General features: G+C 46.8%; 18 protein-coding genes and 1 non-coding gene across 25 annotated transcripts; 10 read left to right on the top strand and 9 right to left on the bottom strand.

The window, feature by feature from the left end:
• The first annotated feature begins 18,220 nt into the window (after nt 1-18,220).
• LOC101756943 (myb-related protein Zm1) lies at nt 18,221-20,151 on the top strand. The gene is made up of 3 exons (XM_004953475.3): nt 18,221-18,500; nt 18,629-18,758; nt 18,855-20,151. The coding sequence occupies exons 1-3, from the start codon at nt 18,362-18,364 to the stop codon at nt 19,615-19,617; spliced, it is 1,032 nt and encodes a 343-aa protein (XP_004953532.1). The 5' UTR covers nt 18,221-18,361; the 3' UTR covers nt 19,618-20,151.
• An 8,581-nt stretch (nt 20,152-28,732) lies between these two features.
• On the top strand, nt 28,733-30,293 carry LOC101756531 (peroxidase 5). The gene has a single exon (XM_004953474.2). The coding sequence runs from the start codon at nt 28,946-28,948 to the stop codon at nt 29,939-29,941; it is 996 nt and encodes a 331-aa protein (XP_004953531.1). The 5' UTR covers nt 28,733-28,945; the 3' UTR covers nt 29,942-30,293.
• Nucleotides 30,294-30,698: 405 nt separating this feature from the next.
• Nucleotides 30,699-31,736, bottom strand: LOC101771401 (mitogen-activated protein kinase kinase 10-like). The gene has a single exon (XM_022828769.1). The coding sequence runs from the start codon at nt 31,734-31,736 to the stop codon at nt 30,699-30,701; it is 1,038 nt and encodes a 345-aa protein (XP_022684504.1).
• Nucleotides 31,737-37,948: 6,212 nt separating this feature from the next.
• On the top strand, nt 37,949-41,344 carry LOC101755586 (serine/threonine-protein kinase/endoribonuclease IRE1). 2 transcript variants are annotated; one of them, XM_004953471.2, is made up of 12 exons: nt 37,949-38,172; nt 38,878-39,006; nt 39,132-39,189; nt 39,443-39,523; nt 39,628-39,699; nt 39,788-40,032; nt 40,125-40,196; nt 40,272-40,382; nt 40,451-40,532; nt 40,632-40,678; nt 40,856-40,937; nt 41,131-41,344. In XM_004953471.2, the coding sequence occupies exons 1-12, from the start codon at nt 38,003-38,005 to the stop codon at nt 41,221-41,223; spliced, it is 1,242 nt and encodes a 413-aa protein (XP_004953528.1). In that variant the 5' UTR covers nt 37,949-38,002; the 3' UTR covers nt 41,224-41,344. The 2 variants fall into 2 exon arrangements, with proteins under 2 accessions (XP_004953528.1, XP_012701417.1); XM_012845963.2 differs by lacking the exons at nt 39,443-39,523; nt 39,628-39,699.
• A 92-nt stretch (nt 41,345-41,436) lies between these two features.
• On the bottom strand, nt 41,437-42,165 carry LOC101770605. The gene is made up of 3 exons (XM_022823700.1): nt 41,891-42,165; nt 41,645-41,798; nt 41,437-41,551 (listed from the first exon to the last, which is right to left on the bottom strand). The coding sequence occupies exons 1-3, from the start codon at nt 42,118-42,120 to the stop codon at nt 41,447-41,449; spliced, it is 489 nt and encodes a 162-aa protein (XP_022679435.1). The 5' UTR covers nt 42,121-42,165; the 3' UTR covers nt 41,437-41,446.
• Nucleotides 42,166-42,200: 35 nt separating this feature from the next.
• Nucleotides 42,201-42,860, bottom strand: LOC111255710 (E3 ubiquitin-protein ligase RNF14-like). The gene has a single exon (XM_022828767.1). The coding sequence runs from the start codon at nt 42,549-42,551 to the stop codon at nt 42,201-42,203; it is 351 nt and encodes a 116-aa protein (XP_022684502.1). The 5' UTR covers nt 42,552-42,860.
• Nucleotides 42,861-44,897: 2,037 nt separating this feature from the next.
• LOC111255704 (E3 ubiquitin-protein ligase RNF14-like) lies at nt 44,898-48,837 on the bottom strand. Its single transcript, XM_022823532.1, has 7 exons — nt 48,579-48,837; nt 48,028-48,101; nt 47,429-47,951; nt 46,699-47,081; nt 45,891-46,113; nt 45,661-45,808; nt 44,898-45,283 (listed from the first exon to the last, which is right to left on the bottom strand). The coding sequence occupies exons 3-5, from the start codon at nt 47,883-47,885 to the stop codon at nt 45,961-45,963; spliced, it is 993 nt and encodes a 330-aa protein (XP_022679267.1). The 5' UTR covers nt 47,886-47,951; nt 48,028-48,101; nt 48,579-48,837; the 3' UTR covers nt 44,898-45,283; nt 45,661-45,808; nt 45,891-45,960.
• Nucleotides 48,838-50,523: 1,686 nt separating this feature from the next.
• LOC101770211 lies at nt 50,524-52,772 on the bottom strand. Its single transcript, XM_012845554.1, has 7 exons — nt 52,572-52,772; nt 52,265-52,490; nt 51,951-52,183; nt 51,301-51,533; nt 51,111-51,195; nt 50,940-51,026; nt 50,524-50,796 (listed from the first exon to the last, which is right to left on the bottom strand). Exons 1-7 carry the CDS (start codon nt 52,770-52,772, stop codon nt 50,524-50,526), a joined length of 1,338 nt encoding a protein of 445 aa, XP_012701008.1.
• Nucleotides 52,773-55,593: 2,821 nt separating this feature from the next.
• Nucleotides 55,594-58,879, top strand: LOC101754913 (histone acetyltransferase MCC1). 2 transcript variants are annotated; one of them, XM_004953470.2, is made up of 5 exons: nt 55,594-56,120; nt 56,290-56,434; nt 56,511-56,610; nt 56,690-56,918; nt 58,437-58,879. In XM_004953470.2, exons 1-5 carry the CDS (start codon nt 56,014-56,016, stop codon nt 58,585-58,587), a joined length of 732 nt encoding a protein of 243 aa, XP_004953527.1. In that variant the 5' UTR covers nt 55,594-56,013; the 3' UTR covers nt 58,588-58,879. The 2 variants fall into 2 exon arrangements, with proteins under 2 accessions (XP_004953527.1, XP_004953526.1); XM_004953469.2 differs by having other exon boundaries at nt 55,596-56,120; nt 58,404-58,879.
• A 704-nt stretch (nt 58,880-59,583) lies between these two features.
• LOC101754511 (F-box/LRR-repeat protein At3g59190) lies at nt 59,584-61,637 on the top strand. Its single transcript, XM_004953468.3, has 3 exons — nt 59,584-60,855; nt 60,942-61,085; nt 61,165-61,637. Exons 1-3 carry the CDS (start codon nt 59,860-59,862, stop codon nt 61,450-61,452), a joined length of 1,428 nt encoding a protein of 475 aa, XP_004953525.1. The 5' UTR covers nt 59,584-59,859; the 3' UTR covers nt 61,453-61,637.
• A 5,556-nt stretch (nt 61,638-67,193) lies between these two features.
• LOC101754118 (ABC transporter B family member 2) lies at nt 67,194-78,229 on the top strand. The gene is made up of 10 exons (XM_004953467.3): nt 67,194-67,457; nt 67,617-67,671; nt 67,765-67,940; nt 74,147-74,347; nt 74,450-74,709; nt 74,803-75,729; nt 75,819-76,479; nt 76,589-76,836; nt 76,917-77,329; nt 77,413-78,229. Exons 1-10 carry the CDS (start codon nt 67,194-67,196, stop codon nt 77,979-77,981), a joined length of 3,774 nt encoding a protein of 1,257 aa, XP_004953524.1. The 3' UTR covers nt 77,982-78,229.
• Nucleotides 78,230-83,505: 5,276 nt separating this feature from the next.
• On the top strand, nt 83,506-86,285 carry LOC101753712 (uncharacterized membrane protein At4g09580). Its single transcript, XM_004953466.4, has 4 exons — nt 83,506-83,833; nt 84,982-85,252; nt 85,496-85,666; nt 85,767-86,285. Exons 1-4 carry the CDS (start codon nt 83,673-83,675, stop codon nt 85,932-85,934), a joined length of 771 nt encoding a protein of 256 aa, XP_004953523.1. The 5' UTR covers nt 83,506-83,672; the 3' UTR covers nt 85,935-86,285.
• A 2,351-nt stretch (nt 86,286-88,636) lies between these two features.
• On the bottom strand, nt 88,637-91,823 carry LOC101753301 (WEB family protein At5g16730, chloroplastic). Its single transcript, XM_004953465.4, has 3 exons — nt 91,398-91,823; nt 91,069-91,282; nt 88,637-90,978 (listed from the first exon to the last, which is right to left on the bottom strand). Exons 1-3 carry the CDS (start codon nt 91,415-91,417, stop codon nt 88,924-88,926), a joined length of 2,289 nt encoding a protein of 762 aa, XP_004953522.1. The 5' UTR covers nt 91,418-91,823; the 3' UTR covers nt 88,637-88,923.
• An 11,409-nt stretch (nt 91,824-103,232) lies between these two features.
• Nucleotides 103,233-105,248, top strand: LOC101752891 (SWI/SNF complex component SNF12 homolog). Its single transcript, XM_004953464.3, has 2 exons — nt 103,233-104,830; nt 104,927-105,248. The coding sequence occupies exons 1-2, from the start codon at nt 103,302-103,304 to the stop codon at nt 105,003-105,005; spliced, it is 1,608 nt and encodes a 535-aa protein (XP_004953521.1). The 5' UTR covers nt 103,233-103,301; the 3' UTR covers nt 105,006-105,248.
• Nucleotides 105,249-105,723: 475 nt separating this feature from the next.
• On the bottom strand, nt 105,724-105,809 carry TRNAM-CAU. The gene is given in 2 exon segments: nt 105,724-105,759; nt 105,772-105,809. It is a non-coding gene; the product is annotated as a tRNA-Met (tRNA).
• Nucleotides 105,810-106,271: 462 nt separating this feature from the next.
• On the bottom strand, nt 106,272-111,978 carry LOC101752481 (ubiquitin carboxyl-terminal hydrolase 17-like protein B). The gene is made up of 15 exons (XM_004953463.4): nt 111,604-111,978; nt 110,917-110,997; nt 110,756-110,815; nt 110,593-110,670; nt 110,379-110,483; nt 109,868-109,942; nt 109,552-109,626; nt 109,382-109,456; nt 109,175-109,295; nt 108,962-109,072; nt 108,552-108,724; nt 108,143-108,478; nt 107,867-107,986; nt 107,252-107,762; nt 106,272-106,922 (listed from the first exon to the last, which is right to left on the bottom strand). The coding sequence occupies exons 1-15, from the start codon at nt 111,652-111,654 to the stop codon at nt 106,654-106,656; spliced, it is 2,241 nt and encodes a 746-aa protein (XP_004953520.1). The 5' UTR covers nt 111,655-111,978; the 3' UTR covers nt 106,272-106,653.
• Nucleotides 111,979-122,251: 10,273 nt separating this feature from the next.
• On the top strand, nt 122,252-123,396 carry LOC101786627 (UDP-N-acetylglucosamine transferase subunit ALG14 homolog). Its single transcript, XM_004953462.3, has 4 exons — nt 122,252-122,380; nt 122,480-122,629; nt 122,706-122,765; nt 123,220-123,396. The coding sequence occupies exons 1-4, from the start codon at nt 122,261-122,263 to the stop codon at nt 123,394-123,396; spliced, it is 507 nt and encodes a 168-aa protein (XP_004953519.1). The 5' UTR covers nt 122,252-122,260.
• A 623-nt stretch (nt 123,397-124,019) lies between these two features.
• On the top strand, nt 124,020-128,140 carry LOC101785287 (chaperone protein DnaJ). 5 transcript variants are annotated; one of them, XR_001163209.2, is made up of 8 exons: nt 124,031-124,247; nt 126,121-126,198; nt 126,295-126,370; nt 126,522-126,595; nt 126,690-126,760; nt 126,882-126,922; nt 127,112-127,170; nt 127,272-128,140. XR_001163209.2 is itself a non-coding variant. In XM_004953461.3 (7 exons), exons 1-6 carry the CDS (start codon nt 124,215-124,217, stop codon nt 126,913-126,915), a joined length of 366 nt encoding a protein of 121 aa, XP_004953518.1. In that variant the 5' UTR covers nt 124,031-124,214; the 3' UTR covers nt 126,916-126,922; nt 127,384-128,089. The 5 variants fall into 5 exon arrangements, 2 of the variants coding, with proteins under 2 accessions (XP_004953518.1, XP_004953517.1); XR_214541.3 differs by having other exon boundaries at nt 127,384-128,089; XR_002676132.1 differs by having other exon boundaries at nt 124,020-124,247; nt 126,882-127,170; nt 127,272-128,035.
• A 2,448-nt stretch (nt 128,141-130,588) lies between these two features.
• Nucleotides 130,589-132,021, bottom strand: LOC101784897. The gene has a single exon (XM_004953458.2). It carries the CDS (start codon nt 131,598-131,600, stop codon nt 130,983-130,985), a length of 618 nt encoding a protein of 205 aa, XP_004953515.1. The 5' UTR covers nt 131,601-132,021; the 3' UTR covers nt 130,589-130,982.
• Nucleotides 132,022-137,311: the final 5,290 nt, after the last annotated feature.

Raw genomic sequence — 137,311 nt, 5'->3', positions numbered from 1 at the left:
CGTACGAAGCAAATCAAACCAGTAACCCTCAAAACTCACATCACCAGCCTCTCTCTTTGCACTCGTTGATCCTCGTGTACACTCAAAGGTGCCATCCTTTAATCAATTCCCTGTCACAGACAGTAATAAAGCTTCTGAAAGTCTGAAACAACAAGAACAAAGCTGCCTTTGGAGTTGGAGGGAGCCCGCCCGTGATGGCCACGGCCTCGCACGTGTGAGGGTGTGTGACGGCAGCCGCACCGCGCACTGTCGGCCCTGGCGTCCCGTCCGCCAAGGCCCCGTTTCGTCAGTACCGACGCCCGGCTGACAGCAGCAACGGTGACATCCTCCGCCCAAACCAAACTGCTCCGTCCACCCTACCAATATTTCTCAACAACGACGGGTGCTTTGGACTTAACCGAGTCCAGATCCCAGCTTTACCTAATTTCGACGATACGAACTGCTAGGTGGTTGAATATAAAAGGGGCATGCAGGGCCTAGTGTTCAAAACCCAAAAGCGACACGAGCTAGAGGTGTTGTGTGTCTCTCTTTCTGTGTGTGTATCTTGCTTGTCTGAGCCTGCTTTTCTTCTGAACCAAGTAAAACGAGCAGTTGATGACTTCAGTTGTGAGTAACATGATGCTAGCACTTAAGCCCTCGTTCAGCATCCTCGTGTTGTGTATGTCGTGGATTCTGAGATAAATGGCGTGCATTTGCAGCGTGGCGTGCATTGCTCCACGCAGTTTACCATATCAGCATTATAATTTAATTTTCTTTTCTTTCTGTACAAAGTCAAAACGCAAAGCTTTTGAGTTTTTGCAATATCAATAAACTGAATTGACTGGGTCAACGTTTCAACGTCAATCGGCTAGACTTTTGGTATTTCTCGCCAAAGATGATGGATCTAAAGCTTTTCTTATGTTTGATTATTTCCATTCGTAGCCATATCGTCTCTTCAACAGTCAAAGGATATAACTGCGGTACGTATCAGTACGCATGACCAAATAAACTGTGTTATACGGAAATACTGACCTATGGGAGTATGGGACATAGGATTTTTGTGTGAAACAATCCATTTTTCCATATGAAATTAAGACATCCAAAGGTACCACAATTTTTACTCTTCCGAACCAAGTGATCATGACCAAATAAACTGTGTTACACTGAAACCACCAGTAGAGAATTGACCTTCCATCTACCCCTTTTATCCGGTTAACATTGAACCATGACTAAAGTGGCTTTAGTTCCGGATCAAAAATGTACCACCGAAGTCACTGGCTTTAGTTCCAGGTCAAAAATGTACCACCGAAGGCCAAGGGGGAGGGGGGCTTTTGTCCTGGTTGGAGTTTCCAACTGGGACAACAGGGGTGATATTTTGTCCCGATTGGAATTTCCAACCGGGATAAAATCTCCTCCCCTATAAACTTACCCAACCGAGAGGTCTTCTTCCTCCCCCAGCCCGAGCCACTTCACTCCACTAGAGATATTTGGCCTCCTCTCCATGGCGAGCAAGCAACCTTAGAGGATGTGCTGCCTGAATTTTTTTCCTTATTTCCGTAGGGATTTCACTCATCCAAAGTGTTGTGAATGTTAGCTACTTCATCCTCCCTTCATTTATTGTTATTATGCTTTAGAGAGGGAGAAAAATGAGTTTTTTAGAATGAAGGAGAATGGAGAGGATTTTTATTTATACATGTTTTCAAGCTAGGATTTTATGGATAGATTGCTTGTTATATATGATTTGTATTAGTTAAAAGAACTTGATTAATATTAGGTATGCAAAAAAATAGAGTAAATATGTTTTTAATATTTAATCATTGCAATAAAATTAAGATAAATAAATTATAGGTGTAAGAGATTACAACAGTAAGGATTAAGATACACCACCGTACAAACCAAATAGTTGAAACAGCACAGTAATGATGGAGCTCATGAAGTAGAAACCAAATATTCTTCTCCGTCTCTTCGTCATCGTCTTTCCTCCCCATGGTAGGATTTTTCCTTGGTGAAGACCTCGATGGGGCCGCATCCGGCGTCACCTTAGTCTTCCTGGGGTCCTCTTGTTCATCTCTGATCTGATCCAAAACGGTTCAACGGAAGTCTACACATAACTCAATCTTCTCCGAAGTCTGTGGAGAGTCACCTCCGCTCCTCCAGTACCATAAAATAATGGTAGAATAGAAGAGCTTCGAGTCCACAAACTCAGGTTGAATATCATAAAAGAATCTTGAAATAGTATTCCAAACATCTTTTGGAGGCTAATTCTCATAATAGAAGTATGCTGGCCCAATATCCTATTCAGGCAAAGATCTGTTCACTGACTTTGATCTAGCGACTTTTGGTTGGTTTTGGCTTGCCACCATGGGTCATGCTCAATGAACAGATCTTTTGCCTAGACGGGCTATTGTGTGTGTGCCACCATACTTCTATTATGAGAATGTGGCACTTGCTCCAAAAGATGTTTGGACAATTATTTCAGGATTCCTTTATGATATCTAGCCCAAGTATGTGGACTCGAAGATGTTCTATTGTACCATTATTTTCTGGTACTGGATATGTGGAGGTGACTCTTGATAGACTTCGGAGAAGATTGAGTTAAGTGCAGAGATGACGTGGAGGGCGAACATTCTGCTATGTTGTACTATTATTTTAGAATAATTGACTACGTGAAGTCCACTATGGAGTGTCCGTAATCTTTAGTATATATGTATCTTTATTGTCTTGTTATGAGTGTAATTTTTATATGTATCTTTAGTGATTGTTATGAATGTTGAATGGTATAATTTTCATGTGAATTGTTTTTATCTTTACGAAGGTTGATTGATGTAAATTATGAATATTGATCAAGTTCTTTATCTAATACAAAGACCTATGTCCATTTCTCATGTAATAATTTATTTATCTAATATTTTTTGCAAGGTCTAAATATTATAATCACATTAATTCTATTTTCCCCCTACCTAATATTGATCAAGTTAATTATCTAATGCGAAGACCTATATCAATTTCTCACGTAATACGATGCAGATGGACCGACAATGGATATATAACGCGGACAGACGGACCAAGGAGTTTGTTGATGGCTTGCATTATTTTCTCGAAGTGATCAAAGCGAACAAACCAGAGAATGGGTTCGTATATTGTCCAATGTTCCAATGCAGTAAGAAACCAGAGCACGGGTTCACAACCACTTGTTTAGATACGGTTTCATACCTAACTATTTGGTTTGCACCAAGCACGGCGAAAGAGGGGATGTAATGGAAGATGATGAAAAAGAGGAGGATAACAACATTCTGAACTGGGCTGCAGACCAAACTTTTGCAGATACTACAATGGGTGAGGCTGATGAAGATGAGTTTGCAGAAGACGACCCTATTAATGATCTTGGTCAGGTGCTACGGGATGCACATAAAGATTGCGAAACTGAGAAGGAATCAGAAAAGTTGCAGCGCATGATAGATGATCATAAAAAATTATTGTACCCAGATTGCAAGTAAGGGCATAAAAAGCTGGGTACCACACTAGAATTTCTGCAATGGAAGGTCAAAAATGGTGTGTCCGATAAGGTATTTTAGGGGATATTTAAAATTGTAAAGAACATTCTTCCCGAGAATAATGAATCGCCGTCCACAACATATGAAGCTAAACAGATTATTTGCCCTCTGGGATTGGAGGTTCAGAAGATACACGCATGCCCTAATGACTATATTCTCTATCGTGGTGATGAATATGAGAAATTGGATGCTTGTCCTGTGTGCGGAGCGCTGCGGTATAAGATCAAGCGAGATGATCCTGGTGATGTCGAGGGGCAGCCTCCCAAGAAGAGAGTTCCCGCGAAGGTAATGTGGTATTTCCCTATAATACCACGTTTGAAGCATTTGTTCAGAAACAAGGCGAATGCTAAGTTGATGCGATGGCACAAAGAAGAACGTAAACAAGATGAGATGCTGAGACACCCCGCGGATGGGGTCCAGTGGAGATCAATTGATAGAGGATTCCTGAATATTGAAAGTGATGCAAGGAACATAAGATTTAGTTTAAGTACTAATGGATTCAATCTACTCGGTGAGTTGAGTAGCGGTTATAGTACTTGGCTTGTGACCCTATGTATGTTCAACCTTCATCCTTGGCTGTGCATGAAGTGGAAGTTTATTATGATGCCAGTGCTTATCCGAGGCCCAAAACAATCCGACAACGATATTGATGTGTACCTAAGACCGTTGGTTTATGAACTTTTATTGCTCTAGAAGACAAAAGGTGTACGTGTGTGGGATGAGGAAAAATAAGAGAGTTTTGACCTACGAGCATTGTTGTTCGTAACCATCAATGATTGGCCTGCATTGAGTAACCTTTCAGGACATACAAACAAGGGATATCAGGCCTGCACCCACTGTTTAGACGACACAGACAACATGTATTTGAAACATTGTAGGAAGGTCGTGTATATGGGCCATAGTCGATTTCTTCCTGCTAATCACTCATTAGGAAAGAAAGGGATGCATTTCAAAGGAGCGCCAGACCATCGTAAAAGCCCTGCACACCGTAATAGAAAGTGTGTATTTGAGATGATAAAGGTTGTAAGGGTAGTCTTTGGAAAATGTCTCGGTAGCGAACCTATTTCGAATGACGATAATGAACGTGCACCCATGTGGAAGAAGAAGTCAATATTTTAGGATCTACGTTATTGGGAAATCCTAGAGGTTCGCAACGCAATAGACGTGATGCACCTGACAAAAAATCTTTGTGTGAACATGCTATGCTTCATGGGTATTTATGGGAACTCAAAAGATACATTGGAAGCACGACAGAACCTGAAATGTACGAAGAAACGAGATGACCTAAATCCTATCAGTTACACTCTCAGCAAGGAATTGAAGGATAGCATGTTTGAATGCATGAATAATATCAAGGTTCCGTCTGGATACTCCTCAAATATAAAGGGAATAATAAACATGAAAGAAAAGAAGTTCACAAATCTCAAGGCCTATGATTGCCACATGTTGATGACCCAATTGCTTCTGGTTACACTGAAGGGTATTCTACTAGAGAATGTACGATTGGCGCTCGTAAAGGTATGTGCGTTTCTCAATGCGATTTCGCAGAAGGTAATCGATGCAACCAAGCTAGTAAAGCTACAGAATGATGTGGTATAATGTCTTATAAGTTTTGAGTTGGTATTTCCACCATCCTTCTTCAATATTATGACGCACCTTCTGGTTCACCTAGTCAAAAAGATTACTATTCTCGGTCCAGTTTTCCTTTCGAGAGGTTCATGTCAATCTAAAAAACTATGTTCTTAATCATGCCCGTCCAGAAGGAAGCATCACCAAGGGATATGGAATAGAGGAGGTCATTGAATTTTGTGTTGATTTTATTGACTCAATTAATTCGATTAGGGTTCCAACATCACGCCACGAGGGGAGGCTGCGGGGAATAGGGACCCTTGGAAGTAAATCAAGTTTGAGCAATGATATTGATTTGTTCCACAAAGCACACTTCACTGTTCTGTAACAATCATCATTTGTGGCTCCGTATATCGAGGAACAATAGCAGATTCTATTGTTTCCCAATACCCGATGAAATCCGATGCTGGATTATACATCATCACATGGATACTTTTCCCTCTTGTTTGCGTCAAAACCTTATGGGTAACTCCGCGATTCTCGAACAACTCGCTTGGTTAGCCAGGGGACCTTCTAGCACAATCGTGAAATTTCAAGGTTACGATATAAATAGTTATACATTTTACATGAGAGTCCAAGATCAGAAAAGCACCAACTAGAATAGTGGTGTCCACATAAATGCCATAGACACCAACAGGAGCAAGGATTTGTATTATGGTTTCATAGAGGAGATTTGGGAACTCAAATACGGACAGCTAAACATCCCTCTATTTCGTTGCCAATGGGTGAAGCTAACTGGAGGTGGTGTATCGAAAGATCAGTATGGAATGACAATAGTGGACCTGACCAAGACTGGATACAATGATGAACCATTCGTCCTTGCCAATGTGTGCATCAGGTTTTCTATGTGAAGGACATATCTAGCAAACTCAAGAAAAATTCAGATTAGCCATGGGAGCCAAAGCGCCACATAGTTCTTCTAGGTAAAAGAAAAATCGTGGGAGTTGAGGACAAAATGAACCAGTTAGATGATTATGATCAGTTTGATGCATGCCTCCACTCGCTGTCGAAGTTGACCCAAGCATCATGCTAGCCAAAGAAGAGGCTCTGTACTTAAACTGCGATCATGACCATGAAACTTTCGTCAAGAAGAAGTTTTTTTATGTTACATTGTAATGCACTAAATATGGTGATGTAATGCTCTATGGCCATCAAAACCTTTGAATTATATTGTAATGCTCTATGGTCAATTATATTGTAATGTTCTATGATTTCATGTTTATACATTAATTGTACTACTTGGTACAATTTTTAATTTAATGTATCTATGATTTCATGTGTGTTTAAATTAGTTGAGGTGAAGATTTATTCGATCAATATAAAAAATGTTAATCACATACATCAATTGATTTTTTTTGCGCGTTAAAATTATTTAATTGAATAGTTTGTGGATGATAGTGATGCATTAAAATAATTATTTTAGAAACTAAATCAACTAGTATAGAATTATGAATGATTTAAACCTATTAAATATACTTGCTAATTTAATATATTTTTGCATGTTCAAATTTGTAAAGTTCTTATTTTTTTCCTTCCTAGAAACTAATGGAAAACATATATAAATTCTATTTGCAAAACAGGTGGGAAATGAAAGATCCCAAAAAGGGCCTTAAGTCCCGGTTGCAAAGTCAACCCGGGACTAAATGCCCTTTAGTCCCGGTTGCAAAGTCAACCCGGGACTAAGGGGGTTATATAGGCCCGCTCATCTCCCCGGCTGTCTCGTCTCCACACTTGCAAGATCTGCCGCCACCCCTACGTCTGCGGCCTATCCGCCGCCCCTTCGTCTCTGGCGTCGCCCGCTATCCCTTCATCTTCGCCATCACCCGCCGACCCCGTCGTTCCTTAGTTTCCGTCCGCCGCCGCCCCTTCGTCTCCGCCGCCGCCCGCCATCCCTTCGTCTCCGTCGTCCGTCGCCGCCCCATCATCTCCACGGTCGCCCGCCGTTGCCCTGTCATCTCCGCGCGTCATCCCCGCCTTCACCCCGTCTCGACCGTACGACGCCGCCTCGTCACCCCGGCTGCCGTCGCGTCACCGTCACCCCACCACCATGCCATCTTCCCGCCGGCCGGTACATTCCCGCCCCCCTCCCCCCGCGCCCGAAACGCGCGCTCCGCCGAGGCCCTTGCTAATGCAAAGGCCCCGGCTTTTAATGTTATATATTTATAAATGCTTAGAAAATTAGCTTTTGTTGTTTTTATAAATGCTTAGAAAATTATTAGAAATTTGTAGAAATGCTTAGAATTACTTAGTATAAATGCTTAGTATAATTTAGTATAGATGCTTATTATACATTTAGTATAATTTTCAATACATTAGTATAATTTAGTATAAATTCTTAGAAAATTAGTAGAAATGCTTAGAATTATTTAGTATAAATGCTTAGTATAATTTAGTATAAAATGCTTAGTATAATTTAGTATACCTTTAGTATATTTTTTTGTACATTAGTATAATTTAGTATAAATGCTTATAAAATTATTAGAAATTAGTAGAAATGCTTAGAATTATTTGTATAAAAGCTTAGTATCATTTAGTATACATTTAATATAATTTTTAGTACATTAGTATAATTTAATATAAATGCTTCAAAAATTAGTAGAAATTAGTAGAAATTTGTAGAAATGCTTAGAAAATTAGTATAATTTAGTAGAAATTTGGTAGAGGTGTTGTATATATAATTTAGGGACATTTTTTGTGATAATGTACAAGTAGAGGTGTTGTATATAATTGTGTGATTTTTTAATGTTAAATTTCATGTAAGTTTCAAGTAATCATGTAATAAATTTGTTAGAGGCGTTGTATATATAATTTCATGTGTGGTTTCATGTGTATATTTCAATCAGTTTCTTTTATTTCATGATTGTTCTATGATTTCATGTTTATACCTTAATTATACTACTTGATACAATTTTTAATTTAATGTATCTATGATTTTATGTGTGTTTAAAGTAGTTGAGATGGCAGACGAAGAGAATGCAAGGTATTTAATGGAGCATATTATTGCTGGTGGTAGTGGCTCCAACATGCCCGTAACATACACCGACGAAGAGGGTAGCTAGGCGGATATGTTTCTCAACATGTCCGATGATGGCAACGAAGAGCTCGAGCCCGAACAAAACCTTGCCGTGAGGGAAGGTTCCGGCGAGGTATATATCATTTCCATTGGTTTACCCCATCTATAATTTCATATTCATTATTACTATGTACTAATTAACGAATCTTGAACCGTTAGCCCTCTGGATCGACGAAGTGAAATAAGCCTCGAGGTCGTACAAAGATAATGGAGGGAAGACTTCACATCACAGAAGTGACAGAAGAGGGCAAGCCGATTGCTCCTGAACATGTGGGTAGAAAGTACGTGAGTCAAATCAGGGCAATCGTAAGGGACAACATGCCCATCAGCATCAGAGAATGGAAGGGTAAAGCAAATGATCCATAGATGCTCCCGCAGACACTACAGGATATGTTGTGGGCAGATGTCAAGAAATACTTCACACTTCGGAAGGTGTCATAGAAAAAGATGTGAAAGAGTGGACGCTGAAAAAGATGGCAACCAATTCCAGGCATTCAAGAACATGATGGATGCTAACTTTATCAAGAAGGGCCAAACTCCATATTTCGATGAGTGGCCAAAGTTAAGGGATCACTGCAACTCATTTGTCGAATACAAGATGAGCGAAGGCAGTGCGAGTAAGGTTCGTGTCAATGTTGCCAGTGCTAGCAAGAAGGAGTACCATCATCATCTAGGGCGAGGTGGTTACACTACTGCAATTCCCAAACAGTGCAAAATGGAACAAGACCTAATCGATCGGGGTATCGTATCAGCAACTATTGACTGGCCCGATCAATCAAAAAATTGGTATTACGCTCATGGAGGCAACCTGAGCCAAGAGGATGGGACACTTATCTTCAATGAAACAATACGTTAGAAGGTCGAAAGGCTTATCAAGAACATTGAAGATGCTAAAGCTGAGAGGTTGAAAGTGGATAGAGAGTGATGATCTCACATTGGTGCTTGGGAATCTTGAGCACCCGGGATGTTGCCGAGGCTACGGGGTTGTTCCGGGGAAGTACGCTTTCCGAAGGGACATCGACTCGTACATAAGCCGCAAGCGAAGAAAGGAACAACAAGAGGAGAGTTGGCGGTGCATGTTAGAAGCCAAAGTGCATTCACAAGAAGTAAGAATGCAGGAGGAAATAAATCATCAAGTGGCCCTGGCAGTTATTGAGATGGCTCAATCTGGAGCACTGTCAAATCCAAACATCATTAGCCCTTCTCAATGCCGAAGTAGCTGTGCTTCCACAGGGGTCCCCGATGAGTAGATGCCAAGATTACCTATGGACGACCAACAGTACCCTGTGGATGACATCATGCAACGCACCTTATGTGAGCTGCATAGACCGTTCGGCAACATCACTATTAAGGTATACATATATATAATTTATGCAATCTTCTCAATTGATCCACACCTTGGGAGTTCAATAATTTCTTTATTTCTGCTCTATGTATAGGTGGCGTACGGGAGTGTTTTACCAATCCTGCTAGGGCAGACAAGCCATGGCATGGAGATTCCACCTAGCTACGCCAGCGTCGGCCTAGAGCAGATTGTTGATAGTCAATATGAAGGCCTAGAGCTCGAGCTCCCGAAAGGTGACAGGGAAAGGACACTAGGAGATGCGCTTCACAGGATCATTCTATGGCGCAAATGCTACATCATCATCCCGGTGCGAAGGCATCATTGCTCCCCGTAGATCCCCCGCAGCGACCATCTCCTCAAAGCTCAAGATCATCATCTCCAACACATCCTGCTCCAAGACCGTCGTCACCACCAGAACTGTCGCATCCTGCTTGATCACTGTCTCCATCTCCATCGAATCCTAGTGGTGCGAGTGACGACGACAACAACACCCCTCCCTGATCACCGTGGCTAGAACTAAGACCCGCATCAAGCAAGGAACCTGCAGCACCTCTGAAGAAGTCGCGACCACCACCTTCCAAGCCAAAGCAGCAAAAGAAGAAAACAAAGAAGTCTGAACCCACTGAGAAGCTACCGGCTGATATGACTGATGAGGAATTGCGGGAGAAACCCCAAGCAACTTGCAAGGAGTTCTTCAAAAAATGTGCTGACGAAAGAAAAGCAAAGGAGATGGAGCTAAAGCCAGTAGATCCAGCAAGATTAAAAAATTTTATTAGCATGTCAGAAGAAAACAAGAAGACTCTACTATCGAACTACGACCGGGTGTTAGTTAAGGCTGATAAGAAGAAAAAATGGCGAGGAGCATCATCTTCAAGATGTACTGTCCCCCAGCTCGGGGATCTACCAAATAAAAACGCTCAAATTATAGTAGCAATGCCTTAGAACAACAAATCCATGTCATTGGATTTATGCAAGATACAAGTATGTCTCTTGCTGAAGTTATAAGGCAAGTTTAATTGCCAGCTCTAGAGCCAGTTGTACCTAAATGAACCTTTGAGGTAGGGAAGCCTCTAGTAATGTCTGATTGGTACGGAAGCTATCCACAAAGATGTACGATTTCCATGAATGGTACATGAAGCATTCTGCCGACGAGAGGCTCATGTTCGGTCTTCGGGTTAAACCGATTGATTTATTCAGTGAAGATGAGAAAGTCCTGTGGATGGAATTCAAGAATATATATGAAGTGTACCATCAGGATGCCCTTGATGTCTCTCTTATCAGCGCCTGGGTCCTGTAAGTGTATGTTTATCTATATGTAAATTTTAGCTCATATCATTATTTTTTGTGTGTGCGTCGTCCTACTAACTTCATCTTACATTTTATGTAGTATGCTAATTCAGAGGTGCCGTAGAGAATCGTACTTCAATGTTGGCTTCATGGATCCATCGCTCGTCAACCAAAAGTAGATACGGGATCAGCCAAAGAAAATATTGGAGGCGATATACAATTTATTGGATAAACAACATTACAAGAGTTACAAACTCCTGTCATACAACTTTAAAAACTCCTGTCATACAACTTTAAGTAAGTGTGGGTACCGTCTACTTTCATTTTCTTTTTCCTTACCTAATTAATATTAGTTTGCTCTAATATGAACATTTACGTACGCAGTTTCCACTGGATCCTTGTTATAATTATGGTTGATAGAAGCCACGTCGTTGTGTTCGATCCGTTGAGGAAACCACCGAAGGAGTACCAAGACATTCAAAACATGCTAAACTCAGAATAATTCTGGACCTTTATCTCTATGCAAAAGTTTGTTTCCCAAATTTTCACCTAACACTGTAGCATTCATTATTTTAATCCGCAACGCATCAAAAATATTCCTTAAGAATCATCGTGGTCCATTCAAAGAAAAACTTACATTCAGAACAGATTTCCCGGTACGTATGAAGTTTGCACATTTTGTACATTCTATAACACGAATATTTCATAACTTGTTTTTCCCCACTAAAGTGCTTAAGACATGAACAAGGCAATAATCTATGTGGATTGAACACACGCACAATTGTGTGGGACCCAAGTGTTGTCGTTGCATGATATAAATGTACGTAAAATAAAACTATTAATAATTAATTATTTTCTAGCTCCTTATATTTAATTGTTCGTATAACATTCACATATTTCCAAATTAAAGATGTTTAAAATTCAACAAAAACTCTTGGAGAAGGAGAGAATAGGGGCAATATGTGAAGGTCTCGTAGGATTCCTGGTGGACAAGGTGATAAATCCAAAGGAAAAATTTTATTACGACGGATGTTCAATAGATGCACCGAGCAACACCACGAGGGAAGGATCCTTGGAATGAAGTGGACAAATTATTGTATAATTGCATATATATAGATATATAGATATATACACACTACTGCCATGATTTATATATATAACTTGCATCCAATATTAATATGATTTTTTTAAAAAAAAAAGATCTTAAATACTAAAGGGGTACGTGCATGCGCCATGCAGGCGCGCATGCAGGCGCATTAGTCCTGGTTGGTTCTAAAGGGGTCCGTGCTGCACGTGGTGTGGCCGCCCCTTAGTCCCGGTCCCCTTTCGTCTTGAAAATTTTATCCCGGATGGATTTTCGTGATCTTTGAGGCCTACTAACTGGAACTAATACCGCGTTTTTCACCAGTGAATACTGACCTATGGGAGTATGGGACATAGGATTTTTGTGTGAAACAATCCATTTTTCCATATGAAATTAAGACATCCAAAGGTTCCACAATTTTTACCCTCTTACGAACCAAGTGATCATGACAGGCTATAGGCCTGTGCTGAATATTCTCCTATCAATGGCGAGTGTTAATTAATAACGTGTGGAATCCCTTTCGAGTAGTCAACATCCACCGCAAAAACCTTGTATGATGGTTCACACTTGCTTAGGCTAATGAAGAACACACGACACCACGCAACAAAGCCCACGTTCAAGACCAAAATCAGAGAGACGACGCATGAACAAATTGCATGTTTGAGCTCATCTATCCTTTAGAAAAAAACCGTACTCATTTCTTCAAAACCAAATGCATACCGAGTTACCGAGACTACTCACACGATACCCTTTAGAGTGCGAACAGATCGGCCATGTTTCATGCATGATGAGCAGCTTACTTTTAATCGGCATGACATCGTACAGTCTAGCTAGCTAGTGCGTGATGCAGAACTGCAGACTATAGAGTGTGATAGGCAGTGTCTACTTTTTCCATACTTGTTGGATGGAGTAAATCATAGTTTACACAAAATATCTGACGATAAGCTTTACTTGTACCAGTATCTTTAATATTCTATTTCTAATTTACGACATTTTCCAAACGTACCCGTGCAGATGTTGACATGGTTTTTGACTCGCACGGAAATCTCCAGAATGTTCTTTCTGCGAAAAAAAAATGAAGCAAGCTATCTGTTTATCAGACTTGTCAAATTATAAAATGATTGGGGAAATCACAACCTAAAACAAGTAAACAACTGATTTTATGCAGGGATTTTTCAATCAGTCAAGTAAAGCAAGCATTGACACATACCAAATCCAAAGTTCAAACCTCTCGTTTTCAATGCTAAATCAGCTGGACGGCCAGTTGTTCAGAATTCCGTTAGTTGGAGAGCAAGTAGTATATCTGTGTATCTATCCTTGAAAACTTGCTGTACCTTAGAGACTATGGTGCAGGCAAACGAAACTGGTCAAACGAAGAAACGGGTCCCTGATAGTGATAGCTAGTACTACTTACAAAAGGACAGGCAGCCATGCGTGCAAGTGGTTTTAGTATATCTTTTCTCCAAACACAAATTCAACAGCAGCTTCAGAAGAGACAAACGTTCTGATTCAAGATGCTTCAACGATTGTTTGGATCTGGAAAGATATGTTCACATGGGGCCTTCAGCTCCTTGACGGGAAACGTACATGGCTTCAGTTGCATAAACAGAAGGCAGATACCCAATGGCAATGCCTCTGTGGAAACTGATAGTGGTAGTAGGGGGTAGGGGAACTGGTTTGGCAGCTCGGCCGCCTCCGGAATCTCGAGATGCACCGAACCAAGATGCCGTGGTTTACCCGTGAACATGTCCCAGCAGTTGGACTATCCCTGTTGAAGTTGAAGAACATCCCCGTTTCTGACTGTTCTCAGGCTCTCAGCTAGCAGCTTCTCGCAGCCAGTCCACCTCGATGACTTGCGAAATGCTAATGATTGCGAGTGTTTTCCTCGCAAGATCTCTCTATCCATCAGCAAAAACGTGTGTAGTTGCGGCCTCGAGGACGACGTGACGAGCGCGGGCCGGCAGCGTCGTCCCGACTCGTGTGAGAGTAGGCGTGAACGAAATGAAACGTTTGGACTTTGGAGGAGCGAGCAGGGTGACGGCGGCATCCGGCGAGAAAGTCAATGCGGCTGTGTGGGACGGTACATAGGAGGAGTTACTGCCCACAACCCACTGCAGGGTGGTTACACCGCCTTCGGAAAGAGATGCGTGCTCTTGTCTGTTGACGATCACGGGCTCGCTGCTAGCTCTCGAACTGGACCGGGACGTGGCACGGCGGCGCGCGTTTCGTCTGGCCATAGGCCAAAGGGCCGCGGTCGAGCAGACGAGATCGCGGCCTCGTGCATCGTCGGTGTTGGTGCCGTGCCGTGCACCGAGCTAATATCCCACGGAGCCGCACCATTCGGGCACAACGACGTGGTTTCGCCGGGTCCAGCCGCAGCCCGCAGACGATGCCCCATCCCGTGCTCGCAGGCCACGGCTCGCCCGCGCTTTCGGAGACAGGCCGGCGCCACATCCTGGCCTCCACGCTAGCCGGCCGTTCGCGCATTTCCTCCATTCCCCGTATTACATCACCGCGCGGTCAGCAAGCTACTCTACTCAGCTTCCTGCCTTGGTTTGGAGGGCCCGGCCCTAGAATGGAAGGCTGCCAGCTTTGCAAACGACCATTTGGCGTGACTGAACACTGTGTATACCTGGCCTTTGTCGATCACCAACTCGATCCATCTTCGCGAAACAAAGAAAAGCCAAAGGAGACAGATTGGCTATTAATATATCTCGGTGTACAGTGTACAGTACAGTTCGGTCGACATGCACGATGCCGAACCGAGATCGTTCGGCCTCGTATCTCCGCATGTCACATGAGCTGGTGAACCTACTCCGGTCTTTTCGGATGGGCTATGGACTTCACGTTGAACCGCAAAAGGAGCTGCAACACTTTGTGCGATAGTCAGTGCACTCGTACGATGTACAAAGGCATCGCGGATGCAAAATGTCTCGCATCCTTTGTCCATTCACATTATGTATTTCTCGTAGCAGTATGAAGGGCAGTTCCATTTCTATCTTTTTAGGGAAAGTGGCAGGTGCTCTGCCTTTTTCATTCAAGATAGAAGAAGTCATGTTACAGGAACTGAAGTTTCACAAACTAAAAAAAAAATCAAGATCCTAGAAAGACAGGAACCATTGCTACCTCATGTTTGATCATTAATCCCATTTATATATGACTAATTGACTATGCATAATTACATGCAGTGCTACAGTGTATGGACATAATGGACTTCTTATTAATGTTCCTTTTTAATTTTGTTTTATCGTGAGAATCATTTGAGCAATCTCTATCGAAGTACAGGTCCCATCGACTGTCCTTCTCTGCTGATCTTTTCCTTCCTGAAACAATAGTACCAAAGGACAGGGCCACCAGTCGTCCAGTCCCCTTGCGTGATGCGCATGCATGTCTTTTCCTTCACCTCCCAAAACTGAGCTTTTGGCCTTTAGATAGATACTAGGCATACATCTTGTTTACTTGATATACACACCAGTACTGTAGTGTCCGGGGTCCCCGGACGTCTCTTTCGTTGCTACGAGTTCACTGATCGCAACCAGGCCTGATGGTCTGTTCAGGCGTTCAATGAGGTTAGCTAGAACGTCACTCGGGTATAGGTAGGGGGACCTGAGCTGAGCCAAAAGCTTACCCAGGATGCTTCGGTCGTTAAAGCCAGCGTCGTCTGATTCGTGCCCCTGACCTCTGCAAGGCTGTAGGCTTATGAGCGTGCAGCGGCCTATGGCATCGCTATTTCGACACATGACGAATTCATACAGGTGCCAAAGCCAAATCAATTGGAAACATGTCAAGGGTTAGGTGCGAGAAGGTAAAACAGTAGCAGGTACCAGTCGAGTATTGGTCACCCTAACTCAAATGACTTGGGATCTTGTGCCTCATCTCAATCCAATCAGGCTTGCTCTCGCTGGAAACTGGAAAGGGACGGGTGGTTGGAACCATACTGGATCGGTACCCACCAGGAGTATGCAGCAAAGTCCATAGGTGAGAACGGGTACAGCGATGGCAGCTGATGAGGAACTTGTCACGAATCACAAATCAACATTCAACAACGACTGTAAATGGGATTTTCGCTTGGCGACGGCTGCTGTTTTAGTGGAAACGCCTGGTCTTTGATCTTCACCGCTGTTGTCGGATTTTCTACAGGACTCCTCCGCACGGTTCCAACAATTGGTACACGTTGTTTTGAATTGCGATTTGAAAAATGTGGGCCTTGTGACCTAAAGTTTTGGAATTTTGGGACCTCATGGTCAACTCGACTAGAGTGTTTTGAATTAGGTGGATTCTTGCCAAAAGCATGGAGTGGTATTCAAATAGTTTCATGACATGCCTGATAGCATGATTATTGATCGTTGAAGCATGCCTGATAAATTTGATAAGTTAGTTGCTTAATTGTATTGACTTAAAACACTAGTAGGTAGTTGGTTTTGTTCCACTTGTTTGGACAGCCGGAGTACTAGGTAACATGTGCGCTCGTACAGAAACCAGATACCCACAATCTCACTGACGCACCGAGTGACACTGTCATAACGCAAACTTTAGATGAAAAATCGAGGAAGAAGCGGGAGCATGGATAATAGCAGGGGCAAAGGATTTAGTGTTATTTTCATCTAAAGAGTAAGTATAATTGCGTGTACCCTAACCGGTTAGTTGGCTGAGACTCTCTTCTGATAGAAATAGGCTCAATCTTGTACCCATTCGTTAAAAAAAAATTCACATCCGTTACCTTTCTTTCCGGAACAAATGCCAATGTCTCGAAGATACACAGAAACCTTTAGAAAGACTCTAAAGCTACAGTAAGTAGTCGGAATTAAGGCATTTAAATGTTCTGATTGAAAACCTAGCACATCCAGAAACCATCTCATTCGACGTTCAGAACACTCGGCGTCGTCTGGAAACTAACGTTGACTTGTGGAGGGTACTAGTATTGATTGGACTTTTTTTTTCTTTCGGTTTGTTCCATTGAAATGAAATTCTACAGCAAGCTGCAATCACTGTGTCGCAGGTACGCCGTCACACAATGAACAGTTTTAGAAAACCAGTGTGCTATTGAAATAGTAATCTAAAGGAAGAACAGTAATACCTATATGGATATATTTTCAAGCAAACAGACCTAGCTTCATAAGTACTGTTATGTGAGCACAGTTCCCTTTGATTTAGGTTTGATGTGATTAATAAAATTACTTTGCGAGTATACTAAAGCATCCATGTTCCTAAAGGAAGCCCAAAAAAATTATGAGGCACCTAAACAGGGTATCACGCCCTATTTTAAATGTTCTACTCAAATGCACATTAGAGACTCAACTGCTCGAAAAAGAAAAGCAGAAGAAAAATGGAGTTAGATAGCCACAGGCCCCACGAGATCATGCGGCGTGATATTTCAGCCAAATATTGCCCAGATCTTTATCAGTTGATGAGCACCCTTCTAAATTTTTTAAGATAGTCTCGCTTATAAGAGTACAAGTTGTAGTATCTGAACTTTTACATAGACACACTCCACACACATCCCACACACCTATGTGTAAATTAACACACTCACGTGACTGCTTTGAAGAGATGATCTCGAACACGGCTTCTGGTGACCCTTCCGAGTTAACCAGACCTGATCTTACAGGTTAACAGCTGTGGCAACATTAAGAATAATATTAGACGGTTGATGTTACGTATTACAGGCCTCACCATTCCATGAACTGACCTTTCCTTTTCCTTTCTTAATATAAGTTAACTTATACTAGTGGATCGCAAGTTCAGATTAACATATGTACCTGATGCAATCAGAATCAGATTAATGGTTTAGATAATATGAATTCGTTTAGACTACTGAAAAAGGCACTAAATTTTAAATTAACAAATAGAGCTCCAAATACAAATAGCAAAGGATATACTTGAATATACACTGCAATCCAGTACAGAAAAAAGGCAAGCACTTTAAAAAAATTTCAACTACTCCAAAAAGTCCCACACCAATTTCTTTTACAAGCATTAGCAGCTTAAGATTATCCTTAGACCTTAGCTCGTACACGTGTAGGATCACCAGGCCTGCTAGCCCCCCAAAAATGAGGCCATGTCCTGATTAACAACAGTCCGCAGGCCCTGGCTTGAGAAATCTGAGCCACACGAATGGCCTTCTCTCCCAAAGCTCCCGGTCCACAGGGCGTTGCTTTCCTGGGACAGGGGTTTGGTAAGCGCATTCTTACAGGTAGAAGAGGCAGGGGCGGGCAAGGCAACTGCTGGGTCTGTCACCTGTCACCGCAGCGTCACTGCCGGAGGGGAGCGCTAGCTGCTGCCCACCTCAGCCGCGTGCACATATATACCACCACCCTTCCCCTCCCCGAGCCGTGCTCACTGCTCTCTGCATCATCCAGCCAGAACCCCGGGAGTGGTGACAGCTTCGGCGAACACAGGGAGAGATCGGCATGGGGCGAGGGCGAGCGCCGTGCTGCGCCAAGGTGGGGCTCAACCGGGGCTCGTGGACGCCGCAGGAGGACATGCGCCTCATGGCCTACATCAAGAAGCACGGCCACGCCAACTGGCGCGCGCTACCCAAGCAAGCAGGTAGCTACTGTGTACTACTAGCTGGGCACTGCAAAATGTGCATGGCGAGTTGCAGGAGGCAGAGGAGAGGATTGCAGTGTGTTTCGTAGCGTTTTTGCTGATCGAATTTCCTTGGCTTGCTTGGATAGGTTTGCTGCGGTGCGGGAAGAGCTGCAGGCTGAGGTGGATCAACTACCTGCGGCCCGACCTGAAGCGCGGCAACTTCACCGTCGAGGAGGAGGAGACCATCATAAGGCTGCACGGCATGCTCGGGAACAAGTAAGCGACTGTCCATCATTAGCTCGTAGCATAAGGGATTCGAGTTTTCAACTCCATCATTGGTTGTGATGTTTTGAACAAATTTGATCTGTTCAGGTGGTCTAAGATCGCGGCGTGCCTGCCGGGGAGGACGGACAACGAGATCAAGAACGTGTGGAACACGCACCTGAAGAAGAAGGTGGCGCTGCGGGAGCAGCAAAAGGCTGGCGCGGCCAGTAACGGCGGAGCGGCGAGCGGTAACGACGCCGGCACGCCAGTCACCGCTTCGTCTTCGGCGTCCTCCTCGACGACGACCAACAACAGCTCCGGGGGCAGCGACTCCGGCGACCAGTGCGGCACGAGCAAGGAGCCCGACGCGGTCGACGTGCCCCCCCTCCAACTAGAGGACATCGACGTCTCCGACATGCTGGTGGACGCGCCCACGGCGGCGCAGCCAATGCTGTCGTCGTCGTGCTCCTCGTCGTCCCTGACGACGTGCATCGGCCGCGGCGTGGAGGAGCTGATCGAGCTGCCGGTGATCGACATCGAGCCGGATATCTGGAGCATCATCGACGGCGAGTGCGCCGACGCCTCGGGCGCGCGCCATGGCGATGCAACAGCCCCATGTACGGGCGCCGCCATCAGCACCACCAGCGTAGCAGGGGAGGAGGCCGCGAACGACGATTGGTGGTTGGAGAATTTGGAGAAGGAGCTAGGCCTGTGGGGCCCAGTAGGGGGTCCTCAGGACCATACGGGCTTGGGCCCACTGGTCGACTCTGAGAGGGACCCAGTCTCCACCTACTTCCAGACCGGGCCCTCCAATGCTGAAACTGAATTGCTAGATGTGGAACTCGAGCCATCATCTGCAGTTCTGCTATGAGCATCAGAATTCAGAACACGGAAAGATCTGATCGGACGGACATGATCAATTGGTACACTACCACCAGCAACGGCTACAAGAGCAACGAACAGCTTGGAGATGTTCGATGCAAACCCGGGAGCCATCTGTTTGATGAGGTGGCAAGTATCCCACTATCCCTAGGTCAATTAGAATGCACATACAAAAGGGCAAATCCGTCCAAGAAAGAGGCCAAGTAGTAGTGAAAAAACAAGTCCTCTTTTAACAGCTTAACGCAGATGTAGCTAATTAAGGTTTGATTGGTATGGAACACGGCGCTCCGGTGCTGAAGGAGGCAACGAGAAGTGCTGTACGCCATCTGTGTTGCTTGGTTTGTGCAGCGTGCATGTAGCATGTCGTCATCGTGATGTAAGCTCTTGATCATCCAAAAGAGTCCTACTCCTACCACTACCGACCATGTATGATGATGCCTTTTGTGAATCATCACCGGGCTCTGATTATGCTTTGGAACGCTTTTGCTTTTGATAATGCGATGTAACCTTTTTTTATCTCTCCTCTCTTTTTCATTTGCCATTGTTTTCGCTCTTTGGTTTTTCTTTATATAAGATTGCATATCTGTTTTTGTTTCTTCTTTTGCAATGTTACGTCTACCTTAGGACTGTGAAAGGAAATCACATGTTACTCGATGATAGCGAAGTGCCGAGGTAGGTTACCTAATCAGAGAACTGGAAACGTATGGGTTCATATCTTATATCTGGAATTCCGGATAATTTTTTGAAAATTATAAGAGGTTTGTTAAGCTCCATGCCGGTCAGTGATGATGAGTTGTTCACTCAGATGTTACATGCCAGCACAAGACATCAACATGATTACTCTACATCAACCACAATAAAATATTGAGTATGATGCTAACCTTAGCCAAATGAACCACAGTCATAGCCAAAGCCTAGACACAGTGCAACCGCACGCAGCCTGACATTTTACCACGCTGATGCACAGGCTTTCTTCAGTTTCTTTTAGAAGAAAACAACAACAGTTATTTGCAGGAATCGAATCTATCACAGGGTAGACATCCCAGCCATGCCCCCACGCGCTCCGCTCCCGGCGACAACGCCCCCGCCACCGCAACCAAACTCCTCCGCCGCCCCCACGCCGCATCCAGGAACTCCGCAGCCGCCTGGCCGGTCACGCCGGCCGCCCCCACCCCATCGCCCAAGCCAATCGCAGATCCGGCCGCACTGCAACCGCGCGCCAGGCCCAAGGTCAACACAAAGATCCAGGTGAGTGCTCCACAGATCCCGTCGGAAGGAGGCTGGGGCCGCTCTCCCTCGGCACGCCGCACATACGCCCAGGTCCTCAGAGGATCCACCGACGAGGATTCGCGCCAGGCACGGCGGTCTCGGAGGGGGAGCTCCGCCTTTACTACGTCCCCTCGGAGCAATTACTCCCCCTCCCGTTGTAGGTCACCTCTGTTCAACCACCGTCCCCCTCGCCAGTCAAGCCGCGCCTGAGGTGACGGGCACACGGCGCAAGGCGGCCGCCTTAACTCCCCTCCCCCCCACCCCACGATGCAGGATGGAAGACGGTCAGGACGTGGAGGAAGGAGAAGCATTCAAGCCTCACGCGACGCCCCAATGCAAACAGAGCTGTGCCGCACCCTCTTCGCCCACAGCACCACTCTTGCCCCCAGCACCAGGCAGCTCCGGGTCTCGCGCCTTCCGCGACATCACCGACGGCCGCTGCTTCATCTGCCTTGCCGCCAACCACCGCGCCGCCGTGTGCCGGGATCCAGTACGCTGCTTCCTCTGCCATCGCTCAGGCCACCGTGCGCGCAACTGCAGAAGCAAGCACCGTACGCCGAGGGACCCTTCATCCGCGCGCCGGCGGGCTAGCCGTCCTCCGGAGCGTGCCAACAGTCCAAGACCGACGACCCGTCAAGTTCCTCCTCCCCCACCGCTGCCTACTACATCAATGACAATGTCAAGACTCAGCGAGCCTGCGACGCGGCCGGGATAGGTGGATTGTCTCATCCAGTCCACGGGCGACATCGACGCCGACTTGCGGGAGTGGGACGCGACGGCGGCTGTCACCTAGGCGGTGCATGGCCCTGAACCAATGCAGCCACGGGACATCGAGAAAGGCCATCAGGGAGGACTTCAACCTATGCCATGGAGAGGTGACCGTCTCGCACCACTTTCTTGAAGCTTTCCTAATCAAGTTCAAGCATGCACATCACTACACAGCGGCACTCCAAAAAGGCAAAGCAACAGGCGCCGGCGTTGAGGTTCACTTCACTAAATGGAGGAGCCTCCGTGATGCAGAGGGAGCGATGCTGCTGTTCCGTGGAGAGCTGACATTGCAGAATGCCTCATCGGTAGCTACTGCACCCTGGAAGCCATCGACACCAACCTGGACCGGCCGAAGGAAACGAAGACCATCAACCTGTAGATGTGGATGGCGAATCCAAGCACAATCCCCTAGTGTGTCTGGCTGACCTTCACCGGCCGGGTGCGCGACGCCAGGGTGGAGTCTGTGTTGGTGTCCCAGACGCCACCAGAGCACTGGCAGCAAAGAGTGAAGCATTGCATCATCATCCACCTAGAGGAGGTCCAGGACTACACGTTGGCTTCGGTCAACCTCGACAATAGGACCTCCTGCACCCTGACGATCCGCCGCCTCCCGCCATGGCACCTTGGCTGCATCGACGAGGAGACCGTGCCACGCCGGACCATGGAACATGCCGCGTGCCAGCACTCGCCGCCACGTTCTGACCAGCAGTGACCTAGTCGGAACAACGCGACGGAGGACGATCGTCGACACGGAGGCAGAGATGAACGCGACCGGCGCCGGGGCTACAACAACAACCACCCGGGCCAAGGCAACGTGTGGCGCCGGCGCAAGGAGGACGACGACGACCGCGATAGTCACGGCCATGGTGAACGTTCTCACCACGGCCAGGACACGCAGAAGCATGCAGGCGGAGACACCTACCGCGAGAGGGAGTGCTCGCCCAGGCGCTTCAGCTGGGCAGGAGGGAGCAGACACGAAAGGTGCAACCACCTGAATGACAGCAGCAGCCTCAACACCAGCCCACCGCATCAACTGCCTCAACTCGGTGCCCTCCGCGACAAACAGGTGATCGAGCTTCAGTTTCTGTTTGCTAATCAAGCATCCACACTCCAGGAGGCGGCCAGGAACTACCTGCGCCGGCAATAGGGACTGGCGGCCACAGAGCTCCCACCCCTGCACGATCTCCTCCTCGACTACATCGACAAGGCGCCAGCTCCTGCGACACTGAGTTGCTAGAGTGACGACATGCTCATTGCGACTCTCTTCACTAGGCTGGAGCCACTCCTTCAGGACGACGAGCAACCCCTGCATCACCTGATCCCACCGGCGCAAGAGGGTTCAGCCAAGCGCCGCCGCCCACAACGAGTCTTCGACATGTCATCGGTACATCGCAGTGCACAGCTTTCTACTCGTCGGCCGATGCCAACCATTCAACGCGCGTAGCATAATTTGTGCCGTAAGCTTGGTCTGTTGAATGATGATCTGCAGCCCGTCGAGGCTGCCCTGCAGGAGTACCTTGTGATGTTTCAGGGACCCCTCCCTCAAGAGGTGATTGTGGCACTCACGGCGGCATTCAACCTAGAAGAAGCACACACTGAAGGCCTAGATGAAGCAATGGCACCGGTGGTCGGAGATGCCATTGATGATATCCAGGAAGCTGTCAATGCAATGCAGGCAGAGGTCCAAGCGGCCACTTAGCTGCAATGCAACTGCGTCGACTAGAGTCTCTATTTTGTTATGTTATTAGCACTTCTAGAACTTTGGTGTAGTGCGCGGCATCACTGCAATTTCATTCAGTTCATCAGAGACCACTTGTTCAATTGGGTTGTAACCTTAATGTCACAGCACTGTCAAGACTGCGCTACAACATTTGTATCGTCTTTCCATCAGTTTTTCTCCCAGTTGCACCTGTGTGATTTCCTGCTGAGGAGGCAGGGTGAGTTTCTGCATCTGTGTAACTTAATGCTGAGGGGGCAGGGGGAGTTCTTGTGTCCCTGGGCCACGCCGCTCTCACTGCTGAATTGCACTTGCCTTACCGCCAGGAGAGTAGCATGCAATTATGTCAATGATGCAAACGAACATTGAAATTCTATACTGGAATGTGAGGGGGCTAAACAGGAGAGTAAGACGAGACACCGTCTGAGAGACAATCTCAACAACTTTGTGCCACATCGCCTGCCTCCAAAAAACTAAACTAAGCAAAATCAACCAATTCACAGTCGCGTATTTGGGAGGACATCGGCTCGATAGCTACATGTATAAGCCAACGGGGGGCATCAGTGGCACATGGGGAAGCATTCTCCTCCTATGGAACACCAACCACGTTGAGTTGTCAGACGTGGTGATAGGACAACACCATATCACGGCAACAGTTAAAATGCAAGAAACGTCAAATAGCTTCGTCCTATCGGTTGTTTATGGCCCGACCAGAGCTAGCAGGAAAGCAGAGTTCCTCGCCGAGTTGCAATCTCTAAAGCCAGGAAACAACTCCCAATGGCTAATTCTAGGTGATTTTAACCTCATCTACAAAGCGAGCGACAAGAACAACACTAGACTAAATCGTAGCCATGTGACCATGTTTAGAGACACCTTGGACGCCTGTGATCTACGCGAGATTCACCTCCAAAATAGAAAGTTCACGTGGAGCAATGAGAGAAGAAATCCCACTCGTTAAACTCGATAGAGTATTCGCCAATGAGCAATAGGAATAGGCATTCACCAAACATACACTGCAAGCCCTATCCACTTTCCTATCTGACCATTGTCCACTATTGTTGTCCAACCATAGTGGCCCAAGACATCCAAAATCGTTCAAATTCGAAAATTTTTGGACTAAACTTCCAGGATTTAAGGATACAGTCGCCCAAGCATGGAATGAACCAACAACACATGCTGAGCCTTTCCACAGATTATATCACAAACTGCATGATACGGCCGTCGCTTTACGGGAGTGGTCAAACCGTCTCATACCTCATGCTAGAATGCAACTTTTCATGGCCCTAGAGATTATTCTAAGATTGAACATAACGCAAGAGCAGCATGCACTATCCGATGAAGAATGCCTTCGGCGTAACTTCTTAAAGACTAGAGCATTGGGTCTCGCCGCCATCGAATGAGCACGGAAAAACCAAGCGAGCAGAATGAACAACCTAAAACTAGGAGATGCGAACGCATGTTTTTTCCACCGCCTATCAACTCCAGGCGTCGGAAAAACTTCATTCACAGATTAAAAAAGGGCTTAGAATGGGCATGCACACATGATGAAAAAGCAACCGAGATCCAAAACTTCTTCAATAGCACCATGCAACATCCACAGTTGAGACAGGCTGATTTCAATTGGGGCAACCTGCGAATCAACACCCATGACCTGTCCTCTCTAGACTCACCTTTGTCAGAGGAGGAAATCAAAAGAGCCATCGACAAATTGATGAGTGATAGAGCTCCAGGACCGGACGGGTACACTGGGTGCCTCTTTTTAAGTCATGCTGGGAGATAATTAAGCAAGATGTAATGGTGGCGGCAAATTCTTTTTATTCACTTCGTTGCAACAGCCTAGGGCATATAAATTCAGCAAACATCATATTGTTGCCAAAGAAAGAGGGGGCTGACACCGTCCAGGATTTCAGGCCCATAAGCCTGATTCATTCCTTCATCAAAATCATCACTAAAGCATTGGCACTAAGGCTTCAACCGCATATGAACTCAATTGTTTCCAAATGCTAGAGTGCATTCATCAAGAAGAGAATCATACACGATAATTTTATGTTGGTGCGCAACACGGCCAGGCACTATCATCGCAACAAAGTGCCAGCAATATTCCTTAAATTGGACACTGCAAAGGCGTTCAACTCAGTTGGATGGGATTATCTACTGACCCTCATGCAACACCTTGGTTTCCTGACGCGTTGGCGTGACTGGATTGCGGCGTTACTATCGACATCCACCTCCAGAGTCTTCCGAAATGGGGTCCCAAATCAACCACTAAAGCATGGTAGGGGTCTAAGACAAGGTGACCCCCTCTCGCCGCTCCTCTTCATCATAGCAATCGACCCACTGCAGAGGCTACTTGAATTGGCAACGGATATGGGTATCCTCTCTAAGTTGCGAGGACGTGGCCCCTCATGTAGGATATCAATGTACGCAGCTGATGCGGCGTTGTTCATTGTGCCTAGAAAGGAGGAGATAGATGCACTTGTAAACAACCTAAATATGTTTGGCGAGACGACGAGGCTCAAATCAAACTTCCAAAAATCAACAGCGCTGCCCATTCATTGTCAAGGAATAGAGCTAACCGAAGTGCTGCAAAACCTCCCGGCAAAGCATGGCACCTTCCCTGTCAAATACCTGGGTCTACTGCTCTCTACGACACGGTTAAAGGCGATGCACTTTCAGCCATTAATGGACAAGGTAATTGGGAAATTGAGCAGTTGGAGCGCTAGAAATATGACAACAGCTGGAAGATTGACACTTGTCAAATCGGTACTAACCGCCCAACCAATTTATCTTCTCACATCTCTAAATGCACCAAAGGAGATCATGAAGATTATTGATGCTAAGAGGAAGAAATTTCTTTAGGCCAACAATGAAAACTTAACCGACAGAAAATGCAAAGTCAACTGGACCCAGTCAGCCAGGCACAAGAAAGGAGGCGGTCTAGGAGTGTTGCATATGGCGAAATTCTCCAGGGCTCTATGTTTACGTTGGCTATGGCAATGCTCCAGCAGTATAAAGAAAATGTTCTACAAAGAGAAAGAAAAATGTTCTATGCAATCCGGATGCTTCCACGGTAGCCACGATTTTAACAATTGGTGACGGCAACAAAATATCATTCTAGGACAGTCGATGGATAGATGACCAAAGGCCAAGAGACATGGCACCGAACCTATTTAACATCTCAAGAAGAAAGAACAAATCATTGCACGATGCTCTCACTGATGATGCTTGGATCCCTGACTTAGACCTCCTACATCATGGTCTCTCGGTGACACACTTCATAGAGTACCACCGACTATGGATGGCAGCGAGCCGAGTACAACTCAGGTTGGGAGTCCAGGACACCATCCTGTGGAAGTTGACAGCAGATGGGTGATACAACACGCAATCAGCATACCAAGCGCAGTTATTTAGGTCCATGATGACTAATTTCGAGGCACTCATATGGAAACCGTGGACGCCACCAAAGTGTAAGTTCTTCAGCTGGCTGGCCATTCAGGATAGAATCTGGATGGTGGATCAACTAGCGCGTCAGGGATGGCCGAGTAATCCACGTTGCGTTTTTTGCGATTCAACTCAGGAGACCTGAATACACCTATTCACTGAATGCAGCTTCACGAGGAGCATATGGACTCAACTGAGTGCATGGACAAGGTGTGAAGACATGGACCCAAACCGTTGGATTCCGCATGACACGCTACACGACTGGTGGTCAACTTTAGCGGGCGTGCAGGTCGTCGATAAGAAAGGATTGAGAACAGTAATCATCCTAGTGATGTGGGAGATATGGAAGGAGCGCAATGCACGGATTTTCCAACACCAGGAACAATCCATCAACCATTTAGTGGCCAAGATAAAAGAGGAGGCAAGTACATGGGTGGCAGCAGGGGCTAAGCACCTAGAACGGTTCGTAGAGTTCGTGAGCCGTACGTAATGGTACATAGTGATGCCCCGTTTCCTATTCCCCAGGCGCTAGCCGGGATGTGAGTGTACAGTGTGTACATAGCTTTATTTTGTTTTGCACCTAGGGCTTTCCCCTTTGGCTCTCGTTTAAAAAAAACAACAGTTATTGATTGGACATGCTTTTACGGGCCAATATATATTAATGGGCTAGTAGAGAGAAATCCACAAGGCCTTATGGGCCTTCTTTGCAAAACGTGCTGGGCCTAACAACGTCTCGAAATCGCGGGATCACCCACCACAGGCCCCGTCTGCAACGTAACTAACGATTGAATAGTAGCTGGACTCTACGGTCGATCAAGAATACATATGGGCCATGTGGCCTAAGCAGCTAAGCTCATAGCCTCCATTGCACTTGGGAAGAGCATTAGCTTTCCATCTTTTAAATGGGAGTAGACATCATATGCGTCTGCACGGCGGCCCTGCCAATTGACATTTAAATATTTATAGAATGATGATGAAGAACGATTTAGATTTTGGACAACAAACTAGTATCTTCAGTAATCCTGTCCACAGTTTTTTTTAAAAAAAAATGTGCATACTCTCCGGGTTCAATAAGCATGAGCTCACGAGTTCAATCGTGCACGTAAAAGCAGGTTGATTAGCTCATACCTAAACGAGTAACTAATCAAACTGCATACTCTTCTTATGCCGTTTGAGAGTACTCGATTGAGCACAGGCAGAACGAAAAAAACGAAAGAAAAATGGAAAAGTCCGCCATGCTCTACTCTAACAATGTCTGAACGCACACCTCGGCACCACGCGCCCCATCGACCATGTCAAAAGCTCATGAACCCACACTTTATTTAACAAAACAACTTTTTCGCAAGTAGGCTAATTTGGTCTTCCACACAGGCTTTGTATAAAGAGCTCCTCGCAGTTCCAAAAGTTTGAGCAAACGTCAGGTGGATTGTGACATGTATGATCATGTACAGCGTATGTTGCAAACTTGCATTGTCGTCGGCCCCCTCTCTTATTACCAGTTCGTCGATCCAGCGGGATCCGGCTGGCGAGGTGGCGATGCACGGATCCATCGATTTCTACCACTGCCTCTGACATTTACTTGCTACCTCTGACATAAATCTGTCCATGATCAATCAGGGTCCAATCAAGCACCGTTCATTGCTCCTCGAGATCCGCAGAACAACGGGAAATGCTGATTTGAACCAATGCAAGGTCGACGAGGTCTATGCATGCGTAGTGCGAGCACGCGCTTGCTTGTTGGGTGACTAGGCCTGTGATTGGCCTGGTGGTGGCCGGGTTGGTGGAGAGGCCGACTACCCACTGCTTGGATCGGGTCTCTTATTGACTCGGCACGACATGATCATAGTAAAACACTCGCATTTTCCCAACTGCTGATGATGCCAACAGCACCGATTATTCGTCGCGATGTTTAGAGATGCACATGAATAAATACGATCCCACTGATCGTCAACCCATCACCACTCCTCACCTCTCCTGTTCCAGCTCAGCTCAGAAGCTGACTAGCTCATCAAGGTCTGCGAGCTAGGTTAGGAGCTGCAGTGTTGGAAGCTAGCATTGATCGAGCTTGTTGCCGTCGAGATCAATCCAGTGACCGTGGGTTGGTAGCAACCGCAACGAAAGCATGATGAAGCCGTGGCTACTGTTTGCATGGGCCGTGCTGGCGGCCTCCGCGGTGGCGCGCGCGTCCCCGCCCCTGCAGGTCGGGTTCTACGAGCACTCGTGCCCGCAGGCCGAGGACATCGTGCGCAACGCCGTCCGCCGCGCCGTCGCCAGGGACCCCGGCCTCGCCGCCGGCCTCATCAGGATGCACTTCCACGACTGCTTCGTCAGGGGCTGCGACGCGTCGATCCTGCTCGAGTCGACGCCGTGGCAAAAGGCGGAGCGGGACTCGACGGCCAACAACCCGAGCCTGCGCGGGTTCGAGGTCATCGACGAGGCCAAGGCCATCGTGGAGGCGCACTGCCCGCGCACCGTGTCCTGCGCCGACATCGTCGCCTTCGCGGCGCGCGACGGGGCCGCGCTCGCCGGCGGCATCGACTACCGCGTCCCCTCCGGCCGCCGCGACGGCCGCGTGTCCGTCGAGGGCGAGGTGCTGGACGGCAACGTGCCGTTCCCGACCTTCACCGTCGGGGAGCTCGTCGAGAACTTCAGGCGCAAGGGGCTCTCGGCCGACGACATGGTCACGCTCTCCGGTGCGCACAGCATCGGCCGGTCCCACTGCTCGTCGGTCACGGATCGGCTGTACAACTTCCAGGGCGAGCCGGGGCGGACGGACCCGGAGCTCGACCCGGCGTACGCGGCGGACCTGAAACGGCGGTGCCCGCCGTCGATGAGCAACATGGACTACCCCACGACGGTGCCCCTGGACCCGGTGACGCCGGCCGGCCTCGACAACCAGTACTTCAAGAACGTGCTGGCGCACAAGGTGCCCTTCACCTCCGACCAGGCGCTGCTCGACAGCCCCTGGACCGCGGGGCTCGTCGCGTTCCACGCCGCCGTTGGGCAGGCGTGGGAGGCAAAGTTCGCCGCGGCGATGGTCAAGATGGGCGCCATCGAGGTACTCACCGGCCAAGAGGGTGAGATCAGGGAGAAGTGCTCCGTGGTCAACCACTACTAGTTGACTCTGCGCCTGGGTCAAGACAGTTTTACGACAAGGATTTTTAGCACAATTTCATATTTGGGCCTGGGCGAAGACTTACGTACATACAAGTCACAACAAGGTGCATTCATTATTCATTGGTGGAAGGAAGGTCCATAAGGCGAAGCCCATCATAAAATAAATTGGTATTGCACCGAATGTTGTTGAAGGCCCATACAAATGCCGCCAACTTATTGTGGTTTTCGGACTTTTGTGTATTCGTTTAAAAAAGTTTTTCTTTGACTTTTTCTCTTTTGAAGAAGTTTATTGCTACTTTGTATTGTAAGCATGCAAATTGTACAGTGCACATTCATTCCATCAAAAAATAATTCGAGTCATTTCATCAACTGTTCATCAGATCTTGCAATGTCGTCTTGATGTCTTTGTTGGTACCTGGAAACACCCATTGGCGATGTCTCTGTTGGTACCTAGAAACAACCATTGGCAGGTCTAGTACCTGAGGCCGAAACTGACCTATTATTCTCGCCAGCAGCTGAAAATCCCCAAAAATCTACTTACAAAATCACTACTTTCTTCAGCAGGCACCAGTGCGCCACAGACGGATCTGATCGGTTTTGGCTCAATTTGCAGCTGATTGATCGCCATGGAAATCGGCCGCCTCTTGTTTCCAAATCCTGATGACGTTCTCTTGCCCCTCGTGATTTGCAGCTGGATTTGCATCTTCGGTAATCATTGTGACTTTATTTTCGTCTTCACTCCAACTGTTGGTTTAGTATTAAGTGAATCCTTTCCGCACGATTGTCAGTTCTTCATCGAAGTTGGTAAGCCACTCCTTGGTGGCGCAGAAAGCCGGACTTCCCGAGACGAAGGGATGACCAAGAAGCTCCTCCACGGTGGGCCTCCTCCGCCAGTCCTTCTCCAGGCACCGCCGCACGAAGCTCCTGAACTCCGGCGTCGCCGCCACGGGCACCTCCGGCGCGCCGCCGAAGCACACGGCAACAACCAGCGCCTCCCAGTCCGGCCTCTCCCCGGCCGCCACAAGCGGGAATCTGCCCATGTGGCATTCTAGTAGGACAACTCCAAGGGCCCACACATCGCTGGAGAAGTCGGCAGCGGCCGACGGAGGGCCCGCGCCGAAACCTTCGGGGTCTAGCCTCTCCGGGCTCATGTACGCGCACGTCCCCATGGCGGCCGGCTCGCTGTGCGCGCGGCCGGCAGCGGAGACGTGGTGGGTGGCGCCGAAGTCGGCGATCTTGACCTCGCCGTGGCGGCCGACGAGGAGGTTGGACGGCTTCACGTCGCCGTGCACGATGCCGAGCCGGGTGCAGGTGGCGCAGGTCGCGGAGCACGCACCGCGCAACGCCCGCGATGGCGTGCTCCCGGGAGGCGGCCCACCGCCGGAGCACGTCGCCGAGGGAGCCGTTGACGACGTACTCGAGGACGAGGCGCAGGAACTCGTCACCGCAGGCGGCCCCAGGGAAGACGCCGTGGAGGCGGACGACGTGCGGGTTGTCGGGCGCCGCGGCGGCCACGCGTAGGTGCACGTCGGCCTCGCGGAGCGCGGCGCCGCCGCCGTCGCGCACGCGCAGCGCCTTGATCGCGAGCTCCGCGCCCTGTAGACCGTTCCATCCGCGCCGTGGCCGAGGACGCCCACCTTCTCGAGCTCCGCGACGCTTTCGATGACCGGGCCGGACGAGCCGGGCGGCGTGGTGTCCATACCGCCGAACGGGTGTTCCTGGTACGTGAACGGCGGTGGCAACGCCGGCGGCACGACGGACAGGCTGAGCTGCCTGCGCTCTCGCAGCTTCGCCATTGCCATTGCCATTGCCAAAGGCAAGGTCAGTTCTTGTGCCTGGTGTGTGAATCCCTCGAGGGCTGCTAGTCTCAACTCGCAATGGATTGGAGGAGAGGAAGACAGGGAGGAGGGTAGCTTGTAGCTGCTAGTTTGCGTTTACCGCGAGTCCTGAGAGGTGGTGAGAGGAGAGTGATAAATTAGGCGAGCGGTGTAACGGACTAACCGACCACTTGCCCGTAATGCATGGAAGTATCTCTCCTCTGAGGCTCCGAGGCGTAACGGAAACTGCAGGGATTACGGGGAGGGTGGGGGTGTTAGGCTGTCAGCTCCACAGCAGCTCAGAATAGACTTCCACTATTGCTTTACTGAAACAAACAAACAAAAAATGGTTTAACTCATTGAGTGGTAAATCTGATATGAAAACTAGACACAATCACCCAGTTTTTTTTTTGAAACTGTACGGCAAACTTTATTCACTCAGGATAGCAACATCGTTTACAATGCAATCAAGGATAAAACTAGGGGGCTCATCGTCCCATGTACAATTTTGCTTTGTTTGCATTGCTCTTCTTGCAAGTAAGTGAGCAGCTTGATTCGCCTCACGATGACAGTGCTCGATACTTATCTCCTGAAAACCATTCCACACTATATTGCATTCATCATATATAGGCGCAGCCGAGTTTGCCGTGAATCCACCATCCCTCATGATCTGGACCACCTCCATACAGTCTGATTGAACAATCAACCGATTGCATCCGATGTGCTGCGCTAGCATCAACCCCTCCTTCAGTGCATAAGCCTCTGCCATCGGTGCATCGATTAAATGGGGCAAATAGCTATGAGCAGCAGCTAAGACGCCTCCATTGCTATCCCTTATGATCGATCCCACACTGCCTCTTCCTCCATCTTCATCAAAGGCCGCATCAACATTCACCATTACTTTTCCTTTAGTGGGTTTCTTCCATCCCTGCCTCAGCTTTGACCCTTTCTGCATTGCATTTTGATAATTCTTTGTTAGCGCTGCGATGGACATAGCTGACCTTGCAGGAAGCTGGACCTCCTCCCCATGCACGATCTGTCTTCTCTCCCACCAAAGATACCAGCCCGCAGTAAGCACCAATTCTGCTAACCCCACGTTCAGAGTATCGATCAACTCTTCTCTTCTAATTATTTCATCAATCACCACTGAGCCTGAACGATCAATGGTAAGATAATATTGTAATCTCTCCCTAACACCCAGAGCTTGCCATACTTCCCGTGCTCGATCACAGGTAAACAGCAGATGTTTGATGTCCTCCGCTCCATTCTGACAAACCGGGCATCCTCCCAACTGCCCAATATGTCGATTAGCTAAAATGGCTCGACAGGGCACAAGTCCTTTCAGAGCTCGCCAACCGAATATCTTGATTTTCCCTGGCACTTTCATTCTCCATAATTTCTTCCACAGCTGGTTCCCTGAAGCAAAGCTGGCCTGCACTTGGTGATGTCCCTGCCCATATTTATTGTCCCATTGACAATGGTATGCTGACCGAACAGAGAACCGACCACTTCTGTTATAATGCCAAGCCACCACATCTTCCCTTCCCAATGTGGTAGGAATTTGTCTAATACGATAAACATCAGTCGGCCAAAAGATAGCCTTCAGCAAGTCTACATCCCATTGCATTGTTATTGGGTTAATCAACTCATCAACCGTAGACACCAAATTATTTCCCCTGGCCGTTTGAACTTTTAGATTGTGGCTACCTGGAATCCAGTTGTCTTCCCAAATATTTATTTGTGTACCATCCCCCACTCTCCAGATATATCCGTGCTTGAAGCACTCAAGCCCAGCTAGAATACTTTGCCAAGTGAACGAGCTCCCATTCTTGTTTCTCGCCTGTAGCAATTTGCCATTAGGATAATACCGTGCTCTAAGCACTCGCGCACACAGAGACTCCGGTTCACACAACAGTCTCCATGCTTGTTTAGCTAACATTGCCAAATTGAAAGATTGCAGATCCCTAAACCCCATGCCTCCCTTGTCCTTCGGTAGGCACATTTTCCACCATTCTTGGCAATGCATTCTCCTGTGTTCATCGTCATCCCCCCACCAATATTGCGAGATAGCATTTGTGATTCCTTTGCAAATTGATTTCGGAATTTGAAAAACCATCATCGCATATACTGGGACGGCTTGAGCAATGGACTTGATAAGAATTTCCTTTCCTCCCAAACTCAATGTCTTCTCCTTCCATCCATTAATCCGTGTATTCACTCTATCAATTAGGTGACGGAAACAATTACTTCGGTCAAGTCCCACCAAAGCTGGCAATCCCAAATACTTGTCATTCAATGATTCCGTCATGATATTAAGGATCTGACACACCTCGGTCTTCTGGTCCGCTTCTGTATTAGCTGAAAAATAGATGCTAGACTTGGCCTCACTAATTTTCTGTCCCGAGCTTGCGCAATATCTGTTCAAGATGCTAGCAAGGCAGTCAGCATTGTTTTTATCCGCCTGCATCAAAATGAGCGAATCATCTGCAAATAGAAGATGAGAGATAGTTGGAGCATCTCTACAGACCTTCACCCCTATCAATTCACCTCTTTCTTCCGCTTTTCTTATCATGCACGACAGACCTTCAGCTACCATTAGGAATAGATAAGGTGATAATGGGTCACCTTGTCGTAATCCTCTGGACGGTGAAAAAATTTCAGATTCAACTGAGTTAAATCGCACACTATATCTGACAGATGTAACACATGCCATAACTAATTTAATCCATCTCTGATCAAATCCAAGCTTGGTCATAATTTTCTCCAGAAACACCCATTCCACTCTATCATATGCTTTTTGCATATCCAGCTTCACTGCACAAAGACCTTTCTTCCCCTTCTTCTTTTTCATTGTATGGATGCACTCATAGGCTAACAGAATATTATCTGTAATTAATCTTCCCGGCACAAATGCACTTTGATGATCATCAATAATCTCAGGTAGAAAAGCTTTTAGTCTTTGTGCTAACATCTTAGAGATAATCTTGTACACCACGTTACACAGAGAGATGGGACGGAACTGAGTTACCTTGTCAGGATTATCGATTTTTGGAATCAAGACAATAGTGGTGTCATTCCATCCCATTGGGATCATAGCATTCTGTATAGCTCCCAGCACCTCCTCCACCAGGTCGTCCTCCAACATGCCCCAGAACCTTTTGAAGAAAATAGCATGGAGGCCATCAGGTCCTGGGGCCTTTAAGTCCCCAATACTGAATAAAGCCTTCTTCACTTCCTCCTTTGTAAATGGAGCTAACAGAGATTGGTTCATATGCGTTGTTACTCTCCTATCCACATCAGCCAAGAGCCCCTCCTCAATCTCCTGGACTTCGCTTGTAAACAATGTAGAAAAATATTCTTTGATCATTGCCCCCATCATTGTATTATCTTCATGTCTCACCCCTTCCTCATCCACCAGACCTTTTATCAAATTTTTCCTCTTCCGGCTAGACGCGTGGTGATGAAAGAAATTAGTATTTCTATCACCATGCTTAAGCCAGTTTGCGCGTGCCCTCTGCACCCAATAAATCTCCTCTTGTTCCAGTAACAACTCTAGTTGGAGAAGGATCTCCTTTTGAGCTGCAACAGATTGGTCTGTCATTTCTCCTCGCCTCAGCACCTCCAACTCACGCTTGAGTTTCTTAATTCGGTGGACAGGTTGCTTCAGAACCTCCTTGTCCCAAACATGCAGGTCAGAGTGTATCATATTCACTTTTGTCATTAGCGGTGACCCCTGGCCCTGGGCCACGGCTCTTGTCCATGCAGTGTGAACAATCTCATGGACTGACTCCTCCTTAAGCCATCTGGCTTCAAATCGCTTCGGGCTCCCACCTGCTGACACCCGGAGAGTATCAGCCTGGTCAGTATCGACTATCAACGGCCGGTGATCTGACTTAATCGTTTCCCCATTTGCCAAACTTGCCTTGGGGAACAGGTTACTCCATTGAGCATTGGTTACGCCCCGATCGAGATGCTCCCTTATCTTCCCCCGTTGCCATGTAAACATGTCACCCGAGTACCCCATATCCACTAGATCACAGTCATGCAGAGCGTCGTGAAAATCCTGCATCTGTTTTTGAGACCGAGCCCTCCCTCCTTCCTTCTCAAAATGAAAAAGGATTTCATTAAAAACTCCTACCGCCAGCCATGGCAAGGAACTACAACTCTTTAGGTGACGTAAAGCCTCCCAAGTGCGGTATTTATGGTCCCAAATTGGCTCACCATAAATTCCAGATAATCTCCATTGCTCCCCCTCGCCCACAGCTACATCAATGTAGTACTGAGAAACATTCAACTGCTTTATTACCACCTCTTTTTTCCACAACAGTAACAGCCCTCCGCTCCTGCCATCACTTTCGTGGATGATGAACTTATCACACCCCAATCGCCTTCTCAGATTCTCTGCCTTTGCTTTCCCCAGATGAGTCTCAGACAGAAAGAGAATATCTGGTTTTTCTCGCTTCTGGACCTCCAGAAGCGCACGAACTGCCCGGAGACTAGCCAATCCCCGGCAGTTCCAAGCTAAGATTTTCATTGCTCCCGGCCACTCTCCTCGAAGGAGAGCGCCGATCTAGTAATTGTGTTTGTTAGACTTCCTTCTCCCCCATCAGTTGTTCTTGGCCTCTTCTTCTCCTGCTCCTTCAATGGGCTAATTATGTCTCCACTCAATATTATTTGCATATTATCTGTACCCTTGACAGAACCATCTTGCTCTTTGGCTTGTACTTTACTGAGGTCGTCATCATCCCCAACCGAGTCATCCATGTCATCAGGATTCACATCAAACCATGGTCCTCCTCTTGCTCCACCTCTACCTCTCCCTCTCCCACGACCTCTACCACGTCCACTACTATAGTCCTCCCGGCCCATCACCATTGCATTGAAAGGAACTCTAAGCCAATCTCCCCACTGGCAACTTGCTTTGCTATGCACCCCATCACCACATTCAGTTACATCATGACCCAAAACACCACAGTAGAAACAGAAGTTTGGAATCTTTTCATACTGAACCAAATACATCTTTCTCTCCTTTAGCGTAATCGGTACCACCCGAACTAGAGGCTTATTCAGATCAAGCCACACCTTTGTACGCAGATATGGAGTGGTGTTAATCTTGCCCTCATTCACCACCACATTAATAAAATCACCCACCTTTTTAGCTACCTTCTCTGCTAAATCTCGCTTCTTCATCAACCCTTCCGGCACACCTTGGATCCTCGCCCAAACTGGAATTCTATCCAGCTTGTACTCCGAAACATTAGTAAAACCATCATACTCCTCCATCACAATCGCTGCCCCACGAAACAGCCATGGACTCCCATCCATCACTTTCGTCCAATCGCCGAGACAATGAAACTGGACTAGGAATAAATTTGGACCCCGAATTTTGAAGATTACTTCCTTTGCTGCAGCCCAGGCATTACGCATAGCGCTGAACAAAGCAGCATGGCTGAAAGGCTTGGAAGTATGAACCCTAAAAAGGGCAAGCCAGCGCACATCCTTCACCAATTCATCAAACTCGCATGAGAAATCAAGATCTTCATCTTCTTCTCCTTGTAGATTCAGCCCCTCCAGCCTCTCCTCCAGACTCAGTTCACCCTCGCCATCGACACCCATCGCCACGTCCTTCCCCTTCCCCTTCTCCCTCGTTTCCTTCTCCGCCATGCAACCCGTGGTGATAGCTCCCAGGCTCCTCGCGGGGATTTGGATGGAGGGGTCACATAGATCGCTCGCTTTTTTGTTGGACTCCGACGTCGCCGCCGGAGGAAGTCGAAACCCTAGACACAATCACCCAGTTTGTGCTACGTTACTTGTCATATTTCAAAGGTTTCGATTTTGTAAGCTTCCTGTCACCAGTTTTTTAGCTCCAAAAACATGTTGGGCGTCAGAGGATTTTTTTTTTCAAAGTTATGCATAGCATATTGACAATTAATAACATATCTCGTAATGGTGTGTTCGTAACCAAAAAAAAACAGTGGACACGGTGTATATACAAATTCTAGTTTTTTTAAAAAAAATTCACAAGTTCTCATTTTTTTCAATCACTCTAAAATCTCTCTCTATTTTAAATAGTAAAACGAGAACGAGAAAACGAATGGCTATTTTCTGGGAGAAAACAGAAAAAGAGCAGAAATTGCCGCTTCAAAAAAAAGAAAAAGAGCAGAAATTGCAGTCATTCTGTGGCTGAGAGTGGCTTCTGATGCCTATCCCAAAACACACTTCAGACTGTCAGTCCGCCGGTCACGATGCTGAAAGCCCTGCCTGTGCGGTTCCTCGCCTCGCCGGAACCCGGCGGGTGGCGCCGGCGGCCTCGCCGAGGGTCGCTGAAGCCGGTTTCGGCGGCGCTCATGACCAACCCCGCTTACTTCGAGGTGGGCAGGTTCCTGGGTGGCTATGGCTTCATGAATATTACAAGGTCAGCTTTTCTGACTCTTGCTTGATTCTGGTTCCATTTTGGTTTTATTCGAGAACTACGATCGGACGGTGCGGTTGCATTCTGATTTCATTCGGAAGTTGGAGCTGGTTGTGTAGTGTCTTGTGTATGGGATTGGTACGAACATTCGCAGTGTTCTAGCAGTTGCTTTAGACTGATTAGGCCGCTTGAAATCCCTTCGACATGGGAGTAAAGTTGGGATCTTGGAGTGATGATTAATGGCATTATTCACCATTGTTGTGCCCCTAGTTTCACCTTCCTATTATTTCTTTTGAAATGAGTCGGCATCCTTGGGATTTTTTTTTCTGGTTATGTTAGGAAACTACCAAGGGATAACCAATTCAGAGAAATGTTTGGACACTATTGTTTATCATATCAATAGTATATACTCTTCGATGATTCCTTGGTGGTTGGTTACTAATTTCCACATAAGTTGGATTCTCTTAACTAAATAGAGAATACTTTCCACATATTTTTGTTCGACATGATGTCTTGATGTTGCATATATGTTATTCAGAGACCTCTTGAAAGAACCATCAGATGTTTTAGCCCTGCATCTGTATATTAGTGCAAATTGCCATTTTTCTGTAGCATAAATGAAGGGCCTGATTCGATTAAAAAATTATAAGATTAGTGTAAAAAAATAAATGGTATGAAGGTTTTCTAACTTCCTCCCACGTGATTCAGCTACTCATCTTCTCAATTTGGTGAGCCTTCAAATGTTGCTGGTATTCAAGATCTTGGTCTCGGATATTCAGCAGAAGAGATTGAACGATTGAGGGTCCAAGACGTTGGAGAAGGAGAAGTGACGATTAGGTCATTCCCTTCCAACTGATGTGCTGTTTTTTTTTTCTTGGCAAGGAACTTACATACTGAATTTTTTTAATGCAGTAAATTTATACTCCTTACTCATTATTTATTTATCATGGCCTGTTTTCCAGACTTTACGAGGGAAGGGTTGTTCAAGGCCCATTGAGGGGAACACAGGCTGTATTTAAGGTGTGCTTAGAATTGTCACTTTGCTAAGTTTAGTCACACAGCATTTTGTAGTAATCAGCCGAAAACAGTACGTCAGCAGAATGCCTTTCCTTGAAAATTTGTGCAACAGACCATTCAAATGATTATTTGTAGCAGGACATATACTTCTAGCCTTTTAATTTGGTTGCGATTTATTAAGGCACCTTTCTCTACCATAGATATATGAATATATTGACCGTCTTATACATGCTAAGACATAGGATTTGAAACAAAGGTATACCCTGGAGCCCGTGCTGGTGCTTCTGAAGCTGATTTGATGGCACTGAATGAGCTAAGGACTCATGCTTTTCTTCAGGTTAGGTAAATCATAGACTGATAACAGAAACCACAAGCATGAATGATTATTTTAGACATGTTATTCACACACACACAAAAATTCCCGTTGTCTTCTATTTGCAGAGTGATGCTAGTGACATATGTGACAACATTCAGTTTCTTTTAGGGGCCTTTGAGACAGCAACTGGAGAACAGGTTTAGTACTATAGAAATTTTTTGTGCTCGGATTCCCCAACATATGGCAAACTTTGTTGTGTGCGAGACTGACATAGCTTTACTACAGTGGCTAGCCTTCCGTGATGATGGGAGATATAGTGCTGCAGACTATGCGAAAATAACCAGTGAGAGGCAACTGAAAGAGCAATCTGGAGACATGCCATTTTGGAACCCTTTCAGTCGAGCATACAAATTGGAGCTAAGGAGATACTTTGTTCTTAAGCTGCTTAATGGAGCTCTGAGTGGCCTTGTCCACATGCACAATCATGATAGACTGCATCAAAGCCTTGGGCCTTCTTCTGTTGTTCTCAAGTACGATGTGTACTTGTCTTACCTTCCATTCCACATTGTAGTGCCTATGTTCGATTGACTTATTGATTAATGTAATTTTCTGTCCTATATAGTACTGTAATGGAGAAAGAGGGACCCTATCTAGTTCCAAGGCTGCGAGATTTGGCATTTTCTGTAGATATTGGGTATATTTTCATCCCCTTCCTACCTTTGTTTAATATCAGTGAGGATATATCTAAGAAATACTTTGGACAATGAAGGTATTCATCTGTTGGTGCTGGAGCATTGTCAGACGGACTGTGGCGCCGAGCATCTGCTGCAGGAGCATCAACTCCTTTGGAGAAGCGAGCCTTTGGAATAGCTGATGACATGCAAGTATTCCTTTTCTTTTACTTCAACAAAAACGATCACTTACATTTGCGTGTACTTGACAAAACAGTTATGGAGCCGGGCTGCTTATTGCATACATGGCATTTATTCCATTTTGTGAAGCAGGCATTATGGATGGCATTTCCTTGCAGGTGATTGAGGATATGTCTTAACTTCATGTTTCATGTAAGAGGCGTATTGCTTCCTATTTTCCAACTAGACGCTTATCATAATATCGATTGATGGTGCAGAGACTTTTGGAGAGCACTTTCCGGCTTGACATTTATGCGGCAAGAGAGTACGAGTTGTTGACACAAAATAAAACTTCCCTTTGCTTAGTCCTAGCAATTATTTTTTTATTAGGCAAAAAAGCATGTTCAGTGAATAAGCTCATTGTTGCTGATTTTCTCAACATGGTGACCAGTCATTATATTCAGATTCAACACATGCTTATCTACCTTTGCAATTCTTGTAGGTATTGTCTGGCAGATGACCGGTTGTCGGAAGCTGTAAATTTTCTAGATTTGGGGGATGGTGCTGGCTGGGAGTTGCTCCAGGTTTGCCTTCATCATGTTAATTGCTAAAGTCAAACCTTATCTATTCATGAAACTTATGCAGTTTACTGCTGCACCTGCACATCATGCACGGTATTGCAGTGGCCAGCTAGGAAATCTTCTGATTCAGTTATGAGCTTTGGTCCAGGATACACATCTTCAGCAAAGATGCTAACTCTAATTTATATTTTGACAGGCAATGCTTGATCCGGATTACCGCAAGCGGCCAACTGCCGAGGCTGTACTGAACCATAGGTTTATAACTGGGGCTGTCTTAAGGAACTACTGACGAGCAATTTCTGTTTAAACTACCACGGAAACATGTAAATATACAATAAACTGAGCGAGCTAAGAGCCGATACTACATCCTTGGATGAACAATGCATGTTCACTGTTTCTCCCTTTCAACATATCTCTGCTTGGGTTGGCAAGTAGCTGATGAGGAAAGTCTCTGTTCTGCTGCAATTTGAACTGAAGCTGGGTGCTACCGCATTCAGCTGCGCTGCTGGCAATCACCCCATGGCCCGTAGTGCTGGGAGACCTCCCAGACCCTCTTCAGCACAGCGCGCAGTACCGTGTCTGGCACGACCGGCACACCAGAAGGTTGTTGGCGCCCGCTTGTTAATCCAAAACCAAAGCAACTGATAGCTTCATCAACATGCCCCTAAGCTGATGTGTAGCAAGCAACAAGAAGAAGCGTCTCTGCTCACCTTGGTGCGCTTGGCGCCGCAGGCGGGGCACTTGTACCTGAGCGCCCGCATCCACCCGGGCTCCTTGATCTCGACGTCCTCGTCCAGGTCGGGCGCCTGCTGCCCCGGGAGCCTCCCCCTGCCGACGCGCTCGAACAGCCCGCACTCCCCGTTGCTGCGAGAACCCCAAAAGTGGCAACGAAAGTTATGAAGCATAGTTGCAACGAGCTGCTAGAGGGTTGAGTCGGCGGCGTTTGGTTTGCTCACACGAAGTGCTTGTAGCCGCTGATGGCGCGGCTGCAGCGGTAGCAGCAGAACTGGCCGCAGTTGTCGCGGACCATCTTGTTGCAGCCCTCCGTCTTGGCGATGGCCATCCGGCAGGACGGGCACTGCCTCGTGCTGCGGAGCACCTCCCGCAGGCTCAGCAGCTCCTCCACCTTCCGCTGCTCCCGCAGCCGCTGCGCCTCCGACATCTGCTCCCTCACCGACACTCTCATCAGCTTCTGCCGCTCCTGCCCCGACGGCCGATTTGCATATGTACCAAGTCAGCGAAAACAAAAGAGAGGAAGTGGCTCTCTCATGTTGAATGGCCACGGCACCGCGTGCGTAGCATACCGCGGGGACGCACCGCGTGCGTAGCATACCGCGGGGACGCAGGCGTCCCCGACGTGGCGCCGCAGAAGTAGGCGGGGCACTGCGCGTCGTCGCCGGCGGCCACGCAGGCGGCGTTGCACCGGGGGCAGTAGGCCACGTCGGGCATCGTGTCCAGCGTCCGCCGCAGCGCCAGCGACTCCCACCGCGCGTAGCCCTCCTCGGCGAGGAGGCGCCTCAGCACCGGCGGCGGCAGCGGCGCGCGGCACGACGTGTCCGGGCACGCCAGCCTGGTCACGCTGCCTTCCTTCACGTGGATGCCGCAGTAGGACTCCATGCACTTGACACAGAAGGAATGGTTGCACGGGAGCTGGATGAAGTTTCTGCCTGCAAAAACGTGAAAGAAAAGGGTGAAATTCTCAACAAATTTCACCAGCAAAATGTACTGACCAGACAGCCATCGATGGGTTCAAGAGGGAGCTCATCATCACCAGTATTTTCACTGAGACAGACTCCGCACTCGTGGACGCTCTGATCAAATGCTTCCTGCGACCTCTCCTCACTGTAGCGGTGCATCTAGCCCTGCTAATTGGGCTGTAACCCAAGTTGTAACCCCACCAACCCATTCTCACAAGGGAAATAAATATAACCCACTCCAATTCAAACCTTCACAATCAGTTATATAAACTTTCCAGTGCATAAGTTATATAAACTGTTGGTCAAATATGGTTACAACCCAATAAGAACCCATTAGGTAGCTACTAGTAGCCAAACAAGTTGCAGGGTATATAGCTGGCTCAGCGGCACAGGGGCAAGTTGGCAACACACGCATCCAACAGTGAGGAAAGAAAAAGTGCAGATCGATGGTCACTCCTTGAGCTCAGTGGTTGCAGCAATCTCTCACTCTCCTGCTAATTTATTTCTCAGCCCAGTTAGGGAGTAGCTCATGAACAAATGCGATGTACTCCGGCACAACTTCTTGTGTAGGCATAGCACCAAGCTTATACCAAGCATTCCTGGCATATTGAGATCCCAAATATGCATTATAAACTAAACTGACTTTTCAAAATTAATAACCACATGCAGAAAGTAAAGCAAAACAAGAGTAGTATGATGCCAATATAAGAGTAGATATATCAGTTCAAGTGCTTGCTGTTATTCCGAAACACAGCGCCAAAAGGATGTCTTTCACACTAAAATATTTAAGCATTGCAGAAGAGCTATGCAGTGTGATGATCAGGAGTTCAGGACATGTTTTGGATACAGAGCAAAGACACTAAATCAAAGTAAATCCATGCTCAGGTGATATTTCATACATATTTCATCTTCTGGCAACACAAGAGATAAAAAGACATTATGCAGCCCAAAAAACATATCTGCTTTACTTATAAAAGAAATCCAACTAGTCAATGCAAGTGAATCAAAAGTACCTACATTTTTCTATGATTGTATTGATGACTGCAGCAAGTATTAATTCAGCACTGTTTACTTATAATTAGCAATGCCCAAAAGCAACATTCAGATCCAAGGTTGATAGATTTTTCAATGATACAGTAGTAACGAACAGCACAAAATAATCTGAAACTGCCACTTCATGGTATATCCAAGGTTTCTAACAAAATGAGCCTAAATAAATTCAGCTCAAGGACTAAGAACTACCAAGATCAATAAAAAACTTTGAACTTATGAATACTTGTGAATTGGGATGGGGTTCAGATGCTCAGTTTACCTGAAAAAAATGAAGGCCGTCCATGTTGTCGAAAAGATGAGCATGTCATCCCCGTAGATGGCTTGCAGTGCCAGCAGCTGGAGGTCAATCACAACATGTCATCAGATGCAATTTTCTTGTCTGAACGTAACTGAACTTGCTACACTACTACAGGACACACGGCGGTCTGCGAGACTTGCGACCCCATGTGGAATCGAATTCGGTTTTAGCGATGAACTGCTGAAACCAAGAGAAGAAACTGAAGGCATCGCGTCATCCGTTACCTCGTCTTCCTGTATCTGGCTGTTGCCCTGAAACTGCTCCCCGAGAGCTCGTGATCACTCGCGGCAGCGGCAGCCATCGCCTCCAGCCGCACCACGGCCTCCTCCCGTGCCGCCCAGTACCCGGCACCGACCTCCGCGGCCGATGCCGAGGAGGATGGTTCCAGTGACATCGTGGTTATATTCCGGCGAGAACCTCGCCGCCGCTGGACAGGTAAAGTCTTTGCTCGGATGCTCACGCCGGCACGTCGCCCATCCGCACAGCTCGTATCGATTGGCCCTTCATCTCATCATGCGATAAAAATAAAAGTAATCTTGCGCTTGCGGCAGGCACTCGTATATAAACCGGTCTGGACTACTGCTGGTAAGGTTGATGGCATCGCACACGACTCGTATCATCGCACGTCATTTTTTTGCACAGTAAAGCATACTTCCAACTTCTCTGCCCGACGAACAATTAATATTTCTAAGGACACACATAATAACCGATAAAAAAGCAGCACGTTTAGTTCTACACCTGCTGCAGGTTATTGGCGCTGAAAACATATCAAATAAATAGAGTGCAAGAACCCAAATCACGCTAGCGTTTTTTAGGTGTCTTTCAGGCTTAGTGCAAGGATATGCACGACGCACCCGGTGTGTGAAATCGTGAGTAGATCGGCTAAATGCATAAACCGAACTGGATCTTCAATCGTTGGCCAGGAATTGAATCTTCAAACTACACTCAAAAAGAATGCCCTGTTCTGCTGTTCATTACATGGCAAACAATTTGCTCTTGACATCAATGATCCTGGCTAAATGCTAGTACTATGGAACCTAATGGTTGCAAATTTACATTGTCCCTTCCAACAGGAATCCTCTCCTTTTGGACAAGTGGATGCAAAAACGCTGGGAGTTGCAAGATGTTATGTTATAAAGGAGTTACGTACTGTACAGCAAGCATTGGAATCTCTAAGGATATGTGTGTTGCTGGCAACCTCTCGGTCCATAGTGTTCAGAGCTCTTCAAGACCCTCTTCTGGCATAACGCGCAGTAGTGGCCTCGGCAACCCATGCACGATATATGATTGTTTGTGTCAAACTGTCAATAAAACACGGCATTGCATTGAGATATTAGTTGACATGTTTCATAAGTAACAAAGCAAGTATAAGCAGCAGAATTCATTCAACTTTTTAGAAGGAAAGAGAGCTACTTCCAGTGACTATCTGCACATGTATGGTGACCATATGACAGATTAAAAAAAAGTAGATTTAAAAATAGATACAGGAACAAAGAAAGATCAATGAGGGTGATATAACTTTAGCTAAATTTAAAACACAGGATTTACATAAATATTCCTTTAGCAGCATAAGGCTAACAGCCTAACAGATACATAAATAAGTGTTTGGAGATGCGATGTGGATATTAGTGGAAGTTGCCATGCTCTAGATGCAAATAGATTAGAGACTGTTGCTAACCTTTTCATTCCAACAGCCACAGATTGGACAAGGACAAAGCCATGGCAGTTCAGGCTCTAGCTCCTCTGGATCATCATCATCAGGATCTTCATCCAGTCTGAACCTTCTCCCTTGATTGTTGTGTTCAAACAGCTCGCAATTTCCAGACCTTAAGTGGCAAAAATCTTTTAGCTTTTGGATGAGTACAAAAAAGATTGAAAACAAAATATTTGCACATGAATCAGCATTACCAGAAATAGTTATATCCACTAACTCTCTGGTTGCAACGATAGCAGAAGGATTTCCCACAGTTCCTACAGGTCATGTGGTTGCAGCCTTGAGTTTTTGAGATAGCCATCTTACAAGAGGGGGCTTAGAATTGCGAAGCACTTCACAGACATTTAGCAATTCATCTATTTCCTTCTGTTCTTTCAACAATTGTTTTTCTGGCAGGGAATATTTCTGGTGTTGTTCCTGTCAAAAAGTAGAATGTGCCATGGCACTGTGAATGGATATTAAGAAACAACAGTATAAAGAAGAAATAGCGAATGAATCATGCAAACACAAATGAAGCACTGCCCAATATGTAGCATGCTAAAATAATATCATTCTCGTTCTTCAATTGTTACGTAAGCACATCGTTGCTTAAGAATTAGATATTTATTAACAAAATAATCCCTCCAGTTACAAATGAGTGACATTTTGGACAACATTGGCGACAGTAATTTCTGCTGTACTTGTATTGATACATCTTCATTTAATAAGTTCGACTACATAGTACAACCGAAAAGGACAATTGATTTCACTGAGACTATTAAGATCCTGAACTACATACAGTATGGAATGCATCAAAGCAGAATACCTAACTTCAATGAACCAGGTCACATCTGAATATTGGAACAGTAACAGATACTACAATTATGACAAATAACCATATGCCCATCCCATACCGATAATTTGACTTCAAATTAAGTACCCCTAACAAAGTCTAAAGATGCTGGCTGTATGCATGATTTCACTAAAGAAAGTTAAATCATTAACACATTATGCAATATTTACCCTCAGAATGCTAATTTTCTTTGCTGGTGTAAGACACTCCTTCCCCACATGGCATCGTTCTTTGCACAAAGAGCAGAAGGTGAAAAAACACTCTGGGCATTGAGCATCATTGTCAACCTCCAAGCAAGCAGCATCACACCTTGGACAATATACCAAATCAGGCATTGTATCTAAGAGTTTCTGTAGAGCGAATGATTCCCATCGCATATAGCAATCATCTCCTAGAAGGCTTTTCAATATTGACGATGGAAGTGGACTGCGGCAAGTTGTATCAGGGCATGTCAGCATGGTTAAAGTCCCTTCTTTCACGTGAATTCTGCAGTGAGACTCCATACACTTCATGCAAAACGAATGGTGACATGGGAGCTTGGTGAAATTAAAGCCTGGTAGAGTGAAGAAATGAAGACGGAAACAGTCAAAAACCAATAGACAGGGTTCAAGCTTCAAGCATAAAAAATATTGAAAAGACACCATGGTTTGCATGTTTTCGTATTTTGGTGAGAATAAAGGGATGGCGGCTAAGCCACCTAGAATCCATAGTTTTATAGATCCTGACATCCTGCCATTGCTGTTTACAAAGTACTATTTTGCTTCCTCACTTGAGTTCCTAATTTTATTTCTAAAGAAGGGATGACCAACAAGATAGACCAAAGAGCAGTGGAAGAAACTTGAAGAAAAGGTAAATAAGTCAGCAAAACCAAACACAATAGATAAGGTATAAGAGACTCACCAGTATTTTCACTAAGACAAGTTCCACACTCATGCAGGCTTTTCAGAAATATTTCCTGAGATCTCTTCTCACTGTAATTTTGCATCAGAGGAATAGTAGCATCAACAAGAAGTTTTCTTGCAATAGCACGTTCATCTGCAACATCTGCATCTGGGACTAATAATATGTTGTCATTCAAAGAAATGCAAGACCATGAAGAGACATTCAGCCAGTCCACCCATCTATACACCACTTCTTGTCCTGGCAGCTCAGTCCAAATCTCATCAAACATGGCACAGAGGTAGACACTTGGTTCATCCAGCCACCTGGCTGAGATAGTAAAATAAGGAGCACATGTACTGGGATATGATCGTGGCAGCAAACATGTTGACACCAGAGGTGGTAAATGCTTTAAGCTGCAAGCACAAAAGAGTTCACCAACATCTTGGCTCCCATAATTATTATCAGTTCCAACCATAGTTCCGTTTGGACGAAAATTCAATAAGACCTTAGTGTCATTGGGAACTGGATACTGCACAAAAATCTGGGGAAGAAGACATGAACATTACACTCTTGAATAATGAGAGAGTTCATGAGAAGGACAAAGCTCTGGAACAAACCTAAAAGAACGAAGACCCGCCTTATCCTCCAAGATGACCATATCATCCCCATAAATGGCTTGCAGTGCCAACACCTGAACATATTATGATATGCTACTGGGTATTAACGACAACAGTAGTTCGAATAGCTATCGTATTAACACATCTATTTCTTAGAACTGACAATCATAACTCCCAAGTCCTAACTCGTTCTCCGCAGTAGATGCACAAATTCACCATCCTTATCCTCCAATCCTAAACCCTAACTGAACACGACAAGAATCATTATATAGTTTTACAGGAGAAGAAAACCGCAATTATCGCAATGCTACAGAAGGGCAATTCCACTGCAGCCTCTGGCGTAATTGAATTCCAGTTTCAGACTACTAAGTACAAGTACAACGATTACTGCGCATCCTGTACGCGAATGTCGTCACGAGTTAATATCTGCAACTCCATATATTTTTCGCCCTAATCAAGTAATCAGGATCCCACATATTATCCACCGATTTCCGGCGCGCCCTGGGGAAGCAGACGAACTCACAAGCAGTCGGGGGCGCGCGATACATTACCTCGTCCTCCTGGAGCTGGTTGTTGGTCTCCAACTGCTCCGCCGAGAGCTCGTCCTCAAGAGCCCTCGCGGCCATCGCCTCCAGCCGCGCCGCCGCCTCTTCCCGCGCCACCCAGTATCCGTCCCCGGCCTCCGCCGGCGGCGGCGAGGACGATGATGAGGCCCCACTCGACATTGGAGTATCCGGGAGAATAGATTGGCCGCACACCCCTCCTCGAGAAGAGGGAGAGAGTCGTGACAGTGACGAGGCGAAGGGGGCGTTTGGTCCCTCGAAGGTGTCACATTGAATATTTGATCCTGAGGATTAAATATAAATGAATTATAAAACTAATTGTACAGATTGAGGTTAAACGCAAGATGAATTTATTAAGTCTAATTAATTTATTATTAGCAAATATTTAATGTAGCAGTACATTGTCAAATCATGGACTAATTAGGTTTAATAGATTCGTCGTGCCATTTAACCTCTATATGTGTATGGATTTTGTAAATAGCCTACGTTTAATACTCCTAATTAGTATCTAAACATTCGATGTGGGTGCTAAATATAAGCAACAGAACTAAACGGGACCAAAGTCGTCGAGTCATCCTAGCACAAAAACACAATCGGATCATCGACACATCGATTATGGGCGTGATTGGTTGCAAAGGAGGAAGCCATCCGGGATGGATGGGCTGTACCGGATCGGGGGAGGCGGGATATAGTGATGCAGAGAGGTTTGTTTGGTTGCACTTTGCTGTCGTCCTGAATCATGCGAGTTGTTCTTTGATTGAACTGGATGCATCGTTATCGTGTATGATATTGCGCACCAGATCTTGTTTGGTAGCTTGAATGGGAGGAGATCAAAAAACCCTAGTACCATTTTGGTAAGGTTACCACCAATGTTCATGAATATGAGGATTTGAGGAGCTGTTTTCATGTTACAAAGGTTGATGTTGATGAACTATTTCCAAAGGCAACTGATTACTACTAGCAAGTAGCAGTACAGTAATAACAATAAATTGTAGCATAACTATGATATGGATCCAACTAAATTCATTTGCCGTCTTTTGTGGACCGAAAGAAGCTTCTTTGACATCTTCATCACCAGTGTACTCTAGGAAAGAAGCAGTTGCCTCCTCTTTAGAACTGAAACTCTTACAGCAACAATTAGGATAACCGGTGACCTGCTAACAGGTCACCCAATTTGCATAGACCCCAGGCTTCCTACCTCGATACACAACATACCAAGCCATTGTGCCTTATGAAACAAATAAAACATGATGATAAGAAATGTGATATAGTAAATGTTGGTCTCAGATTTATATTTTCATCTTCTCTTGACCTTGAGCTTGAAGCATCAGTGACACAAGAGCAATAGCAGAACAGAAACAACATCACATTGACAACAGAAACAGCAGCAATAGCACATCGACAACAGAACAGCAACAAGATCAGTGGACAATTAAGAAAGAAGTAACAACTAAGATCAGTGGACAAGAACAACAACAATGTCATAGTCCCTCATAAGCTCAACAACAACAATTAGGCATAATTTCTTACCTTGAAAGATGGAATCATCACTAGACAACATGGGCACGGCAAATAAGATAGATCAAATAAACATGGAATCACCAGAAGGTACCCAGCAACAACTCTGGGCACAACCAACAAGAAAGATCAAAGAACCAGAACAAAGACAAGATGCATCCATCACAACCACAATTGCAGGCGTTCAAGTTTACACCTAACAGATTCCTCCCAGTGACCTCCTGTGCTATACAAAAATATATGCAGCCTTGGATAGACTTCAAATGGTGTCTTTACCCTCACCATTAGTGGTTAGTGCTAACCCAAGATGTCAAACTATAGCATAGGCAAGCAAAATATCTGATGGCAGTCCTTAAGCATCTAGATGAAGTAGGCTTGGCTCAGGTAGGTCCTAAGCCAAAGGATCCTATGGGCTTCACTCATCTGAACAAAGCATAGGCCTTCTGCTTTGTGTTTTCAGTAGAAACACAAGTGCAAACATCAGCGCCTCCTGTGAGTACCCAGGGCAGGACATGACACAACCATAAAGATCCTCATGGACCTCATTGTGCTGAGGAGCCTTGAGAGCATCTACAACAGAGGCAGCAACAACACTCATACCATGCATCAACTGGTATTCTTCCTCACACAACTTCCTCCTTTTACCACCTCTTCCTTCCTTATCATCACTACTCTTTGAGTTGTCCACCTCATTGGATGCTTCATTTTACTTACCAGAATCACCCTCACTCCCACCTAAATCAATTGTCTCTTATCTAACATCTCCCCCCTCAAGGTGACCAAGGTCAGTTGGTACACCTAAAGGTTCATTGGAACCCATGGCAAACCTACCAGTAGCCTGGCTAGATCAAAAATGGCCTCCATTTGGACATATTTCTCAATTGGGGTGTTCAAGAACTTAGCATCAGCAGGATGATCCTAGTTGGGCACAGAGATGGTGCAATAGTTAGAGAAAAGGGTAATTATCAACCATAACAGTTTGATATATGGTTGTGGCCTAACCTTAGTGTGGCCTATCAGATGCTCCTTCTCAAGAACTATCATGTGATGCTCCTCATTCCAGAGAGCACCACTGAGATCCTTCATCCTAGCAATTTTAACCCATCTCTGGCGTCATTTGCGCAGGTGGTTGTAAATTTGGTTGGTAGTGATATTGACTTCAGCAAAATTAGAAACCATCCTATCAACTTGCCTAACATGAACTTCCTTGAAGCCTTTGTCAATTTTGACCCCTTGTCCAACCAGATCATGAAACCTACTAAGCATGAAGGCTGACTGAACACTGGTCCATTGCATTGGCCTCCCAGGCTGAGCTCCATTGGGTGGAGGGGCTGTTGGGTTCCCTTCCTCCACAGCAACCACCCCACCCTCAACACCTACCTCATTGGCAACACCAACAAGTTCCTCACCCATCGCAGTCATGTCCTAATCACAATACCATCAGAAAAAGAAACATCAAAGTATTTAGGAATCAAACAGCAAAGTAAATACTGCATGCAAACATCATATCAAGATATTATTCATGATTGCAGGTACACATCACAACAGGGTGTCACAGGTCTCAGTACATATTACAAATTCATCAATGCTACTAAATAGTACATGAACCCCAAGTACTTCAGTGGAATTAAACTCTAGAAGAATAGATCCCCTATTCTGCCACATCTGTGCAGCCCATGCATCCCTCTGTTGTGCCCAGGTTCCATTGTCAAGACTGTGTTCTGACTCAAGGGGAGTATCAGTGGAGTTAGGAGTCCAAGCAGCTTTAGTGGGAACATGTTCATCTTGTCCATGCCTAAGTATCCAATTATGCAGAATACAACAAGGAAGAACCAACTTTACTTGGATTTTATAAGGATGGAAATGCTTGTTGTCAAGGATTCTGAACTTATTCTTTAGAGCACCAAAGGTCCTCTCTACTGTCACTCTAAGAGAATAATGCCTCAGGTTAAACAACTCTCTTTGGTTTTGTGGACTATTAGAACCAAACTCCCTCAAGTGGTACCTTATACCACGAAATGGTGGTAGGAACCCAGGCTTGGCTGCATATCTAGCATCCACAAGATAGAATTTCCCTAGACAATGTAACAAATGGAGATAGTTTATCAGTTTAGTGGGTGCAATTTATTGGCATGTGTATATGTGAGGTATGGTACCTTGTGGGGCTGTAAGGCCATCAGCCCTTTCAAGAGCATTTGACAAAATTAGAGCATCATGCGCAGATCCCTCCCAACCAGCAAGCTTATATGTGAACATGAAATCAAAGTCCACTGCTGCCGAAACATTCTGAGTGATGGTGTGCTTCCTGCCTCTAAAGGCAGCTTGCATCTTCAAAGGAACTCTAGCTAAGACATGTGTCCCATCAATTGCTCTTATGTAGTCCTAAAAACAAATAGCCATATTAACAGGTTACTACCATATGGGTAAGGTCAGTTGGTTTACAATCAGGAAAGGGCCACCAACCTTGAAATATGGGTTCCATCTCCTGCTGCCAAGGATCCTAGGATAAACACTAGTAGATGGTGGAACAATCAACTTATTTCTCAACTCACCAACTGCATACAAGACTTGGTGAAAGAACAAACTGATAGTTTCAGGTGACCTCCTAAATGTCATGTTAATGACCCTGAACCTCTGGTTGTGTCCAACTACATGCAAGAACATCGCAACTTGTTCTTCAACAGTGGCATGTATGATATCCATAACCAACTATCTTGAACGAAACAAGTCACACAGTTGGAAGAAAGGTGCCCTCCTCATCTTTAGCAAGTTAACACAATGAACATCATTAGATTCATAAATGAATCTGAGATTACTATTCCTCTCTTTGTCCCTCTCTGCCATGGGTCCATAGGTAATGGACCGAGCATCCTCAGCTCTCCTCCTGAATCACATGAAAAATCATGCAGCAACAGCAACAACAAGAGCAGCCGCAGCCCGGCACCTACCTTTCAAATTCATGTCTAAGAATACAATGCAGTGTTCATTAGAGTTTAGTAGAAGAACTTGTGGTCATGTTGTTAAGCAAGCAAACATTCAGAAGTACATGTTATCCTAGACGCGGCTGCCACACCCGAAGGAGCTCCTCCGGTGGCAAGGATTCATCATCGACCTAGACACTTTGCTCAGCTCAGTACTACGGGTGTGATTGGTTGCAAAGGAGTAAGCAAAGGTTTAAGGACACAAAAAAATCAGATTAACAAGTATATATGACAACTATAGATCCGCATCAGAAACAACATAGGGTTCATCAAAACCATAAATGCAGATGCAGAACAACCATAGATCCATATCAGAAACAACCTAGGGTTCATCAACACCAAGCAAGATGTACCGGCGCATCACCGGCAGGGCACAGGGCGCCGCTGGAGGACCTTGACCCACCGGGAGGATGGTACAAGAACATAAAAATCAGATCGACCTCTATACGTGACAACCATAGATCCACATTACAAACTACCTAGGGTTCATCACAACCATAAATCTAGATACAGAACAATAAAAGGAGCGCATGGATCTAAGAGAAGAAGAACCTAGGGTTCATCAACACCAAGCAAAATAAGACGAATCAACAGATCAACGTGGGAGAGGGGACGAAACAGCGTCAGAGGAGGGGGAGATGTACCGTCGCAGCATTGGCAAGGGCACAGGACGCCACCGGAGTACCTTGATCCACCGGCAAACCGAGGTTGAACAGGGGGAGAGAGAGGAGAAGGCGCACCAGGGAGGAGGGGAGCGAAGATAGTGGTGGGAGGATGGGAGGTCACCGTAAGCCTCCCATGCCTTAGCCCCGGGACGGTGCCATCTCCCGCGCTCCGTCGAAAAATTCCCGCCAGCATCGCTTAATCCCGGCTCGCGAGCGAAGGAGCCCTCTAGGCGGAAGGGGCGATGTGGGATGGAATGAGAGAAAAGAACGGGGCGTTGGGGGGGGGCAGTGCGGCGTTTCGGTTCGGGAAGGCCAACCGAACACGTGAGAGTGCACGGGAAGGTTCGGGACGGTGCAGCGGACGGTGCCCTCCCGGCTACCAAGAACGGGACGGCCGGTTCCTACGCTCCGCTTTACCGGTCCGAAAGTGTGTCTGGTTCAGTTATCGACCGACATCTATACTCCCTTTTCCATACAACAAATTTTAACACATGCCTCCTGGGTACTATTTACGTGGATCCCTATTTATATCATGCCTCGTAAAAGCTGCTAATGGTACGAACACAAATGCCCCCTGCTCACCAACCAACCCACTGCTATTATACGTCTAAGCCAAACCAACTTAGTGGTTTAAGTCATACGCATACCCACATCGAGATCAAAATTCCGATTGAAAGATCCACCTATTAGATCAAAATTTAGCTAAACGTGCATTTCACTTATTTCGGCGAGACTGAAAAAAAAGTGAAAATAAAATAAAAACCCTCCACAGATCCATTCGCGCACATATACACAAAAACTAATAAGATCAACACGACCATCCTTAGGCTCCTACACAACGTCATCTTGATCATTGTGACATTATGTGTGCCCTTTTTATATTATTTTGTCTCGAGCTCCAATGCATATGAAAAGTGAGATGACAAATCATTCTTTCAATTTGGACGTGCTTACAACATATTTAGACCTAAGTTTGCATGTTTCCATTCGTCAATATTTTAGATGTGATGTGTATGCTCAGAGTTGTATAAGTGGGTTAGAAATATTCATAAAGGCACTTGGACTAATAGTTTTGCAATTCTGCCAATTAACCAGTTATTTTAACAATGTCATGCTTCATGCTCTAGACACATGATACGAAAAATGATTTTGTTGAGGATGTGTACAATTAGTATTACAAAACCTATCAAAATGAACATTTGTGATTCTCCCGAGAGTTAAATGATCGGCTCGTACATGTAAATCCTTAGCCTCTATTTTCAACCACATGAACAGTTTTGTACAAGAAATTGTTCATCCCAGACTTCATTTTTCTTTTCTCGCTACCCATCTTCATATCTATCTCCAATTTTAAGATCTTCATATCTATCTCCAATTCTAAGTAGGTTTAACCTTATGTACCTTTTTCGGTGAAAATTTAACCATATATCAAACTCTAGCAAGGTTTAGGGGTAACAGAGAATGATTATAGAGGAAGGATTAGGACGAACATAGAGGCTAGAGGAGGGAGGTTGTAGTGTCGTGAACGTTTTCAAGCGGTGGTGGGGAAGGAATGTTGCAAGATCAGAGATAGAAAAAAAGAAAGAGAACATAAAAGTCATTGGGTTTGGCTAATGACTAAAAATTCTTAAAAAGGACATGGATTGAGTTGGTTAAGGTTGAATCATGAACTATTCATATCATTCGAAACCATGAGATCCAAAGTTTGAAATGAGACAAAAAAAATTATTATTAATGGTAAATAAGATAGAGCAATCAGCAATGGCGCGGAGAATGGACGGCGGAACTAACTCAAAGAAAAGGAAACGTCACCTATTTGGATTACGAATCCTCTAACAGTTCAGCATCGGCTAATGTCACCCAAATCAGCCGATTAGCATCCTGACCGGTGACTCTTCCTTCCTTTCTGTTCTTCCTGTCCACGTCCAGGTCGCCGCCGCTCGTCCATCACCGCCTCCCCTGATCCCCTGCTTCCCAGCCTCGCGATCCGGCCTTCACTGGCTCTTCTCCCACTTCTCTCTGTCCCACTCGCCGATCGGCCTCTGGCACCGGCGCCGGCGCCTTCTTCTCCCCTCCCCACTCTTTTATCGCGGCGGCGGCGCCACCACCGAGCAAGCTGTGATTCGCCGTGGCGCCCCTGACACGCGCGGAAACGGTTGCACGCCTCGGAGCGAGGAGTCCCCTCTCCCTCACGCGACGGTTCCCGGGCCTCCCGGCGAAGAACCTGGTCGGTCGTCGTCCCCGCCGCCGGAGCTGCTCATGTTGGACCCGAGATCCGAAATCTACCCCACTATAGAGTATCGGCCTATCCAACCCTCCGACCTCGAAGCTCTAGAGAAGATTCATCTCGCTCTCTTTCCCATAAGGTAGCTACTAGAAACGGTTGCTGTTTTTGCTAGGTTGTTCCTTGCTTTTATTGTTATATCCAAATTCTGCTACCTGTTGACAAATTTACTCTTACCAAATTCTACTACCTGCTGACAAATTTACCATCACTGGTTGATTTGGTCATGTAATCCTTTTCATTTTGTTCAGGTACGAGAGGGAGTTCTTCTTGAATGTTGTGAGCGGCCATGGTATTGTTTCCTGGGGCGCTGTGGACACCAGCAGGTCAGACGACCGCAGGGATGAGATAATAGGTTTTGTAACCACGAGGATGATCGCGGCAAAAGATAGCGAGGTATCACCATACAGAAGGCCCTGAAAATGGTATTATAACTGGTGAGCTCAGTGAAGCTAATGATTTTGATATGCAGATTGAGGACTTGTTTAGGTATAACAGTTCACGCAAAGATCTAACACTTGTGTATATATTGACGCTGGGTGTGGTGGATAGCTACAGAAACCTTGGCATAGGTTTGTTACCTTGTCTCCTCATTTACAGTTTATCTTGTGGATTTGATATGGTTGATCTTACAAGAATTCTCGCTTGCAGCATCGTCGCTGGTTCGAGAAGTGGTTAAATATGCAGCAAGTATATCAAATTGCAGAGGTGTTTATTTACATGTCATTTCATACAACCAGCCTGCTATCAGCTTTTATAAGAAGATGCTATTTAAGCTAGTCAGAAGGCTTCCAATGTTTTACTACATAAGAGGACAACATTATGACTCGTACTTGTTTGTGTACTATGTGAACGGTGGTCGTTCGCCTTGCTCACCACTGTAAGTATTCCCTTTTGCTTTACCCAAGGACCATACAATTTCACATTCAGTAACTGTCCAATGCTGTGTTTCAATATGTTGTTTTTTTGGTCCGCGATGCTTGATTCCTTGTCAGGATAATTTGTGAACTCACGCACATATATTCTGTAGTCAATTGCCTGATTGCCTGACTTTCTAGTTAGCTTTATGGACTGTTATCGTCTGAACTGATCCTGGCAATGAACATCTACAGACCTGAACCTGTCCGCACGGGAGAGCCTATAGATATTGCACCTCCTCTAAGGAATTGCCTTTCTGAGATCAAAATGTATTAGGCCCTTTTATTTCTCATCTTGCCCATGTTTCATATATATGATATTTCTTTATGCACCTCATTACATGTTTAGCTTCACTCTGCACCTTTTTTTTGAAAGGGTTTACTGCAATCCTGAATTTAGAAGGATGCAACTCATCGTTTAGACAAATGAGATTCATTGAGCACTTTAACCAGATGTTTAATCTAATCTGAATAGCAAATATATAAATCTTTTATCCAATGTATCTACCAAGTTCAACCGATCAGCTAAGAAAGCCATCTTCTTTGCTCGCATTGGTTACTGTTACCTCCTTATGCAGCCTGCGTTCTGGCCTGTGTGTAATTATTTAATTAAAGGGCATGAACCCTTGGTAACCTTCCATTAGATTACTTCCATGAAGCATCTTAAAAGAATGACAGGAAGCATGAACCTTCCATTAGATTACTTCCATGAAATAAGCAGGATTATAATTTAAACTATTCTACTATTTTAGTAATACAGATGTCAAGATGCTTCCAGTTCCCTCTCAAATCATAGCAAGTTATGCCTTATAATGCAATAATTGTGCTTAGCTTCCTTTCAAAAGAATAATCATGCTTAGCGAATGATGAGAACTGCCATGTCATTGCAAGAAGTGTGGGTACTTCAAAGTTCTCAACACTCAACCAGGGATGACTAACTGTTTGACATAAAACAAAATCATCAAATGACAGGTGTTTTTTAAACATAGTTATAAGAAAGACCAAGTAAGGCTTCAGTTTGGTGGGCAGTAATACTCTTTGAAATCATAGGTTTTTAACTTTTACTATAGCTATTTAACGTAATGATTTTGGAGTAGGCATTTACTGTATTTTAGATTTTTTTTATATATAGGGTTCATATAAGGATATGGGCGGCAATGCTTGTCTGGACATGAGTTCCTATTTAGATTCACTGCATGAAAGCCGAGGGTTGTTTCCATTGCATCACCATCTCCTATCTTTATTGCCTTATTTGCTTTAGTAGCACCAAATTGGATACAACCTACCATAATGGACATATAACACTTCTAGAAGTTGTGATCCGAAGATTAAACTTCATTTCTAGATTCAAATGGTATGATTTTAGATTTCTAGGTTCTTAGTATTGTGAAATCATCTCAAGATTATCCTGACGTTAAATGGTAATAACACATGGCAATCTTGTGCAGGGAGATTGTAACTTCATTTGTTGTTGACTTCAGGGCTTTCGTGAAGATGCTGGTTGCCAAGTTCTGGAGCAAAGAGGACCATTGTGGTCCGAGATGGGCCAGATGTCAGGAATCCAACACCCTCTTGGCGCCACAGAGCAATAAGCGGATCATCAGCGGTGATAGTACCAGATGTCATGTCTAATTTTAGGTGCTGTGACGATGTTTTCTCCTGTTTTTTTTCTTGGGAAACTGGAGTTTCTTGAAACAGTCACTTGCGATGCTGTTGTACACTTCTGACACGAGTACATAATTTCTCAATAGTTATAGTCACATTTATTGTAAAGAGAGGAAAGGAGAAGTTAAACTGTCATCTGCTTCTGGTAACGTTGGCCTTGCAATGTTGAAATGTTGTGTTGGTTGAACTGAAGCAAATCTTTTGGTTTGTATGGCATATTAGATGAATATCAGAAGTACCTTTCACTGTTTTAAAATAATTACTTCTGTTTTTACTACTACATGTTACCACAATAAGTGAAGTTAATTTTGATCGATTGGCATGAGCAGAGCAAGATCCACATTGGTCTGGAGATTTTGTTTTTTTGAAAGTATTGGTCTGCAGATTTGAAAGAGTCCAAAGAGGAAGCCTGGATGGACTGAAAAAAACTGAACATAGATATCAATTGCCTATTGAACCAGAGGCGTTAGTGCATGTCAGAAATTACTTCGATTACAAGCAACCGCACCTTTTTAATCCTCTGGCACCAAATTGACTACACGATCTGTCGAATCTTCTGCGTCGACTGCCACAAGCTTCGCATAACACGTTATTTATAACTTGAATTGAATGATAAGAATGTTACATGGCCAGGTATGGTATATGGTAGTAGTAGTAGTAGACTAGTAGAACAACGAGATCATAGACAAATCCGAGTTTAACTCTGTAACCACGCAAAGTTGCATAAAGTTCGCGATCCGTTTGGCTAGGCCAAAACCAAACCAGAACCACCCCTAGGAAACAAAACGCGGGCCTGCGCTCGGAGCAACCGACCCACCCGCGGCTGAATGCCTGCGTCAAACGAACCACACGCGCTCGCCGGGTCCGCGGCGAAACCAAACCCCGCGCGGGGCACGGCCACGGCACGCAAAAACTGGCCGAAAACCCCACGATCCGCCACGCGCCGGCGCGGTGACGGCACCACCAGTCCACCACCCCGTCCGTCCGGCGCAGGCCCCGCCCCGCCCACAGCATCGCTCGCGCCATTGCACCCGGTGCCTGGTGCCGCCTCCCACGCGCACGAATCGCACCGCGGGAAGGCTCGAGGCCCGAGGGATCGCCATAAAGCGCAGGCCGCGGGCCCGTCGCTCCACTCCGGTTCCGCTGCTTGCGCCGTACTTTACCTTCCAGTTCCGGAAGGAAGGAGTCGGTTCTCCAATCGGGGGCGTCGAGAGCCGGCGGGCGGGGAGAGAGGGAGCCATGCGCACCAAGCACCTCATCCCCAACCACGCCGCGGGGCTCACCTACGCGGCGCGCGACTACGCGATCCGCGACGACTACGGCGGGGGCGACGGCGGCGGCAGCGACCCGTTCGAGGGTTTCCCGGACGCGGTGCTGGGGCTGATCGTGGCGAAGCTGCCCTTCCGGTCCGCGGTCGCCGCCTCCGCCATCTCGCGCCGGTGGCGCGGCGCGGTCGCCGCCGCGCCCGCGCTGGACATCGACTTCGCCGTGGCGTTCCCCGAGGCGCCGCGCCGCAGGGCGGCGTTCGCGGCCGCCGCCACCGCCGCGCTCGCGCCGCGCTCCGCGCCGCCGCCGCCGCACCCGCTCCGCCGCCTCCGGCTCGCTCTCGAGGGCCTCTTCGACCAGGCGTTCGCCGCCTCCGCGGCCGACCACCTCGCCTCGTGGCTGGCCGCCGCCGCGGCGCGCGGCGTTGAGCGGTTGGAGATCCGCCTCCCGCGCTCCCGCCTCGCCGTCCTCCCGCCCTCCCTTCTCGCCTGCACCGGCCTCACGTCCCTGACGCTGCGCCTCGACCACTATGCACTTCCTCTGCCTTCGCTCACCCCACTCACCCGCCTATCCCGCCTCCACCTCGCGTCCGTTTCGCTCAAAGGGGACGATGACTTCTTCGGAGATCTCTTCTCGCACTGCACGGAGCTCCGCTACCTGATCCTTGAACAATGCCGCATTAGTGCGCTCCGCCTTGCCGGTCCGTCGCGCCTTTGCTCGCTCGCGATCACGGACTGTACTTGGACGGAGCAGTCGTCTCTTGCGCTCTTTGAGATGCCAGAGTTGCGAACCCTCCGCTACTCAGGTGCAATGGCAACCAGGCACATAATTGATGGCGAAGTTTCTTTGGACGAAGTCCTTCTTGCCATCGAGAAGCCACAGGTCAAGCCCCGGGAGGCTACTCTCAGAGAGCTTATTGCTCTGGTTGGCAATGTACGGAGCCTTTTGCTCTCACCGTGGTGCATTGAGGTATAGTCTATCTCAAATACTCTTGATCTGGAGGTTGAATTTAGTTTTTGATGAATCTAATTATTGAACTGCAAAATAACTTGAAGCAATTTGAGGAGTGGTGGAAGGTGCGGTTAGACAGGGTGAGGCAGTTGTCATGCATAATTGAGAGGAGGGAAGAAGGTGCTTTATCCATTGCACCATTGCTCTCAAATTGCCCAAATGTGGAAGAGCTCCGTGTGTCTGTTGTGGTGAGATATGCCTTTTTGTTCACTGCTATGTTATCTCTGTTAAATTGTAGTGCTAAACAGATCATATTCTTTGCTGCAGCCATCACAGGGCAAACGTAGACGGTGTAGTGATGGAGAGTGCCATGGTGTGCTATGTAGCAAGGGGGTGGCGGTGAAGCATCTCAAGGGAGTTAGGATGAAGTACATTGATGAGAGCAAAAGTGGATTAGAACTGGTGAAGCTCCTGCTCAAGAATGCACCCCAATTGGAGACGATGAACATTGTGCCTTCCATGGATGGCCTTGAGCAGGCCAAGTTTAGGCGCAGGGTGTTGAAGTTCAGGAAGTCCTCTCGGAATGCCAGCATCCAGTTTTGCACAGCTGGATGATGTGTAGTCCATTAGCAATGCTCAATGTTGCAGTCCAGAAAGTAAGAAATTATTTGGCAACAGTCAATAAGGTTCTTCCTGTCTTCGTCCGGTTACTTAATCTGTATATAGCTGATAACTATTGCTGAATTTCTTAGACTTAATGGAATCGTTGCCCAAGATTCATTTAGCTTGGCAGTCATCAATTACCAACTCTTTGGTGACTATAACTTAAACAGAAAGTTAATCTTTGTTTGATGTTATCTTCAAAGTATCTTTGTTGGACACCAATCAGCAATCCACTCTGATAAGTGATAATCATGAAAATAGGGTGACAAATTCCCTTGAAAGCTAAACAAATAATCCTTTAAATGCACACTTTTGTGTTCAGCCAACAAACGGGCTTGCTATAGGCTAATTCTACAAACTTAACCTGTAGGCTGTTGTGGTAAGCCTCCTTTGACCATCATTGTACTCTTTATTGAAGAGGATCTAAGCAAACTTCGTTTCTGATATTCTTAAATTTATCTTGGTCTAATTGATTATGAATGGATAAGTGCAGATGATATGTAGGCTTTATAATTGCTTTTTAAAACCCCCTTTGATAATATTAACTGGTTTTCCCAGAATCGCTTCATATTAGATATGGGCATTTTGCGCCAAATTCAGCTAATCTTTTTGTTATTTCTATCATGGTAGGGTTTTCACATGTAATTAAAAACCATTTCCACTAGAAATTTGGTGGTTTGAACAGTTTTCTTCATTTCCTGAGTGTCTGTGTATACTTTGAGTCTTTCTTTTTTTGGGTGAGAAGAATTTGAAGCCATTTTTCATGACAAGGCCATGTGAGCATCCCCTTTATCTTTGCTTACCTACAACTCTGGCTTATATTGTCCTCCCATAGGAATCAGCAACAGAAGGGCTGAATCCTTCTACATTCATTTGATTCAATTTTAGCCCTGGCTTATTAGACCAAGAGGGGTCCCTCATCTTGCTAGTTAAATGAAACATGTATTAACAGCCTTGGGTAATGAGCATTAGAGACGGCCTCCTATTTGGCTGTCTATCCTACTTCTGAGAGGTTGGGTGCTAGCAAAATAGCACTCCAACCGGCAGCCATATATCCCTCTTTTTCAGATGGGGAAGAAAACTCAAACACAGGGCGAGATTCCCCTAGGTTTTTGTTCTAAGCGGCCCTGTCATTTTTCCTTATGCCCATGAAACATGATCTGGCTATCCTATACACTTACTATTATTCGAAACAGCCATCCTTTTATGTCTGCTGATACATAATACATTCTTCCTGAATGTAAGCCCCATAGTTGTCTATGATGTACATAATAATCTTCAAACAATTGCAGCTGCATATCCATTTCTGACGGTAGGCTCAAACATTGTGTTCAAGCATTCCTGATGGTTTGATACTGGCCTTGTATAGTTTGTTATCTTCTTGGAACAACTTGTATTCTTGACTTCATTGAGCTCTTCTCTGCATCTCTCTTGGGCCTTTGCAAGAAGTCCCACCAGGAGGGCAGGCTGGCTGACAGATATCCCAAGGTCCCAACCAACCAGCAACTCAAGTGCTCTCGGCAAACTAAAACCCTGTACAGAATGTAGGGAGCCAACGAGCCAGTGTAGGCTGGAGTGACCCAGAGTTGACAGTGGCCCTGCACGACTCTTTTCAGCTGTAGTTCCGGCATTGGATTGACAAGGGGGCGGGAATTCTTTATTTGCTTTAGGCTAGCAATCCGGTTCAAAGCAGGGTTCTCAATTTCGTTTTCTGGCTAGCAATCCGTGAAATTTCAACCGAAATCCAGGTTAAAAAAGTAGTCTTTCGGTTAAATTTTGGGTGAACAGTAATTTCAATCGCCACCGAAAAGACTGAAATTACTAGTTCAAAGCCAGATTGGCGCACTTATTCGAATATAAAGAAGAGGAAGACAAACTAGCCAAGAGATAGAAAAAGGTAGAGACCACCACCGAAACAACAAACAAGGGAGGGGCTAGGGGTATATGGGCCAAGAAAGGTCCGATGTATCGGTCAGTTATACACTTCTTCAATTCGATGTAGTAGTGTTTTCTCATGCGGTTCAGTCTCTTCTTGACATCTGAGTCCATTTTTTTTCCTGAAAAAAAGAACTGGACCCTGAGTCAGGTGTCCTGACAAACAGTATAGTTCTGAAATCGGCCTGCCATTCCCATACAACAGGAAAATATACTTCATCGTGGGGTTGCATAAATTGTATTTATAAGCTTACCTTCTTCTTTTTTTTTTTTGAACGAACGCTTACCTTCTTCTGATAAGAAAGGGAAAGTCGTGACGTTGACGTGAGACAATATCATTGTCCCGTTACGAGCTCAAGCGTCCGGGTGTCTTGTGCTCAAGCTATGAAATCAGCCTTCTGTTTCCTTCTTCCTCCTATTGATGGCAACCAAAACATTATTGTCCTGCTAGGGGTTATGAGATCACCGTGAAATTATTTATCGGGAAATCGGCTACCTGTACTCGCCGCTTCGTGGTTTTCGATTGGGATGCAAGTGTTGGTTCGTTGGGGGGAAAAAATCTTTATCAGAAGACATGAAACACCGAGGAAGTTGGTCGAGGCCGACCTTCACGCTGTGCCTAGAGCTGTCAATCTGGATATCTGTTCTTGCTGTTTTCTTCAGCCTTCCAATTCTGCACGTGTTCTTTTCACGTACGTTTATTGCTTTGCCCTGATGTTCATTACCTCAACCACTGAAAAACTTTATTAATGTCAAGGTCAGAAAGACTGCTGCACCCTCCCGCCTCGTTGGCACGTTCACCACCTCATACAACTTTAGCCCGGTATCCTCTAGGTCTAGCTCACGATGCAGCCATTTCTGGTTGGCGATGGCCCCCCTGCGCCAGTTAAACTCGCCTGTAGACACTAGACATGCAACCGTCGATGTTGTGACGCCCAACTTCCCGACGTCGATTGCGCTGGCTGGACAGAGACGATCAGCTGTTATTTCCTATTCGAGGAGTCGGCGGTGTGAGTTGGCCAGAACCCGTCCCCGTCCTTATCGCGTTTAGTTTGGTTGGAAGCGGTTGCGCCCATGCGTGCAACCGACCCCATCATTCAACAGTAGTCGAAGCCAGATAACTGAAAGCCTCCGTGGCTCTGCCGATATGATCCGCCATTCCTCTTGGCTGCTGTGACGTGCCGCGAGCGGGCGCCAACCATAAGCTGAACGCAGAACGCGTGAACCCCATGGTCATGGGTTCTTCCATGAATCAACAACCCGTTCGGCCGTTTGCCTGAGGCTGAGCAATGACGGCGTGCCTTACTGCCTATTCTTTGCCACCCATCACCCATCCTCAAGCGCGCTGACCACGCAGCCGACTGGATTGTGAAAGAAAGCGATCGCGTTATGGGACTCTGGGAGACGGATGCCACTGCAGACTTCACAAGTTCAGATCATCTTCAGAAGTTCACGTTTCCACATCTCTTTCTCTGCGTAGCGTACGTGCGTGGAGGAGAGTGTGCTTACGGCGCTGCAATGTTTCTCCTCGTACAGGCGTAAAGCGTGTTTGGGAGAAGAAGCAGCAAGGCGGATCCTTGGCTTTCCGCGGCAACCAATCCCGACGCAAGCAAAGCACACCTGCAAGAACCGGCACTTGCGCGTACGCCCCCATTTCTTGCAGAAAAGGAAACGACGGGCCCGCGAAAAAGATTCCCGGTCCTCGCCATAAAATCGCGTGTCGCGGCCAGTGGCCTCTCCGGGGAAGTTGGGAGCGTAGCCCGCCGGAGCGGCGGAGCCAGCGGGTCAACGTCGGCGACCCCACCTCGGCACCCTCCTATCTGCCCCGCCCCCGTGTGAACAGTGGCCCGTGTCACACACACCGTCACCTATCCCGTCCCCAACTGTATTTTCCTCCCACATTCAATTCCTCCCTCTCCTTTTCGTCTCCATGACGTCCTCGACGTCTTCCATGACCCATGAAATTTTGACGTCCACCTCAAATCCTAACTTTGGCACTATGCAAAAAGAAGATTCCCCATCATATCAAACTTGCGGTACATGCATGGAGTACTAAACGTAGATGAAATTAAAAATTAATTGCACAGTTTTGTTGTACTTTGCGAGATGAATCTTTTGAGCCTAATTAGTCAATGTTTGGACAATAATTCACAAATACAAACGAAACGCTACAGTGTGCTACAGTACTAGCACAGTGATTTTAGCACTTCAAAATTGAGCAACTAAACATAACCTTTAGCGAGCTGCCCTTGCGCCGCTGCAAAAACCAAACCGGCGAAAGCCCAAAGGGCCTATTACGGCGTTGCCCTGCTTGGGAATGTAGTGCATGCGACTGGTGCTGTAGGGTTTAGTTTTAGGTGAACTCGTCTATAGATTATTGATGGCTTTACGGTTTAAGTACGGCTTTGTCTGCCTTCATAAGCACTCAAGTTGAGGCTATACTTTTTACTAATTTTACTCGTAATCTGAACAAGAATTTTGTACGATAGATTATGGCAACTCTCACCTGTACAACTACTCCAATCATCTAGGGGAAACACGAGCGCTTCCACAGCCACAAAACAGCACAGTAGCGTACTGTGCATCCTTCATTGCATAACTACACATGTGCTTCAGTTCACAGTAGTTCTAGCTGCTTCAAGGGGAGACAAAAAATAAAAGGCAGAAATGTATGGGCTACTTCAACTCTCAAGTGTCTACCATCCTTGACCGAGTTGAAATACAGACAAATACTGCATGCGTACAAATTATCCATCAATTTTTCTGAGTGTTTCTGAGCAATGCCTGCAATCATTCGTTGACATCAGTCGGCTGTATTTTTTCATATTAAAGGCTGTTTGGTTTTGTAGTCCGAAGTTTAAGTTCTTGTCACATCGAATGTTTAGATACTAATTAAAAATATTAAATATATATTAATTATAAAATCAATTGCATAGATGGAGGCTAATTCGCGAGACGAATCTATTAAGCCTAATTAGTCCATGATTTGATAATGTGATGCTACATTAAATGTGTGCTAATCACGGATTAATCAGGCTTAATAGATTCAACTCGCGAATTAGTCTCCATGTGTGCAATTAGTTTTGTAATTAGTCTATGTTTAATACTCCTAATTAGTATCTATACATTCGATGTGAGAGGGACTAAACTGTTTAGTACGTGGAACCAAACATCCCCAAAGAAGAAAAAAAAAGTAGAGTTTACAACACGGGTTCATTGGACGCACGCACACGAGTTCGGCATTACGTGGTTGTTTATTTCAGAAAATTGAGAGTGCTGTAAGCTGTCGAAGTAAAGTAGCAGCATTTATCTTACCTGTGCCCTCTAGCTCTAGCAGCAAGCATTAATCAAAATTCAGACAAATCCACTTCACTTCTGCACCTACTTGTCACCCTGCCCCAACAAGGCAGCAGCCATGGCCAGCTGACGCCCTGGCCCTACCAGAGTCAAAGCTATCGCCTCCTCCGATCGCCATTAACGAGTCGGTTGCTCTGCTCCACGGCTCCACCACCTGTGCCCCGCGCAGCTGAAATGCTGGCGAGTTCACCGCTCCTACAGCCTACCACCGTGGGCGAGCACGGCAGCTAGCAGACTAGCAGGCCAGCACGCACCAAACCAAACCCCTTTCAAACTCTTTTAAAGCCCCACCAGCGGGCACAGACACCGCCATCACTCCCAGACGCGAGGGCAGCCACAGGCACAGGGGGGCCCTCCGTGCCGCGATCTCCGGCCTGTCGAGCAGGGCGGGCGGCGGGAGCATGAGCTCGTCGGCGAATGGCGCCGCCCAGGAGGGCGGCGGCGGGAAGAAGAAGAAGGCGGCCGAGGAGGTGGCCAAGGTGCCGTTCCTGAAGCTGTTCTCGTTCGCGGACCAGTGGGACTGCGTGCTCATGGCGGTGGGTTCGCTGGGCGCCTGCGCGCACGGCGCCTCCGTGCCCGTCTTCTTCATCTTCTTCGGCAAGCTCATCAACATCATCGGCCTCGCCTACCTCTTCCCCACCACCGTCTCCGGCCGCGTCGCCAAGGTAAACCTCTGCTTGTCTCCAGACGGCGCCACGCACGCGCATCTCCGGCCGTTTCGGAGATCTCACCTCACACAACCTTGTCGTGCACTGGCTAGGTAGCTAGCGACAACGACTCGGGCTGATGTTTTCCTTTTGTCTCGTTTCGTTTCGCGTGCACAGTACTCGCTGGACTTCGTGTACCTCGGCATCGTCATCCTCTTCTCGTCGTGGACCGGTGCGTGCAACGAGACACCGCCCTGCTAGCTCCTATGGCAATGCGACCAGCAAAGCAAGCAGATAGTAAGATGACATGCGTATGGTGTTGCAGAGGTGGCGTGCTGGATGCACACGGGCGAGCGGCAGGCGGCGAAGATGCGACTGGCCTACCTGCGCGCGATGCTGGACCAGGACATCGCCGTCTTCGACACCGAGGCGTCCACCGGCGAGGTCATCAACGCCATCACCAGCGACATCCTCGTCGTCCAGGACGCCATCTCCGAGAAGGTACGCACCCGCACACGTAAACCTCACTCACCTGCGCGCGTTACCATTCCTGCCGCGCCGCGCCCGGCTGCCGGCCGGCGAGCTCAGGCGAGCCGGAAGGGGAAAAGGACGAGAGGAATTAACGGCCGGGCAGCAGGCGGCGGGTGCGCTGATCTGATCGGGGGCCGGCGCGGAGTTACGAGGGGGGTTGGTGAGGGGCATTCAAGGCGTGCGCGGGCGCAGCGCAGCAGTACGCCGCAGGGATTCACAGTCCGCAACCGCAAAGTACCGCGCCGATTTATTAGAGGCTGCTAGAGCTTCTCGATCTGTTTGAATTCATTTCTTGCTTTCTGGGGGAACAGGTCGATTTTAATTTTCTGGCAGTCTAAATTCAACCAAAGGATTTCTTCACCCATGTGCCAAGTATATCGAGCGAGTGTAGGTTTGGTACTTGAATTTATCCGTTCGTGTGTTCACCAGCTATGACGTGGCGATTGGTAGAGTATTTTTTTGAAGTATTCCTCTGTCCTAAGAAGAATGATATTTTAGAATTCAAAATTTGTTTAAAAAAGAATGATGTTTTAGAATTTAAATCTTATGCATACATAATCTGGCGCGTTGATCTCGTGCATGCATGATTAAATGGAAACATATTTCTCCATTTTCTATATACAAACTGAACTAACTAAGAATACATGCGTCTTTTTTCCAGACATTCACCCTTAACTAGTCCATCAACCTATGCACTAGCACGGCTACTGGTTTGTAGTTATATATTCTTTGCTTAATAAGTGATGTACACGTAGAGTTTGAATGTCAATATGTGTTTGGAGTATAATTTAAAATGAAGTGGTTAAATATAGAAATTTTAAAAAGGGAGTCTCCAATTTGTAACAACTTATACACCCTCTAGCAAAAGAAAAGTATACTTGCAAATGAGTATCAGAGTGCTCATAAATCTGTATGAATGAATAGATTCAGTATACCTTTTCTTATATGGCAAAAGTATAGTAATCATAAGAAGGCATCAAGACCGCGAAAATTATTATGTTCGATATTAACATAACATAACCATATTCTACCACACCACAAATAGATTTTAATTGTTTTCTTCACATTCAACATGTTTGTACAAAACCATGCAAGTCAAGGCATAATTGATCTAAATGGAAAAAAAAATGCTGACTCACATGTAAACAGACAGGTTGCTCGAACATGAAAACTCCCAATATCAAAAGAAGTTTTCTTACTTGCACTTGGGTTGGTCAGTTTTATTGTAGTAAGGCTATATGTATACCCTCTCATTTCATAAATATAAAATATATCCTAGTTACCGAGAAAAGCTTGGTAACCTTGACAATAATTTATATGACTAACTATTTGTACAATAATATACTTACCATTGCACATGTTCTGACATTTTTTTCTCATACAGTAATTTTATGATTAATTAGATCTTTTGTTAAGAAAAGTTTCGATCCATTATACAACATCAACTCATAATCCCATAGAACAGACAGCATAACAAAAAACATAATATGGAATTTCTAAATGTCAATTTGTTGAAATTCAGTATGATAACTTTGTACATAAGAAAAAACATTCTGAGGTAATCTAATTTCATTTGCATATGTAGTTTTATTTTCCATCCCACCACTGGCCAGACTGTTGATCTGGCAACAGCTAGCTCAGGAAGTCTCTCTTCCTAGGATTTTATTTTAAAGTTATATAAACAGCTTATAAATAAGTCACAGTCAGCCTTTTGCTTCCTTCCCAGAAAGTAATAGGTGGGAAAATAAAAACTGTAGCGACGTTGTTTACGTAGAGATATATGCAATAGGTCCTTCGTACCCATCATTGCAGGTGAAACTTAATGTTTAGCTCAAGCTCTTGAGGACTGCATAATTTTCATGTGGTCCTCGTTGTCTTCTATAAGGTTGACAATGCATGTTACCTGGCATTAACAAAAATAAACATAAAAACATGGAGTCTTCCATTTTACAATAGGGACATCAAGCATAGAACAGGGCCACTGGAACATTTGGCCAGGCATCATGCAACGGCTTGATTGGCTTTCTCGCTCTAATATAACCAATTAAGCTCATCTTGGAGAGGTGGAAGTGAAGGCGAAACTTTGCTATCAAGCATCTCAAATTAGGCACATATAGGAAGCAACGGCTTTGGTAGGATATAAACAAAGAAGATTGCCCTGTATGAAGGATCAAATGGAAGTTGCATGCATGAAGTCATGGATGACGGACATCATCTGGTTCTTTTCCCAGCGAACCTGCAATTCAAAATCAAAGGCAATTGAATCCTCCTAAGCAGTCAAAGTGGTCGCATACATGCAAGCAAGGTCACCGACCTCCTGCCCATGGTTGGCCCTGCCACTGTGACCATGATGGTAGCACGCCGGCGCCGGGGTACACTCGTTCACTTAAGCCTCGTCATGCCGCCCTTGAGCAGAGACGATACATAGCGGCGCTGGTGCCAGTGATCGGCTTCTTGTCAAACTCTACAGCCGCCACCAGCTAGCCATGCACGTGCAGGTGCTTGATCCGTTCCTCATTTCTCCTACCCCCATTTGCATGGCAAAAACTACAGCAGCAGGGATTACTGAGGCTTTTCGTGCACATTCGCAACGACGACCACATTCGCAACGTGTTCCAATGGCATGTCACCATGCTTGGAAGTAGAAAGCTGACCTGGGAGATGAATCGGAGGATGGAGGAAGCGGCGCTCTAGGTTTTCGTCGCTCCATTAGATGAGTTCGGGCGACACGTGCCGAGGAGGAAAAGTGGAGCGGTTGTTCAGATCCGGTGGGGGAAGAGTCCGTTAGAAGGATCGGGTTGTTCGGTTTATGAGTAGATCCAACGGATCTTATTATCACTGACGATTACAATATACCAATGGACGACCAGATGTTTTGTTTTTTAATAGAATTTCTAAAATTTCTCTCTTTTTCTAGAGTGTTTGGCCACCTAGGATCCTAGGTGGTTTCACGTGGAGACCTCAAAAGAAGCCTCCAATTAGTAATAGTAAGATATGTCTGAAAAAAATCCTAAAAAATCATTCTTTTTAGGACGGAGGGAGAGTACTGTGTTTATTTAAGTCCGCATACAGTTAAGTCGGTGAGCATGTTTTCTAATCAGTCACCAAAAGAGTGTTGTTTTAGGGATAGTTGCCTTACTATGAGAGTACCTTCTTGCGATAGACCTATCCATATCATCATGTCAATGCGCCGATTTTTTTTCCCTAACAAATCATCTGCCAAAGTTTAAAAAGTTTACTTGTATTTGTTTAGAAACAAAAAACTCTTCAAAAAGAAAAGAAAATAATAGCAACAAACTCTTCCATGGCTAGAGGAATTGTTTTCTTTTTAAAGTAGCAAGCGAGCATTCATGATCACATCTCAAGATTGACATAAAGCACAATCAATGTCTGTCATGATGCACCGTCTGTTTAGATGGATCGTACGTACCTCGCCTTGTTGCACTCGATCTGTAGTCTGTTCCCATACCATACCATACCATGTGGCTTCATAAAGGGCCATCCTAGCACGTCTAGCTCATGCGGTATGACCGTCACCATGTACGCTCCAACACTCCTCATAACATGTGTTGTGTTACCTATCACTTTCACAAGATTCCTGGTCCACCAAATTGGGTCGTTGAGCTTGTTTAGATTAAACTCTTCGCTCCCAATATATGTAGATTGGAGTGGTAAACCCCCTGTCAGTCCCTCTGGTTACGCATGGATGAGAATTTTTTTTTTATCTCAAACGAGGCTTGAGTTCAGAAGAAGTAACTTTTTACAGTTGAGAATGAAGGATAAATATAGACTTTTAGGCGAAAAAGAAACATATTACTAGTGTTGATGAGTGACTTTAACAAAAATGTGGGTATCATAAAACAGTTGATAAGGACAAATATTAATTATTTCCTGCTAAAATGCAGTGTATATAGTATTTGTGTTGATGAGGTAGTTTAATAAACAAACTGTAGGTATCACAGAACAGTTGATAATGACATATATGGATTAAAATGAAATATATATTGGGTTGATGGGTGAGCCTAACAAACAAAAGCTGGAGCCTGGAGGTGTCATTAAACAGTTGACAAGGACAAATATGAATTTTTTTGGATATAAATGAAATTGGTACATTTTACAGTATTTGCAAACTTTCCTTTCTTTAACCGTAAAGGTTTTAAAATGTTGGGCTCGTCTTTTTTTAGCGGTATCATTGTTCTCAACTATGGCAGTACGGGCAGCTTCTAGAACGTCTTGGCGCATGTCTCTTAGGGTGGGCCCTAGGCTCGATCCTGGCAAGTCAGTCACCCTTTAATTTTCACACGTGGAATCTGCCCCCACAAGTTATACAACCGGCCGGTGGGCCTGTTTTGAGCATAGTAATTCGGCGTTTAACCTGAGAAAAAAATCGGCATACCAATTTATGATCTTGGTCGTATCGTACGGCTTTCTCTCTGTCAATGACTGCGCTAGAGCCCTTTTCTGGCCTCCAATTTATGATCCCCAGACCCCAGTTCCCTCTCCTCTACATCTACATGCACGGGAACCATTAACAGCAGTATAATTCATGGCCGCCTCTTTTAGGTGCACACTGCACCCTGTCGCGAGTTTCTGCACACGCCAGTAATCCATGGCCTCTCCGCTGCAGCTTATAAGTCGACTGAAAAGCTGAAACACTGATTTATTGTGAGAGGAAAATACTGTTTGACTGAATAAGCTGAAGCGAACAGACCACCAGTCTACTAATGTAGTATTCACAGATTATGACGCGCACAGGCCATTCTCCCATTCCAGCCAGTTAGGCGTCAATGTTCATGCATGTCACTTGTGATCCACCCCCAGCGTTCATGCCCAAGCCATGGCCGACTCTTTCTTCTTTCTAGGATCTCATTTCTTCTCGCCGAGGAGGAACTCATCTGAGAGAAATTTTGTTTCCTGCAGAAAGCATAGCTCCAAAGAGGTCTTTAGGCAAGGACAGAGGGACGGATCCAGGAAAATTGTCTCTTCAGGGGTCAATCTTTCTAGAACACTAGAGTCGTTGCCTGGTCGGAGTCACTAGTGACACTTGCTGTATATGCCCAGAATCTATACATGATTAGCAAGCAGCTGTCATGTTTCGCGCATTACCCAAGTGACAATACACCGGATCTGCCTCTGGGGCCTAGCCACCCGAGGAGATCAAGCCTCGTATAGCCTAGTGAGAAACCTGAAGTCTCCCAAACACCATGTGAGGATTCTTCACTCCTCATCACCCTCTTTGATGTCGCTAGCTGCATCAGTTATGGGCCGCTCAAGGTGGTTGCTAATCACCAATCCAGGCTTATTATTCCCAAATGGTCAGGGACAAACCTCACTCCACTTGCCGGCAGGGGGTCACGCTACTCTCCATTCAGGAGTCAGGACGCGTGCCGTGGATGGCGCCGCACCACACCCAGATCTGTGCCGGCCGCTTTCCTTGCTCGAGCACGCTCCCTGAAGTCAGCGGAGTATAAGTGATGACAGCGACCGAGGTCTCTCTGTATCTCGACGGGGTTGGTTGCTCTCGTAATCCTAAAAGCTCTTCTAGTTCGTGCCAACTTATCGTGCTTGCTGAAACAACGGCGACCAACAAACTGGTACTGCAATGGTTCACAAGTTTGGAGCTGAAACTTTTCACGGGCTGTTTCGGAAAGAAACTTCAGCAGTTCAGCATGATGTGTTCCCGTTGCTTTCCCGTAAAAGTTTTTTCCTGTTACACGTGGGCAGAAATAATGGTTTTCCCCTTTTTTCCTCGACGTCGAAGTAAAGTTGGGACAAGTTGATGTACAATTTGGAGTGAGAAGCGCGTTTTTTTTTTTTGACGCCTCTCACCTAGAATAGAATTTGTTCATGTCAGAGAAGCGCGTTGTCTGTGAAACACTTTTATTTGGGCTGCAAGAGTACACTCCAGCTGTAACGGGCCTGCATCTTGACCTTTGCTATTTGCGCCCTGGCCCGTTAGTTAACTTAAATCCAGCCCACATAACTTCGGCCCATTATCTCCGCTAGTCAGTCAAAGTAAAAAAAAAAAAAACAATTGCAGAGCACCGCCGCAAGATTCAGGGCGGTGCGAAACGCCGGCGAGCTCATCACGCATGGTTACGTTACGTACCTGAGTTTATGTGCACGTGCTCACAAACTAATGGATGGTGGCATGGTGTCTCCGTGGCTCGCTGCAGGTGGGCAACTTCATGCACTACATCAGCCGGTTCGTGGCCGGCTTCGCCATCGGCTTCTCGCAGGTGTGGCAGATCAGCCTCGTCACGCTCGCCATCGTCCCGCTCATCGCCATCGCCGGCGGCACCTACGCCTACGTCACCATCGGCCTCATGGCCCGCGTCCGCAAGTCCTACGTCAAGGCCGGCGAGATCGCCGAGGAGGTCGACCGCCTCGAATCCTCCCTTCTCGATGCGTGCTGTGCTTGTAATCGATTACGAAACGCGCGTACTGACGCTGCCGTAGGTTCGTGCGCGCTCCTGCAGGTGATCGGCAACGTCCGGACGGTGCAGGCGTTCGTCGGCGAGGAGAAGGCCGTGAGGTCGTACCGGGAGGCGCTGCTGAGGACGTACAAGTACGGCAAGAGGGGCGGCCTCGCCAAGGGCCTCGGCCTCGGTTCCATGCACTCGGTGCTCTTCCTCTCCTGGGCGCTGCTCATCTGGTTCACCGGCGTCGTCGTCCACAAGCGGATCTCCAACGGCGGCGAGTCCTTCACCACCATGCTCAACGTCGTCATCGCCGGCCTGTGAGTGCACAAACCTTAACCCCATGTCCGTCACGGACGTCGACGTCGGCAAGCAATTAATTGGGAATTCGAATGTGCCGGTGTGAATGGCAGGTCGCTCGGCCAGGCGGCGCCGAACATATCGACGTTCCTGCGGGCGAGGACGGCGGCGTACCCCATCTTCCAGATGATCGAGAGGAGCACCGTGAACAAGGCGAGCTCCAAGACCGGCCGCACGCTGCCGGCGGTCAACGGGCACATCCAGTTCCGCAGCGTGCACTTCAGCTACCCGTCACGGCCGGACGTCGTCATCCTCGACAGGTTCAGCCTCGATTTCCCGGCCGGCAAGATCGTCGCTCTCGTCGGCGGGAGCGGGTCCGGCAAGAGCACCGTGGTCTCCCTCATCGAGCGCTTCTACGAGCCACTTTCCGGCTCGATCCTGCTCGACGGGCACGACATCAAGGAGCTCGACGTCAAGTGGCTGCGCAGGCAGATCGGGCTGGTGAACCAGGAGCCGGCCCTGTTCGCGACGAGCATCCGGGAGAACATACTCTACGGCAAGGAAGACGCCACCATGGAGGAGATCAACCACGCGGCGAAGCTCTCGGAGGCGATCACGTTCATCAACCACCTCCCCGGCCGGTACGAGACGCAGGTCGGCGAGCGCGGGATCCAGCTCTCCGGCGGGCAGAAGCAGCGCATCGCCATCTCGAGGGCGATACTGAAGAACCCGTCGGTGCTGCTCCTCGACGAAGCGACCAGCGCGCTGGACGCCGAGTCCGAGAAGAGCGTCCAGGAGGCGCTGGACCGCGTCATGGTCGGCCGCACCACCGTCGTGATCGCGCACCGCCTGTCGACCATCCGGAACGCCGACACGATTGCCGTAGTGGACGGCGGCAGGATCGTCGAGACGGGCACGCACGAGCAGCTCATGGCGAACCCGTGCAGCGCGTACTCCTCGCTGATCCAGCTGCAGGAGGCCGCCCAGATTCAGCAGAAGCCGTCCTTATCTGACAGCGCAAGCATCACCAGGCCACTAAGGTAACACTGCTGGACCAGTTATGAACATTGTCAAAGATAACAAGTGTGTCATCATGTTCTGATGAACTATAAAACCTGTCTGCTTGTAGTTTCAAGTATTCAAGGGAGTTGTCCGGGAGGACGAGCATGGGTGCCAGCTTCCGTTCTGACAAGGACTCAATCAGCCGGTACGGCGCCGGTGAGGCGCACGACGAGGCGCACAAGGGGAAGCCCGTGTCCATGAAGAAGCTCTACTCCATGGTGCGGCCGGACTGGTTCTTCGGCGTGTCGGGCACCCTCAGCGCCTTCGTGGCGGGCTCCCAGATGCCGCTCTTCGCGCTGGGCGTCACGCAGGCGCTGGTGTCCTATTACATGGGGTGGGAGACCACCAAGCAGGAGGTCCGCAAGATCTCCGTGCTCTTCTGCTGCGGGGCCGTGCTGACGGTGGTGTTCCACGTGATCGAGCACCTCAGCTTCGGCATCATGGGCGAGCGGCTCACGCTGCGGGTCCGGGAGAAGATGTTCTCGGCGATCCTGCGGAACGAGATCGGGTGGTTCGACGACACCAGCAACACCAGCGCCATGCTGTCGTCGCGGCTCGAGGCGGACGCCACGCTCGTGCGCACCATCGTCGTCGATCGCTCCACCATCCTGCTGCAGAACGTCGGCATGATCGTGACGTCGCTCATCATCGCCTTCATACTCAACTGGAGGATCACGCTGGTCGTGCTCGCCACCTACCCCCTCATGGTCAGCGGCCACATCAGCGAGGTGAACTGACAGAACGTCTCTTGCTTTGCTCACCTTCCTTATCAATAGCAAACCGATGACCATTTTTTTGATCGTCTACTCATGATCTCGTGTGCTTGTTCGGAAACAGAAAATGTTCATGAAAGGTTATGGTGGCAACCTTGGCAAGTCGTACCTGAAGGCCAACATGCTTGCTGCGGAGGCAGTGAGCAACATCCGGACGGTGGCAGCCTTCTGCTCGGAGGAGAAGGTGATAAAGCTCTACGCAGATGAGCTTAAGGAGCCCTCCAAGAGGTCCTTCCGGCGAGGCCAGGGCGCCGGCCTCTTCTACGGTGTATCCCAGTTCTTCCTCTTCTCCTCTTATGCACTGGCCTTATGGTAAGTGTTAAATATTGGATGGAGGACACTGAGTTCAGGCTTTTTTTTGTACACTAGAACTAAAATGTTACAAAAATCAGGTATGGTTCGCAGCTGATGAGCAAGGAGCTGGCCACCTTCAAGTCCGTGATGAAGTCCTTCATGGTGCTCATAGTGACGGCGCTGGCCATGGGTGAGACACTGGCGATGGCGCCTGACATCATCAAAGGGAACCAGATGGTGTCCTCAGTGTTCGATATCCTGGATCGTAAGACGGACGTCCGGATCGACACGGGCGAGGACATCAAGAGGGTCGAGGGGCTGATCGAGCTGCGGGGCGTCGAGTTCCGGTACCCAGCGAGGCCCGACGTGACCGTGTTCAAGGGCCTTGACCTCCTGATGAAGGCCGGCAAGAGCATGGCGCTCGTCGGGATGAGCGGCTCCGGCAAGAGCACCGTGCTGTCGCTCATCCTCCGGTTCTACGACCCGATCGCCGGAAGAATCTTGATCGACGGTACCTCTCGTTCAACGACAACGGCTCCCGTTTTTCCAGATAAATTCTTCTGCTAAGCCTATGTACATGGATGCAATTTGCAGGGAAGGACATCAAGAAGCTGAAGCTGAAGTCTCTGAGGAAGCACATCGGGCTGGTCCAGCAAGAGCCGGCGCTGTTCGCGACGACGATCTACGAGAACATCTTGTACGGCAAGGACGGGGCCACGGAAGCCGAGGTCATCGAGGCGGCGAAGCTGGCGAACGCGCACTCGTTCATCAGCTCGCTGCCGGAGGGGTACCAGACCAAGGTCGGTGAGCGCGGCGTGCAGCTGTCGGGCGGGCAGAAGCAGCGCATCGCCATCGCGCGCGCCATCGTCAAGGACCCAGCCATCCTGCTCCTGGACGAGGCGACGAGCGCGCTCGACGTGGAGTCGGAGCGCGTGGTGCAGCAGGCGCTGGACCGGGTGATGAAGAACCGGACCACCGTGATGGTGGCGCACCGGCTGTCGACGATCAAGAACGCCGACGTCATCTCGGTGCTGCAGGACGGCAAGATCATCGAGCAGGGGGGGCACCAGCAGCTGATCGAGAACAGGAACGGCGCCTACCACAAGCTTGTCAGCTTGCAGCAGCAGCAACAGCAACAGCTGCAGAGTCAGCAGAGCTCATGAGACATTTGAATAAAATCGTGCGCTTCTATATCTTGGTGTGGCTGTGTCTTTCTTGGTCTTCTGTAAAAGATCTGTGCTGGCAATCTTTTATCTGAATACGAGTGTTCAGAATTACAGGATAAAGAATTATTGATTTGTTAGGAGTATTTGAATCTCTGTATATATGCGCAATATGAGCTACAGTCTGTATTCAGATAAAATATTTAAAATACCATCACTCATCGTATAAAGCTATAGTTCAATCAAAATATTGGACCCAGAAATTGCAGGGGTTCAAAAAGAGCAGAATTGTGAATAGTATAATAAAAGGTTCACTTTGTTATTGAAAATGCCACGTTAAGTTTGCAGGTTGATAAAGGCGTTCTGTCAGGCAATCGTTCTGTCAAATGTTGGTTTGACGACAGAGATTTCAGCCAAGTGTTTAGACTTGACATGCATAATCGAAAGGAAAGCGCTGCTGCTTGTCTCAGAATGAACAGAACGTAATGTCCCTGGTCATTGTTTCAGTTTCATGCATGTTAACATGTCATACTACAGTTCTTTAGCTCTTGAGTAAATATGTAGCATATGCTGATCTGCATTTGAGCAAGCTGGATTGTAGTGCAATGGGCTCTCAAATTTCAAGGATGTTCGAGCCATGTAAGTCCCTGAAGCATAACATTTGAAATAGCCTAATAAATGGCTCAATTTCAACACATGCAAATTTTTCTTGTATAAAATAGTATCAAAGCAAGCTAGCATAGGCTAGTATCTATTACGCCTGAGTATAAAGAAAAACTCACATGGCATACTTGATGGCATCTTTCGCAGGGAGGAACTCATCCACAACAAACATTTTCTTTTCATTCTCATCTGTCAATGTAGCATGAATACGGAATTAAACTCTAGTTACTGCAGTTGATCAATTGAAACATACTATCCATAGCTACACTACTATTCATAGTTTAGAAACATACCATCTTCAAAGAAGCTTTGGGACAATTGAAGGCTTTGGGGTGGGGGGGGGGGGGGTTAGTTTTTTATGGCTACCAAAATAAATATTTATCAGGGTGTGAAATTAGTAGTCTGCTAGAGCACCAATAACCCTAGTTTTGACAAAGTAGAATTATCATCTGCCAATCATATACAGGCTTGGCAGATATAGAGAATATTAAGGTGAGCATATTTAATTTCTCTTTTTTTTAAGAGGAAGATAGGGGTTTCATTTTTCTTTCGAGTGGTTTGGCTGGTAGTCCAAGCCGATAAGACACATTGACTAGATCCATCAAAATCTCAGATATGTTGGACACTTTGGGATAGCCCGTCCAGTATATGCCCATGATGACAACAAAAGGATCGGAAAAGGCCAATGGCAATTTTGAAGTAATACAATCCTATTCCCATGTGCCAATACGTAGCAACTCCTACCGTGGTACGATCTCACCATCATCAATTCGTCATCCCTTGTCTCGGCATGTCCCCTGCTTGCATTGCAAGCTGCAACCCTCGCTCAGAAATGACATATAACACGCCAGTGGCTCAGTGCGAGTGTGACGACGATCCTACGCAGCAGCCTGTGATGCAGAACAGAAAACGAGCCACAAGTGATATGGGTGGCTGGAATTCCGAAATCCAACTGAAAGCGCCACCTTGTCCCGTCGGAAAAACTCAAAAAACATGTTACAGAATTCTCAGAGAGAGGACATGCCATGGTCCAATACAGCCGGTCCACCCACCCACGCACGTTGCAGAGGTTGCTCTTTTTGCATGCTGCCGACTGCCGTACCCGTACCGATGAGATCCCATCAAGGGGCTACACAAGGGATTCGTGGGATCAGGTTCCGTAAGATTTGCCCCTTTCTCCTTGCAACGGGTGATGGTTGGTGAAGGACTGGAGGCTTTTAATTTGACCGATGAAAAATGGAGTTTTCCGCATGTGATATGTACTGAACGTTGTGCCTCGTTTAGGCCTGCAAAAACGTGCTGGGGCTTGATACATGTCGTGCAACAACTGCAAATCCTCCTGTTTCGAGCACATAAGCCAACATGATATCTGCACATTTGTATGGCTGGCCTGCATATCAGCATTTTCGTCGTGACTCACCCAACATGACATCTGTGGGCACAAGAAAGATCCACCTAAGCATATGAAGGCGGAAAATCAGAACCAGCATGAGCCAGAGCAGGGGTTTATACCGTCCCAGCACTAAAGCACTCAACAAATGTTTAAAAAAACTACATTTCTTTGACAACGCGCGTCTGCTAAACCTCACTTTGGGTGGCCTTTTACCAAGCCACTAATCTAAGGGCATGCTCAAGCTCCCTAGGTAAAACACTTCGAGCTTTGGAGCCTGCCTCTAGGAAACCGTTATTTGTACTAGGTAAAAGAAGAAGGTCCAACTGTCAGTAATGAGGGGTTTTTAATTAAAAAACTCGATCAAGGATTTGAACTAGAAAATGATAAAAAAAAAAGTAGATAGTGTAGGGTGAGATACACATTCACGCATTCCACCGAGCTAAAGCTCACTTCCTCAAGATGAGTTATTTTCTCTCCTAAAAAATTAACACACCTCCTATTTCCTATACTTTCAAGTGGCTGAAATATCAATCTTGTTCATGCGAAGTATTTCAACTGTTGCATCAACGCTTGGGTTGGATTGTGATTAACGAGTATTTTAGATGTTGCTTTTCTTTCGTCACATTATTCAAGAACAAGGCCTGTTTAGTTCCCTCCAAACTCCCCACTTTGACACTATGCAAAAAGAAGATTCCCTATCATATCAAACTTGCGGTACATGCATGGAGTACTAAATGTAGACAAAATCAAAAACTAATTGCACAGTTTTGTTGTACTTTGCGAGACGAATCTTTTGAGCCTAATTAGTCAATATTTGGATAATAATTCACAAATACAAACGAAACGCTACAGTGTGCTACAGTGCTACAACAGTGATTTTGCATCTCCAAAGTTGGGCAACTAAACAAGGCCCAAATAATTTGTATTGCTAGAGCATTTATTAAACCATGAAGCTGGAAGCTTTTTATATTGTGTGGAACATTTCCATCTTATTGCTTAGAACATTTGTTTGTTATTCTAATTTTGTTGCCTAAATAAATATTCAATTTCAGACGCCTGAAACATAGCATCTCCCAAAAAAATAAACTAAAATTCTCTCAAACAATCTTACTAACTGTTTGGTTAGCATTGCTTATTTATAAGCAACTTATAAATAAGCAAATAAGTTGCTTATAACCCAAACACTCTTGCTTATATAGTTGCTTATAAGTTGCTTATGCATAAGCAAATAAGCAAGTTTTGAGTTGCTTATGGTTGCTTATGGAGCACTTTACACCTCCTACCCTCATTCTCTCTCCTCTCTCTCCTTTCTCTCTCCTCTATCCTGTCACCACTCAGGCCACCGCCGGTTCCGCTCGCCGCCGTCGCTGCGCCCGCCGCCCACCGCCGTTGCGCCGGCCGCCTCCGCGCCGGCCGCCGCCGCTGCGCCCGCCGCCCGCCCGCCGCCGCACCGCCCGCTCGCCGCCCGCCTCCGCGCCGGCCGCCGCCGCTGCGCCCGCCGCCCGCCCACCGCCGCTGCGCCCGCCGCCTGCCCACCGCCGCTGCACCCGCCGCCCGCCGCCCGCCCGCCCGCCCGCCTCCGCGCCGCGCGCCCGCCGCTCGCGCCCCGCCGCTCCCGCCCGCCGCTCCCGCCCGCAGCCGCTCGCGCCCCGCCGCCGCCCGCCGCCGCTCCCGCCCGAAGCCGCTCGCGCCTCGCCGCCGCCGCCTCTGTACTGAGCTGGTAATGGTCCTGGTTGTGTCGCTGGCGGCGCCGTGGTGGTCACCATCGCCGGCGCCGAAGCCGAGCCCCGGGAGCTGCGTCCAGGGGGACATGGCGAACGACGACGAGGGCGCGGAGTTGGTCGTCGCGATCGTGGGCGTGGTGGCGCCGGTGGTCGGGGTGGTCGGCGTGGAGCACGCGTAGTCGTCGTCATCGTCATCGGACGACGACGGCGGCGGCGGCTTGGGCGCCGCCGCGACCGCCGGGTCCGGGCGCAGGAACTGCAGCAGCTTCTTGTGGTTCCCCATGGCCGCGGCAGTCTGGAGTCGCAGGAACAGTCGAAGCAAGAAGAATAGGAGAGGCTGCCGGCAGGGAGAAGAGAAGAAGCGAGGTCGACTGTCTTGTGAGCTGCGCTTGCGATTCTGTGATGATTTTCCAACGGGTTAGCTGAGCGGTGATCGGTAATGGTTGGGGGTAGTGGGAAATAGGATGGTAGGGGCAAATATGTCATATGCAATCAGATAAGAAACCCAAACCAAACACCTAGACTTATAAATAAGCAACTACAAATAAGCAAATAAGCAACTTATAAATAAGCATCCATAACCAAACAGGCCCTTACTATTACTAATTGGAGGCTCCTTTTGAAGCCTCCGGATGAAGCCACCTAAGATTCCTAGGTGGACACTCTAGAAAAAGAGAGAAATCCTAGAAATTCTCACAAAAAAGCAAAACATCCAACCATCAATAAATAGATTCAAATCATCATAGCCATTGGATCTATTATATTTTCTAAAAAATTACCCACCTATGCCATTATGAAAATAGTCTAAAGTAACCCCCTAAGTCTATATATAAATTACCCACCTCTACCATTATAGAAAATAAACTAAAGTAACCCCTAATCTTAATCAAAATTACCCACTTATGCCATTGTAAAAAAATATTTAAAATAAACCCCTAATTTGCGATTGAATTGCCTACCACTATTACTTAAAAAACTTAAAGTAACCCTTTAAATTTGCATCTATATTACCCACACATGCTATTATTAAAAATAACATGAGGTAATAACCCTACGTAATGTACAACAATATATGATTCTAAATTATCTATATCTTGCACTATTGGTATATGATATAATAATTAAGATCTATACGCATGATGTGTGTTACCATTTATAATTAAAGATATAAAGTGATGGGAATATAGATTTCTATGCTAAATTAAACATATAAAGTGATTGCATAGAGTAATTATTAATTAAAAATTAATCACAACTGAATAAAGATAGGTACATACCTATATAAGTATTATGTTGAAGTATTGAAAAAATAAGAGAGTAGTAGGTAAACAATTTTGATCATTAGCTAAGAGTTTAACTTTTAAATAATTTTCAAATACAATAGCTTCTAAAAATATTAGTCCGTGCGGGAGCACGGGTTGATGGACTAGTGCCTTAAAATGAAAATAAAAGGAGATAAACACAGGCCAGGCTACATCAGGCCGGATCGGACGAAGAACTTCAAAATCCAAAAGAATAGTTAATACCTCAATTAAATTTCAGTCCTACAAGGAGAAAGAGAAGGGAGATGCATCATGGTGTCATACAAACAGCAAAACCACACTTTGGAAAACCCAACCGTTGAAGCATACCAAATTCTGCCAAAGACAAGAGAAACTCCGTGTAAAAAAAAATCATAAAAACAGGTGGAGGGAATATTCCAACATCTTTCCGTTTCCTAAAAGCGATCAGACAGGAAAGAAGAGCAGCGTAACCGAAGTCCAATAGAAGGCACGGCGCTCTCCATTGGACCCTCCCCTATGTTTCTCCTCTTCTCCTCTCGTCTCGTTCCCCGCACGCTCACGACCTCGCCCAAACGGCCAACCCGCGGAAGAGTTTGCAGGTGGAAGAGGGGAGGAGGAAGAGGACGAGATGGCGAAGGAGGACAAGTTCCCGGTGTGGGAGGCGGCGCTGCTCGCCGCCGTGGCCGCGGTCTTCGCCGCGGCGCTGGCGGGCGTCTACGTCTCCATGCCCCACTCCGACTACAGCTTCCTCAAGCTGCCCCACAACCTCCAGGAGCTCCGAGTCCTCACGTAATCCAATCCTCTCCGTTCGTAGCTGTTCTAATTCCGTGCAACAAGTCAATCTTTTCTCTCTCTTTTTGTTGTTTTGTAGTTTAGAGGTTAACAAGGGGATAAATCCCGTCTTTGTGGTTCTAATTCAAATCTGCGATTATATAAGCTCATTGTTTTTTGGTCAATAAACATCCTACTTGTCTTTGCTTTTTCATGATAGTATTATTTTCAAGCTGTTCTTTTGTTGGATTGCATTCTAAGATTTGGGTCAAAATTATTCAGTTCTGCTTCGTTGGTAGTATAACTGGCTCTTTGCTGTGTTCTGCGGTAGATTATGTGGATTTTTGCGGACGTGGGAATGTGAGATGGATCTTTCTTTGATTGGAAGTTTGAACAAGAATTCAGTGGTTCTGTTGAACGAATTTCCTTTTTGTGCTGCAAAAATAATCCATGTTTGCAGGTGGGCGATGAAGCAGCAGTCTGCAAATATTGATTGGAAATTAGCTAGACTAGGAACTTGCAAGAGTATTGTAGTTGCGCTATGCTCTTGACGCTTTGCCATGTTGATGTAGTCAATTAAATGTTTAGCAATACAGTGTAAGTAGAACATGAACTTGTGACATGGTTATCCAAATCCAAGGATGTTAGGTTCACGCCCTTTTCTGCCTGTGGTCCTCTAAATTCATTGAAGAAAGTAATTAATCCCGTAGTTTTCGGAGTCGGTGGAGTACATAATCCTTTCTTATCGATGTTAGCATTCTGTCCAGCTGTAACTGTCGTACGTTTTGGACCTGGGAGCTCTCAGAGCGTGTTTCGTAAGATGTGTTTTTGTTCAGTTTTTATATACTGTTAGATAACAGCACACGTTATAATTTTGTGTACACACGTGAGTACTCGTTCAGTGTCATCACTTGTAAAGTTAACAAATACTGAGTTGCAGATGTTTGTAAGTTCAGCATCGAGTGTACAGTACAGCCTTGTTTGCATTTTTTTTATCAGTTATCAGTAAATAGGAGAATATTTTAAAGTACAACTTTGTTTCATGGAGTTATCATCTGCAACTCAGTATTTTTACTCGGTTTGACCTCAGAGTATTCCGAAGATGTTGTAGGATGTACGGATGTTCCGATTCCAATGTTTCTTACTGTTGAAGACCTACCTTGCAGCGACCATCTGGAGGGCTACACCAGTAACTACACCATCCAGGTGCTGGTGGGCTACTGCGCTGTGTACATCTTCATGCAGACGTTCATGATCCCAGGGACTATTTTCATGTCCTTGCTTGCTGGGGCCCTCTTTGGGCAGCTCGGTGGCCTGGCCCTGGTGATCTTTGCTGCCACTGCCGGTGCTTCTTCCTGCTACTTCCTGTCCAAGCTGGTCGGCAAACCACTGGTCTCCTCGTTGTGGCCGGACAAGCTCATGTTTTTCCAAAAGCAGGTAACAGCAGGACAGGACGCCAGGACCTGCATGCATTGTTAGTTGACATTTAGTTATGATAGTGCTCAAAAATCGCATGCTGTCTTATGCTTAATTTTCTGCCAACGGCATTGGTACTTCTTTGATTTGATATTCTTATAGGAGTCTGTTGTTACTCCATTGTTTATATTAAGTCATTGCAGAAGTTACAATGTAAATGCACACAACCGAAGGGAGTAGCTGATGTTATTTACTTCTTTTCAGGTTGCAAAGAGAAGAGAGAAGCTGCTTAATTACATGCTTTTCCTGAGACTCACTCCAACACTGCCCAATACTTTCATCAATTTTGCTTCACCTATAGTGGATGTGCCCTACCATATCTTCTTCTTAGCGACAGCCACTGGCCTCATCCCAGCTGCCTATGTGACTGTCAAGGTACAGTATTTCCGTATTTACATGTCGCAACAATTCCTACACTGCACTCCTCATGTGCGCTAATCAGTTGTCCTAACTTTTATTTTCTGATGAATTCCAGGCTGGAATTGCTTTGAGCGACCTGAGATCGTTGAACGACCTATACGATCCGAAGTCGATTGCGGTGCTGTTCCTGATCGGGCTTGTTTCGGTGACGCCAACATTGCTGGGCAAGAACGAGACGCAAGGCAAAGCACCAGCAGACTTGGCAGCTAGCACCACCAACTGATCACTTGCACGCCACCCAAGTCCTCCTCTCCTGTAGATACTTGAAACTCATCGTCTGGTGGTGGCTCCATGACTTCGAACCAAATGGAGCCTGTCGCTGGCCACGAACATGGCGAGGGTCCCAGTCTGTCTCCACTTCTCGAAAAACTTTTGTGCTAACATTGCAAAAGGGATATCCCAATATCATGGTCGCCTCATCGTGAATCTTGCGAGCGAAACGGACATCGGAACAGACTGCTTTTCGTTTGTTGTGTTTAACATTGTTTAGATGGAAGGTTTCAGATTCACTGATTGTATCTTGCACACGTTGACCAGATTCAATCAATACAGCTGATTCGGTGATTCCTGAACATCTGCTGCGTTTGCCGTACCTGTGAAATCTTTCCTTCAGTGCGTTGCGTGTGATCCGTGGAGATGTGGTGTTTGTCCGGATCCGGTACGAGATGCAAATGGCCTGTCATTCTCGATCTTTCACTTTGCTTATTTTCATTCATACGTGATCATTCATAGATATTCGGAGGGAGGCATTATTTTTATATCTTTTTAATATAACAGGTTGCTCTCCTATTGGTTCGTTTAAAAAAAAATATGTGTCTTTGTTGGGACCTCTTGAGCCGTGCAATGGCGTGGACGATGGGTGTTATGATTCGGTGGACGACCACATGTTCGGCAGAGGGTTGTTGGCGCTGCAAAGCTGCTGACGGGGCGTCCATGTTGCAATCCTATAGCAGGGGAGGAGGCTACGTTTGTGGCTCATGCATGACCGTGCGTCGGGCTTGGCGTGGCTGTGTCGTACGACCGAGCAAAGCCACAGGTGTGTATGAAGGATTCGTTCATGGTAGTTTCTGGCTGTCTGGTCCACGATTTGCACGTTGACGTGTCGGCTAGCTCTGCTCAGCAGTCGTGACCGTCGGGCTTCTTCCTCCACGACGAAAGCTCCACTCGACTTCGGCCTTCTAAGCCCAACAAAAGGTTTGGGCCCAGTAGTAGTCACTACCAAAGAAGAAGGAAGGAGGAGGAGAGGCTCCACCTTTCATGGGCCCCAGCCTTTATATTGGGCTTCTTGGGCCAAAGTGGCCCAGGTACTGTCGCACGTCCGCAACAACGGCGCAGCCCGTTTCCGCAACAGAAACCCAACACAATAAACCGCCTGCCCGTCCCAGCCGCGCGATGGCGGGCGGCGGCGCACGGCCGCGCCAAAACCACTGCCGGTGCCCGGTGGCAGCTTTCTCCCGCAGCGCCGTGCTGGGATTCCGTTGGAAGGTGGAGGTGCCCGTCCGTCCGGTGCGCGCGCACCTCCCGCACGCCGCACCCGCCTGCCCGGCGCCGCACCGCACGTCGGTGCCCGAGCTGTCTCCACTCTCCATGCCAGGCGGAGGCGGCCACCTGCCGCTTCCTTGCGGTTGCGGGGACGGTGATTCCTTACTGTGATCCTCCTGTCCCAGGGTCACAGCATGTGGGAGGGTCCGGTCCTCGCGTATGCTGATTGCGCAACGAGCATTTCGCCTGGCGAATTCTTTACTCTCACACGTGCGTGCGCGACCTGCGACCATTCTTGGCTTCGCGGCGTCCTCGTCCATCGTAGCCGGTGGCGGTACCTATCCCTGCCCGGTGCCGATTCGCTGTCACATTAGCGTCGGGGGAGTAATGTTCCTGTGCCCTGCTATCTCTGCACATTCAGGCTGGAAGAACGCGATGGAGCCGGGGTTCGCTGGTCAGGCCCAAGCCACATTTAGTCTCTCTGGCCGACGCAGTGTTCTTCCCCCCTGGCATTGACTACAGGGATGATCCGTGATCGTCTCATTTAGGGAGACTGATCATGTCGCAACACAAGTCGTGGGGAATGGGGCCGAGGGCCAGATTGTTTTCTTAAGACGCTAGCCCTCCAAGAACGCTAATCCGAGACATGCCACGCATGAGCGTTCAACCCCACAGCTTCTTTCTCCGGAGCGGATGTGTCAGAGACCCACATGTTGCCACCGGAAATAAACCCCACCCGCACATGTTCTCCCACCCTCTCGGCCGTGTTGATCGTCCCCTGCATGTGCCAATGGCGAAATTCAGAGTTCCGGAAGGCACCGAACAACCTGGAATTCAGTATCCACCAATGCGGCTCAGGACAAAGAGTAAAAACGGCTTATGAGGGGTGTTTAAAAACTAGCTGCTAAACTTTAGCAATATCATGGATGTTAATTAAGAGGACTAAACATGAGCTAATTATAAAACTAATTGCAGAACCTCTGGGCTAATTCGCGAGACGAATCTATTAAGCCTAATTAATCCATCATTAGCAATGGTTACTGTAGCACCACATTATCAAATCATGGACTAATTAGGTTTAATAGACAATTAATTTTGTAGCTAGCCTATGTTTAATACTCCTAATTAGTATCAAACATCCAATGTGATATGTGCTAAACTTTAGCGGGTGGTATCAAACACCCCATGAATTTCACGGCATCATACATGTGAGGCCCTTGACTGCCATTTATGCATATGCAGTGGTGCCGGATTGCCGGTTTGTACTTACCTTCCATTCAGGAGGTCAGGAGGATACGACGCCAACATAATAAATACTAACTCAAGTACATTTGCATCCACTGTTCACAGACCTTCGCACTGGAGACATCAAGAACAGAGGAAGTGCAACTCCGTCTTGGTTCTGCTTCAGATATTTTACACTCAGCAATACTGTGAACTATGTTGGAGAACAAATGAATCGAAACCTCACATCCCTTTACATTAACATTACCCCAGCAGGCCAACAAATACATGAACTAGAGTATGAATGCTCCTCAAACATACACGATATAAGGAATTAGACAGAAAAAAGGGAAGAAAATACATCACCCTTCTGTTCTCTTCTGAAAACTTCTTACACTATTATGTTTACTCCCAACTCTGCAGGACCAAAGCGAAGGTGAAGCTAGAGAAATAGTCATCCATAGCATACATTGATATTTTGTTTCTTTGGGATGGTACAGTTTGTTCTAATGCTGGCTTCTCTTCTTCAGCAAACCACCGAATTTCTTCATCAAAGGCTTCTTCGGTTGCTGCTGCTTGATCAGCTTCGTGTTGTTGTTCATCCTGGTGTCTGTGGACAGCCTGTGGCAGTCCGAGGCAGCATCTCCCTTGTTGGACTCCAGATCAAGTTCTGATTCGCCATCTTTCTCCTTCTCGGTAGACAAGTCGTAGTCGGTAACCTTGCTGTTCTCCCACATCTTCGCAACTACCACCACAGGATCGTCTTCCTTGGTATTTCCCTTTTCATTCTCGTCTTTCGGACCCGTGCCATTTAACACTCTATCTTTTGCATTGCCAACCATGGAAGAAAGCTCCTTGAGTTTCTCGGAGGCGGTCGATTCTTTGACCTGCAGCTCATCATTCTCCTGTTTTATGTTCTGCAGTTCATTCTCTTTGTCCAATAGCTTCTCTTTCCACTCCAGTGCTTCAGCTTTTGCTTCATCCTTGGCTCTGTTAGCTTCCTCCACCTGAGCTTCCAGCTCCTTCAGCTTCTCCTCCAATTCAGCATTTCTGTTCTCCCAGTCCCTTGCCGTCTCTGTTGCCTTATCCATCTCAACTCTCATTGCACTAATTTCTTCTTCAGACTTCTTGATGGAGCTCATAAAGCTGACCTCTTTGGATTGCCATTCCTCAGATGTGTTCTTTGCTTCTGCTTCCATTCGCTCCACCGTCTTCTTCAAGCAGACTCTCTCGTAGTTTGCTTCATCAAGCATAACCTCATAGTTCTCCTGGGTGTTCTTGAGATTAATGTTGAGCTCCTCTATTTGTGCCTTGGCTCGCTCAATCTCTTCTTGTTTGTTGAGGTACCTTTCCCGTGCCTCTCTTGCTTCACCGGACATTTCATGCAATGCTGAGGCTAGATCTTCCATAGCCTTCTTAACTTTCTCATATTCATCTTTGCTAGCTTCTAGTTCCTGAGCCAGCTTGTCCTTCTCTTCACATATTGACTCCATTTGTGAACTTGCATTGTTCTCATTGTTGATAGCATCCATCTTCTCTTCTTCCAGTGCTTGGAGCTTCGACTGGAGCTCATTGATCTCTTCCCTCAATTCAATCGCTTCTTTCTCTGCAACATCAAGACGCTCATCTGACGCGTTAATATCTTCATTCTGCCTAGCTACCTCATCTTCCAAGGCTTGCAGCTTGTTCTGAAGGTCAGAAAGTTCACATTCTTTCTCGGTAAGCAAGGTGCTTGCTTCATCCAATTCTTTCATCACTGAATTCAAGGAATCGACCTTCAACATGTAAGACTGGTTGGCTGCCTCCAATTTAATTTCCAGTATTTCAGCCTTTTGTTTCCATTCATCAGCCTGCTCCTCTGCCTCGGTCCTGGCCTTTGTAGCATTGGCGACATCAACTCTAAGCCCTTCGATCACATCTTCTAATTCAGCTACCTTCTCTTCAGCATCCTTTGCTTTCTGGAGCTCAATCTTCAATGCCGAGACCTCTGCCTCGAGCCTCATGATCTGCTTAGCACCTTCTTTCTCCTTGCTCTCCAGCTCAGTGTCAAGCAATTCTTTCAGGCGAGTAACCTCTGCATTGAGGAGCTCCACCTTGTGAGCATTCACTTCACTAAGCCGGGTCGCATCAGCCACCTGGTTGAGCGCCAAGTTCTTGGCATCGATCGCATCAGCCAGCTCATACCTCGCCTTCTCGAGCTGTTCCACGGTCGACCGCAGTGCTGCAGCGTCAGACTCCTGCTGGCTCCGCATGCTCTCCAGCTTCCTCTGCAGCTCCTCCTCCTTCTTCTGCATCGACTCGATGCTCGTCTGCTCCAGCTCGACTGCCCGAAACATCTCGGTCTCGGAGGCCTCCTCCGCCTTCTTCCGAGCGGCAAGCGCGACCATCAGGTTGGCATTGGCCTCGTCGGCCAGCCGCTTGGCATCCTCCAGTTCCTCAAGGACCTTGCCCTTCTCCTTCTCCTTCTCCACAAGCTGCTCCTTGGCCTTCACGAGCTCCTCCTGGACCGCGGCGAGCTGAGCCTGCAGCTCCTGGGACAGCTTCATGGCGCTGCTTTGCTTCTGCAGCCATTCCAACGGAAATCAGTCACAATCCAATACCTCAAAAGCAAACCAAGATCACACGACACCGAAGGATCAAGAAACGTGTACCTCGGCCGGGGGAGTGCTGAGCCGGTCGAAGACCTTGGGCGTGCGGCGGTCGCCCGACGGCGGCTTGTCCCCCGACCTGGGGGACCTATCGGCTGCGCGCGGCGCTTGCGGCGGGGTGCCATTTGCCGGCTTGGCGGAGGCCGGCTTGCTCGCCCTGCCCCCCTTGGGCGTCGGCGGCGTGACCTTGCCGCTCTTGGCTTCGGCCGCCGCAGATCTGCGTCCAAAGAAGCGAAATTTCTGCTCAGATCAAGAACAAAACCACGCAACCTACCAGGATCTGCAACCAAAACAGAGAATTCCCGCATGGAACCAGAGAGGTCGATGCTTACTTCGGCCTGCCTCCCAGCATTGCTACAGCCGCTTCGCCGCTCTCTGTGACTCCAAACGGGGATGGTGGGCGGCGTCGGCGCAAGGTTGGGAGGGAAGAAGAAGTAGTCGGTGCGTCGGTGTTGGTCGCTGTGAGCAACAGCACCGCACTGGGCAGCCGTGGTGGTAGCTAGGGGGAAGGGGAATAGAATCTGATCACCAGCATTGGCGTCATGAACAGCTAAGCCGGGTGTATGTGTGTGATTTCGTGTACGGATCTCGAATTATCTGGCTGAAGAGAGTGAGGGAGAGACAGTGATTGAGGGGTGAAGTGTAAAGCCAGGAGAAAGGCAGGGCTTGGAGCCAGTTGAAGCACTAGACTAATACCAGTATCAGTGCTTTACCAGAGAGAGAGAGAGAGAGAGAGGGAGGGAATAAGATCACACTGTGTGGCATGGTTAACGAGCACGCTTTGCTTGAGCCTGCAGCTGTTGCCCCCTCTAACCACCGCTGGCCGAGCGAGCAGACAGAGGGTGACCGCGGAAAAAGACACCACCTGCTTGCTTCTTTTCCACTCTTTCTTTCTCCATTGTCCAATCCCCCCTCCTGGCCTCCTCGCTTTTACAGAGTTGTACGCCGGTGTCTCTTGTGAACCGCGGCAAGTGTAAAAGGCCAAAAGTGCCAGGTGATTTCACAAGAAAACCCCCAGCCTTTTGCCAGACACTTCCCAGCCTGCCTGGTAACCATTTTTAGTTAGTTCCTGCTGCATCAATGTTCCAGAGAACTGAACTGATTGAGGTTTCAGAACATTTATTATGCGGGATGGAAAAGGATTCAGTAACTTCACGTGTGAAAATCTGGGCTCTGAAGGAAGGAAGCCTCGGCAGCAAAGACCGCAGAAGCTTCCACGGCAGAGCAGAGCAGGTACTGCATTTGATTGGAGTATTAAGCATCGAACATGGCCGCTGCATAAACACCGTCGTTTTCATCCGGGCAACGTGCTCCGGCCATAACATGCGCCGGTGCCGTCCATCTCTGTCCCCCGGGGAACCAGCTCTGCACGCCGGACGAGCCGGCATTCGTGGCTAAACAAACCCTGATTACATTGCATTACTAAAATCCCAATTGATTCATCCCGGAATGTGCATTAACTAGTTGCAACATGCTCAAGAGGACTCGGAGTCTCGGACTCCCGGAGCCTGGAGCAAGAACTGAAGAAGACCGTGCACGCTGAACTGGCATCGGAATCCGGGCGGTAAAAGCGGATGGTATCGCAGTGAAAGCTCGAGGACAGTACGGTGCCGCGGGCAGCGATGCTGTCCAGACGACCGGAAACCCGAGTGGTCAAGAGAACAGTAAGACATGCGAGTCAAATGTCAATGTACTGGTGCGCGTGAGCGTGTCGTCCTGGAGCCACGTTAATTACTCTTGGGGGACTGTTTGCGCCGACGGGAGGATACGAATGTGGCCAGCGTGCACGCACTGGAACAGCGCCGGAGAAAAATAATGCCCCTACGAAAGAGCCCTATACATACTGCTTCTCCATTATGGGCTTGTACTCAATTGTCTAATGAGTAGAAGAAAAAGGTCGCTTATCTCTTTCAATGCCTGAATGGTACAGTACTGACGGATTCCGTGGTTTTTTACTGTATATAGTTTTTGTGGTTCAGAATTAACAACTCTCCCTTGCCACTGGTTCTTCTTTTTCAAAGGGACTATTGTTTCTGTGCTAGTGCTAGTTGATTGATTTGACTAGACATGATTCAGGGTTTCTTTTCAGCTTATTTTGGGTCCTCAGGAAAAAAATTGGAAACGTATTAATATGGTATCAAACTGGCCTCTTGGTTGCCATTACTATGCCTGGATTCTGGAATCAGCAAATTAGCCTGTTCAGGTAAAATTCCCCGTCGGTAGCAAAGAAAGCATAAGACCCAAACATGACCCGCCATTATTATAATGCAAAAGGAAGCTTTTCTGATGGCGACACTACATAAGATATGTCCAGTAAACTGTGAAGCAATCCCATGTAATGGCAACCCGAATATATAACTAGATTGCAGAAGTAAAACGAGCCAAAATATGATACATAAAGTCAAGTGAAGAAAAGGTAGATTATTCAGAATAATAAAATACTCCCTCCGTTCCAAATTATAAGTCATTCCAACTTTCTTGGAGAGTCAAAGCATCTCAAGTTTGATCAAATTATACAATAAAGTGCTAACATTTATGATATCAAATAGGTATCATTAGTTTCTTCATTAAATATTTTTCATAGTATATCTATTCGGTGCCATAAACTTTTATGATCTTCTCTATAATTTTGGTCAAACATAAATGTTTGACTCTTAAAAAAAAGTTAGAATGACTTATAATTTGGAAAATTTGGAACGGAGAAATTATAATTTGGAACGGAGGGAGTAGATTGCTTTAAAATATCCCCCGTTGCATAATAGAAGCCCAACTACCATTTCACTATCGTAGACGGTCGCTGAGCTAATGGGAATCCTTTCCTCGTGGCTTTTATCGATGCGCCGGTGGCTGGGCTAGCAGATGAGACGTCAATGTACCCGCAAATTCCTCTCACCGACACGGAGAAAAAAAATACCCCTCGAAAAGACAGCGGCAGTACACTACAAAAGGCGGCGAAAAGAAGACACTCCCAGTCACCTTATTAATTATTGTACACATAAAAATACAGTATTCTACAAAACGTGCCTGTCAATTCACTAAACACGAAATCACGCGGCTACAAAACTCTTACGCACAACAAACCAAACTAAAGCATGCGGAGAAACCGAAGCACGGGAACAAATTTGTACACGCGCGTCAGTACAAACCTACCACTAATCGCAGCTCCAGAATTAGGGTCACTGATTACAGCAGCGGGCCCTACTGGGACATAGCACAATATTCCTCTCCGGATCAACAGGATCCACTCCATGAGAGCATCGAGCGGCCAATTCGTCCGCCTCCATCTTTTGTTGTCCTCGTAAAGAGAAAAAGAAAAGCCTCCAGATCTCTCGTATCCGCGACCCAAACAGTCGCCGGCACCGGCGGGATCCTCTCGTTCTCTCCCGGCACGTGAACTGGATCTAGTTGGCACGAAAAGGCCACGGCCAGAGGCCAGCGGCGGCCCATGGGGAATTATTTGGAGGCTGCGTGCTGCTGCTACAGCCCGGACCCGATCGATGCCACTGACCGATCAAACAACGCGATCTCCTCTCCCCCAGTGGGCACTCCCCACGCCGATCACTGATCAAGTGATCATTGCGCTATGCTCGTATGGAGTGCAGGCCAGAGGTCACAGCCCAATCGGAACACTGCTGCAGTGCTGCTTGTAGTCGTGCCGGGGTATGGGTCGGAGTCATGAGAGTCGCATGATTTTGGAGTCCCACCGGCTGGAGAGTGGAGGCCCCGAGACCGTCCGCGCGATGTGATGCGTAGTCCGGGCGCGCGATGACGAGGAGTCCGGTATCCCATGGCTCGCTGAGCCCGGCTCCGTCGGTGGTGTTGCACCCCCGGGGCTAGCTCAGCTCTTGATCCAGGTTCGTCCTTCCCTCCCTTTCGAGCGCGTCATCCCCACAGGGCGATCCAGGTGGACCACCGCCGCGCGCCCCTCAGCTCCTCCGCCCCCGTTCCTCCATCTCGCCGCCACCGGAGCGCACCGCCGGAAGCCCACGCGGGCGCAAGGACGGTGGCGGCGAGGCCTCCTCCCGCGCATCTTCCCTCCCTCTCCCCCGAGCCATCGTTCCCCATCGGAAACCCTAGCGCTGCCACCCCTTCTCCTTCCCCCTCCCATCTCGATGTCGTCGGAGCTGGCCCACCGGATGCCCGTGCGGCAGCTAGGAGGGCGCAGCGGTGGCGGAATCCTCCGATTCGGGCTGCTCTAGCCCGGATTTGGGCTGAGTTGGGCAAGGGCGAGTTGCCCGCGGCGGCGAAGGCCGCGCGCGGGCGTGTGGCCTGCAGCAGCAGCACGGGGGCGAGGTTGCCTGCGGCGGCGGCGGCGGTCCACAGCGACCGCGCGCAGGCGATGGCCTGCGGCGGTGTCGGCAACGGCCGCACGGGGACGGTGGCCTGCGGCGGCTGCCGTGCGGGCGAGGCGACTCGTGGAGCGGGAGCTGCAAGCTTTGGTCATCGAGCTTCCGTCTACTCCGCCGGAGACGCACCTGCGCTGTGTGGGGTTTCGGTAGGTGCTGGCGGGGTCGCAGCCACGGCAAACTGGTTAGTAGAGTTTTGTGAAAATCAATTAGCAAGCTTGTTAGTACCGTGAGCAGAGAGAGTGCTTAAGCTGGCAACCCAGCATCTTGATCATTTGTATCCTTGTTAAGCTTCCTAATAAAGCCAGGTTTGATTAAAAAAGGATGGGCCGGGAGGAGGAGTAGCGTGTCGTGATGCTGATACCGACAAAGGAAAAGGGAGAGTGAAGTGTGAACGGATCCAAGATGCTCGCCGAGCATGGGATGCGTGAAAATCGTGTGACACGGCTACATCAGTTGGGTGATGATGAGGGCAAATAAGATGTCAACAGCAACAAAAACAAAGAAAAAGGGCTGATCAAGATACATGTTAGCAACTCTCCGATTGATGCCAGATCAACTCAACAGCATCAAGTGCTACTGCAAATCCAATCCAATCCACGATACAGACAAACGAGGATACGAATTGAGAGAGATGGAGTTCGGGATAGAGCAGCAAAGCAAGTGATAGAAGCATCAGAGATACATCAGAAGTAGAAGACAATCTTTTTTTTTACGGTCACCGGGGGGAGAGAATCCCCCCTGAATTTCATTTAAAGGGTCTTGAGCAAATCAAAACAGTACAAGATCTTCAGCAATAAAATAAGAGTACAACTAGACACCACAAAGAAAGAGAAATACAACACGTATACAATTTAGACACAAGTCATGACACAAGCCGAAAAACAACCACCATTCGCTGATTAGAGCCACCATTAAACAACATACTCGCCAATACTCCCTAACCATTGCATGATCACACCACCCCTCGTAGCTGCGTCGCTTCGTTGTTGCCCTCCATCTGGAGGACCATCAACGAAGGGGGACTAAAGTTGGCAAGAAGTGCGCAAATCAGAGCTTACCGGACACGACGATCTTCCTTGAAGCTAATGGTAACACCTTTAGAAGGACATCCGAGCTCCACATACCATCATCCAACGCCATTCGAGGGGAGGAAGCCTCGAAGGGGAATGGTGGAAGAGGTGGAAACACCACCCGGCATAAAATTTGATGGCACCATCAACAAGAAGAGCGCTGACGGAGTAGAGGCGCAAAATGGGGGACACTCGCCGAACCAGAACGATAGCCAACAACCAATGTCAACAAGTGCAAGAAGTATACCGACAATGAAGAGATGAAGAAGATAGGAGGCACCGAGCAGCCGAGGATCACAACTAATTGTGCAAAGGTGAGATACCCTCGTGCTTCGGGCGCAAAGCTTTCGCTGCACAACAGCCTCCGCCACATCTGTGAATGGCACCGGCGGTGGAGATGCTATAGGAGTCACAAGACAACGCCTCCATGGAGGAGAACAGCGCCCGCAGGCGTCGTCGTTGTCGCAGGTAGGAAACCAGGCTTTCGCCGGCGACTCACACCACTGGCGCACATATGTAGACAGCAGCCTCACCGACCGCCGCCACCACACGCCACCCCAGCCCAATCCTAGGCCCAGGCAATGCACGGTAAGGAGCACTGGTGGATCCACCTGCATCGAGCACAACGGAAGCCACAACACGGTGCCGACCGGTGTCAGCCTAGTCCGCAAACTACTAGTCCTCCAAAGGCCGCGGTCGGCTTACCCCTCGTTGCTCGGGGTGTTGCCCACCTGAGGTGCACGCCGACCTCAGCCTATGGTGCTTGGTCATCGCGTGCCCACACTGGATCCATGTGCTTCGGCACTAGATCAGGCCTCTAGCAAGCCCCTTCAGGCTGGATGTGTCCTTTGCATGGGGAGGAGCAGCTATGTTCGGTGGCTAGCCCTTTGGTTTGGTCCATCGCTAGCCTCAAGGAAGAAACGAGTGGGAGAAACAGAGGTAGTTGGAAGGGGGAAGGATGAGCAACAGGAGTCAAGCGGGGCTCTTTTGGCTGGCGGTGGTAGTCGCCCTCGGCGCCGTCTGGGAGGGACGCGAAGGGCCTCGAGTTTCTCACGTGGTTTTGACTTTCCGTAGAAGATAATCTAGAGGAGGAAGAGGTTCAGTAGAGAGGAGGGGATTAGTTCATGTTCTGAATATTTCCACCAATGCCATGGTCGGTGAATATCTAATCTCAGTCCGTTCAATATTAGCACAACAGATTGGTGAATTGAAATTGTTCAGTACTGGTAGCTCAACTAGATCATTGCCATGGTTCAACTCAGCACAGTAAGTATGCAGCCAAGAATTTAAGTCTTGAGCAAACAAATACTCACCAACTGCTTGGCCAACTCCTTCACTGTCACCGAGGTCCCGTTGTTGTCAAGCAAAATACTGTACTATGTCAAAATGAGTAGCTTCTTCTAATAGTTTCGTCTTATGTCGCAATGCATTGCTTGCTGCTATACAGGCTGAAATGCAAAATCAGCCTTAACTCTGTAACAGAACAACCCATTAACATATATAGTTCTGCTGCAGTAACAAAAGAAGTGGGAGCTGAGTAGAAAATATCACCACTCTACTAATTGACACTCCGTCAAAGAAGATGCAGCAGCTTCAAGCACGATTAACTGTTGGCATTTCGAGGCAATGAGCACTAAAACACTTCATTACGAAACCAATCCCTTGGACATACAGCTTACAGACGCCACTACACTCCCGCTGCCTTCCAATGCAAATTTGGCACACGACATTTCACCGGTTCCTTTGAGCACCAGGTGGTGACCAAGGTGTAAGCTCAACTAACCTTAGTGATGCCAAGGACTGTACAGATTTAACAGCCACAATGGCCACATTCCACGAACCCAACCAAGCTGCCTAGGGCCAGTGGCCAAACTATGACAGAGGAGGTGCAGGTTTTGTTTTTCTTTTTTAGAAAATCTCGAGTAGGCACAAGGACCACATATCATTGTATGTTTTTCTTCTAGAACTATATTTTACGCAACTCTGAGAGTCTCGCAATCTCCTTTTTCAGGAATATCTATCTTTTTTTATAATGGAAAAGGCATCCGGCTTCACCCTCTTTCATGAAGAGGTATCAGATCTTAATTATTACAAGTAATAGCATAAAAGCTACACTCAAATGAATCAGCTGTAAGCAAACCAAATTTTAAACACTAATCCATAAATTAAAGGACCATCCATTCAAAGTGAAGAAACACAAGGTAGCCATCTCCAGCGAACGACATGCTCCTGATCATTCTCACTTCGCTGTAACTTGGCCCAAAACCTAAACCAGTATGTCCCCCTAAACAGTATGTGCAAAAAAGTTTTCGGTTGGCACTTCATTCCATGTATTCCAAATAGCCCAACAACAACGTTGCGGCCCCTCAATATAATAGATTAAAAAGATCAGTACAGGTTGGTGGAGCAATTCCAAATAATATGTGTAGAGCCTGCCAAAAGAATTTAGCATAATGGTTTCCACATAACAAAAAAAACAGCATTATTTGTTACCATTCCAATTTCCCTAGCTAAATTATCCTTTATTAAGATTAATCTTTCTTTATATACCACATAAAGATCTTGAACTTTAATAGTATTTTCATTTGCCATCTCTTGTGTGACTCTAACACCATTCCTGATGAGATGTTTGTACATTGAATGAACACTAAAATTATTTTCCTTACGAAGTGCCCATATGAACACATCGCTTCCCCGGAAGGTTGACATTTAATATTGTAGCCACTAAGTTGTACCATTCTATTAGCTTAACCCCTACCAGAGATCTCCTAAAAGAGATATTTAGAGTAGTACTAAAAACATCTGCAACAGTGGCATGTTTCTTCCGGACGATATTGTATAAATGAGGATACTTATCTTTCAAAGTTTGGTTCCCCCATCCAAACATCTTCCCAAATCCTAGTATGATTTCCTGAATTCACTTTAAATCATCCCAGCTACAAAAAATCTTCCTTCGCACCCATTAAATGCATCCAAAATTGTGAATCCTGAAAAGGATCGTGTGATGCCTAGAGGGGGGTGAATAGGCTCAATCTTTAAAACCTGAAAATTCTTCGCAACGGAGTTAAATGGGTCGGAACTTCTGACACTGTGCCGGAACTTCCGGTACAGGAGCGGAACTTCCGATAGAGTAAAAAGTACTCTACGAAATTCAAATTTAAATAGGTTTTAGCAGAATCTATTTGAATCAAGAGTTCAGCAATGAAGTATAGAGACTACTGCAGGTGATCTTTATGATAGAAACTTCACAAGAATATAGATCGGTGCAAATCATGCTCTATGTCAACAAGAATTTGAAGAACACAACAAGCACACGAGACAAATAATTTGTTTACCGAAGTTCACTCCCACAAAGGAAGCTACGTCTCCGTTGAGGAGCTCACAAAGAGCCGGGTCCTCACTAACCCTTTACCTCTCTCAATCAATCACAACGGAGGATTGAGTCACTTAGTATGAATCCTGCAAGAGGATGGGCAATGCAAACTTCCTGGGCGCACCACAACAAGAGGGCGCTCAAATGGGCAATGCCGAACCGTCTAAAGCAAACTTCAAGAGTAACAAACGCGAATCGAAAACCGAAGATGCTTCAAGTGCTCTTGAGATGAACTTTGTTGACCTCACACTCAAAGCTAGAGTCACACACCTCAAATCCTTCTCTCACCCAAGCCCTAGCTCAAAACTCTTAATATTTAGCTCAAGGAGGAAGTGGGGAGGAGTATTGAATGCTCTTGGAGGTGTTTGTCTCGGGTTGGGTCAGCACCAAATGAAGGGGGCCTGAGGGGGTATAAATACCTGAGCCTCAAAAACTAGCCGTTGTTGTGCTGTTAAGTGATTGTCGGAACTTCCGACACCGAGTCGGAACTTCAGACCCTGTTCAAATAAATTCACTGAGCATCCCCAGTTGGAAGTTACTGGGAACTTCCAGCACATGTCGGAACTTCCGACACCCAGTCGGAACTTTGGACAAATGCAAAATTTGTGAGAAACTACATGTGCATGTGTGTGATTAAGGTGTCTCTCATAGGTGGTTAGTGTCTCGAATGAGCATTTTGACATTTTCAAGTCAACAGGCCGCATCTTCCTTTATAGTACGGTGTTCCTATACTCAAATTCAAAATTAGAAAATGATAAACGATCTTCTCTTAAGCTCCAACACCGTTCTTCAACAAATTCAGGTTACTTTCTTGCATCTTTTTATTTCTTTTGCTTTGAGCCTATCAATTTCTCAATAAAATCATTAGTTCCTTAATTATCCATGTCATCAACACCAAAACCCATTTAGGGGGGGCCAAGATGCACTTTTAAATCCTCGGGTTTCTTATATACTTGGCCTAATGCCTTGTCTTTAAGGTATTTGCTCCTAAAAAGTTCCTACCGAATTCAATCCTCATTACACAACTTGAAAAGCCATTTACTTAACAAGAATTTATTGTGGATATCTAGGTTTAAAATCCCTAGACCTCCTTGGTTCTTTGGTTGGCATAAGACTTCCCACTTTGCTAGTTTATATTTTTTTTCTTATGCTGATCATACCGCCAATAAAACCTATATCAAAAATAATCTATCTTCTAAGGACTCCCCTTGAAACCTCAAAGGAATATAACATGAACATTGGTAAACTAGATAGAACTGAATAATCAGCACTAATCTTCCACCAACGGTTAACATTTTACCTTTCCAACCACATAGTCTTTTCTCAAATCTCTCTCCGACTAATTTCTAGTCCTTGTTACATAACTTTCTAAAATGAATTGGTATGCCTAGATAGCGAAAAGGATAAGAGCCTAGTTTACAACAAAAAGCTGCGAATACAAGGCCTCGTGTTCTTTTGCTTGTCCAAAGTAGAAAATCTCAGTTTTGTGAAAATTTATTTTGAGACCTCTAATCTCACTTATGATATCTATCTAAACTTCTAAATAGAGATCCCGCTAATGTTCTGCACGAAGGAGAAAAAATATACCAAATTTGATAAAATTATAATCAAAATGAAAATACTCAAACTCTTGGAAGCTTTGGCGCCAAAGCTGAGAGACGAGAGCTTTGACTTTGAGCGCATAATGCAACTTTCGTTCATGAGAGATTAGTTCATTAATTACGCAAAATAATGCATATACATGTTGTATGTTGAAACTAGTTAAAAATAAAATAGATCTCATCTACATAAACAACTAAATTGAGGCTGATATTTTTGTTAGACCTCTTGCTAAAGATCTTTACTTACCTTTTCGCTGGTGAACTGCCATGAGAGAAGGAATATAGAGAAGGAATAAATTGTGGTCGATACTTGATTAGGTAGCCATGCACGGTCTCCGGACACCCCCGGTACTCCTCCCACCTGTGAACTCTCATCTTCGCCATGTTCAGGCTCAGCCGCTCCACATAGTTGAACAACACCGTGAACTTGCTGTAGGGCGTCAGCCTCACCAGGTCCCCCGTCGTGGCAAGCACCACCCCGATTCGATCTTGGATGTAGAGGTTGAAACGTCTCTTTGCCTCTTCCTCCGCGGGGGCTTCTCCCCAAACGCCGTCGGTCGTGCAGCGTGCCGGTATTCCATTGAGTTTGTCATGGTTTATGCATATATAATGATTTGATTTGAACGGCGGGTAGTTCCCGGTTTTGCTACGAATCGTGGATTCACGGGAATTTAACTCTCAAAGCGATTTGAGAAGAAACTAGTTTGATTTAACATATCAGTGCTAATCCACCGCTCTTCATTTAAGACGTTATGCTGTTCTGCCATGCCATCATTGGTAAACCTGCATGAGTCCTCATCCCTTATCCCAGCGGGACAAACCTAGAAGACCTTTTGTCCTCTGAAATCTCTTACATTATTTCACAGCAATGGTTGAGATGGCATGCTATCTGCAAGCAAGTAGCCAATGGTAAGCAAGAGTAAACTGTGGAAGACATTGCTTCTTCTCTGAACCCCACACATTGTAGTTTCACAGTACAATATCAAGTTGAAAAACACATTGTGCGTGGACGCTGTCGAGGAACATCCGCTCCCACCGCAATTTGTCCAGCCAAATCTCTGCACAAGACTGTCCATTGGTTGTACAGCCCACTGATCTGATGTGGAGAAAACAGAAACATCACTAGCACAAGACCTGACAATAAAAGAAGAACAGAGCTACCCTTTGATTGATCAAGCTGAGTGCAACCTAGCATCAATCTACTACACAACATAAGCTAGTACATGCTTAACTCTATGAAATAGTCACATCTAGCAATGGAATGTAAAAGCTTAACAAAAAAAAACAATTGTTGATCTACACTATTGTACTAGAACACAAGGAAATATATAACAGATGGCATGCCAAAAGGCACCAATAAGAAGCGCTTGTGGTTATGACATTGCACATCTACGAACCTAAAACTAGAAAATGGATATAGCATAGTAGGGCATCATTCTAGAGCAACCCTGCAAATGTAGTCTAATCTTGTACTAATAATGATTTGCACACCACTCAGTATGGCTATTACGCACTTGACAATGAGTTGCAAACAATTGGATTGTCGTCGTTTTCAGAGAAGAGGGAGGGATCTGGAATGTGAAGGGGAACAAATCTAGGGATGTGATTGTGAATGTGATATGGACCAGGACTTCCTTCTCAAATGCTACACTTTCCCTAGGGGGTTTTGGAAACATTTGCTGATGTGGATGCTCACGCGCAGATCCTGTCCGTCCAATACCGATCCGGTGGCTGTTCCATCGGATATGCAACGCCAACGGGCCACCAAACCCTAGCTTCCCCAATCCCCAGTTCCCCACCCCCACCGAGATCCGATCTCGCGCTTGCCGCCGCCGTCGCCGCCATGGCCTCCGGCGGCAACCCCAACCCGACCGGCGGCCCGCCCCAGCCGCGCCCGCCGCATCCCCAGCAGCAGCCGCAGCCGGGCGGCTCCCCGGCGACGCCCATGACCCACCTCCGCCCACCCTCCCTCGCCGGCTCCCCGTTCCAGGGCCTCTTCCACACGCCGCCGTCCCACAACCCCGCCTTCCAGATCCACATGGGCGCCTCCTCGCCCCAGACCCCGCTCATGGCGGCCGCCGCCGCGGCGGCGGCGCAATCGGCCAAGCGCCCCCCGCAGAAGCCCCCCGTGCGGCCCCCGGGTCCCGGGTCTACCTCGGCCGCCGCGGCAGCTTCGGCAGCTGCCGCGTACAAGGCTTCGGCGGCGGCGGCGGCCGTGGCGAACTCCGGAGGCGTCGACCTCACCCCCGCCGCGCGACGCAACAAGAAGCGCAAGCTCCCGGAGAAGCAGCTCCCGGACCGCGTCGCCGCGCTGCTCCCGGAGTCCGCGCTCTACACGCAGCTGCTCGAGTTCGAGGCCCGCGTGGACGCGGCGCTGGCGCGGAAGAAAGTGGACATCCAGGAGGCGCTCAAGACGCCGCCCTCACTCCAGCGCACGCTCCGCATCTACGTCTTCAACACCTTCGCCAACCAGGGCCCGCGCGCCATCCCGCCGCCCAAGAACGCCGACCCGCCCACCTGGTCGCTCAAGATCATCGGCCGCGTGCTCGAGGATGGCGCCGAGCTGGACCCTGCCAGCGTGGTGCCCAAGCACAACCCGGTGTACCCGAAGTTCTCCCAATTCTTCAAGAGGGTGACCATTGCGCTGGACCCACAGCTGTACCCTGAAAACCCACTGATCATCTGGGAAAATGCGCGTTCTGCCGCCCAGCAGGAAGGTTTCGAGGTGAAGAGGAAAGGGGATAAGGAGTTTGTTGCAAACATCCGGCTGGAGATGAACTACAACCCTGAGAAGTTTAAGCTGTCACAGCCGCTGATGGAGGTGCTCGGGGTTGAGGTGGACACTCGCGCGCGGGTGATTGCTGCCCTCTGGCAGTACATCAAGGCGAAGAAGCTTCAGAACCCAAATGACCCTTCCTTCTTCATGTGTGACCCTCAATTGAAGAAGGTGTTTGGGGAGGATAAACTGAAGTTTGCAATGCTGTCGCAGAAGATATCTCAGCATCTGTCTGCCCCACCGCCCATCAACTTGGAGCACAAGATTAAGCTATCAGGCAATGGAGCTTCCGCAAGTGCTTGCTATGATGTGCTGGTGGATGTGCCCTTCCCGCTGCAGAAGGAGATGATGGCATTCCTTGCCAACACTGAGAAGCACAAGGACATTGAGGCCTGCGACGATGTGATATCTGCCTCGATCAAGAAGATCCATGAGCACCGCAGGAGGAGGGCTTTCTTCCTGGGTTTCAGTCAGTCCCCGGTGGAGTTCATTAACGGCCTGATAGCTTCTCAGAGCAAAGATTTGAAGCTGGTCGCCGGCGAAGCGAATAGGAACATTGAAAAGGAAAGACGCGCAGATTTCTACAACCAACCATGGTAAGCTCTAACAATACCTACGATTGACCTCCTTTTTTTCTTGAACATCATGTATCCATGTGCTGACAATGTGATTTTGGTTCCACGATGAAATAGGGTTGAGGATGCTGTTATAAGATACCTGAACCGCAAGCCAGCTAATGAGGGCCCAGGTGGTGGTGCTGGTGGTTCTTGAGGAGAGGATTTCCTCTAGTGCCCTTTTGGTGTAGAAACAAATTTATCTTTTCTGTATTAGTAGCAAAATCCAGCGGATGCAGCAGTATTAGCGAGATTGTTCAGTGTTGTGAAAGGATGTTCGGCTAGTCACTGTATGTTGTGTTCTATATCCCCTAACTATTGTGGAAGTATAATGCCAAGAGATGAACTGAGCCTATGATGTTGTGAGGATCCATGTTACCAATTTTTTGTTTTGGTCTTAGTCGTGATCTTATCTGGAGAATTAAGGTGCTGAATTGGCTAAAAAAGAGATCTTATCTGAGCTTCTCAACCATGTTGCTTTGTTTGCATAAAAATGAATGCTGGATTTTACTAGTGACCTCAAGCATGCTAATATACCTGTGAAAGAAGTCGCTCGATTTCGGAGTCTGACCGGCTGGTGACTATCCACACGATGTAATGCGTAGTCCGGAGCTCTTACCTGTGCATAAGACCAAGTGAGATGGGGCGGGAGTAGCGTGTCGGCGTGCTGACAGTGAGGAGGAAGAGAGTGAAGTGTGAATAGCTTATATCAGCTCCGAGGACATGGGGAGATGGTATCAGCAAAAAAAATGAGAAGGGACTTTGTCAGGGAAAAAAATCGGGGTGGATAGGGAAGGGAAAACGCAGATATGGGTAGTCAGGCAGAGACGAGACGATGTTAGCTAAAAAAATCAGGTGGAAAAGCGGGAAAAATATGGGGTGAGAGAGGCTCGAACTCTCGACCTCAGGATAACTCAATTAGCTATGAGACCTACGCGCTAGCCAACTGCGCCACCACCCCTTCGGTGATAGTTCGGCCGATTAAAGGTTTATAACAGTAGTAAATTAGTGAAATATAAGTTTTTTCTATCAAGACACCTCACTGTTTTTTCGTTCTGCGATCCTTGAATCGTATGATTGGCAAGTCCTCAACTCCTCGTCCGGTGTCCCAGATAGCCAGAACTAGACGATCTTCTTTTCCTCCGAAATCTCTTACGATATTATCCCTCTTTTCACGAGTATACAGCGATGGTTGTTAGATGGCATACCACCTGCAAGCTAAAGTTCTCTATCCCTGACTTGCATACATTGTCGTTTCAGAGTACAATATCAAACTGAAACCCCCACAGGGAAAACACAAGACCAGTAACAAAGACAGCAGACGAGAAGATTAGTTAAGAAAACATCACTGTCGAGTTTTTTTCTTAACATCACTGTCGACTAACAAAATTGCTGCTCGCTATGTTACAGAATTGAACAAGACTTCAGATAAACTCGATTTCATTTCTTTTCCCTGGTTATGTTCCATACAAGATAAGCCCTGTTCTGTCCAAGTAGTGCTACCTACTAAACAAAATGGGCAGTTGGTGCAGGTGCAAATCCCATACAGCATAGTTGATAGGTGTGCGATGGCACATAAGGAGGAAGCAAAAAAAAAAAAGTAGATAGATTAACTGACTCTTATGCTCTCATGTACCCTGCAACCAATCTAGCCGGCCATAAAGTTTATGACAGCTAAATTAGATTAAAGGGCAGTGGAGGACAGCATGGATGCTAGACCAAGATATACAGCAAGAGAGTAGCAAAAGAAAACAAAAAAGGATATACAGAAATACAAGATTTGTGGTGCCCAAACTTGAAAATACCTAGCATTGAACCAACTTCCGTTTCTTTTTGTCCAGAGGGTCGCTTGTGGGGCATCTGCGACTACGAGACTCCTGATGTGCATTTTGTTGTGTGACCATGCAGTCCAGGAGACCTTTTCTTCTTGAGGATGGCATGCCACTCATCAAACGTCTTGCGTTCTGATCAATACTGGGGCCCTTCACAGCTTTAGATGCAGATGCAGCCTTAGGTTTCTTTGCCTTAGGGTGAAATTTCAGATCTGGAAGCAAAGGAGTGTCTTCGTCATCATCTGTAAATGAGACAAGCAGAAACATGAGCCTTTAAAAAGGTGAATGAGCAATGTTTTATGACATGTAAGGCAATCAACAGCATTGAAAACAATTAAGTCGTATTCAAGATATTTAGCACAACACTGCAAGTCTGATGTCTAAAATTAAAGGGTGGAGTGATTAGGATCACTTTGTCTAGGGGTTCATTAATCGATGAATAATAAATGTGACAAAACTAATGTCAACTGGACAATGAATTGAGGTTGGAATTCTATCAAGGGAAATAATATAGATGATTTGCAAAAATAAAACCAGAACTTAATACCAGCTAATTAAAATGCATCCTTACCAAAGTCCTCAAACTCAAACACACCAAACTCATTATGTGAGAATGATCGCTTCGAGGGCAGAGGAGTAGAGGGCCTATCCAGATTGGTAGTTTCTACACTACGGGGACATCTAACAACATCATCTTGGAGAGATGCTCTGGGTGGACTGATTTCATCTCTTGTATTATTGATGTTGGAAGCACCAAGTGAACTTCTCTTAGATGGCTCCTCATGACAGAATGATACTTTGTATTGACTGGTTTCATCCTTCTCTAACTCCTCCAACTGCCTGGCTTCATTTTTCTCTAATTTATCACCAGAATTACTGCTACTGCCTCCTCCAGAAGACGTTGAACAGTTTGCATCAATATTTTCCAAAACAGACACAGGAGATGCACCGCGAGCATCCTCAGCATGTAGGGCATCTTTGACCTCTAGCAAACTAGAGAACCATGGAAATTTGCCCTGCCGAACATAGAAGAGAATATATGCTTCCTTGTTTAACGCGCTTGCATCTGTAATCGAATCAACCTGCAAAATAACTGGCATATTAAAATGGAGAAAAGGTTCATGTCAACAAAGCAGTAGCAACTGACTTGTGGTAACAAAACAAAAAAAGGATTTGTGGCACATACATGGGAGTCATTCATCAAGTACCAAGTGCTTGGTGAAGAACGAATACTGCACACATAGTGGCCATAGTTGGGTAACCCAGAATGCTCAACAACACCATAAAGATCATATTTCAGCTCCCCCTGCATTTGGAAGTATAACAAAAAATTAATTTTACCTAAGTGGCAAAACTATCGACTATGTTTGAACAGATGGACTGGGATTCAAATCCTTAGTCTAGAAATTCCTAGATCAGCTTACATCTTCCAAACAGGCACAGTATAGAAAGAAAAGCTCACCACAGTGTCTGGGTTACTATGGAACGGCTTCAAATCAACCTCTGAAGGGTATACCACATGTTTGTCAATCTTCTCAACAGAATTGTCAAGGGTGGTAAAACGCTTCAGATGAAATGCAATAACATCTGGTGCTCTATGAAGTGTAAGCTGCTTGTTCTTACAAACTTGAGCGTTGCATCGTTCACAGGTGAGCTTATCTTCAGAGTCCCCGATCTGCTCTACCTTGGTAAAAGATTCCATGGCATCTACCAGGTGATCAACCTGATCGATCTCCAAGCTTAGATCCAGGAAGGGCTCAAATGTCTCCGAGCTGTGACCACACTCGCAGCAAGACAACTAGACACACAGAGTAGCATTAGTTGTGATGCAAGTGACAAGAGAACAAATAGGTGATAAAAAACTAAATTACCTGGCTTTTCAGTTGGCCTCCGAAAATGTCCTTGACTATACTTTCTTCATCAAAGGATGAGCCCTTGCCCTTAGACATGGGATCGAGGGTACACTTATGCAAGTTATCAAGCAAGCAACGTAGGAATTCATGTGCATCCTCTTGCTGTCCCGGTCTAAAATCTGAAGATAGCTCTGGAAAATATTGTTAAGGAACCACATATGACACAACTTGACATGGAAGGACTATAGCAAGCTGGCAACAGTTGAAAAGTATCCACTAGCTCAGCACATTATTTAAATGAAGAGTAAGATAAACTGAATGGTGAAAGGAAGCATAAGAATGTGAACTAATGAAAAACATATATGCAAACAGCAGCTGTAATGGGGAGAATTAAACAGACTAGGCAAAAGTTCAAGAGGAAAGGATACTTCTTAAATTATCTCTGAACTTTGCGGGCATTATAACAGATCCAGACCTTCGAATTGATTCATCGACATGTTCTTTAAGGGCACAGAAAGAACAGAATCCATCTTTATCATCTGCAGGGTACCAGGAGTCCAAATCATGCAAACTAAAATGGAATAGAAAATCTGAAAACATTTTTTAAACAATAATAAAAAGTTGTATGAAATTATCCATACATGAGCATGGAGTGGAATGATCAGTTGAGCGAAGCTTGAGAAAAAGTGGTACAGTATGAGTGATGCACTGAAGAGTTGCATTTAAGAAGCATGTGTTCCCCATATTGCTAAGACCTGCTCCCTGTACATGGGAAAACTTTGTGATGTAATGAAAAACAATGTCCTTCAGGATGCCAACTATGTATAGAACTTAGTGCAGAAGATTACCACAGATTGGGGTTGCCTTCTGTAAGAAAAGGACAGAGGAAACTGCTTATCTTCAGCATCACAAGTTTCACCAATCTATTGAACAAAGCCCATCAATACAATGAGTTGATGTAAGGAAGGACCAAATAAAAATTGCACATACAATGTGATTAAGACAATAACAGTCTTACATTGGAGTTCCACCGATCAGTGTTAAGGGGCAACAGTTTCTGATTATCTTTGTCATCCCATAAATCCATTCCACCCTGCAGCACCACCCAAAAATAATATTAGGAAACTTGAGAGGCCTAAGCCAAATAACTTATGCATGTGTAATTGTGTATGCAGTCATGCGCGCATGACACACAAAGAGATCAATGTTTATATATGAAATAATTGCAGTTCCCTGAGAATACTTGTATAAGTATATACATCAATATAACAAAATTGGGCCGCATACACATTAAAGGCCTGAGTTAGCAGGCCATATCAGAAGGTGGAACTTACAGTTGAATCGGGTTGCTCTGTGCTAAGGGGTTCTGGCTGCTCACTTGCTTCTCCATGTGGCACATCAATTTCATCCTACAATATAGAAACAAGAATTAGGGATCATCTAGGCACAGAACTCGCCATTAATGTTATATACAGCAATAAAGCCTTTTTGTCCCAAACAAGTTTGCAGTGATCTAGAGATGATTCAGGAACATGGATTGCTAAAGAGATCACATATATGGAATTACAATTGCAGATCAGCTGCCCATAATATGAATTGTATCCATACATTTAAGTTACAAATTTTATAAAAAATTAAACAAAGTTCCCTCTCGAAGAGAACATGATTTAGCATAACAGGCAGGCTTAGTTTTGCTTCATGCTATGCAATTCCAAACATCTGGTGTCTGAGTGAGGATTGTCACAATTTAAAAAAAAAACTAAGAGAAAAAACAGGTATATGAAGTAAATGCAATTTCTTGGGCTGATTGCAGAAAAAAGAAATGGCAAGGCAAACACTTCATACCATTGATTGTTCCATTTCCATGACATCTTGCACCAAACTGGCTTCCTTATCAATTGAATGTGGTGAACAAGGCTTGCCTTCATCATCTACTGTACCAGATATGTCCTAAAACAACACATCCGTGAACTAGTAAGCAGATATTACTACAGATGAGCCCAAACAAATTCACAGGAGCCATCAAGTTCTTAAATAAGGGCTGGGAGAAAGGACGCACCTCAGGTTGAGGTTGCTTGCTTCCAAGAGAAGCAGATGTAATCAGGATGTGGTCATCCACCATTGAGTTCAAGCCACTCTGTATCAGAGAGTAGGAGTCACGAACTGATTACAAGCTATATAAGATACCAAAAGATCACATAAATCTCGAGTTAGGAGCTCACATTGTGGTCATTTTCATTTGCAGCAGGAGCAAAACAGCTTTCCCACGAATTTGCGTAGCTCTGTAAGCAGAAACAGGAACACATAGAGACAAATTATAAACTTGAGCATAATAACACATTGACACTACAAATTTGGACAGGAGCATGAGTTAGGAGCTTACAACAGAGCGAATTGGCTGGCACATGGAGAAAAATGGTTGATGCTGTTCAGTATTCTCATCCCCATTTTCAGCACTGACCCCCTAATAGAAGGGATCCTTACAGTTAGATCCATATTTTCATCATGACACAAAAACTATAGAGTACTGTATTACCTTCTATGACAGCTACTGCCAGTTAAGTGCAAATAGAGAAAAACGGAAGGTTAGGACAAAGGCAGCTCGGAATTATCCGATTTAATTTCGTTTGAACATGGTAGACCGTTGCATTGAAAGTCCATAACGATTTGAGCAAAGGACACGATCACTACATCACGGACATTTCTATATTAGAGCTGGTAATAGCGATCACTGCCGTAGCCAGTGACAACGGGGGACGCCGGTGCCGAATGCCCGAATTAACCAAAATCTGGATACCCACCCGCACGAACTCTTCGTGCCCCCAAATTAACGAGACTCGAGCCAAACCAACCGCAATAACCCAGACGAAAAACTACCCAAAACGCCAAAGCCCTGACGCAAGCACCACACATCAAGTGAAGTAGTGAACCGCCCCACAGAAACCACTCCCGGAGTTGGGGCAAGTCCCCAACCCCAAGCGTACCTCGCAAGCTACTGCTTCCGGCGGGACCTAGAAACTTCGCAACCCCAGTCCCCAGACCAACCCAAGCAAAAGTCAGCGAATCTCACCGGAGGGGAGTCGAGCGGGCTCTGTCCCGCGGCGCCGTCCTGCTCCGCCATGGGATGGAGAGGGAGGCGGCCGCCGATTAGGGTTTCGCGCCGGCGGGGTAGGTGGCCGGCCGGTGGGTGCGGGCGGGAGACCTGAGATTCGGGGGAAGAGGAAGGTTGGTTCGGTTGAGGGGGGAATTGGCGAGACTAATCAGGCGGAGGGGAAGCAAAATGGAAGGCGATTTGTTGGGTTGCGCGGAGGCAGAAGCGAGGGAAAAAATTTGGGGGGGGGACGGCGAAAAATTTCGGGTTTGAAACGGAGGCGGGCGCGGCGCGTTTCGGTTAACCTGACGCAGTGACGCTGCGGCGAGCGGCGATGGATTGGGCGGAATGGAAAAGGGGGGAAACGGAAGAGGGCGGCTAGGAAAGGGCAAGTGGGTTTCGCGTTTCCCGCTCGCGGCGCGTGGGGTCGTGGGTTGCGGGCGCGGGCGCGGGATTTTTTTTCGCCACGCGCGCTCGTTGTCCGCGTCGAGCCGACTTGTGGTTGTGGGTCAAAGTCAGACCAGTGCCCCTGCGGTCAGTGGTGTGTGGACCCGCCAGGCGTTTCGTTGTTTTCTGGGTTTTCTTGTGAAGCATCGTCCTCGAATAGAATACCGCCGCCACGTATACTACATATTAAATCCGATAGCAATAACTTGTATTTTTTAGATTTTAGAATAACTTATTTTCCTGAACGGAGGACGTAAATGATCCAGAAGGCCTACTTTTTATTTCCTTCCCATTTAGGTATAAGGGATGGAGGCAAAAAAAAAAAAATAAAGCCATCACAGACTTGATCATGGACCACCTGCCACAACGAACCCGATTCGACGAACCTGAAAATACCCAATCTGATCAATATGTTTGGCGGACTCGGATTAAGATGGAATCGAGAACAAGTACATCAGGATCAACACATTTTAAATTCCTAGTACGAGAGAGTATAACTCCTCGAGACGTTAGTTCGAGATTTGGTAACGTGAACCAACTATTTTTAGACCAGATTAGTAAGTTGGCACGTAGGAAAAAAACAGATAAAAAACAAAATCGAAAAGAATAAAGAAAGAGATATGTTATTATTATTTAAAGGCCCACTCAATCCAACATGATTTGTCATAGGCCCCTTGTGCATGCCCGCAGACGCAGGCACGCAGCTAGAACAATCGCCGCCGCCTCTCGTTCCACCATCGTAGGGCTGCCTGAAATTGCTCTCCACCGGTCACCAGCTCACGCCGTCGAACTAAATCGATCTTTCTCGTCCATCTCTTCTCCCCGGAGCTCTCAATTTCCTTGGTAATCAGATACACTATTCAGCGCTTGTGAGAAGGTTCCGATGTTGGCCTATACTGACCTCCATCCCTCGATCGGGACAATCGTTGATACAGGCACGTGGAACGCCATAATGTAGTGCGTTCCTTGCAATTGCAATTAGGGCATGTTTGTTTGAGCGACAGCTTTTTAAGTTTTTCTGAAAAGTTACTGTTGATTTTTTACTTCTTGAGCACGAGGTACGTGGAGTTCCATCTAACATCCATGTCCAAACCAAACTTACGTGGACGTACACCCATACTCAAGCAATAGCTTTTGTATGCTATAATGTATTGATTAGATGAATTCAAGAATGATGTAGCAATTTTGAAATCCACAATGCAAGACTTCAAACGTTTCATACCATATTTAACAATAGGATTGATAATATGGCATGCACAGCATTGATGCATGAAAAGAGAACGCTCTTCTTCTATCTCCTCATCAGTTGCATTATTAGAATTAAGAGCAGACAATATATAACCAGAAAAAATAGGAGTTAACTTATCCATGGCTGTCGAGTTAGAAGAAGCATTATCAAGAGTAACAGCAGAGATCTTATCAGTTAAGCCATTCTCATCAACCACCATGGCTATATGCTCTACAGTGTTAGCACCGGTATGTGACTTATCAATGAATCTCAGACCTAGCAATCTTTTTTCTAATTCCCATCAACATTAACAAAGTGAGCAACCACGCTAAGATAATCCTTCTTAGCATTTCCAGACCATATATTAGAATTAAGAGCAACAGAGGAAATAGACAAGACTAACATTTCCTTAAGCTTACCATGACGTTCACTGAAGTGTTCTACCATATCTCTGGTGGTGGTTTGCCTAGAGGATTTAGAAAATCTAGTGTTATGAGTATGGTTTATGTACTCTTCAAAGGCATTAGACTCTCCAAACCCTAAAGACAGATCCTCCCTAGCTATCAAGCGGCAAAGTTCAGTACGAGCAACAGCATCAGAGTACTCCCTGATGGATAGAACCATCAGGGTTGAACTTTAGCACAGTTTGAGCCATGCAATCATTTTCTTTTCTCTTCCTGTAAGCAAGAATGTGCCGGCGCAAATGTCCAGTACCACTAGAAGATTTGCCAGAGTACTCATGACTGCAATGAAGGCACCTAGCACCATACCTGATCTTCTTGCCGTTCCTTATGGTGAAGAGCTCCTCAAAGTCAGTCCACACCTTAGAGGTGGAGTTCCTGACCCTCTTCACACCGGAGATCACCGGCGGCGCCGGCACCTTAGGCATGCCGGCAGGCCCGGCACCATCAAGGTTGATAGCAGCTGCAGTGCTGCCACCGGCCAAGCCAACCCGGAGGATATCCTCTTCTAATGACCAAGGTGTATCGGAGGTCGGTGTATCAGTCTCCATCTCCAAGAGTCTGACGACCTCCCTCCTCCTCACCTTCTCAATGCCTCGGCGGCTTAGGCTCCCCAACGGCGCACGCCGTACCCGCGTGAGCACGATGGCATCGTGCTCGGCCAATGACCTACAAGAAGTTAAGAACAAGAACAAGATCAAGATGTGAGAAGGGGAAGAAGGTCAGAAGAACAAGATTTAGATCGAGAAGGGGAAGAACTTACCTGCGCTGCCGGAGCACCCAAGCACGCTGAGATCTAAATCGAGAAGGGGAAGGAGGCACCGAGGAAGACACCTATTAGAGCTATTGTATTTTTAAAAGCTATTGTATTTGAAAATTATTTGGAAATTAGACACCTAGATAATAATCAAAATAGTTTTCCTACTACTCTCTCATTTTTTAATACTTCAACATAATACTCATATAGATGTGTATTTATCTTTATCCAGTTGTGATTGATTTTAATTATTAATTACTCTATACACTTTTTCATCCACATTCACACTTTTTTCATTTGGTATCGCACCTCCATACATTATGTTTAGCATAAAAATCAATATTTTTCATCACTTCCTCAGATACATGTATAGATGGTCTACATGGAGATACCCATTACACGCATATGCCTTAACTTAGTATTTCTATATTAATAATGACATAAATAGATAATTTAGAATCATATATTAATTTAATTTTGGACATTTCTATATGATGAACATGAAGATAATTAGATTAAGATTTAGGTGTTTACTTTAGGTTATTTTTAATAATGACATACGTGGGTAACTTGGATACAAATTTAGAATGACATTTTAAGTTATGCTTTATAATAATATGCATGGGTAAATTGGATGATTTTTTATAATGGTAGAGCTCGGTAATTAAGATATAGATTAGGAGTTTACTTTAGAATGTTTTCATAATGGTAGTGGTGGGTAACTTTTTAGAAAATAAAATAGACTAATGATTATGATTATTAGAGTTTACATGATTGATGTTTGATGTTTCTGATTTTTGTGAGAATTTCTAGGATTTTTTTTCTAGCGTGCCTCATGAGAACTGATGCAGAATCTCCTAGAAAAAATAAGGCCACATTGCTACAAAACTATGACCTTGAGCTACCTCTTATTTGTTAAATTTAGAACATATCACTTATATAGATTACACCTATTATCTACATCCAATTGTGATAGAATTTAGTTAGTAATTACCCTATAATATTTTCATCCACATTTAAAATCTTTAAGTTTTCAATTTGCATTAAATTTGTTTAATGGACCTTAAGTTTTTTGCTATAATATTTAACATAGAAATATATATTATCACCACTTCCTCTATATCTTTATAAATGATGACACACATCATACATTATATCTTAATTATTATATCATATACTAATAGTGTAAGAAATAGACAATTTTGAATCATAAATGTGGGTGTATATTGAGGTATATTTTTAATAGAGGTGATTTGGATTCAAATTTAGGGTTACCTTATGTTATTTTTAATAATTGCATATGTTGGTAATGTAGGTGCAAATTTAAGGGGTTATTTTAAGTTATTTCTTAAGTATTAGTGGTTGGTAATTTAGTTTCAAATCTAGAGGTTTATTTTAAATTATTTTTATAATGGCATAAGTGGGTAATTTAGATGAAGATTAGGGGGTTACTTTAGTTTATTTCATATAATAGCAGAGGTGGGTAATTTAGATATAAATTTAAAGGGTTACTTTAGGTTATTATCATAATTGCATAGGTGGGTAATTTTTTAAAATATAATAGGTCCAATGTCTATGATGATTTGAGTCTACTGATTGGTGGTCAGATTTTTTTGAGAATTTCTTGTATTTTCTCTTTTTATGTAGTGTCCACCTAGGATCTTAGGTGGCTTCAAAAGAGCCTCCAATTATAGTAATAGTAAGATCCAACGGTTGCCACATGCCAAGACCGATGCGGGGGAGACCTCTGGGATGAATTAGGCCTCCATGGAAATCCATGGGATGGATTGTGCTTTTTTTTTGCGAGAACGAGATGCAACTTACATTAAAACATCACAGGTAGCACAGAACATCTTAGTTTTACAGTAAAGTTCCTATGTAAAATGAAAATTACAAGAAGCACCCTACTGTTCATCTTCGCGCCGAAGCCACTGCCGTGATTGCCGGACCGCACCCAGGAACTTCAAGCCTCCAAACTCACCTATGCAAATCAAAGGGCGGACTCCAAACATTGGTAAACTGCATGAGATCCTCGGTAGAAGGCCATTAGCTGTCGGCCCCGTCGATTTGACCCCACAACCTCCTTCTTCCACCATGGATGTGAAACATCCAACCCAAAAAGATCCAGAGCGTAGCACGAGCACACAGAGAGGGAACACCAGCAACTCCTCCGAAGATGGCACCCTAGAAGAAGAGTCCCATCTGCTAGCATTCAGGTGGACCCAAACCGACCTCACAGGACAAATCAAGAAGAGGATCTTACCCGATCCATCCCGGAGGAGCAAAATCTACCCCGTCGAGCTGCCGTCACCGACAACCGGTGAGAGGAACACAAGCCGCAGAGGAACGAACGCCACCCCTTCCGTTCGCAAGCAAACAAAACGATGACATCGTTCCTCCGGCAAACCTTAGCTCCGCCGTTAACCTCCAACGCAGAGCAAACTCTAGACCTAAATAGACTCCTACCTAACCTATATACATCCGTACGAAGATTCGTCAGTCCTCCTCCCTCTCCGACGCCGAACCAGCCGTCGGAAAGGAAGAGGACCGGCGGAATCGCCGTCAGAAACGGCCGTCGCCTTGAACTCACTCTTTTCGTCTGTCTACACTGTAGCTGGGGATAAGGACGGGCCGTCGCATGGGATGGATTGTGCTTATACATGACTTTACTTTTACCAAAAAATATGGACTGAGGTAGTACATGGTATTTTGTTTTTCTCATTTGCTCTTATGCATATGAAGCCTTGTGTTCGTGTACGCCGGCCGTCGTGCTTGCACGTGCGGCTGTCGGGAGAGAGCAACTCCATCCGCATCCTATTGCACTGTGTTGATCCCGAAAAATATGTTGCACGGTTGGCCCTGCCAGTGTGCCACTGCCACCACGCGTTGAACTTCAAAAAGGGGTAGAAGGCGGGGACGGAAGGTTGGGGCCGTTGCAGTTGCAGCAGAAGTGGGCTCACAGTCGTTGTTTACCACTCCGATCCGCCCCGGGCGTGTATTTGGCTGGCAGCGATTAAATCGGTGAAGAGATTGCTGTTGGCGGTTGGTTATTTAGAGATGTCGGTGACGGGGGAAAAACAACACATCCAATATTCTTGCAGATGAATATGCTAAATTAAGGATCACGGAGGGCAGGCAGGCGGCAGGATGCTCGGTATCCATGGGGCCATCACTGACGGCCGGCAGGCCATGAAGTGGCAGGTACCAGCGGCCGGCGTTTCGGCAGCAGCTCATCTGGACTGACGACTAACCCACAAGCATCAGGTAAGCTACTTGCTAAAGTTTCAGCTAATTTATGTGCTGCGTGAATAGCTATGAGATTCATAATGTTTATATGATAGGATGTTGGAAGGAGCTCTTAGCACTATCGTTCTTGACAGGCTAAAGGATTACCTTTCTTTCCCCAAGTATTCTTTTTAAAGGTAGTACTGTTTAAATCGTGCTTTGTCATTCGACAAAGATATCTTAGGGCCTATTTGGTAGAGCTCCACGCAGCTTCAGATCCTCAAAAACAGCTCTGCTCCCAGTTTTTCCATCCAAACGGTCCAGCTCCGTGAAATCCGGATCCGCAAAAAACCCAGATCTAGCTCCCAGATCCACCAAATCCACGGAGCACCTCAGAGGGTGCTCTCAAAATGTTGATTTTGTAACCTCTCGTGGAGTTGGTGAAAATTAACCATCAATGCCATCGATTACACGTCCCCGTACCGGTTCGCTTTTTTTTTCTTTCCGTCGCCGCTTGTGGGCGCTGGGGAATACCGTGTCGGGGTGCGCGAGGCGGACCGTGCCGGAGTGCCCCAGTGACGGTTTTCTCAAGATGCCATACATTGTGCAGCTCCTGAACGGCTCGGCGGCGGCGGCGGCCGGAGCACGGAGCGACAAGACGTGCGCGGTCGCTTGCTAGCGAGACTGCTCGTGCACCGCGAACCTCTACGCCGGAGCCAAGTGCTCTGTGTGGAACGGCGAGCTCGTGAACCTGAGGTGACTCCTGCAAACGATCAAGGCGACCAAGGCGTTGCGGGGGCCGTGCTTCACCTCGTGTCGCGACCTCGGAGGCGCCACCGCCTGCTGCTGTTCGACTACCAGGCCGTCAAAGCGGCGACGCGGGATTTCATGGGGAAGCTTGGAGGAGGGGGGCCTCTCCGTCGTGTACTTCCTGGTGCACGCCGCGGTCAAGCTGCACGCGGGCGACGTGGTCGGCCTACTGGACGAGAAGCTAGCCGGAGATGCCTACGTGGAGGAGCTCGAGAGGGTCTGCAAGGTCGCGTGCTGGTGCATTCAGGATGAAGAAGGCAACCGGCCGACGTGTTTCAGCATGATTTTTCCTTTGTTACATCAAGAGTGTAGCACGAGTACTATGTAGAAATCATAGCAAGCAGCCAAGCACCCCGGTAGGTTAGATCCTCTGTAACAGGAAAACACCACGTGAAGAAAAAAAATGAGAAAAAAAAGGAAAACACCAAGGTCATTAGTGGACAATCCAACCAAAAACTCTGTTTCTGGATCTAGAGTTGTTGTCTCAGCCAAACATTTTTTCTCAGCTCCATGGTGAGAGTAAAAACTCCAGCTCCTAAACTCCATGTTTGGCTCCTAAACATTTTTTCTGGATCTAGGGTTGTTTGGCAGCTCCATTTTTTCTGGATCTACAGTTGTTGTCTGGCCCTGTTTGGCACGGCTCCACTCTTAAACTCCAGCAACTCCATCAAAAAATTCAGCCAAACACCCCAACTCCAAAACTCCATGGAGTTGCCAACTCCATGGAGCTGTAGTGCAAATGGAGGTGGAGTTTTGGAGCACCTCTTTTGCTGCTCCAGAAACCTCTCTTTTGAACCTCCTCGTGGAGTTGGTGGATAATTACCCACCAATGCCACTGGTTATGGAAAAAAAACGTTTCGTTCCATTCTATTGTTCCCCATCGTCAAGGCCAGTCGCCCGCCCAGCGCCCGTCGCCGTGGCCGCCCCGCGCCGCGCCCGTCGCCCGTCGCCACCCGCCGCCCCGCGCCGCGCCCGTCGCCCGTCGCCGCCCAGCACCGCGCCCGTCGCCGCCCGTCACCGCCCCGCGTCGCGCCCGTCGCCCGTCGCCGCCCCGCGTCACGCCCGTCGCCCGTCGCCGCCTGTTGCCGCCCGTCGCTGCCCCCGTCACCGCCCACCCCGCCGCCCGCTGCCCAGCCCCGCCGCTCGCCGCCCAGCCCCGCCGCCCAGCCCGCCGCCCACCGTGCCGCCCGTTGGCATATTGAAAGTGGAAGATTTTGACAGACCAAGGGAAACATTTGCAAAAGTCTTTTGAGTTTCACTCCTCCTAACCATGTTCATCCATTCATTTACAGCATATGTTGGGATATTGAAAGGGGATGGATGGATGTAAAATACACACAACCCGTTGGCATATTGAAAGGGAAAGAAGAAGATGGGATAGAGAGGATGACAAGTGGGGTCTTAATTGGGGGCAACAATGGCAATCCACACTGAAATCGATCTTTTTTGGAGCTGAGAGCACCCATCTAGCCAAACATCCCATTTTAGTTATGGAGTTTTGGAGCGGAGCTGGCTCCATGTGGAGTTCTGGAGTGGAGCAGCTCCACTCGGAGTTGGAGCCATGCCAAATAGGGCCTAAATCCACGCTGGAGCTGCTATGTGGTAGAGCTGCTGTTTTTGAGGATCCGGAGCTACATGGAGCTCTGCCAAACAGACCCTTAATTTGAGTTGTTCGGTCAACTTTTGAACTTTCAGTGGTTCTACATTTATGATTCATTTCTTACCAAATTGTTTTATGACCTGTATGGTATGCTGATGTTTTGTGCCATTATAAATTAAAATGATGTTTAGTGGCTTTAGGCGCCCAGGCCATCAAACCCACACCGGAGATTAGTCCTTTTTGACACTGACCCGTTATGCCCGCATTTAACTGAACAATCAGGTTTCTGCCTGATTTATAAACGTATTAGTGTAATGACAAATGTTATATGTAATGCTTATATATATGATGTTTATTACAACTCTAGGAATCACCATGCTCCTTCTGCAAGTTTTTTAAAATTCATGCTCCTCCTGCAACTTTCATGACCCTGAACTGAGTTTTGAGTCCCCCTTTTGTAGCTTTGACTTTTATCAGCTCCAGCAAATTCTAAGCAGCGCGCATTCCTTTTTTTAATCTGTTTGCACTTTGATTGACTTCCTTTAGTTTTTTTGTTCATGTACAAATGAAATCTTAGTTGCCAATTTGCTAGTGTCACAATGTCTTGTCCTAGTCACATATTCTTTTTTTCAAAAGACCTGTCCTAGTTACATATTCATTCGTGCCTTATTTAACACGTATTCACTTGTTTAATAGTAGTACTAAAACTGTCAGGATCTCTAACATTTTCTGATTTCCAATTACAAAGCAGTCTTATATATGTTACTATTTATGCTCAGTTCTTTTTTTTCCATTTGGAAATTCTGTTCTGTTTTGACACATTGGATGATTTTCAAGTAGCACATCTCTAGCATTATTACTATTATACTGGACTCTTGCGCACACTCTTGGAAGAATATTTGGTGGCTTCTTTGAGTAATCTTTTTTTTCGTGAATACGCAGGAGAGCTGCGTATCTTTGTATTAAGAAGAAAAAAGTTTTGTACATCGCGGGTCTATCCGGGCGCACGCACACGGGTTTAGGCATGTTTTAGCTTACATTACACTACCGCAACGACAACACAAATGGCACAGAAAGGCCGAAATCAGAAATGCTGATCTAAAACACCTGATGGTATCGGCCAGCCTATGGCAGCTAGGTGTTTTGCACCAGAGGCGCACCAGAGTTGCCCTTCCTGAATGATCTCCTGCAGCAGTTGTGAGGCATCCTTTGGTGGCGATCTTGCAAACACCCTTTCATTGTGTTCCTTCCATATTTTCCATGAAACAAGCATAAACGCTGAATCGAAGCCTTTCATTTGCTCGGAATGGACACCGCTTCTCTTGCTGAGCCACCAGTCTAGCAGTCCGACTTCATTTGCTGGGATGGCGTTGTGCAGGTTCAGTACTGCACTGACTCGATGCCACACATGCATAGAGAATGGGCACCTGGAGAAGAGGTGATCTGCAGTCTCTGATTCCTGGTCACACAGGCCACAACGCGCATGATCTTGCAATCCTCGCCTCTGCCTCCTAGCAGCTGTCCAGAGCCGATTCTTGACAGCTAACCACATGAATACCTTCACCTTCAATGGTGCCCAAGCCTTCCAAATCGGTTCCGCTGCGGCAAACTTGACGGAGGTGTTGTAGAAGAACTTGCATACCGATTTAGAGGAGTAAGAACCAGAGATATCCCATTTCCAAGTCACCAAATCTTCGACCCCGGGCGTTAACTGAACCTGCTGTAAGTGATGCCATAAGGTGACGTATTCAGTTAACGCAGTTACGGTTAGGTGTCCGACAATATCATGAATCCATTGCTTTTGGTGCATCCCCTGCGCTACTGTCCGTCGATTCTTGATTCGTGACCTGATCAAGTTGCACAATTCCGGAGCCAAGGTACACGGCGAGGCCTGACCCATCCAGTTATCGACCCAAAATAACGCTAAGTTGCCATCTCCTACTTGTACCTGAATCGAAGCTTGGAACAGTTTTTTCCAGATCATTATCCTGTTCGAAGTCGAGCTGCATATGTTCTTTGAGTAATCAAGTGTCTAAGCTGTAAGATCTGTAGCATGATGAAACATGAACTATTTTGTGAATTGGTTCTTAGGAGGGCATACAGCAGAAATGATGGATATTGTAAAAACGCTTCAGAAGGATAGGTTCACACCAAGGTACTATGTGGCTGCACTTACTGACAACATGAGTATTCAAAAAGCAGAGGTCTATGAACAATCACTGATTCAGGTGGAGTTCAAGTATCATGTTGCATTGAACTAAACATATGCTGGGAACTTTCTAAACTAGCTACTATCTGGAATATGATTATATTTAATGCCTCTTCAGAGTGGCGGAAAGAAGACCGCCGAGACTACCCATTTCATGCAGATATATCGTAGTCGTGAAGTAGGCCAATCCTACATTACCTCCATCGCGACAACATTGCTAGCCACATTGCATGCTATGTGGCTAGTAATAAGAATCAGACCACAAGTGGTGTGTAGCTGTTCAAATTATATCAACTATTTGCAGCATGAGCTCAGAATACTTAACTTTTGTGATACTCCTGCAGATATTTTGCAATGGTCCAGGGACATGCTTTCCTCTATGTGTCTCGGCCTTCCTTCTGAAGGTAGCCCTGACACCATAGTCCATAGCTTCTATACTCGCTTATTTGATGCCATATAAGACTTCGACCTTTATTTTTGTTAGCCTTATAGAACATCACCTTGGAGGCAGGGGCGGATCCAGAACGGGGCTGCGCCCCGGGCTGAGCTGTTGAATCACACCTAAAATAGTTTAATTTTGTCTCCTAAACCTCATTTTGTTAGGCTAAACAGCATATAGGTTAAAGGGACTCCATGGTCTCGCCCCGGGCTGCAGCCCGGGCAGCCCGGGCCCTGGATCCGCCCCTGCTTGGAGGTTAATATTGCCATCAATCTGATGATAACTACTAATTTATCTATCCCAAATTTTTGTTAGCCTTATAGAACATCACCTTGGAGGCTAATTTCTTCATCCCAAATTTCAAGTCGATGCCATACTTTCTAGTATCTAACTAGTTTTGGATCGCTGTCTTTCTTTAGGTGCTTGGTTTGGGATGGTCCTCCATTTTCTACATTGAAAGCATTGCAAGAGTGAAGAAGCTTTCGTTGAGCGGTTTACTGTTTTACAAGCTACGGATAACTGACCAGTTCTTCGTGCAGTGGCCCCAGCTGCAGCAAAAATATCCACGAGCATGCTACGCTGGCCGTTTGATGTGAAGACTCATCCATATCTGACATTTGGATACTGTATTTTCTAACTCAAAATGAACACACTGACAATCACTTATACATATACAATTGTGGTTGCCTTAAGAAAAATGTAAGGCTTTACAGACAGTCATACTTCATATTTGGAGCATGGAAATACAGTTACTTTAAGATAATCTTTGTGAATGAAAGTGAATCAAAGTAGGCTCATAGAAGCTACTGCAGAGTGTAAAATTCATTTTGTATGTTTCAAGATAAAGATTATATGTTTTCATTTTGTGCCTGCCCCTGTTTGATTTCTAATCTACAACCTGGAATTCAGCAATCTTTTATAAGTTCTTTTGCTGGGTGGTATCTCGGCTAATTTTCCAAACCATTTTCAGGGTAAGGTAATGCATTCCAAACATTTTTTTTGAGAGGTAATGCATTACAAACATAAGGGTCCACTTCCGTATCAGTACATCTCGGCCTAACAGGGCTACACATTTGCTCTCAGCCGGCCCAGTAAGCAAAGCCCTCTGCGGTCAGGGCCTCACGACGGGCGGATGCGTGGAGCCCTCCGGGACACGAAAGGACAGGTGTGCGGGTCAGATCCACGTCATCACCTATCCCTGTTATCCCATATCCATCACGCAAAATATAATAATCTGACGAAAACAGAAAAGGTGGGGGAATTAGTCAAGAACTCCGATCCCACCTACCCATCGATCAATCAACTCCGGTTACTCCCCAATCCGCCAAGACGGGCCCGGGAATCCCAACGCGCGAGCGGAAGAAGGGAATCCCGCTGCGCGAAGCGAGCTCGAGGTGATGATTTGTTTCGGTTTATGGACGGAGCAAGCAAGGAGCCTCTCCACAAGGTAACCAACATACACGCGCGATTACTCTTCAATCTCCGATTATTTCCAGAGATCGGGTGCTCTAGGCCTTTCAGCTTTGATTCCTGGACCTTTAGCTTCAGTTCTACCATGCAGACAACACCGGATTTAGAATTTCTGGGCTGAGCGCCGCCGCCTCTTAACGAAGTGCAGGAGGGGAGGCGGCTAATCGTGGTGTACTTTGGCCTGAAAAGGCGGACAGAGTCTGCGCTATTTTTTGATTGGTTTATTTTCGAGCTGCTTTTAGCGTTTGCGTGAGTGTCACAACTAGTTTTGGCTGTACTGTAGTATTGCTTTGCTGCGATCTCGCTAGTGGAGTGCACAGGGCTGTGTGGCCATAATTAGGATTGCTCAGCTCAACCGTGGCGAGTGGCTTGTTTTCCTCGTTGAATTGTAGGCTGCATTCCCGTCTGCGTCTGCCGCACAAGTACTTTCAGTTCAATTTTCTTCGCAACATTTGCATTTGCTTTTAAAATTTAGAGCTGATCAGAGATGCAGCAGCCAAAATGATCCCAATTCAGAGGTAGTTTGGTCACGACTCATGAACCAGACTATGGCTGGCATATCGGCTACCACGGGAACTCTGTTACTGTTAGCTTACTGGTCCGGCCTTGTATCTGCTAGATGAAATGAATGTTTTCTTATTTCTGAATTATGTATGGCTCGTGAATGTCATTCTGGGTACGTTCTCTTTCCTAGCCTTGCTAGCAAGCAAGAAAATACTTCGTAGTGGATGAGAGCCCAGTCGGTTCTTAGAAAGCAAGAGAATCCTTGTCCCTGCACAAATTCAAGCTTCCTTGCTTGATGGAAGTAAACATGTCGTCTTCAGTAACGCTCACTTGTTGGAACAATACTTTCATTGCACTCCTGGCGCAGTCAGTGGCAGACTGTAAATTCAATGGGGCCAACATCTAATAGAGTTTAGATTGCAAGAGTTAGAGGGGGCTAGTTCCCTGCTTCAACTCCAAGTTAGCCTTAATGACCTAATACTTCCTCTATAAATTAGCAAAATTGAGGAGGGGCCATGGCCCATCCTGGACCTTACTAAGCTCCACCCTTGGGTAGAGTGTTCACCTCTCTGGACCGTTGGTCAAGCTTTTAAATTGTATGAGTTCGTGCTGTGCAGGACTCTGAGATTTTTATTTGTATTGGTCCACTGAAGAGCTAAATTTGGTCAGAAATTGGGCTCATCGTTTTTTAAATAGATTCTTGACAAAGTTCCTACTTGATGTTTGCTTTGCGTAAGTCGATTTGACTACCATATTGTCTCCTGCCTCCAGCCACGCCTGTTGTGATTTGTTGCTTTCAGAGGTGAACAAATACTTATAGTTAGTGACTTAATCATTCCTTGTCTAGTGTGACACTACAACTGGATTCTTTTTCTAGCAAATGCTATCTACTGCACGAATTTAACTCATGTAGTTAATTGTTTTAATGGTTTGCTGGTGCTCAATATGGTGTGAACTCAAGAAACAAGTTGTCATGAAAACCCAACTTTCTCATGTTAAGTGCTCAAGACCTGTCTCATGTAGAACCCATGCTCGTTACCTTTTGATCTACATACTGAAGGTTTATTTTATACCATTATATGCTCACCCTATCACTATTTTCCTTGATACTGCACTCCTATATTTGGTTTGTTTTATTATTATTATTATGTTTTTGTTCGATATTTGTTAATATGTTGTAACATGTCCTACTTATCCGGTTACTGCGATTCACATGTATGGTGATCCAAATGCTATTCATATTCTGGCAATATCCATTGCAATATGACATATATGGTTCCCACACAGCTACAGTAATTCATCTCTTATTCACTGCATTTATTTCATGAACTTCATTGTGATTGCAGGACTACTACAAAGTTCTGGAGGTTGACTATGACGCATCTGACGACACCATCAAATTGAGCTATAGAAGATTAGCTTTGGTGAGCTGCTGTCCAACCTCTGTGCTTCAAGCAAATATCATCCATGCAAAAAACGGTTTGTAGATAAACTCATTGCACCCCATACTTCCTCTGTAGATGTGGCATCCAGACAAGCATAAGGGTGATAGCGATGTCACAGCTAAATTTCAGGAGATTAATGAAGCATACAAGGGTATTCTTCCTGGCCATAGTATTTAGGCACTTAATCTTTACAATTCTTGTGACTCCATAGAAATAAGAATGGATGACCTCACTAGCACCCACAATTATGAACTGTTCACAAACTTTACTAACTTACATCTTTGGCTCTCTTCTTTTTCCAGTTTTAAGTGATCCAGCTAAGCGACTAGAATACGACCTTTCCGGCTGTTACGAGATCAATCAATATACTTTGCGTGTAAGATTTTATTGTACTTTAGCCAGACAGCAGTCACCTCCCATTAGCATTTCTGCACTCTGTCTTATAGTCTCGGTCCTCTCTTGTATTTCAGGAGTACCTTACAAGATTTAAGGGTATGATACTTACCTGCAATGGCCTTGGCATAGGTCACCCCTCAAAATGGTAAAGGCAACTAATTTATATCGATTTAATGTTTTGTTTTCTACTCTTGATTATTTTTGGATCCACACATGTTTGGAGATCCTGTACAAGAATGATGATGCTAAATATTTATCATTTGCAGGTCTCGGCATTTGAGGGAATTGAAGCCCCATTGATCAACAGGTATAGATGTACCATCACTGATGCTGATCAGATTTACTGTTCTTTGTAAGATACAATGTGGTGTGTCTCATACAATGGCAATTTGCCCCTTTCTGCCAAAAGAGATTCATGTATATTATTTCCAGTTGCTCTTATTGGTGACTGACTGGTTACTAATACAAATTAGCACCTTTGTCAATATAAGCGCAGCTCAAAAGAAGCTAAACACTAGAAGGACTATTTAAATCATAAACCTTCATGTTAGTCAGGTACGTTTTCCTTTTCTTTTAACCAAGACAAAATCGTAGATTTTGATGTTAAAAGACTGATACAAGAAGGATGAATTGCTCCGTACGCTTGTATGCTGTAGAGTGTAGACCAGCTTGCATCACCGAAACCTCTGTGAGCCGACGTCGCTACCGGCAGCCTTTGGTTGGACAAGATATTAATCATTACTGGAAATCTACTCTTTTTTTTTCCAGATCAGCGCTTCCTTTATTATCTGCGTGGTATAAAATCAGCAAGTGGCTTGCTTCTGAATCAATGCACTCTGATCCCCAAGTGCAGTGTCTTGACCTGTAAAGTGTGTGGAAGCTAGTCTTGCCATGTCAGCTTTTGTCTCAATAATCGCGTACCAGGCGTGATCTTCAAATCGCAATGAATCATGAATAGGCTCACTGCTTCATGTATGTCAATCGTTGTATGGCAATCGTTGTGTGTTGTTGGTATCCAGTAGGCCAGCCACTATCAGCCACTATCAACAATTGTTCTGTGCTATTACTACGAGCAATTCACGTGAAGGGAGACTACAGACGTTGGCGTCCGAAACAGAATCAGGAACTGAATATCAGCGTGCATTGCTGAAGCCTGAAGGCCTGAGACCTCCTGACGTTCTTGGATAATGGTCGCACACTACTGAAAATCAGCGTGCATTACTGAAAATCACCGAGTGGGTTGCATATCTTTTAGTTCAAATGTAGTACTCCCTCCATCCTAAAATAAATGTACTTCTAGAGTTTGGGTGAAGAGATCATTGTTAGTGAAAAAATTACATATATACTCGTATAAAGATGTAATCATTACATTTTGGGAGGAGAGAAAGTAGAAAAAGACAATTAGAATTAGGTGGTTCCATTTCCACATGTGCATTTATTTTAGGACAAATTTTGAACTTTAGAGATGCATTTGTTATGGGATGGAGGGAGTATATCCTAATATGCATCGATTCTGTTTGGAACAGTTTAAATCTTATTTATGGTTAAAATAAGCTGAGACTAGTAGCTAAATAGTACGCTTTTTTTACTTCTCCTGCCCGCACTTCTCCCCACACCTGCCCGCACTTCTCCCCACAGCTTAAAACGTAAGCTCGACTCCATCCGTTTAGCTGAGAAGCGCTTTTTTAGCTTATTTTCCCGTATATTAGTGTAGCTTATTTTCCTTCTCTCCGCGCTGTACAAACGAGTGGGAGCTGTTTATGCCATCACAGCTTTTTGTCAGGTGTGACAATCAATCCGCGACAGCATATAGCCTCACTGTTGCATGTAGACTAGCCCTGTGGCACGGATTTGATTCCAGATCTCAAGTTGGCAAGCAAGCAACCGTACCCGCCTCCGTTGGCCCACGGTTTTCGTAGGGGGCCTCGGAATCGGGTGGAGGCGGACGGGCCGATAGGATCGGACGGTGCCGTGCGTGGGCTGGCCCTGTACGACAGGCTTGATGAGCAAGGCAACATCATGTTGGCGTCAGACGGGGACTGTCCCTACTCCCCCTCCCAAAGTCCCACCCGTTGTCCCGTTCTCGGTTCTCCCCTCGGCCCTCGGGCTCGGGTGGGTGGTGGTGACCGGTTCTCCCGCACGCGGCGGACAAAAGCTGCGCCGGTCCATTCCGCCATCAGCCATCCAGGACCAGCCAGGCGGCTGTCAGGCTTGGGTCAGCGGTCACTCCATGCGTCTACCGCGGTCCGCGGACAACCCCAGGCTAGGCTAGGGAGCAAGCAGGTCGTCTGTGGTTTCTGGTTTGGCCGCTCTCGAGCGGACGGGAGGTTAACCTCGCCGGACTATTGTTCGTCAGTGAAACAATTTTTCCAGCTGAGATAACCGGCGGAAAGCAGCCGGAGTCCCTGATGTACAGGCCCGGTACAGTTGCCCCGCTCGGAGACGAGGAGGGCGCTGTTGGGTGATGGCGGACTGGCACTTCGCCGTGCGAGGACGCGAGGGGAGGATCCCAGCTCGGTGCCGTGCCCACCCGACCCGACCTATGACCCGGCACATCACGATATTCTTCTTGGGGAACGGCGCGCCAACATGCTCCCATCGCAGATCCGCCACCCGGAGATGGCAAGACGAGGACGGGGCGCCTACCGCGCGGCGGCCCCCCACACACCGTGGCGACGGGAGCGGCGGTGGACGGGCACCTGTGATCTCGGCTTCCAGAGTGTTCCGAGCCTCGGACTCTTGTAGCACGTACGTTCCCCTTCCCCAGTAGTTTCCGCAGCGGATCTGGGCCGGGGCATGCTTGTATGGCAAGTTACCTTGGTCGTTGATGGACAGGCTGACATCCCTTCTGGCGCCGCGGCAGTGGAGAGCTCCTGTCCCGCGTCTCGTGAGTCAGCGAAGGATTGGACAAAACGAGACATGTGCTGTGGCTGTGGGTAAACGATTTACGGAATCCGCGATCTTGAAAGGAATTTGCGTCAAGAAATGAACCGGTAGAGCGTGTGGACGTGCGGTAGAAATAAACTTTAACAGTGTCACATCGGATGTTCGGATGCTAATTAAATGGTCTAAACATGAGCTAATTATAAAACTAATTGCAGAACCCTATGCTAATTGGTGAGATGAATCTATTAAGCCTAATTAATCCATCATTAGCAAATGGTTACTGTAGCACCACATTGTCAAATCATGGACTAATTAGACTTAATAGATTCATCTCGCAAATTATACTCCATCTGTGCAATTAGTTTTATAATTAGCCTATGTTTAATACTCCTAAGTAGCATCCAAACATCCGATGTGACAGGTGTTAAACTTTAACACGGTGTTCCCAAACACCCCCGTAGTTGGGTAGCTGGAAAGAGAAGGGAAAAGGAAAACCGATGAGCCAGTAGTGAGTAATGACTGCTCATCTCGCTGCTCGCTGCTGCGCGACCTGCGCCTGCCGAGGAGGCAGACGCAGCGGCGGGAGACAGGGCAGGCGGGCAGGCGGCGCGCTAGAGGCCTAGGAGTAGAAGCAAGCGCAGAGCAGGGAAGAGACGGAGAGGCAGAGAGGCCCCTGCATCAGCAGCGCAATCGCAGCGTTCGCGCGTACCACGCTGCTTCCGCCTTGTGGGCCCAGCTTGTCGGTCGCCGAAGGCGTTCCTGATCTACCCGCTCAGCTCCGTCCAGAGATCAGGACGAGCACGCCTGAAGCTTGTAGGCTTTGTTAGGTTAGTGAGTGAGTGAAGCGAATGAATGAAACCTACGCAATTCTTGGTGCTAATGATGCTTTTCCCCCTTTGAAGCTAATGCTAACACTGAAATGTGCACCAACGATGCATATGCCGCCAACTGACAAGGCACGCATGGTTGATCTGTCAGCCGAGCGTGCGCTTCTGTAATTCCTACTGTATCGTCGTGCGCCTACTTACTATGAGTACTGTATTGCCTAAATATCATCTGCCAACTGCCGACGAGAAAGTCATCAAAGGAAATAGAAATGCAAACTACTTCAGTTCATGGGGTGAATGTAGCAGTACAAAAAAAAGATAATCAAATTGGAGAGCATAAAATATCCAATTTGGTGTTACAGAGTGGGGTACAAGCACACTACTAAAAGTGAAGGAAACCATGAGGAGGTCATCACCCACTAGCATATGCACACATCCCGCCCAGATCACAGGCTTTCACGTTTCGGTCTAACTTAATCATGGAATTAGCGGCACGCCACCACAAAAGGAGAAAAGGAGATCGAACGCTCCTCCTCTAATCCACCGCCTCATATAGTTAAAATTAATAATTAACGATTCCCGGCCATCACATGACCCCCACCCCACCCGCTGATCACTTTTCCGGCCATCTGGAGGTGGTACCTTGCGCTGCGCTCACGCCCGCCCGGCCACGCTCGCCGACGACCTCCGGTGCCGGAACGCCTTGAGCGGGCTCGGGAAGTGCCACCCCCACCGCGCCCGCGCCGCCGCCGCCGCGGTCTTGGCCTCCACGGCCGTGGCGGACACGGAACTCGAGCGCGGCAGCCCCAGCCCCTCCTCCTCGTCCTCCTCCGGCTCCGCGTCAGCGTCACCGTCCCGCGCCGCGGGCTTCCAGAACTGCGGCCAGCCCCAGACCCGCGCCCTCCGCCTCCCGCCCCCGGAGGCCGGCGCCGCGGAGGGGCCGGCGGCGGCGAACGCGGCGGAGGAGCCCGCGGCCACGGACCGCGAGCGCGCGATCCGGTGCTCCCGCTCGATGAGGCTGTGCACGCGCCCCACGGCATCGCCGGACGCCGATGAGGAGGAGGACGGGGAGGCGCACGACGCGGCGCAGGGGCAGGGCCGCACGTGCGCGCAGTTGGGGCACAGGCGGAGGAGCCGGTCGCGGAGGCAGTACGGGCACACCCCGCCGCCGGATCTCGCGGCGGCCGGGTGCTTCCGGCACCGCCACTCGTCGCCTCCTCCTCCACCGCCGCCGCCCGCTGCCACGGCCACCGCTGCCTTCTCCGCCTTCATCGATTCGGTTGCCCTCCCTCTTCTCCCTGGCTCCCTCCTTCCCAAGCTTCTCGCTTCCTTTTCTCTTCTCGCTCTCTCTGTGCGCGTGTGAGGGGACGGGCGTTACGAGCTCGCAGCGTCGCTGTTGAAAAAGAGCGAGGGAACGGCACGGAGTCTATAATAGGAGGCTAACGGCGTGTGGTTTCGTGGCGAGTATAACGGGCATGGCCTTTGGAGGTATCTACGGGGGTGCCATTGGAGGAGTTGGCGAGTGGTTGCCCGGGGATCTTCTGCGGTTGAGCCGCAACTGCATAAACCATCCGGGGAATTGTTTAAATTTGGTTTGAGTCTGAACAGTGACGTTGACTCATTTTACCTCCTTTCCTTACGTGAAATAAATAATTACTGTGCAGCATATGCAGCCGAACGAACCAAAGCAACTGTGCAACATACTGAGCAAATCACACCAGAGAGAAGCAGCCGTGGTTAGTTTTTTCCCCAGTTGGAACTCCACGCCGTTAGTTGTCACAGAGGATCCTGGTGCGGGGTCGAAAGATAAGGCTGCCGCCGCACGTGCGGGGTGGGACTGCGAGCGCCTGACGTGCAGGGGGTACAGAGCTGCAGCTGCGGGCTGGTTTCCTCGTAGGTATTGTGCCGTGCCTACTGCCACACGCACGTTTGTACGCGAGCTGCCGCGGTGCGTCGCGATGTCAACGGGTGTACCGCACGTGTGCTTGACAATTCCCGGCCGCACGCGCCGCGCGATGTCTGGTTCGGTATTGCTCCTCGGCAAGTCAAAACGGTTCCGTTTCAGTATAAAATTACCATGTTTTTTCTCCCTGCATTTTATCTGAGCTAGGTCTTGGTCCCTTGCTTCTAATAACTCAAGATCCTCCGTAGCGTGGCGATTAAAAAGCTTGATGGCGTCAAGCTGTGACGGCATCGGTGCTTCTTTCGGCGGCCGCGGGCGGCCTGCATGCGTGCACGCACGTCCCGTGCAAATCCGTGCGCGTCCGTAACGAGGAGTGCACGTATCTAATTTGCATTTTTGCAAGATAATTTTTTTGCGCTGTGTGTGGACAAATGACACGCTAAACGATCATCTGGGGCTCCTAACGACAATGGCTAATGCCAAATCAGACAACCTAGATAACAGATTCCGTGGCGCGTACCGGTTACCAAACCAAGGGCACTCCCCACTCCAGCCAAGCAAAAACCACGTACAGGCAGCACAGGGTCAGGCTACAGGCATGCCTTTGGAGTCACGCGAAATTTCAGGGAGTCTGTAGGAAATCTCGTTGTCGAATGAACTATCAACGTGCTCGTCATGATTGGATGCTGCTGCCTCCGAAACCATCCAATTCTGTTCGGAAAGGGACCAATGCCAAGCCTCCCTCCACGTATCAGTCCGCGAACATAGTTCCATGTGCCGTCTTACCGATGTTGAAGGCTCGATCACTTGTTTCCGACCGTCGGCAGGGCGAAAAATCAAATAAAAAAAAATCTCGTCCCAGCCGTGTCCTTAAAATGCTCCTAGCTAAACAATGCCAACCCGTGTACAAAACTTTGTTCCTTGGTCCAAACTTAAAAAAATAATCTGAAACTAGCACCGCTGACGTGCCAGTCTATGGGCTCGGCCGCCAACTAACATCGGAGCGCAAACAAACACAAAACACAGCAGCGGCGGAGGCCAGGCAACACGTATGCCTCTGCCTCCCTGGTCCAGAAGATACTGCAGAGCGGCGCACGGGCGCGTACGGGCCCCGTCCTCCACGTCCCGGTAGCGGTAGGTGCCGCCCGCGCCCGCGCCGCGCGGCACATGGGCGACGGGTGCCCGGCCCGCGCGCGCGCTGGCGGTCGGCGTCAAGCCAGAGGGGGAGTATCCCGAGGACGGCGACGGGGATCAAATTAGCCTAGTCTAAGCCCGGTTCCCACTGGACGGCCAAAACTTTAGCGGAGGTCTTAGTCTCGCCGTCACGTTGCTCTGCGTTAATTGAGCTCGCGTGGACGAACCAGGTAGGTTACCTGCTTAACTAACTAACCGCAACGGGCGATTAAGTGGAGTAGCCTTTGTCATTTGTGACATTGTTTAAGGTGGCTAGATCATGTGTATCTACCCGGTGTCAGCTTATGTCCTTTTCTGGAGCTGAGCAAGTGAGCATGGACTATTGGACCGCAGTCGTATGGGTGTTTTGGTACCTCGGATTAAACTTTAGTCCCTATTACATCAGATGTTTGCACACTAATTAGAAGTATTAAATGTAATCTAATGATAAAACTATAGATATTTGCACACTAATTAGGAGTATTAAATGTAATCTAATGATAAAACTAATTGAATAGATGAGGACTAATTCGCGAGACGAATCTATTAAGCCTAATTAGTACATGATTAGCCCATGTGATGCTATAGTACTATAGTAAACATGTGCTGATTATGGATTAATTAGGCTTAATAGATTCGTCTCACGAATTAGCCCCCATTTATGCAATTAGGTTTATAATTAGTTCACGTTTAGTATTTCTAATTAGTATCAAACATCCAATGTGATCCAAACTAAAAATTAGTCCATGGATCCAAAATACAAAGAACAATAGTGAGGAACATCAAGAATGTTTAGGTTGGTGGTCAGTCACTGGAATCACCGGCAACATCACAAATTCACAAGAAAGGAAAAGACTATAATGCAAACCCCTCGCCTCTGCTGTCACCATCGTCAAGAAAGAAAAAGTTAATGACCGGAAGACTTGGACAGGGATCGTGCCTGTTCCAAAACCGCGCCTGTTGCGTAAATTGACTCAAGGGTTCAGATGACTGTTGCAAGAGTGGGTCGAACACCAGCTAGCTGCTCGAGACATTCCATTCCGTCTGTCGCTGCGAGGCAAACAGATGCAAACAAGAAACACGCAGTTTAAAATCGTTCGTGCTGGATCCGGGAGTGGAAGGCTGTCGCGCCGCGTCCAAAAGCCAAAAGGAACTTGGACGCCGGCCGGATAGTGGATGGATGTGTAACAGTAGCGCTGTGCCTTTGCATATGCGCTTGCCAGTTTCACGATAACGTACACGATGGAGCGGTACCTGGACTCCAGCTTGTCAAAATAGGTGTGGTAGCCGTACTGGAGGACGCGTCGTAAGATGCCCTGGATTGCCATGGAGGCTGAAAGAATCGGCGAGACAGACACGGAGGACGTGAATCGTAAACCAGTAGAGTTTGTCGAAAAAAAAGGTTCAATCAGGCACCACTTTTGTAATACCATGCAAGCCGGCAAACGCAACTAAATGTATGGCGAAAATTCGCAGTTTAGAGAGAGAGAGAGAGAGAGAGAGAGAGAGAGAGAGAGAGAGAGCCGGTGCTGCAGTTTGGGCCATGGACTACACTGACCGGCCCACTAAAAAATACCACGCGATGCACCAAAGTCACGGCCCATCCCATCATACCTACTGCACAACTAAAAAGGAAGGCTCATCAGATTGAGCAGCCCAACAAGGCTAGTAGACTCTAAGGGCCTGTTTTCTTCCACTTGCTAAACTTTAGCAGCCGTCACATCGAATGTTTAGATACCAATTAGGAGTATTAAACGTAGACTATTTACAAAACCCATTACATAAGACGAATCTAAACGGCGAGACGAATCTATTAAGCCTAATTAGTCCATGATTTGACAATGTGTTGCTACAGTAAATATTTGCTAATGATGGATTAATTAGGCTTAATTAGTCTTAATAGATTCGTCTCGCCATTTAGATTCCACTTATGTAATTGGTTTTGTAAATAGTCTACGTTTACTACTCCTAATTAGTATCTAAACATTCGATGTGACACGTGCTAAAAATAAGACACGGGAAGAAAACGCCCCCTTAAGCGTGTTTGTTAAGTGGCGAGTGCCGACAGTTCTGTCAGTAAACCACATTGACACCATGCTACCAAAACGATTTTTAAGGATCGGAGTGCATGGCTTGGACTTGGAGCACTGCAAACCGACACGTCTCTGCACGCCCATGCATGGGCGTGCCGGATCCACGCACGGTCCTGTCCCCTCATGATCCCGTCGCAATAACTTTCCGTACTAGAGCCGAACTCTATTGGTTTGCCACGAGTGACATGACACGTTATCTTCGTATTTACCTTGCAAACGTAGAGACAGCAGGTTGCATCGGGATTGGGGAGTCGAGAGAGTCCCAAGGCCGCATGTGCTTTCCGCTCGCCGAAGCTGCCCGGGAATCGCTTGCACAGTTGCAGGGAAGTGATGCGATGATGTGGTGCAGGCACAGTAAAACGCAATAAACAAATAAGATTTCCTTTGGGCGGCTGCATGCAGCAGCACAGGTCACCACGTTGGGACGCCGGGTGCCCGTGTATTTTAGTGTTTGGTGTTGGGCAGACGATCCACTGTTCTCGGATATCTTCAGAATGGCAAACAAAATGACAGCAGAACGGCATGGAAATGGCCCAAAGGCCAAAGGAACTAGGGCCATATTTAGTTACCCCCAAATTCCCAACTTTGGCACTATGCAAAAAGAAGATTCCCCGTCACATCAAACTTACGGTACATGTATGGAGTACTAAATGTAGATGAAATCAAAAACTAATTGCACAGTTTTGTTGTACTTTGCGAGACGAATCTTTTGAGTCCAATTAGTCAATGTTTGGACAATAATTCACAAATACAAACGAAATGCTACAGTTGCGCATTTATGGTAAAACCCCAACTTTGACATTCCCAAATTGGGAACTAAACAAGGCTTAGTAGGACCTGTTTCATGGTGCAGCCAGCACTACCAGCACCAAGAGAAGCAAAGCCGCGTCTTTAGCGCCGCCGCTAGAGTCCGCCACGCACACGTTCCACGCCCTACTTTGAGCAACCCAAAAGGCGCTAGCTGGAAGAGGATCGCAAGGTACAGGTACGTACCCATCCAAACTTCCGAAGGACGCGGCCACAAACGTGTCGAGCACCGGCAGAACCAATGATTCAGAATAACCATTTCTCGATCAATTATGCTCTTTGGCTCTTTGCCTGCCGTCACCTTGGCCGCTTTCTGCTCATCTTCGCGTCAGCCTCAGCCTTCCACAGCAGCCAGCGGCACTAAAGATAAAGAATTTGCTCTAGGCTCGATCTTTCTGAAGGCTATCACATGTTCACACATTGATAATCCACGCAATGTGACCGGCGCAAGGATTTAATTCGACAAGTTGCAAAGCGAAAACAATCTGGGATGCTTAAACAACGCCGCGATCATTTGTCGCCCGTGCGCGACCGGTTCCGCGTTGCTCGGCAGCCGCCATGGAAAGCAGCTGCACGCAACGCCTACGGAGTCGACGGCTACGCTATAATTTTAGAGCTGAATTGACGGCGCTATGTCCAGATGGTTGGAACCGAAAATGCCGACGTATTTCTTTATCTGACGACCAACACAGATCAGAGTTCAGTATGCTGACGGCTGACCCCATAGGAAGAAAGCCCATGGGGCATCCTGATTTCTGAGCCAATGAAATGAGACTCTTGCAACGGCGTCGTGCCAACATGATAACGTAAGCCGACGCGCCACCATACCATGTGTCAGAGACTCGGTAGAGCCCTGGAAGCCCACGGATCCTCCCGGCCGGGGGTTGGCCGGGTGGGCGCCTCCGGTGAAAGGATGCATGGATAGATGCAGGACGGATGGGACGCCGCACCTTTCTCGTCTCTAGATGATTGCGGAATGACTTATTAGCGCCTGAGGAATCAGGAAC

The sequence above is a fragment of the Setaria italica genome, chromosome I (genome assembly GCF_000263155.2).
Source record: "Setaria italica strain Yugu1 chromosome I, Setaria_italica_v2.0, whole genome shotgun sequence".
Taxonomy (NCBI): domain Eukaryota; kingdom Viridiplantae; phylum Streptophyta; class Magnoliopsida; order Poales; family Poaceae; genus Setaria; species Setaria italica.
The sequence above is the reverse complement of the archived record's forward strand: the minus strand, read 5'-3'. Positions and strand labels throughout refer to the sequence as shown.

Excerpts from the sequence above, each read along its gene's own strand:
- LOC101756943 (XM_004953475.3), top strand. The coding sequence starts at position 18,362 with ATGGGGCGAGGGCGAGCGCCGTGCTGCGCCAAGGTGGGGCTCAACCGG. Across the intron at positions 18,501-18,628 it reads CGCGCTACCCAAGCAAGCAG|GTTTGCTGCGGTGCGGGAAG; the intron begins GTAGCTACTGTG and ends TTGCTTGGATAG. Across the intron at positions 18,759-18,854 it reads CACGGCATGCTCGGGAACAA|GTGGTCTAAGATCGCGGCGT; the intron begins GTAAGCGACTGT and ends TGATCTGTTCAG.
- LOC101756531 (XM_004953474.2), top strand. The coding sequence starts at position 28,946 with ATGATGAAGCCGTGGCTACTGTTTGCATGGGCCGTGCTGGCGGCCTCC.
- LOC101771401 (XM_022828769.1), bottom strand. The coding sequence starts at position 31,736 with ATGGCGAAGCTGCGAGAGCGCAGGCAGCTCAGCCTGTCCGTCGTGCCG.
- LOC101755586 (XM_004953471.2), top strand. The coding sequence starts at position 38,003 with ATGCTGAAAGCCCTGCCTGTGCGGTTCCTCGCCTCGCCGGAACCCGGC. Across the intron at positions 40,533-40,631 it reads TGGATGGCATTTCCTTGCAG|AGACTTTTGGAGAGCACTTT; the intron begins GTGATTGAGGAT and ends TTGATGGTGCAG. Across the intron at positions 40,679-40,855 it reads GACATTTATGCGGCAAGAGA|GTATTGTCTGGCAGATGACC; the intron begins GTACGAGTTGTT and ends CAATTCTTGTAG.
- LOC101770605 (XM_022823700.1), bottom strand. The coding sequence starts at position 42,120 with ATGAGAGTGTCGGTGAGGGAGCAGATGTCGGAGGCGCAGCGGCTGCGG. Across the intron at positions 41,799-41,890 it reads AGCGGCTACAAGCACTTCGT|CAACGGGGAGTGCGGGCTGT; the intron begins GTGAGCAAACCA and ends GGGTTCTCGCAG. Across the intron at positions 41,552-41,644 it reads GCGGCGCCAAGCGCACCAAG|CGGGCGCCAACAACCTTCTG; the intron begins GTGAGCAGAGAC and ends TGGATTAACAAG.
- LOC111255710 (XM_022828767.1), bottom strand. The coding sequence starts at position 42,551 with ATGGAGTCCTACTGCGGCATCCACGTGAAGGAAGGCAGCGTGACCAGG.
- LOC111255704 (XM_022823532.1), bottom strand. The coding sequence starts at position 47,885 with ATGGTTGGAACTGATAATAATTATGGGAGCCAAGATGTTGGTGAACTC. Across the intron at positions 47,082-47,428 it reads TTGTCTTAGTGAAAATACTG|GCTTTAATTTCACCAAGCTC; the intron begins GTGAGTCTCTTA and ends TCACTCTACCAG. Across the intron at positions 46,114-46,698 it reads AGAAAATTAGCATTCTGAGG|GAACAACACCAGAAATATTC; the intron begins GTAAATATTGCA and ends ACTTTTTGACAG.
- LOC101770211 (XM_012845554.1), bottom strand. The coding sequence starts at position 52,772 with ATGTTCTTGCATGTAGTTGGACACAACCAGAGGTTCAGGGTCATTAAC. Across the intron at positions 52,491-52,571 it reads GATGGAACCCATATTTCAAG|GACTACATAAGAGCAATTGA; the intron begins GTTGGTGGCCCT and ends ATTTGTTTTTAG. Across the intron at positions 51,027-51,110 it reads ATCTGATAGGCCACACTAAG|GATCATCCTGCTGATGCTAA; the intron begins GTTAGGCCACAA and ends GTGCCCAACTAG.
- LOC101754913 (XM_004953469.2), top strand. The coding sequence starts at position 56,014 with ATGTTGGACCCGAGATCCGAAATCTACCCCACTATAGAGTATCGGCCT. Across the intron at positions 56,121-56,289 it reads CTCGCTCTCTTTCCCATAAG|GTACGAGAGGGAGTTCTTCT; the intron begins GTAGCTACTAGA and ends CATTTTGTTCAG. Across the intron at positions 56,611-56,689 it reads CTACAGAAACCTTGGCATAG|CATCGTCGCTGGTTCGAGAA; the intron begins GTTTGTTACCTT and ends TCTCGCTTGCAG.
- LOC101754511 (XM_004953468.3), top strand. The coding sequence starts at position 59,860 with ATGCGCACCAAGCACCTCATCCCCAACCACGCCGCGGGGCTCACCTAC. Across the intron at positions 60,856-60,941 it reads TCTCACCGTGGTGCATTGAG|CAATTTGAGGAGTGGTGGAA; the intron begins GTATAGTCTATC and ends AATAACTTGAAG. Across the intron at positions 61,086-61,164 it reads AGCTCCGTGTGTCTGTTGTG|CCATCACAGGGCAAACGTAG; the intron begins GTGAGATATGCC and ends TCTTTGCTGCAG.
- LOC101754118 (XM_004953467.3), top strand. The coding sequence starts at position 67,194 with ATGAGCTCGTCGGCGAATGGCGCCGCCCAGGAGGGCGGCGGCGGGAAG. Across the intron at positions 67,941-74,146 it reads AGGACGCCATCTCCGAGAAG|GTGGGCAACTTCATGCACTA; the intron begins GTACGCACCCGC and ends GGCTCGCTGCAG. Across the intron at positions 74,348-74,449 it reads CCGGCGAGATCGCCGAGGAG|GTGATCGGCAACGTCCGGAC; the intron begins GTCGACCGCCTC and ends GCGCTCCTGCAG.
- LOC101753712 (XM_004953466.4), top strand. The coding sequence starts at position 83,673 with ATGGCGAAGGAGGACAAGTTCCCGGTGTGGGAGGCGGCGCTGCTCGCC. Across the intron at positions 83,834-84,981 it reads CAGGAGCTCCGAGTCCTCAC|CGACCATCTGGAGGGCTACA; the intron begins GTAATCCAATCC and ends CCTACCTTGCAG. Across the intron at positions 85,253-85,495 it reads TCATGTTTTTCCAAAAGCAG|GTTGCAAAGAGAAGAGAGAA; the intron begins GTAACAGCAGGA and ends ACTTCTTTTCAG.
- LOC101753301 (XM_004953465.4), bottom strand. The coding sequence starts at position 91,417 with ATGCTGGGAGGCAGGCCGAA. Across the intron at positions 91,283-91,397 it reads ATGCTGGGAGGCAGGCCGAA|ATCTGCGGCGGCCGAAGCCA; the intron begins GTAAGCATCGAC and ends CTTTGGACGCAG. Across the intron at positions 90,979-91,068 it reads TCAGCACTCCCCCGGCCGAG|AAGCAAAGCAGCGCCATGAA; the intron begins GTACACGTTTCT and ends GAATGGCTGCAG.
- LOC101752891 (XM_004953464.3), top strand. The coding sequence starts at position 103,302 with ATGGCCTCCGGCGGCAACCCCAACCCGACCGGCGGCCCGCCCCAGCCG. Across the intron at positions 104,831-104,926 it reads GATTTCTACAACCAACCATG|GGTTGAGGATGCTGTTATAA; the intron begins GTAAGCTCTAAC and ends ACGATGAAATAG.
- LOC101752481 (XM_004953463.4), bottom strand. The coding sequence starts at position 111,654 with ATGGCGGAGCAGGACGGCGCCGCGGGACAGAGCCCGCTCGACTCCCCT. Across the intron at positions 109,627-109,867 it reads CAGAGCAACCCGATTCAACT|GGTGGAATGGATTTATGGGA; the intron begins GTAAGTTCCACC and ends GTGGTGCTGCAG. Across the intron at positions 107,987-108,142 it reads ATAGTAACCCAGACACTGTG|GGGGAGCTGAAATATGATCT; the intron begins GTGAGCTTTTCT and ends TTCCAAATGCAG.
- LOC101786627 (XM_004953462.3), top strand. The coding sequence starts at position 122,261 with ATGATGGATATTGTAAAAACGCTTCAGAAGGATAGGTTCACACCAAGG. Across the intron at positions 122,381-122,479 it reads ATGAACAATCACTGATTCAG|AGTGGCGGAAAGAAGACCGC; the intron begins GTGGAGTTCAAG and ends ATGCCTCTTCAG. Across the intron at positions 122,766-123,219 it reads TCTCGGCCTTCCTTCTGAAG|GTGCTTGGTTTGGGATGGTC; the intron begins GTAGCCCTGACA and ends GTCTTTCTTTAG.
- LOC101785287 (XM_004953461.3), top strand. The coding sequence starts at position 124,215 with ATGGACGGAGCAAGCAAGGAGCCTCTCCACAAG. Across the intron at positions 126,371-126,521 it reads GATTAATGAAGCATACAAGG|TTTTAAGTGATCCAGCTAAG; the intron begins GTATTCTTCCTG and ends TTCTTTTTCCAG. Across the intron at positions 126,596-126,689 it reads TCAATCAATATACTTTGCGT|GAGTACCTTACAAGATTTAA; the intron begins GTAAGATTTTAT and ends CTTGTATTTCAG.
- LOC101784897 (XM_004953458.2), bottom strand. The coding sequence starts at position 131,600 with ATGAAGGCGGAGAAGGCAGCGGTGGCCGTGGCAGCGGGCGGCGGCGGT.